We start from the raw sequence: 144179 nt of genomic DNA, 5'->3' as shown, positions 1-144179 counted from the left end.
CTGGAATTCCTTCCAAGTCAGACGCTTTGTTCCTACTTCCACTCTCTTGAGGGCTGTTACTGACCTACTGCGGGAAACAGTCCATTTTAGTCCATATCCACCTACTAGGACAGTGGAGGTAGCTGACAGAGGACAGAACGCTGAAAGGTATATTATTAAAACAGCCTGAATGTTTGGGTAATCTCTGGATAAAACACCAAGTCTCCGTGGCCTACCGGATCCCCAGAAACCTTCCTACAAACTCAGTTCCCTTTTCCCTTTCTTCCTAATTGGCTACAGCTAATTGGACCGGGGAGGCACTGACTGTACAAAGAACAATACCCACCAGCACCACTTCAGCCAAGGAGCGACAAGAGAAAAGAGAGCAGGGGATAAAGCTGGAATGAATGGCCTCTAATTCAAGGGCTCAGAGGCAAGCTTCACTTCTGGGGGCATGCATCAGCTGACCCAGAAAACAGCCACATAAAGCCAAAGGAAACCCAGAATAGGAATAAACCTAAAAATAGCAAAGGAGACTGAAGAGGAAGTGTTTGTACTTTTGCTGTTGGTCAAACTGTACACGCAGCTGTTTTTGTTGCTAAGATGGAAGCGGGTGGAAAGGATTTAAAAGCTGGCTCTGAGGCAGCCACAACGGGTTTAAAAGTTTGATGAGTAAATGAGGAAAGCCCCCAAAGAGAATGTCCCAACTGCTAATGAGTCTATTAAAGTTGGCTACATTTTAAAGAGCCAGGCAAAGGACTCATTTCTGGAGCCCAGTATCCCATGAGCAGTTGCAATGTATTCCTTTCTGCCATGAGAGGCAGATTTTGACTTCGTACTTGGGAAGGGAAGGTCACAGAATTCCTGTGCTGAAAGATATTCCCAGCCTGTTGTTATGGAAAGAACAGAGGCCGGGCAACGTGGATTAGCGGCTCTGCCACATCCTAGCTGCAGGACAGAGCTCGTTATTAAATGTCTTTGAGCTTCAGTCTTTCTCTCTGTAAAAGCAAAATCTACTTGGATGGGAAATGCAGGCTTTGTTAAATCAAAACATAGACTCCTAGAGGCCTTAGTGGAGAAAAACAGTAAAAGGAGAATCTGAAAGGTGGGAGGGCGGGCCAAACTAGGGAGTCTGGAATAGCCTGGAGTAGCAGGGGTCTTCAAGATACCACCACCTTCCCTGACGCTAGGACCAAGACTGCAAAAGAAGGTTCTGACGTGGGAGGTAAAGAGGAAGGTGTTGAAAGTCCTACTTACTAGCAGGAGACAATTAACAAAGACATTACCCAGCATCCCCATAAGCCACCTGGTGTAGGTAATGCAAGTGGGAAAATGCCTTAGGGTGATGATTTATAATGCTACTTTTGTGGACACTAAGGAGCAGAAATGAAATTTTAGGCAATTATCTTCTTTAAAAGGATCTGCCAAAAGAAAACGACAACAACATTGTTTTTCAAATAAAGAATCAAATCAGGAAAAGTGGGTTCCGAGAAAGGCCAAACCAAAAACTTGGGGACAACCCACAAGAATAAATCATAGCCTGGGATGGAGGTGATGTCCTAGTGTGTGGAAGAGAACAGATGCTTTGGGAACAAAGGTCATGAGCTCAATCCCATCTGTATTTGTCAGGATTCTCCAGAGAAACAGAATCAATGGGATTTGCATAGATGTATAGAGATTTGCCGTGGGAATTGGCTTACATAGAGTCTGAGAAGTCCCATTACCTGCCTTATGAGCTGGAGGCCAAAGAAAGCTAGTGGTACAGTTCCAGTCCAAGCCTGAAGACCTGCGAACCAGGAGCTCCGTCCGATGTCTGAGGGCAGGAAAGATGGACGTCCCAGCTCAAGCAAAGAGCAAATCTGCCCTTCCTCCATTTTTTTGTTGTTCTATTTAGGACCTCAATGAATTGGGTGACGCCCACTCACCTGGGTAAGGTTGATCTTCTTTACTTAGTTCACCAATTCACATGCTAATCTCTTCCTGAAACATCCTCCCAGACATGTCCAGAAATGTTGGACCAGCTGTCTGGGCACCCTTTAGCCCACTTAAGTTGACACATAAAATTAACCATCACCCTGAGAACACCCGTTCCTGTTTGAAAGTATACTCAGTCCAGCCTAGCGGCGTATTCACCACAAACTCGGACAGGTAGCTTCGAGCCCTCAGGTACATGATTCCATCGGCTGGCATGTAGAGCCTTAGAAGACAGGGTGGATGGGTTCACTCTACGTGGCTCTATAGATTCGGAGCATTTGAAACACAGATGGTCCGCTTCAATACACAGACTCCTCCTCTCCTGCCCTCTGGAGCACATTGTTCTAGGTAGATACTGAACTCAAAAGGTTAAAAATGTAACTACTGTCTTCCTTCTCTGCCTGATTCTCTATCTTGATTGGTTAGGCCACAAACTAGAGGTCATCCTTGGTTCCTGCCCTCTTCCTTACACCCAAAGTGACCATGCTGAAGTCACCGCTGACATTCCCATCAATCGTCTCTTTTCCCTGCCGTCCCATCTTTTAGAGCCTCCCCATCTCCCCAAGTCACCCTGTGCAGACACCAGAATGATCTTCCTAAGCATCAATGTCATTTTCCTCATCAAAAACTCTTCAATGGCTTCCCTTTTCCCACAGAACCAAGACTCAAATCCTCAGTGTAACAGACAGGACTCCAATCTGCCCCGACTTCTATTCTCTTTTCCTCTCTCTTCTACTGAATGGAAAGGTCCAGCCACAGCAGCATACCTGCTCTTTCAGGAACACAGGAAATTCTGCTCATTTGCTCACAATGCTCCTTCAGCCTCAAATGTCCGTCTTTTATTAAGTGTCTACCAGGCACCAGGCAGTTTTAAGTGTTGAGAAAAAGTCCCTATTCTCAAGGAACCTACACTTGCCACTTATCTCCAAGCTCAAATCTACACCTTCCTCAAAATTCTAATTCCATACATGAGAATTAATTTTTTTATGCTTCTCCTGGAGTATCTGACATTCTGTCTTGTGCAACATTTGTGTGTAAATGTGTCTTCCAGCCTGAACGATAAAGTTCTTAAGGGTAGAAACCAAGTGTTCATTTACCTTTGCATTACCTCAGGTCTTGCAGTGTCTCACACACGGAAGAGACTTACTGTTTCTTGAATTACACCAAGTCTATTCCAATCTGCTTCCATTTACAGTTTTAAGAACACAAAAACAAACAAACAGCTTGTGGAGCTTTGTCTATTTTAAAGAAATGTGTATATTTTTGGGGAGATGGAGGTATAGATTAAAATTTGTGGTGAAAAGACTTAAAAGAAAAATACCCCCATTATTATAACCTGAAACTTCGGCTCCTGGCCCATTTGACTACCTTGTGTTAAGGATTCTACACCATTCCTTAAGAAATTGTGACCTAGTGGCTATGAACTTCTAGAGGGCAGACTTCAAACTCAGTCACCAGATGGCTTCCCACCCTGGAACATAGGTCTCACTTCTGCATGCATTAGAGAGCTGCCCGCAAGGCGACCCTGGAGACCTACAACGAACAGTCAAGCCAATTACCACTGGCATAGGCAGAAGAGCAGCTCTAGAAAAATCACCCCGAGGCAGCCTCTGCTGGCCTCATCCACTGACAGAGACTTGACCTAGGAGATAGCAACACTACTTACCCTTTTAAAAACCAGGATTGGAAATGACAAATATAAAATCTGGTATGCATGAAAAAAAGTGACTGTCCTTGAGACTAAATAAATTTATGCAACCCGTGATGTTGACCTGGGTCCTGGTTTGGATCAATCAAATGTAAAGAACATTTTGGGAACAATTAGGAATTTTGACTGTGGACTGGGTATTAGACAATATGAAAGAATTAGTCATTTTAGTTGGGTGTAGTATGTTAGGAAAAGAATTCTATTTTTTAGAGATTATAAACTAAAGTTTAGCATGGGTGGAATATTACGATGTCTATTATTTTCTTCAGCATAAATGGATTGAGTTATAAAACCAACCATAGTTACTAACTGTGACATTTCAGAGAGTAACTGCTTTCTAGCCTTCCTGGTCATTTTATCAGCGGGCAGTCTTATTTAGAGGGGGCAGGTCAATCTTCACCATGGAGACTGACGTTCCCCACCAGCAGTGAAAACCCTGGGGAGCCCCACTCAGGGAAGCCGTGCATGAGAAGGCACACAGAGAGGGGACGAGACCCAGGCCTCCTTCCCCTGGGTCTAGTCTTCTGTTAGCAAAGTGAAGGGAGAAAATGATTTGCCATTCCATACTACATCAGGAGACCACCTAGTGACATAACAAATTCGTCTTGGCTCTGGTTTAGGAATACCTGTTCGACTAGAATCACGAATGAATTTTAGGCTTTGCAGCCAACCTGAAAAACTAAAATTTTGACTTTGTTTATTGCTCCACTTACGTTTTCTCAGTCTCTGCTTCCTTTCTATCAGCCCAGAAGGCAAGGAAGAAAAACAGTTCTCCAGCAATATGAATTTTAACAAACATTTATTAATACAGGCTGTCATCTTCCTGGGATATGAGTCCTTAGAACACTGCCCCACACTAAAGACACTGCAAGTGCTCATGTCCTCAGTCCCCCGGCTAGTTTCATCCTTGTAACCTCACACTCCTTTAACAGAACCAGGCTTGCTGTGCCTCATGCTGTCCGCAGCCCTGCGGAAACGGGTTTCCTCTCAGCAGCACATGGTGACACTCGCTGCCTTTGAAAGGGCAGGGGCTGCTTATGATTAAACCAGAATGGAGATAAACTTAGCATCAGCTGATCAAAAGGGAATTCAGACATTTGTTTCCAAAGTCGCTCATTCTCCTTCTCTGCAGGAAGGGCTGGAATCTCTTCAGGATGAGCATAAAGATTCCCACTGCCGGAATATTCGGAATACCTTCCTTGATTTCTCAGACAGACTCTATAGGCAGAAAAGCTCATTATTAGACAGGAAATTCTTTTATGGAGACAAAGGATATACAGCAGCTCTAAGGCTTGGTCTGTGGATTTCTCCCACAATGATATTTCTCCTAGATATGTCTAGGATTGAGTAAAAAAGGTCATCTTATACAGTGCAATACATAACACCTAAAGCCAGACTAACAATTAAGAGGCTTGTGTCCTACTGTTAGACGCCTGCTAACAAACTGAGCCTCTAAAATACATCTCATATACCTGCATTTGTCCTAATCTTTGTATGTGAGAATGACACTTCTGACACACCACAGTGCACACACATTTTGCCCTGGCTTCTCATCTGGGATGCTGAATGGGCGCTGGTTCACTACTTCTTGTGAACAAGGACTCACCAGCTGGGGTTAACAGTACAATCCAAGGTCAAGGCATAGAACAAAGTTAAATGACCCTTACGAGTTTAAACTATGACCGTGGCCTTCTCAGCCTCATGTTTTAGCCAGCAGAGCTAATAATAGGAAGACTCTCACTGCTACTTGATCATGCCTATGAAGTGATCTGAGCCTGAGAAATGGTGTTACAGGGAGACGTAACGATTCACTCAAAGACAAAAGTTCTCAGTAAATCAGAACACTTGGTTCTCTCTGCCTCTGAGAGTCCCGACAGAGCACAGGGTCTCCGTGAGAGCACAAACAGTATTCAGCAAGACAATCCAGTTACCTCTGCTTCCTGACCTAAGATGACGTTTTCCCTGTTTTCTCATCCGCTTTGTGGATGAGTGTCTCCATCAAATAAAGTCCCAGGAGGGAAAAGTTCGAGCTCTTACTAGTGACCGAGGGGAATTTAGTTAATAAAGTGACATTTTAGTTAATAAAGTAACTAAAGTGAATTTAGTTAGTAAAGCTGAAACAGACTTCAGTTGAAAAATAGTATCAACATTTTTTTTAGTGTCAAGATCCTTTACCACAGCCTCATTAAGCTTTGGATTTCCCAATCACAGCAGCTGTGGGAAGGTTAAAAGATAAGCTACCAAAAAGGATTTTAAAAATCCTGGAACCTAGGGCCAATTAGGAGGCCAAATTCTCCCACTACAAAAAAAAAAAAAAGTCCTACGAGGTTTCTTGTTAGTATGATAATCACAGAGGGGAGTTGATAAAAACTGCCACTACCCTATTTCATAAGGCTCTAGGAAGAGAGAATTTATATGCAAAGATAGATCTAATCTCTCCAATTTGAGAAGTGGGTCAAACATTTGTCTTCAGATAGCTTTATATATTTTCAAGTTTTTAAATTGGAAAAATGCAGATTGTTTTCCTGCAAAAATCTTGAGAAACCTTCATCTGTATATTTACTAAGGGTATGCATGTACGTTCTTGGGCTTTTGGTATCACTAGGTCCTTCCAGTGAAATCTTGTGACCCTACAAAACATTCTGGGAACGCTTCTGGTAAACATCTGCTGTAGAGTATTATTTTACTTTGTCCTTGGAGGGAAAAGAGGTCAGAAATTACTGTATTTACACCGGGCAGGCTAGAAGGCAACTTAGGGAATGAGCCAGCAAAGGAAAGAGACCCAGTTTTCACGATTCCTTAAAGCCCACCCTCACAGCACAAGCACTTGACTTGTTTCCTCAGCTGTCATAATGGATTGGCAGTTGCCCACATTTGTAACCAGCAGCAATCGTTACTGCGACGGCTAGCTGAGGTTCAGTGCACAAGTCTGGGGCTGTGTCACAGAGCAAAGCACCCTGTCCACCGTGAGGAATGAAATTGTAATCCTGGTGTCAGAGCACAGACAGCTAAAATCACTGGCAAGGCTCCAAATGCAAGTGACAGCAACTGATGGAAAAAAGCAGCTGTGTGCAACATGAGGGGAGCAGCTGCCTCTTCATCGATTCCTATTTCTCTACTCCTTTTCTCCTTTGAGTCATTTTGGTTGAGAAGACAAATAACTAATCAGAATGTGATGGAAGGCCCTGTGCTGAACTGCAGAAAGACCGAGCCAGTTCCATGCCTGCGTCTAGGATGGAACCAGACTGTCTAATGTGATTTAGAAGGCTGAGGGCGAGCAGGGTGCTAATTATAGGACGGGCTCTGCTCCTCGTCCCATGAACAGCAAGCGCTGCACACGATCAGACAGGGGCTTGTCTCACCGTGGAGTCAGTTTCAGCCGGCTGGTTGGACTGCTTGTGGGCCAAGAGGACTTTCAGCAGCACCTTCCAGCCCGGGTCGGCCGGGGTGCTGGCGTCTACCTCGGTGCCACCATTCTCCCTGGTTTCCTTGCTAACTGCGAGGTTCACCCAGGGGCACCAGTCTCTATGCTGAGATGTGGGATCGAAGAAGCTTCGGGAAGATGTGTCCTGAGGGAGGAGGAAGAGAAATGGTGTTAATGAAGGGCAGAAGCTGTGTAAATTCAGAGAGGCTATTAGTTAGTTGTAAGGTCCAGACTCTCATGACGCCCACATTTCAAGTTTCTACTTTTACGTTCTCCTTTCGACGTTGCCTACATATTACCCTCTCACTCTTTAAATTCTCTCCCTTCACGTCAAACCAACCTTATCTTATCAGGTCTGTCCCCTACCTCATTGCTGTCCCATGTGCCTGACATACTCATGACCTCTCCAGAATCCATCCCAAAGAAACAGATGACAAAACCCTTACATTTTTTTTCCCCTTTGGTCACCCAACTGTCCCATCTTTAAATTTATACACGTGGTCTACTTATAGCCATGGGACCAGGGGTGGGCTTCTCCATGCTCGGTGGCGAGGGCGTGTCGGGCTGCTTATGCTCAGTGACTTGCACACGTGCAGGTGAACTCACTGAGCTGCTGGAGGAGCAGAGGCGAGCTCGTTTGGCTCTTCGGAGAGGACTAGATGGCACTTCCAGGCTGGAGGTGTCGCCTGTTCCCATGCTTCGGGTCACCGGGCGGGTTCTGGTGGTGGGGCTAGCAGCCTCCGGCTCAGGGCGGTCAACGGGACTGGAAGAATCCCAGCTCCGAGTCCGGGAGAAGATGGGACCTGGGCTCCTTTCAGCCTGAAGGAAATGGGAGATAATGGGAGTACACCAATGTTATTCATGGCTGTGATCAGGAGAAGTATTTCTAGGAGCATGTCAAAGTTAGTATTTGATAGTTTAAACTCTAAGCATTTAGTTTCTGAATTGCCTATATAACTAAACTCCTCAAAGAATATTAGATTTCTATACAAAGTAACAAATTTAGCTTTTCCATTGTAACTGAATAAACCCACTATGTGATATTCTGATCAACGTGGTTAAAAGTGAAGCCCACCCCATCTAAGTTAAGATCCAACTTTTCCATCAACACCATTTATGGCAAGAATGCCGGTTTTTAAACGTCCACTCCAAACAAGCCCATGAAGTCGATACCTGCTCCGAGCCTGGGGAAAACGTAGCATCCTGGCTCCGAGTCATCATCCTCCGAGGAGACTCAGGCACCAAAAGGAAGCGCTCTGGCCGCCCCTCAGGGCCTGAGGTGGGGGAGCTGGTCAGGCCAAAGGACGCCTCCAGGTCGGTGATGGACGACTCAATTTGCTGGAAGCCCCAGAGCCCCACCTTCCTCATACACTGTGAACATGTTATCAGGGAGAGCTGCATGGGTTCCAAGGCAGAACTAGGTAGGAACAGACAAGGAATGACGTTTTCTCAAAGGGTAACATTTCCAAGGGACTAAGTGTAATGATCTGTAAGTATGCTTTATCTCACAAACACATCTCTGGAACAGTCCAATGACTGGGAACCACGTCCTCTCAGGGGCCTGTCGTTTGATCTCAGGACCACAATTTTATCATCTTTCAAAACCGTCTTATTTTCTATAGACATATCTAGGGGTCTCAGTATGCTCTTCTATGGCAAGACCATTTTCCAGTTCATGCTTTACAAATTTCCCCATCCGTCTTAAAGCCTTTTCCTTTTAAATGAAAATCAGTTCTTAATGAAAATCTACCAAAGAAAACGTATTAAAGTAAACGATTAGTTCTGACAGTCTTGTATCTGAAAGTCTATGCCAAATTGAGCAGCTGGAATGGAAACACCAACATGGGGGCCTGGAAGACTCCAGCTGGTGTTTCCTTTGGTAATTTTTAATCAATTGAACTGATTTTTCTTCCTTTCTGAAAACAGAAAGGAGCTTTACTGTTTATAGGAACACAAATTCCCAGCTGGGAAGTGACAGTAACAGAAACAAAGTTCAAGTGTGTTCAGGAATTCCTGAGTTCTAATTCTGGCTGTTACTGATTCTTACTGTCCCCCCCCCCACCGCCTTCAGTTTCTTGTTGTCAGTTTCTCTCAGAGAAAACACCACGTGATCTCCAACTACTGTTAGTGACCAATGGACATGGGTGTATAAGGTTGTCACAGTTCGTGTCCCCAGGCCAATTCGCTGACTAACCTACACGCCCAGCCACACACAGAGAGAATACAGGCAGTGACGTGGACTTGGATGTCTGAGCCTAATTTGGTGGCAGTTTTTCTCTCGTTGGTTCTGTGATCCAGTTCATCTTCAAGCAGATGCAGGAGAAGACTGATCTTGTCTTCCGTCAAGCACTGCAAAGGAACCAAGGTAAAAGGCTTCAAGTTTCAACCACCATGAAAAGAAAAGTTATACACAATGATGTGCCCACATGATAAAAGGCAAAAATCATGACAGAAATGACAAACATTGTTACCGTAGGCCGCGGAGAGAGAGCAGGCTGCAGAGAGAGAGCGGGGCCAAGGGGAAGGAAGAAGTAAGGGAAAACAAAGGAGGTAGGAGATGAGATCATTCTTAAGAAAAGGTGCAGCTACCAGACCGACGAGAACTTGATTTTGACTTAGGTGGCCGATAGCAGACCCAGGAAGCCATCTTGTCTCTCAAGGAGAACTTGAGCTAATTATAAGGGATTATAATATTATCATTATTGGGAGGGAAAAATCTCCACCCTGTGTGGCCATGACAGTTGCAACAAGGACCAAATAAGGACAAAAAGAATCCCTCTTCCTGACAGAAGGAGTGGTCAGCAAAGACCCACCTGTGAAAACACCACCCCTAATTCTTGAATATTTCCCATGCTCATTTCGAAAATAAAAAATTCCCAAGCCCCAGTCCTCTGGGGAGCAGTGGCTATTCTCCCAGCCTGCCCACTCCCACCGCCCTGGGAGTACACTGTCCTATCCTTGTTCTTTCAATAAATTCACCGCTTGCTCGGCTTATTCAGTATGTCTCTGAATTCCTTCCTGCTGCGTAACCAAGAACTCGTTCTCTGACAACAACACGAAGAACGTTTTCTTGAGCAGAGAACAATTTCCTTTTAGGATTGGGCTAAGATACCACACAGATGCTGAACTGCCCTGGACCTGCTGATTGAGAATGTGAGCAGTTTTCCTGGAATTATCAAATCTTTTCTTAGTACTCACTTGTTTTCAATTTACCAATAGCAGATTTTCTCTGAAACCTGTAAACTTCAAACCCAACGAATGAAAATAGGTTACTACTTATAGGTTGGCCTGACACTGAATTTACTTTTTGACAGAACAACAGAGCTTGCCACGGTCTTCAGTTTTGTTCTAAGAATAATAAAGAACTATGACAGGGTGAAAAAAAATTGCCTTGGTTAGGGACAGGGTGAAATTTATAATACCGTGTTTCCCCAAAAATAAGACCTAGCTGGACCATCAGCTCTAATGCGTCTTTTGGAGCAAAAACTAATATAAGACTGGGTATTATATTATATTAGACCTGGTTTTATATTATATTATATTATATAAGACCTGGTCTTTTATATTATATTATACCCGGTTTTATATTATATTACATAAGACCTGGTCTAGTATATTATATTATATTATATTATATTATATTATATTATATTATATTATATAATATAGACCTGGTCTTATATTATAGTAAAATAAGACCGGGTCTTAAATTAATTTTTTTTAGGTCTTATTTTCGGGAAACACAGTAGGCATGAGAGGTTAACAGTTTGGTGCTAAAATCTGTAACTGCCTCTCAACTTGAAGTAGCAAAATAAAATCTCTATTTCCTACAGTAAAGCTTGTCTTCACAAAGTACCCATTGGGTGATGAAATGGGACAGTAAACACTCAAAGTCAAAACATTTCAAAATTGCTATTCACAAGAGAGAAGGGAGTTTATAACTTCTCCTCTAGCACTTTCTTTGGGAAATGGTATGCACTAAACCATATGAAGTGACATTTCAGCATCTCCTGTGAAAGTTTAAGTAACAAATCAAGATAAAACTGAATTTATGCCATTTAAAGAAACATTTCTAAAAGTTTAAATGGAACCCATTTACTTAAACCCTCAATAGTCGCCTTTCTGGTGGAAACTGAAAAAGGTCGGTTGAGAGACAAAGAAGCAGTTCTCTTCATAGCAATCTGTATCCTGTCATTTGAAAGAAATGCTTCATGTAAAAGCTGGTGACAACTGGAGGCCACTGGAGGCTAGCCAAGAAAAACTCACCATAGTTTTCAAGTCCTCTGGCCGCAGGGAAGGAAGCTGCAGGTCCAAGTGACAAAGGCTTTGAAAACGGTCTAGGAATTCACTAACAAGAACAGCAGGCTCATCCAATGGTAACATCCCAAATCGATCTGTGGAGAAAGTAAACTGGAAAATTATACTGGTGCAAATGGAAAAAAAAAACACATGTATACATCGACAGGGGAATATGTGACATTGGTAAGATATTTGATGAGGCTGTGATGATACTTTTGTCGTTTTGTTTAATAAGTTGAGTCTCAGGAAAGATTTCTCAGAAGCAGTCAGGTCTAAGCTACATGTGAAAGACCAACAACAGTGTGTTAAAGCAAAGGCCCAAAGGATGGCACTTTTGGGGAATTCTATATAGTGTAGCAGGGCTGGAACACGGTATGCCTGTGGGGGGAGTAGCAGGAGGTAAAGTTAAAGCGTAGACATGATAAGACGATCATGACTGTAATAACTATATGTGATGAGAAACTACTGAAATGATTTTTTTTTAAAGGAGAAAGTGATATTATAGATGACATGCATTACTTTGGAATAGAGACTGTAAGGGGTCAGTCTGGATGCAAAGAAATAAGCTAAGCAGACATTGAAGTGATTTAAAGTAATAATCTTTGTAACATGCCAGGCATAAGGATGGAGATTAGGTGTATGAATGTTATAAAACTCTTAATGATCACTGAAACCTCGTAAGAAAAATAGGGTAGAATAGTATACAAGATTAAATTGGGAAAATGAATGTAAACTCATGATGTTAAATAGAAATCTAGCAGTGATGGTTTTGTGAGTGTACAAATATGTTAAAACTTATCTAATTGTATACCTAAATACTTAGGTATCAATAAGGCTGTTTGAAAAATTTTTCCCCCTACTTTTGTTATTAAAACGGGCCCAAAAGCAGTAATAGTAACACTTTTGTCCATCACATATTATATCATTAGCAACCAGATTTTGGCTTCTAATATTATTAAATATTATTATTTAAAGTTGTTGCACGTAATCAAATATGTCAAAACACATGTCATCAATTTAAAAAGATGCATCACTTTACTAGAAAAGTCAGGTTATAAAAAACTAAAATCAATGGGAAAGGTATGGACTTTAAAAAAGCAAGTGGGGTTTAGTAATAAGAAGGAAACATGTTCTGATGACCAGAGGCTCAGGTTTGACATAACTTGGAAGAAGAAACGAGGTCCCAACACCTATCTGATTACCTCCTAATTTTGGGTTTGGCCTGATTGCCACAATCCTAAGAAAATACTAGTAAAAACTTAGGAGGTAAAAGAGCAAACAGAGAAGAAATTAAACCCATCCTGAAAATGTTTTAAAGTAAGTTTAAATATATGTTTTGTAATTCATGTATGTGATATTTTGTATACTTTAGTGTTTGGTATGTTCAAAACAAATAGTCCTAGTAAATTAGTAATTGTAATTTAAAATGTTGAAAGGAATTTAATTTAGTTTGTAATTATTGGCAAATGTTTGAAAAATACTACCTTTAAATTGTATTTATTAGACATATTTAGTAAATTTAAGCCTTCATTAAAGTATAAGTACTTGTGGGTGTCCCTTTCTCCACACAAGTCTCTTGAATGTTAAAGAACCAAACCAAAGGATGGTATAATTGGAGGGTCCTATTTGAGGTCTATTTAGGAGGTAGAATGGATAGGACCAGGTGGTAATAATACGGAAGGCATCTAAGGTGACTTCCAAGTTTCTGGCTAAGACAACTGGAAGAGGAGGGCAGTACAATTTACCAACATGGAGAAAATGTAAGAGAAGCAAGTTTTAAGTATGCGATGGAGTTTTCTTTACGTTGAGTTCTAGGTACCTGCAAGATATTAAGTAGAAATGTTTAGAAGGTAGTTCAAAATATAAGTTCAAAAGAGAGGTCTGGATAGGAGTTAGAGGTCTGCCAGTAGGTGGTAGCTGAAGTTATGAATGGGATCAAGACAGTGGAATGTATAATGGGAACCACCAACAGAGCTATAGGGGGACCCTTAAAAACGTGGACTGAGCACACTGGCCCTAGATCAATTTATATCCTCGTAGGACTCATAACTAGGCCAACAGCAGGAAATCCCTATTATACAGTCACCTTCTCTTTAAAAATGTTATTTCTTAATAATCCCTTTCCTATCACCTCTCCATTTAGCAGTAGATGGCACTCTACTGATGGTCACTTTGAATCCACTTTTTCCTCTTAGTGGCCACTCATGGACTATTGCTGGACATCAGTGACCTTGGAATTAGCCTGAGCTGTCCTACTGAGATAAAAAGTATGCCTACGAGGCACTCATCTCTGGCCAAGCATCAAATATATGAATTCCGTTGCTCTGTAACCATGGGTCGAAAGAGTTTTATACCTGGTCTTGCTGAGCCCCCCAGAGGGCTCTGCTGCCAAGGCTGGTTACTCAGTAGGAATATGTCTATGTGACCAGCAAAACTGAAGAAAATCCCACTAAGACTACATTCTGGGCTCCCTTGCTCTACAGCATTTTGCATCCACGTCAGTGGTTCCTGAATTAAGAGAGAGCACGTCCTGCCGTGGTCCTTACACAGAGTGGATGACAGGTGCCTGCACCTGGCTGGTCCAGACCATTCACTACTGCAGGGCAGTCTGGCTGTGACGATACCCTTAATTCAGTGCTGTTGTTATGTTGTGTCGTTTCACTGTAATAGACTGTAGATTTGTAATCACACTTACTTGGGGTTCTGTGAGTCCTCTTTAGCATCTGAACCCTGTTTGACTACCACCATTAGCGCTGTCAGTGCACCAGAGGAAGCTGGGCTAGAACACGGGGCTGCTTGCTATGGTAGGAAAAGCAGAGGGTTTGAAATCAGATGAAACCCTAAGTATGGCTCCTCACTAGCTGGTCTTAAGACTTCTGTTTCTTGGTTTTCTCACCTAAAAAAAATTGGGTTGACAGTGTCTACCTCCTAGGGCCTCAGTGAGGATTACATGGGACAATGTATGCATAGCTAAGCCGTTGGCATGTCAAATACATTTAATAAAGTTAAGCAGTAACATAGTAAGTGAATGAATGTTAAGTTATTTCTTCTTGAAAAGCACAAATAGAAAGGGAGAACAAGAACTTCAAAGATGAGACTTTCAGAAAAAAATAAACAATGTTAGAAATGCAGTGACCAAGAAGAGATGGTAAATGGGACATCTCGGAAACAAGTACCTGGAGAGGGACTGTCTGGCCAGAAACAGAACTTCTCATGGGCAGTACACAAGGCTTTCTTCAGCTCAGCACACCGTTCCTTATCTGAAACCCACATAGGTAACAACGCCTTAGAAAACACTATAGAGATTCAAAATCCAATGCTCTTAGCCTTTCAGAGTATAGCTACAACTAAAAAAGAAAAACCTAAGTGAATTTTAAAAATATGTAAAAATATTAGCAACCGCATCATCTTAATATTTTCTACAAAACAAGCTGTAAATCAAGATCCTAAGATCAATAACAGAGGGTATCATGCATCTTATCAGGCAGGGAGGACATTCCAAAGCGTGAGCACTCAACTAACATCCTACGTCTCTTTGCCTAAGCATCAATTTTGGAACCATAAAGTAAACACACTGCTTAGTTTCTCAGAATAGACAAAGTCAGGTCCACTCTAAAGTAGGTTAGTTTTTAAAAAAAGTGATGACTAAAGGTAATAATTAGGAGGAAGACTATCATAAATTCACCTTGTTGTATAGAGTACACAATCTTTGATCAAACACGTGACTGATCTTTTCAGAAAACCTAGCAGTGTATACCTTTGAATATGGTTAGAAATGTAATTTGTACATTATACTTACATCTGTCAAAATCAAAAGCTGGTTGTAAACTGGCACAGAGAAAAGCTTGGCAGCTGGAGCACTTGAGCATATCACATTCAACTGTGACCCAGCCATATTTTGCACAGACAAGTGGAGACAGCTCGGGGGGCTTACCTGCCCATTTCAAAGAGTATTCATGTTAAGAAAAACAACAAGTATATTCAATGCAAGTATATTAAAATGAGTAAGTCAGAAATGAAAGCTTTCACTCATTCTTTATGCACATAGGAATAAACACATTAAACTGAGGGGGAGGGCAGTAAGAAAATGTGTTAAAAAACTTTTTAAAGCACAGGCACATAATTCACAGAATGATGAGTCACTTGAGTAATAACCGGAGGGAAAAAGTTATGAACCTTTTCTCTAGGAAGCCCTATGTACTTTACGTTTAAATATTTATTTTATTATTGGCATGGGATGGCATATAGAAGCCATTCCCATCCACCTAATATGACATCCTAGGGATTTAAAAACACGAGTGGAATGCCTAATCAACAGGCATGGTGAAGGTCAAACAAGCAGCAATATTTTCCACCACTCATCAGGCTATTGTACCACATCCACTCTTACCTTCCAAAGAATAATCAGTATAATTAATAACATTCTTCATTATGGCCCCTGACCAAAAGTTACATACTAATGTGTGTGTGTGTAGTCTGTGTTTTAAATAGGCTGAGGACACCAAGAGCAGCTGTAAGCATGTGCTTGGGACAATGTCCTAAAACATTTCTTGATCTTTAATATTCAACACTCAGCTCTTTATATTTCACCCAAAGAGCTCTTATTTTACAGAGCACAGGAGGAAAAAAGGATAAAACATGAAAGAAGATGCAGGCAAGTTCTATATTTTTATAAAGAATGTGGGAATTTGAAAACATTCCAGTATCAGCAAAAGAAGGACTGAAGGCTAGAAAACAGAATTTAGATGTAAATGTGAAAGGAGCTGGGATTATTTAGAATAAAATTGAATTACTTAATTAGCTTAAGTTAAATAAATGATTATCATATCTGAAGTGGTGACCAATTTATATCCAACAAGAACAAAAGAGAACAAAAGGAAATGGTTCTAAATACTGTATTCAAATCAGAAATTAGTCCAGGGGACAAATGAAGTATCAAAATATATAATGATAGTAATGGATCATAACTCATTGAATAAAAAAGGAAATCATGACCCCATGCTGCTACAAATAAATTATATAAAGTTTGATGAGGAATGAGATATTTACAGTTTCAAAGCACCTCCCCACAAAACACTTTTTTATTGAAGGCGCAGCTCACAGTGGCCTATGTGGGCATTGAACTAGCAACCTTGGTGTAATTAGTGCCACACTAACCAACTGAGTAACTGGCCACTCCAAAACACTTCTTTTTTTTTTTACACTTCTTAATTACAAAGGAGGAAAGGGTTACTTTACGATGGAGAAGACTGACAGACACTCTCTTTATCAAGTAACCAAAGTGATCATTGCCAGTAAAGGGAAAAATCAAAAACCATGTGTCACCTGACACAGAACACCGCTCCACTTCTATGATACTCCTGCATGACCTGAATCTAATCATAAGGAAATACCAGACAAATGTGACCTGAGGTACATTCTACAGAAGAACTGGCCGGTAATTTTCAAAAGCATCAAAATCATGCAATGGAAAGAAAAACTGAGGGTTCTCAACTGGATCCATGTGATATAAAGAACATTACTGGGGCAACGATGACATAATTGGGGTCTGAGGGTTAGATGGGATTAACTTATTATGTGGATTCCCTGATTTTGATGGTTACATTGTGCTTATGTAGGAGAAAGTCCTTGTTTGTAGGAAATATTTGTGGGTAATGAGGTTATCACTTTGGCAACTTTTAAGTACTCAGGAAGGAAGTTCTTTGTAACCTGGGCAATCTTTCTGTAAGTCTGTATTTGTTTTACATTTAAAAAAAATCTCTAGTGAATAGAAAATGGCAAAGTGATGGGATGTCACTTCTGTAGATTATAGAGTCTAGCTTCTCTCTTGTTCTCTCTTGCTTGCTCACTCTGAGGAAAGCCAGCTGCCATGCTGTGAACTGTCCCAGAGGAAAGGCCCATGTAGCAAGGAACATAGGAAGGTCTCTAGCCAACAGCCAGTACAGAACTGAAGCCCTCACTCAATCCAACAGCCACAAGGAAATGAATCCTGCCAACAAACACATGAGCTTGGAAGTGGATCCTTTCCTAACTGAGCCCCAAGATCACTGCAGCCCCAGCCCACACCTTGACTGCAGTCTATGAGAAATCCTGAGTCAGAGGACTCAGCTGGCTGTACCTGGATTCCTGATCCACGGAAACTGAGATGCATGCTTCTTGTTTTAAGCCACTAAGTTTTAGGGTAATTTGTTCTACAATAATAAGTAACTAACATACAAAAGAAAATCTAGAAAGAGACAGGAAGCGCAGTATAGTCTCAAAAAAAAAGTCTGGGTGCCAAGAACCTAATCCTGCTTCTGCCACTTGTTAGCAGGTTGACCTTGGGCAAGTTACATAACCTACCTGAAACTGTTTCCTCTTCTGTAAAATGGGTATAAAAAATAATAATACCTATTTTCATAGGTTTAAGGTGAAGATCAAATGTCATACTACATGTGAAAACACATTACATATAAATGTTAGTTATTATTTGTTCTCCTCTCAGGCTTAGTTTTCTTCTGTAAAAGGAAAAGTTTTGATCATCTCAAATGTCCCTTTGAGGGATAACATTTTTGGGGGGTGGAGGGATAACATTTTATGATGCTGATTTTCCTGTAAAATTTCTTACCAAGTTTAACTCTTAAATTTAAAACATCAGAGTAAGTGGTGTTATTCCTGGGTGGGGGGAACAACAATTCCAGGGACAGGCAGAAAGTGCAACTCACATGAACTCAAAAAGGATATAGAAAATGTTTCCACTCTGCTAAAGAAGGCTTCTTTACTTGTAGATTCCAATGGAGGTTGTTCTGCTTGGGGTGACCCATTAACGGACTGGACTGTGGCAGAGGTGTCCTTCCTAAAATAAAGAGGCAGAACTGTTGGTAATCCTTTCATGGCATCACTTTACCTAAACACTTTGTACATAGTTTCCCTGAATTTCATATTATCAATCACACCACACACACTGGATTTTAACCTTTCAAAAAAATCATTTCAATCATGTTATTCCTCTGCTTTACATTTTCAATGGTTTCAAAATACAGTCGACCCTCTGTATCCATGGGTTCCACATCTGCGGGTTCAACCAACTGTGGATAGAAAATATTTGGGAAAAAAATGTTTTTGCTGATGTGAACTATGCAGTTAGGCCTAAGATGGTTGTTTCTATACTGAACACGTACAGACTTTTTCTTGTCCTTATTTCCTAAACAATTCAGTATAGTAACTATTTACATTGCATTAGGTATTTTAAGTAATCTAGAGATGATTTAAAGTATACGGGAGGATGTGCACAGGTCATATGCAAATACTACACCATTTTATATAAGGGACTTGAACATCTGAGGATTTTGGTATCTGAAGGGGGGTCTTGGGACCAATCCCCATCGGATCCCAAGGGACAACTGTAATTACTAAATAGAATCCAAATTCTTCAGTTTGGAATTCAAATGTCTTTACACTTTGGCCATACCTAAGTTTCAAGCAACTTCTGCCTCCACAGTGCTCCCCTCATCCTCTACTGGCAAACTGTTCCTCTAGTTCACTCACTGTACAACAATATTTTGCTTAACTTTAGTAAACACAAAATATGACTCAAAGCTTCCATGCATTATACAATTCGGACCACCTTAGAAATTTAACTCTTTTAACAGCAAAAAACAATCCTGATATTTCTACCTGGATTAACTCTCAATACCCACTCCTCCCCCAAAAAGCACCACTTTGAAAATTCAGACCAAAGTAAAGGTCTTCAGGCAATTTCATGAAAAAAATTCAGGGAGAAAAAGTCGCAAAAACAATTCTCTTATTTTCAGTCAAAGGCATTTCAACAGCACCTGGGAAGAGGTAGAGGGAGGAATGGCTGAAGACAAAAGTTATTTTAATAAAACCAGGATAACACCAACTATTATTACTCAAAAGAAATTTATTGTAGGAATCCTTCTCAGACAGTCACAGAGAGCTTCAGGGAGGTGTGGTTCTTGGAAAAAATTCAGAGGATTCCAGTAAACTTGGATGGGGAAAAAAATGACATTTATTTTACTAACTTCTAATTGAAATTTAGCACTGCCTTCGATTATGAATGAAAGTAATAAATAAAACCATAGTAGCATCAGCAATGGAAATTACAGAGATATTTTGTCACCGACAAAATGTTGTCCATGTTTTGAAATATTGTTTATGCTACTTCAAAATTATGGTAGCTAATCGACCTATAACTAGATATTATTTAACTTTTTAATAAAGAAGCATGCTACTGCATCACTTTTCTCTACTACCTTGATAACTTCATTCCAATGTAATGGGTTTCCTTTATAATCCTATGTAATTTACTTCATACATTTAAAATTATTATTCTGGTAAAGCTTATTATTCATAAGCTTTACCAGGCTCTCACAGGTGTCTACGGCTCAAAAAAGGTCAAGAAGCCCAAATAAAAGAAGTCAGGTAGGCATAGCTGGCGGTCTTTTTTTTCCTTTCCCCCCAAAACGGATTTATGGCAAAATTCCGCCCGTTGGTGCGTAATCCAGCACAAGCCGAGGAGATTAAAGCCGACTAAACATAGTAACCCCAGTCTCTTTCAGATCTCGGGACGAAGCCATCCATTCTCACCGCCGTTGTCGCCGACCCACGGGGTCTCCCTAGGCCTGCGTTACCCTAACCCTCTCCAATCTGCCAGCGCCGGACCCACGGTGCAATAGCGAACTCACGCTTCCGCGCCTCCCTCTTCCAGAGCAATTCCCTCATCTATCAGCTGCCGAATTTTTTGGGGAGTCCCTTCTGGGGAACGAACAACTGCACCCCAATTCTTTTCAACTCCCGCGGCAAACGCAGGCTCCTCACTGGGCGCCGCCATCTTGGTCCGTTGCCGAGTTGCTTCCCCGTGAGTTTGAAGGTTCAGAAACTTCCGTTCTGGGCGGTTAAGATTCTCTTTGCGGGCAACCCCCCGCGCGATTGGCCACGCGATCCGCATGCAGAGTCTGACCCAGTGGAGGCCCACGCCTTCTTGGCCATTTTAGAACGAGGTAAACCCCAACGGAAGGGCTCTGGTGATTAAACCTAAATTAATCTTTCCTTTATTCATGAGCTTATTTGGGCTGATAAAGGGATTTTCAGAGGACTGTCTCTCCAAATTCAGCAGGGTGAGGGGCCCAACTTGGTCCTCAAGTAATTAAGTTATATGGCCTTCCTAAATTAGGTCTTTTTACAAGTGAGGAATTGGCGACTGTCACTTGAGAGTAAATAATTTAGAATCCTTTCTAAACTGTGTTACAGGTGGGTTTAGAAGTCTGTAGCATTGGACATTATTGAACACTCCTTCCTTTGTCCAACAAATATTTATTGAGTGTGTCCTACTGACACTGTCCTAGGGGCTGGCAGTGACAGCAGTGAACAAAGAAAACATAGTTTAGAGGACTTTGACATCAAATAAATATATTTTACTATAGTTTTGAAATTATGATTATAAGTGCTTCAAAGAAGTACCAAGGGTATAAAAGGAGGACCTAATTTAGTCTGCAGAGTGTCCTCATAGTGTCAGGTGCTGAAGCTAAAGCGGGTGAGAGTGTGGGAAAGAGACCTGCTCAGAATCGTACAACATCTCAGATTGCAAGGAGTTTGTTTTATATAATAAACTGACAAAGAAAGCGGGACCAACCCTTCCAGCTCACTCCCTCTGGGGTCCTTACTTCAATGATCTTCCCGCCTACTAGGACCTTTAACCTACTGATCTAAGCTCCTTTCATTGTCCCTAACACCACCCCCTTTCTTATTTCTCTCCTTAGCCAGCTTAAGTTCATTGCCAATCATTACCATCCTTCCTTTGTAAAATGTGAATATGGACTGAGAATTAATATTCAAGAATTATTGTTAGTTTTGTTATATGTGATAGTAGCATTGTGATTACGGTTTTTAAAAAGTCCTTAGAAGAGATACATCTTGAGGTATTTATGGGTGAACTGGTATGATGTCTGGGGTTTGCTTTAAAATTCTTGAGGAAAAGAATATGTGTGGAGGAATAGATGAAAGAAGATTGCGAAATGTTTTTAATTTTTGGATTTGGGTGATAGACATTATATTATTTTTTCTACTATTGAGATGTTTGGCAACATCATAAAAAATAAATGAGCTAAAAATAATATATTATTTTGAATATCCTCTCAATTTCCTTGACCCTTTCTTGCTTTATAATACTTATTTGGCAAAACCTCAGTCAGAGTTGAGTTGAATTCAAGTCTCTACTAGTCTGCTCCTGCACCCAATCAGCTGACTATGTATGGTTAAAGAAAAATTTACGACATGCTGATTTGTCTCTATTTTCTCGACCCCAATGGCCCTTAATTCCGCCCAGTAATCATACAATATTGCATTTCCCCGAAAATAAGACCTAACCAGAAAAATAAGCCCTACCATGATTTTTCAGGATGACATCCCCTGAACGTAAGCCCTAATGTGTGTTTTGGAGCAAAAATTAATATAGCACCTGGTCTTATTTTCGGGGAAACACGGTATTTCCCTAGTCCACTTCCTCTCTCATCTTCATATGTGACTATTTTCTATCTTTCTCCTCAAACCTTTAACGTCTCCACCTAGCATCTCTCCCCCTCCCATCCACAGATGTAGTTTGTTTCCTATTTCACTTAAAAATTAAAGCAATCAGAAGACTTCCACAAATTTCCATCACCTCATCTATTCTCTAGCATATAGAGTATCGGGAATTTTTTAATTTCCCACATTCTCATGGTAACAGCTAGAAATCAGAGCCAGTTTTAAGTTCAATTGATCAATGATAACTCACCGGAGTGAACATGCTTTTGCAAGCCCAATCAAGGACAACCCTTTGATGCTGAAAATCAACCAGTCATAAAGCGAGTCACTTCAGTAAGCATGCCTCTGAATGCCAACCAATCAACAATAGTTTCACTCAAGTTATCACTTCTACGTATGATGTCAACGCACTTAGACCCCTGAAAGTTCACCAATCCCTGAATTCCTGTTTCTCAACATCCAATATAAGATTAGCAGTCTGGTCTGCTTAAAGCCTGTGCCTCACCAGCATGGCTGTCACTGTCTCTAGTAAGCAACAAATTCAGCTTTGTCTTTCATTTCCTATATTGAGTAGTTGTCTTACCATCCTCTGATAATACTTTACTTTCTTTCCTGTAACTAAAGATCAGTGGTTCTTAAACTGGTGCATTTTTGCCTCCCAGGGGACATTTGGCAATTTCTCCCCCCTCCCCTTTACCCCTCTCTCCCTTTGTTGTTGTCTATAGTGTTTATCTTCCTATAACACAATATATACTTCTCGTTATGTTTATTTCTCTCCCTGTTCCCATTGGAGTATAATCTGTATACTCTTCTCAAGAGTAGGAATTTTTGTCTTCATTTTTGTATCCAGTGCTTACAACAGTGCCTGGAACAGAGTAGACACTCAATAAATCATTTTTAAATGAATGTGTATAAGCTTTCTAAAGGATTTGGACTTTCTCGTAAAACCCAAAGACAGCCATTGAAAGACCTTAAGCAGCCCAGTAACGTGAATAGTTGTGCATTTTTGGAAACATCACCCTAAAAGCTATGTGAAGAATGGATTGGAGCCAAGAGAGGATCTGGAGTGACCATTAGGAGGTTGCTAAAGGAACCCCTGCAGAAGATGATGATGGGTGTGGAGACAGCTGGACGTGGGAAGATTCAAGGCACATTTTGGAGCTAGAAACAACAGGACTTGGTAACGGGGTATATGTATATAGCAAGTGCGAGAATCGGTTTGAAGGAAGACTTACTGACTTTGGCCTAAACAGCTATGTTTGTATACATGTATTTCCAGATCCACTCAGACCTTGACATTTAGAGAAATTCCCCCCTTCTACCCCCTATTTCTTTGTTTGTTTGTTTGTTTTGTTTTTTGAAGTGAAAGATTGTTCAGGTACCAAAGGCAACTCCATCTTTGCTTGAATTTATTTGAAGCCCTTAGATTTGTTTAACACCTTTGTGTTTTGTGCTGTGTTTGTAAACTTACATTCTAAAAAGACATTGTGCTGTTTTGGGGGTAAGAGGTCTTCACTCTTAATGTTGCCACCCCAGAGGACAGAAAAATGGCTGTGGGTTAAAAGAATAAGGAAGTCCTGTTAAAAAAATTATAACAATATATCCAAGACACGTTCTATAAAAAAGAACAAAAGCCATCTGCAGAATATATTCTGTATAATCCCATTTATGTACAAACTAAAATAGAATACCTGTGTGGGTCCACATATGTGTATGTAAATACATAGAAAAAGATCTGGAAGGGTGGACATCAAACTGTTAACAGTCTTTTGGAGTGGGGAGTAGGATTGGATGGAGAGTGAAGGGGAGAGTTTCACTTTTTCTATACTATTTATAGAAGATTACACAGCAAGGATGTATTCATTATTTTTAAAATTAAAATTAAATTTAAAGACACAGTATAATTATCCATATGGCTATTGGGCTAATCTTGAGACTATTACAACTCTACATATTAATATTATTATCTTATTTCACCTCTCCCTGCTGAGTAATAAAAAAACATTTCTTAAGAATCTACTTTGTGTAGTAAATATCTCACATTTGTATTGTACTTTATGGTTTGCATCTATTGCTTACTACTCTAGGGGTAAGGTATTAGTTAGAATTTTATTGGCTTCAAGTAACAAAGCCAATTTAACTTAAGCAAGAAGGAGACTTCGGTAGAATAGTATTTCTTAAAATTGAGTAATGTTCATTCTACCTTTTAATTTTGTTTATCCTGTTTTAAACAGAAAAAAAGCCTCCTCCTCAATGTTGACAAGTTATTTTTTATCGAAATGTTACTTAAATGCATAAATTATTTATAAGCTCCTTACGCTTATAGTGCTTATAAAACGTAAAATCAGAATAAACTTTACATAACCATAAACTCAAAACAATTCACATTAGTAATATTAATTTACTCTGATGAATGATGTTGCTTTGCTGAACTACGATTACCAATGTTGGAGAAAAGTAGAAAATATGTCCCAGTTTAACTTCTCTATTTAATCTGCTTCACAAATCTTTGCCAGAGAGCATTCCTTTAACGTCAGTTTAATGAGATGTCACTTGACATCTTCATAAAACTGTCTTGTTCCCTGGTAGTTAAGTTAGTGTTACTGAAATCTTTATCAAATGAGTCTATAAGTCAATTATTGCTGGAATTGGGAATAGGAAGTAATATCTGGACTTCAAGATCAATATTGCAGATGTCAAAAATATCATCTAGTTTTAGCTCAGAACTTTCTATTAGATTATTGGAGGAAATAAATACACAGATGACTCATTCATATAACTTTAAATGATTGACCATTGCTCAGTTTTTTAAAAATAAATTTCCACTTTTTATTGGACTTGGAGTATTAGGACCACTGTGAAACTTGCTTTGGATTTCTTATTGTGACGTCATGCAGACTTCATTTGATAAGAGTGTATATTTACATGTTATATGTCAGCCTTTGTCCTCTTCTCATTAGCCTGTAACAATTAGCCTGCAATATATTACTGCATCACATGATGTCATTTTCCTGACGTCAAGTATAAAACTAAATGTATTAAATAACAATAAACTAAAGTTGAATTCTGTTTCAGTCTTTCAGTTATAAAACACCACTAACAATAGCATTGTTTTTATAACTGATGGTTGTAAGACCAAGTGACTTAGTGCTAGAACAGTATTGCATTGAAATCGTAGCCTAAACAAGAATTTCAATCTTTTATTATATTGCTCTCACACACGCATAATGAGACGTGATATCATTATTGTGTCAGGTGGAAAGTATTTGGGAACAAAGGTCTTTTCCGAGGCTGTTGTTTATAGCCAGGTTCACCCATGGCAGTGGACAGCCTCCAGTGTAAATCCTCAACACAATCACTGGAGTGGTTTACATCTGGCAACCACTGATCTTTTTGCCATCTCCATAGTTTTGCCTTTTCCAGAATGTCATATAGTTGGAATTAAACAGTAGGTAGCCTTTTCAGATTGGCTTCTTTCATTTAGTAATATGATTTTAAATTTCTTCCATGTCTCTTCATGGTTTGATAGCTCATTTCTTTTTAGCGCTGAATACCACAGTTTATTTATCCATTCACGTATTATAGGGCATCTTGGTTACTTCCAAGTTTTGGCAATTATGAATAAAGCTGCTATAACCACCTGTGTGTACAGGTTTCTGTGTAGACATAAGTTTTCAACTCCCTTGGGTAAATACCAAGGTATGATAAGACTATGTTTAGTTTTTAAGAAACTGCCAAGCTGTCTTCCAAAGTGGCTGTACCACTTTGCGTTCCCACCAACAATGAACAATATTCCTGTTGCTCCACATTCTTGTCAGCACTTGGTGTTGTCAGTGTTTTGGATTTTAACCATTTTAATAGGTGTGTAGTGGTATTTCATTATTGTTTTAATTTTCAATTCCCTACTGATATATGATATTAAACATCTTTTCATATGCTTATTTACTATCTGCATATCTTTTTTGGTGAGGTATCTGTTAGCCCTTTTGCCCCCTTTTTAATTGAGTGAGTTATTGTTTTCCTACTGTTGAGTTTTAAGAGATCTTTGCATATTTTGGTTAACAGTCCTATATCAGCTACGTCTTTGGTAAATATTTCCTTCCAGCCTGTGACCTGTCTAAATACATCAGTTACATGCCCTAATGTTAATAAAATGTCTGCCTGAACATTGTGAGGGAGGAGCTACTGTTTCTACAATCCATCCAGTCCTTCAGAGCAGGCCCTTTCAACCTGAATACTTAGAGGTGAGGTGTTTCAAAACCTTCCTGGACCCTTTGTACTCCGTTTTTTCTCGCACTATTGCATTTTTATTATTTTCCCACTGTATTTCATTCAAAAAATACTAGTCATGACCCCCTAAACTGATTTCATGACTTAAAGTTTCAGAAATACTATGGTAGGTAAATTTGCCCATTAAAAAAAAATAATACACATAAAAGTGTCTAGTTTGTAAAAGGTGGTAAATAAATGTGAGCCTTCAGTTTTCTTTTCCTTGGGCAGCCAAACTTAACCTCAGCTACAATTTGCATTTTGTTTCTATGACATCTGTATGTGTAATCCTTATATGAGTAAATGATTATAATTTTCCTAATTAAGTAAATTAAAGACTCATTACTTGAGGCTTCTCAATATCAATGCCAGCTTGAGCTGAGCTGATGACAAGCAGTTAGTCACCTTTGACTCTTCACCAAGGAATTTTTATGATCGTGGGTCATAGTTAATCTACAGCAAAATAACCAATAGTGCAAGAAGTAAACATTTTGAAAGGATTGCTATACATTGATTGCTAACATGGGACTATGACCTTATATTTACATAAAACATTATACTTTCCCGTGTATTTTCACATATAACATTATACTTTCCCGTGTATTTTCACATATAACATTTCATTGATCTCACAATAACTGAGATGCTGCTAAAAGAAGATATTACTGCCATTTTACACGTGATAAAACTGGGGAACAGAGGATTACACTTGTGTTCTCAACCCCGGCTGTAGATTAGAATAACTTAGGGAACCTGAAAAATATGGCCAGTGCCTGTGCTCCAGAGATTCTGATCCAAATGGCTACATGGAAAACATCAGTGTTTTCCAAATTGGCTCCCAGTTAGTCCAATGTGCCGTCAGGCTTGAGATCCAGTGGCTTCCACAGTGCTGACTTTAAGATTCCAAGATGATAAATAAAATTAGATTTCATAATATAGTGAATACCTTTCAACACTTCCTCAATCCTTTCCTCCCTCACTGCATTACAGGTTGTAATTATAGAATCTGCTGGAAAACAATTCTGGAAATTTGTTTGAATCGTTGTATATATTCAACATTCACAAAATAGAATTTCCTGGAAAATATCCTCAATGCAGACTAGCTAATTCTGACTGACTTGTTTTCTGAGTTAGTGTGAACTGTGCATCCTTACCGCTGGTCATGTCATCTTCATGGGTAAGCCTCAGGCTGGTAGAGCGGGCCCTGCTATCTCAAGACATTACAATAGTTCATTCTTAAAATTTTATTATGCATCTCTAAAAAATAGATTTTCTTATACATTCTTGATATAATTATCACACCTAATCAATATAACGTTAATTCTCCAATATTCTCTAATAACCTTTCAAGTCCAATTTTTCCAATTGTCCTGAAGGTGTCTTTTAAGTTTGATTTGTTCAAGAGGACCACACGTATTTTGTTGTAAATTTCCTTCAATCTGGAATTGTTCTTTTAAAAATTACTAAAAAAAACACACTTTATGAGAGAAAAATTCAAATATATATAAGAGAGAGAATAGAGCAATGAACTCCAAGTACCCATCAACCAGCTACACTGAACATCAACTTATGACCATCCTTGTTTCGTCTACGTTCTCATCCTATCTCCTATGCCTCCTTCTTGGATTTTGAAGCAAATCCTAGATACAGCATTTTATCTGTAAATATTTCAGTATGATTCTCTAAAAGATAAGAGCTCATTAAATAAAAATCCACAGTACCTAAAAAAATTAACAATGATTTCTGAATATAATCCAATAGCCAAACCAAATCACCCATTAAAAAAAATAGTTGGCTCGTTCTAATCAAAATGCAAACAAGGCCCAAATACTGCGTTTGGTTGCTGTGCTCTTATAACTCTGTTAACCTGCAGGTTCCCTTTTCCTTGTTCTCCTTGAAATACAATGTTAAAGAAAATAGGCTGTTTATTCCATAGTTTTCTATATTACATATTTTGCAGATTACATCCTCAAGATAATTATTTAACAAATTTTCTGTCCTTTTTAATTTTCTGTAAACTGGTAGTTAAAAGTTTGACTTATTCAGATTTGTTTTTTTGGTAAGACTCCTTCATGATAATTGTGTGTACTTCTGTCAGCAGATACGAAATGTCTGGGTGTTCTTTTTTGTTATGCTAGGAGCCATCGATTATCATGGCCTGGATCTGTTATTTCATTAGGGATTACCACCCTCCCATTTTGTTTTCCATGACTTATTGACAAGGCCAGGCTAGATATTGTGGAGATTGTCCCCTGCATGTGTTTGATTGTTTCATATGTCATTTAACTTGTTCCTTTGTCCTCGGAAAGTTCCTGTAACTGGACGTTATAGCCTAAATATTGATTAGATTCAAATTCACGGTTTTGGCATTATTACTTCATAGGTGAGGTGATATTTTGTACTTCATGTTACATCATGTTAGCTGGTACATATTGTTTGCATGCACTTATTTTGAAGGTCCCTCTCCAAATCATGTCAATACCTAATCAAAGTATACCCACATTCCATGTTAAAAAATTTGGCTGTAACCTTTTTAAAAAGCTTTTAAAATAATTTAGTAACTTTAAATTTAGTAAGAATAAAGCTTACGTTTTGTTTCTGAAAATTAAAATTGATTACATATATAAAAACCTATATGAGTTAGTTGTCAGTTGATCGGTTAATATTAATATAATCTTATTTTTGTAGACTTTTTTTTCCCTTTATATTATGAGGAACTTCTAATAGACACAAAGGTAGGCAGAACAGTATAATGAACAGTTCTCATGTATTTATCACCCAGCTTCAGCTTATGGTTAATGTTATTTCATCTAGCTCCCCTTCCACTTCTCCTTTCCTGTATTATTTTAAAAAATTTTAATGAGATATAATTCACATACCATAAAATTCACCTTTTTTTCAAGTATATACTTCAGTGGTTTTTAATATATTTACTAAGTTGTGCAACCATTACTATTCAATGATTTTTAGTATGTTCACAGTTATACAACCTTCACAAGTCTCTTTTTAATCTATAGATTTTCCCCTCCAAATCCCTCTTTCTCCTTGCAATTTTTTTGTTGAAGAAACTTGCTTATTTATCCTGTACAATTCCCATCGTCTGGATTTTGCTGTTCGCATCTCTGTGGTATTTTTTTATATGTTTCTTTGTCCTCTGTATTTTCTGTAAATTGGTAATTAGATACAGATCTCTGTTGAGATTCAGGTTCAAATTTTTTCTACAAGACTACTTACTTCATAGTCATGTTTATGTACTACAGATACGTCTCATCTTTTATTTTGTGATGTTAGTGGTTGGTGCTCAATGGCTTGATCTCAGAATTCATTAAGGGTTACAAATGGTAATGGTCTATCATTCACTCTTTATTACTTGGACTACTTACTCCAGTAAAAAGAAAATTTCCTTTACTATTTGGTTATTCAATGGTAGTGTTTCTTCAGAAAATTAATATTTATTAATTTTGATTTTTATATTTTAGAGCCATAGACTTTTTCAGGTCTCAAATATTTTCGTAAGCAATGCGTTATAGTGCTTAATGGGTAAAACACCTGCCCACAGGGATTAAAGTGGAAAATAAGGAGGCGGGGTCAGTGGCGACAAGAAATTTGCACCAAGAGGTGTGCATCCTCCAGCAGATTTTCTCTTTTTCCTCCTCATCGCAGAAGGTTCTCCCATAGGAAACATCACGGGGTGGGCGGGGTGAGGAGGAAAGAAGCCACCAGATCTAAGAACCTTGAAAAGTTTTGTCTTGCGGAATTTATATGCTTTCCCCTTATCATTCATAAACATCAATGAACAATCTGTGTTTTCCCACTTTGCACCGCGCTCACTAAGTTCAAAGCCAAATTTTCTGTTTGATTTTGGAACAATGGGAATTCCTGGTCTGTACATCTACGTTTTCCTTCGACCTTGAAGTTCTATACCTGTTTCTGTCTTTAAGCTGATTCAAAATTTCTACGAACAAAAGGGGTTTGATTGAACAAAAAAACATTTACAGAGCCATCAGTCACCTATGAAAACACCTTTCTCTTGGCACTCTACTCCCTGCTGGGTGTTACTTTAAAAATCTTTACTAACGTAATGAGTTAGAAATGGTTTCTCATTGGGGTTCTTAATTTGTGTTTTGTGACGACTGGTGAGCTTGAATTGTTCCATGTTTGTTAACAAGGTTTTGCTTGGCACGTGGCTTATATTGAATTAGGGAGGAGTTCATCCCGTCGATTTAAAGACGAGAAATGAAACCCAGGACTACCTCCTTACATTTAAGCTTTGACTCCACCCCTGGATTTTTCTCCCTCCAAGAAAGCCCTTTGTCAACGGTCAGGAAAAGGAATCTCAGTCTGCAAAGCTGGCAGGACACTGTATGTTCCCACCTGTGCGTATTATGTGCATATCCTATTCCTGATTTCGGTATTTATGGGTAAGACTTCCTGAACCCTGAACGTGCCTGAAGTACTGGCTACCGCCGGGGCTCTTTCTGCAGGCGTGGCCTCTCTCACTCGGCCTTCGATTGGCCCGCCTGATCCGCAGGACTCGATGCGACGCGGGCTTGCTTAGCGCGGTGGATGCGAGCGAGGAGTAACTGCTTCTGCCTTTCTCTCCCCCATTTTTTTTTAGCCATAGCTATGGTTACCACGTCTCTCCCCGCCTCCCTCCACCAGGCAAGAAGGCAACTGGCCATTGGCTGCCTGTCACCAAGTCAGCCAGTCATTGGTCAATGGCGAAGACCGGGCGCTCCCCCTTCCCCTGTCTCCCGGGTCTCTAGAGGAGCCCAGGAAGGAGGCTCGGCTAGTGCCGGCGGGCCAGGGTCTGCCGGGACGCGGCTGCGGCAATCGTTAGCGGGTCATGTCGGCCGCCCAGGGCTGGGACAGGAACCGCCGGAGGGGAGGAGGCGCCGCGGGCAGTGGCAGCGGCGGCGGAGGTAGCGGGGCCGGCGGGGGCAGTGGGGGCAGCGGGGGTCGGGGGACTGGCCAGCTCAACCGCTTCGTGCAACTCTCCGGGCGGCCGCACCTGCCAGGTGAGTCGTGGGACGTGGTCCTGACTGCTTGCGCACGGGGCGGGAAGGTGACTGCTACCTTTTCTTTTATCTTTGGCTTTCTTTCCCTTGGGAGGAGGAAAGGCAGGCCCCACGCATAGCTCAGGGACTGGGGCTTAGAGAAAAGGAAAGGTGTCTTTGAGGTCAGGAGGGAAAAGGAGGAGCACAGCGAAAAAAAGTATTTTTGCTCTCTTGGAAGCTCTGTGTAGAGAGTTGTGTTTTCAAAGGAGAGGCCACTGTCTCATTGACATTCCCAAATGTTTCGCTTACTCGGTTCCCAGTCTCGTCCTCTTCCGCAGTTTGATCTTGTAAACGAAAGACATTGGCGCCTACCAGTGGAAATTAAAAGGGCGCTGAATTGAGGAGAGAAGAGGGTAGAGCATTCCAAAGAGTGATTTTTGTAAAAACCATCCCGAGTTAGAGTTAGGCATTCTGAAACAAGAAAGGAGGATTGGGGTGGGGGATTGCTGGGAGGTGGCTGAAACAGAGCCAAGAGAATTAGGGGAAACTAGTTGAATGAGTAATATTTTGGAATATTCAGAGACAGAATGGATAGTGTGTCTGGATTTTAAGGAGAGAAAATGAAGATCGAGAATGTATTTAATGACAAAATTATGCTCTACGACATAAAAACAGCTGGTTGAGAATTGGAAAAATGTACCCAATGTGATTATTTCACGTTTTGGCCTACAATTCCCTATCCTCGAGTTCAGATGCCTTAAAAAACAAAGACAAATCAAATCGATATGTGTGTGCAGACAATTGTAAAGAGCTACATTTGTAAGTGAATATTCAGTAGAATATTCAGTAGTAGAAGGAAGGTAGGGAAGTAAATATTGCACAGAATGTCACATATTAATTGGGCAAGCTTATTTTTATCATGAAGAGAACTATCTGGAATGATGTGTTAATCGTTCACCATGTTTTTTTGTGAATAATGTTGAACATTTTATCAGTGATACATTTGTTTAGCTGATGAGTTTTAAGAACATGATGGTTTTTGAATTGTGTTTACTACCGTGCCTTATATTTCTGAGAAGTCAAAAATTGTTATTTGATTAATTTGAAGGTAAATTAATTTTTCTTATGAAACAGTTGCTTATGTTTGTGATGAGGTTATTGACGTGTGCTAGAAATGCCCAATAACGCATTTGATGCGCTATTAAAATTAACATTGAAGCCGTTTTAAATAGTCAAATGTGTAATTTACCAGGATTTGGGTTTGAGAGGATAGTATCAGACTGGGTATTCTAGAATTGCTAAATATGTGATCTTCAACATGAAAAAGAACAACAAAAACGAAGTCTTTTTTTTCTTATCCCAAATTAATAGCAAAAACTTATATTTTTGTGTATTGACAGATTAGGAGATAAATCTCTTACCAAAGACCATCACCAGCTTGCTCTCTACTAATGCAATCTTTAGGTCTTTGACCTTAGATTAATTATACTATGGGCTTCATGTAGGCATTTCCAGGCTCCAACACACTGGTTGGTGCACTTGCTCACTGCCACCACCTGATGGCAGTGGAAGCCGTGATTTCTCATAAGGGGCTCCGTTGTGGAGCTATTATTTGTGCATTCCCTTAGCACACAAGGCCAAGAACAGCCGTTTGTCCAGAGATAAAGATAAACGTGTTTAAACTGAAAATTCATGCTGTGGGGTCATCAGCTTCTTCTTTCAGCTTTCTTCTTTCCTTGACTGGCACTTCATTCTTCCTTCCCCACGTAGGCAGCCTCCGTCTTTTCTTCACCCTCAGAATTGGGAACATCTGATATCTCAATATATACTGTGAAATTCTTTCACACCAATGCTTTATTTTCCTAAGTATTGCATTTTAAGCTTCCCCTTCCCCCCTTGATTGAACGGTTTTATTTTGAGATGTTTAAAAAGATTTTAGGTGATGGGGAAGGATAGAAATGTCTAGACATGTTTTATGGTTGACCCTGGAGGTGAAAAAAGAAATTAAGTTTTTGTAGCTAACGTTCTCTCTCTCGAACTCTAATCCCATTTTCCATTTTTCATCTTTTTCTACCAAGACTTACAGATACCGAGCGCCCACATCCCTTTCTTTCTTTTTGCACATCTCTATCCAGCCTTTAATGAAACAAAACAATCTGGTCCCCCTGGAGTGCGGTTTTCTCTCTCTTTCAGCGATAGCATCATTATCCATGCAGTTATGCAAATCTGAAACTTGGGCATCCTCCTTAACATTTTCCTCTCCCTTGCATTTCAGGTGTAATCAATCACCAAGTCCTGTTTTATTTCTGATCTAACTCCAGTCCAGATGCTGCTGCTATCATCCCTCACTTAGGTGTTCTGCAGTAGATTTCTAAGCAGTCTTCCTGCTTCTACTCTTGCCTGCAATTTTTTTTATTTTTTTATTTTTTTAACATTTTGGCTCCAGAGTCAAAGCTTTTTTTTTTTTTTTTTTACTTTTATTTATTTAAGTGTGTTTTTCCAGGACCCATCAGCTCTTTTCAATCTAGTTGTGGAGGGCACCCCTCAGCTCCAAATCCAGTTGTTGCTTTCAATCTAGTTGGGGGTTGGGCAGCGCAGCCCACCTTCCCGTGTGGGAATCGAACCGGCAACCTTGTTGTTAAGGGCACGCACTCTAACCACCTGAGCTAACAGACCACTTGTGCAATTCTTATAGCATACTGATCTTTTGCAAGCACAAATCTGTTCCTATCACTGCTTACAATCCTTTACTAGCTTTTTATTGCTCTTGGGATAAAGCAAAAATCCTTAACATGACCTGAAAGGCACTACATGGTCTGGCCCCCCTCATCTAGTTAATCCACCTCATATGGTCTTGCTCTTTGATCTTTTCCCGCCTCCTTAGACATATGGCCCGTCTGCCACAGGGCCATAGCATATGCTATCCCGTCATCAGGAACCCTCTTACTCCTCATTCTATTCTCTTTTTTTTTAAGCTTTGGATCTCAGCTTGATCACACTGTGTTTTTCAGGAAGCCTTCTCTGACCTTCTGATTTGTTCTCTTCTCCCTATACACACTCATAGCACCATGTGGTTTTCCTTGGTATACTTACCATTTGTGTGTGATTCCTTGATATGCACGATTTGATACTATTGAGATATATACCAGGGGTGCCAAAAAAAATGTATACAAGTGGACACTTTGGTCAACATTGCTCAAGCAGTAGTTCCCCGTAATCAGAAGTGTTTGGATGCTGATGGTAACCACTTTGAGCACCTCTTGTAATTGCAGAGTCAAACGTGACTTGTATTCATCTTTTGTTATCGGTATATATTGAGTATTACAATTTTAATAGCTTTTTCCTTTCTTAAAATGTGTATTTTTTTGGCACTACACACACACACACACACACACACACACACACTTCAAGTATATATGTATATACACATGTACTTATAAATGTACACATATATTTTTAAAATTGTAAATACGTTGGCATTATGTGTAAGTAAGTAGTTTCTTGTGGATTTGATTGATTAGTGTAGTTAAGTCCTCTACAGCTCTATTGACTCTGGACAAATGGATAAAAGCAAGTTCTTAAATATAAAAATAATGGACTAGACTCTGCCTCTATGGTGACAGCACAAATGATATTTTCTGAGACCTTATTTGAGCAGCTTCTTGAGTTTTTGCTGTCTTCTGAAATACAGTAGTGATTATCTGTTTGCCCCATAGGCCAAGAAATTTGTAGCTTCTTGGTCCTGGGTTTTTACTAATTCATAATCTCCATTCACAAAGTAAAGAACAGTGCTTTTTGTAGAGTAGGGGTGCAGAGGTGGAGCTCAGGGGCAAGGAGATCATGGGAATAAAGGAACCCAAGTTACTATTGTGATTTAACTATGTGAGTTTAATTAAATACTATGTACAGTATTAATTGGGAAAACAGGTGAAAAAAAACCATGGTTGCTAAGGTAGGAACTGGAAAATTGACAAAGAGGAGGGAAAATACAACAATTGGTAAAACTGGGTAAAAATAATATTGAAATCTTACTTAAAAATTTTAAATGCGATATATGTTCAAGATATAAAATTCAAATAGTACAAAGGAACATATGATAAAAGGCATATTGTCCTGCCTTTGACCCCAGCTAATTGGCTTCCTTCTCTACAAGCAACCAACTATAAATTTCCTGTGTATCCTTTCCAGAAAGATGTGGGGTGGTGGGGAGGGGGAGAAATGGTGGCATTTCTTTTGAATGGGCACTTAAAATGTTTACAGTCATGCTAATACAAATGATGATACAATGACTGTCCCTGTACATATATAATTTTGCACATGAGTGAGCCTGTCTTTAGAATAAATTCCTAGAAGTACAATTGTGGGGTCAAAGGATATATGTACTATTTAAATTTTGATAGCTACTGCCCTCCGCAAAGGTTGTACCAGTTTATGTTCTATCGGTTTTGGGAGTGCTGGTTTCCCATTCCCTTGGTAACAGAGTGGGTTATCAAACATTTTTAAATTGCCAATTTAATAGGTATATTATTATTCATCTTTTCAGTAGGTGTGAGAACCATATTTTTTTATTTATAGCAGCTGCTTATATTTTTTATTCATCTGGTTATATTTTTTGTTCATATCTCTGTTGGCATGTTTAATATGGTTTATAGGAACTCTGTTTTTAAGGAATTTGTTTTTCGTTTTTGATATGTGTTGCAGATATTTTTCGCAATTTGTTATTTGACCTTGTTTATGGTATATTTTTATGGCAGAAATTTAAAAAAATTTTTGTAGTTGTATGTTTTCTGTTACTTCAGCAGGGAGAATCTGTTTCTCTTCAATTTATCATATGAATAACCTCTTAGGTTTTTTTCTAGCTGATGTGCTATTTTACTTCTCTGCCTCACACCCAAACTGTTAGGAAAAATAGACTCTGTTGTTTTTTTAATAATTTTTTTCTCTCTTTAATCTTTTGCAGTCTCTCTTCTGCCTCTATTGTTCTACTCAAGTACTCTTGCTAAGTAACTTCATAATTGCTAAACCCTTTAGATATCTCTTAGTCTTCATCTTACCAAACTTCTCTAGATTTTGATTTTAACTACCTCCTCAGAAGAGCCTGGCAATACATACTGATTATTTTTAAAGGGTCTGTTTTTAAAGAGCTCTTTTTTATCCTTTTATCTCTTGAACTTCTCATTAGCTTTCCTTTATCTGCCCCTTAAAATTGGTATCCAAGACTGTATCTGTTTGTTTGTTTGTTTTTCTTTCTTACTCTTATAGTTTCCCTGGCTGATAGCATGATATCCTGACAACGCGCAATCTGTCTACAACCCAGACCTCTTTGTCTTGGCCTCTTTGCCAATGGCTATTAGACATTGCCATCCGACTGACTGATGAGTACCTTAAATTCAACATGTCCAAAAACAATTTCTTCATCATTCCTGCCAAACCTGCTCTCCCTTCTGTGCTTCTTATCCTGACTGATTTAATGTCTATCACATCAATTTAGTGACTCAACCCAGAAACCTGGGACTCACATTTGATTGTCCTTTTCCTCACCCCTTATCTAATTGATCACGAAGTCTTGTTGGTTTTTTCTCCTCACCCTAACTGTCCGGTTTCCCCTTTCTACCTCTCCAACCTCATCATTGACGCCTGTCATCTTATATTTCAGCTATACAGAAGTATTTGCAGTTAGTTGCCTTAAATTCTTGGAACAAGGTAGATTGGGAGAGATTAAAAACAACGCAATTTCATGCAATACTACACTGGGTCATGTTTCTGTACATACCATTTCTTCTTCCTAGAGTGCCATTCTCCAAATTGTCTTCTGAGACCCACCCAAGTATATTTTATATGGCTTTCTTCTAGTCTCTCTTTTAATGCAGATAGCTTACCTGTACTAAATAGTTACTATGTGTCTAACCCTAGCCAAGGTGTTTTACAAGCATTAATTTATTTAGTCCTCATTCTGAGGTAAGTAACTTTTTCATCCCCTTTTGTGATGAGGCACTGAGGCTTCCACAGAAGCTACATACCTTGCCCAGAGTTTACTAACAAATGTCGGCGTTAGGATTCAGCCCCAGTCTGTTAGACTTCAAAGCCTTGCTGTCCTGCCTCTTCTTGGTGCCACCACCTTCCATTGTATATACAAAGGATCACAGTACTTATCCTGAATTGCAAGTATTTGTTTTGAACTCACCTGCTTACTAACTACAGGCTTCTTAAAGGCAAAAATAATGTCTTACAATACAGAATGGGGAATAGAATCAACAATGTTGTAAAGATCATGTAAGGTGTCAGCTGGGCACTGGACTTATCAGGGGGATCACTTCATAGACCGTGTAGATGCCTGACCAACGTGCTGCACAACTGAAGCTGAAATAAAATAATGTTGTATGTCAACTATAAGAAAAAAATATGTAGATAGTCATGGGAGGTGGAGTATAGTAGCATAAGGAATACAGTCGATGGTATTGTAACAGGTATATAAGATGTCAGAGGGGTAATAGCTTGTGGGGGGTTATCACTTGGTGAGGGGTGTAAATGTCTAACTATTATGTTGCTTTGTGCACCTGAAACTAATAAAAAAAAATAATGTCTTACTCTCTGTCACCTTCTACAGAGACTAGAGCACTGCCCAGCTTACAGTAGGTTTTTCGTAAATGCTTATGAATGAGTTAGGAATTGTCAATGTCTCTAGTTATTCATGCAAGAGAGTTGACTTTTGGTGATTATATGTTACAAAAGTCTAAATACATTTTTTAACCTAGGAATTTAGGGCATACAGTTTTATATGGTTTTTCCAAATGCTTTTTTTTCAAGTACAATTTTATGTTGAGTGTTGTCAGAAATAGTTGTAGCATCCTTCCATCTGGGCCTTGATTCCACTCCCTCCTACCTTTTCAGTAAATTTACATTATTGTCCCTTCTCTGTCCTGTGTCTTAACGGTCTTAACTTCGCTCTCTCCATTGAATCATTCCTGTAGCTCAAGTTTGAGCTTGCTCAGGTTTGATCTCTTCTGATCTCTCCCCTTTCTGTTACTGTCAGTTCGGGAAAGCATCGACCACAGTTGCTGTCTTCATCGCCGGGCCTCCCCATCACGTCTTTGAAGTAGCTCTTGCTGAAGTCACAAATGGCTTATGTGTTGTCAAATCAAGTGGACGTTTTTCAGTCTCCGTCTTCCTTGATCGCTCTTCTTCTTTTTTTTTTTTTTTAATTTTTATTGGGTAACTGTGTTTTTTCCAGGAGCACCCACCATCCCACGGGGACTTGAAATGGCATCCTTGTTAAGAGCACGCGCTCTAACCAACTGAGTTATTCAGCCGCCCCAGATCTCTCTTCATTTTGAAGCATCCATTTCCCTTGGTTTCCCTGGCCTTGGGTCTGGTTTCCTTTTGATGTATCCGGCCTCTCGTGCTTAGTCTCTGTCAGCTCTTCCTCTTCTGCTAGGCCTTCGTGTATTGGCGTTCTTAAGTCTTGATCCTATGTCTCCGTCCTTCTTTTTTCAACTATTTTCAGTATCTTCTTCCAAATCCATGGTTTTTATTTTACAGTTCACTTGCAAATAAGACCACTTTATAACTTATGCCCACATATCTCTTGAAAGCCATATACTTGCTTTCTCCATTGTCTCCACTGTAACACCTCAAGTTCAGCATGTCATTTGTGACCTTTCTTTATTTTAAAAGGGGGCTATTAGTTTTAAACAGGGGAGTGAAGTGATGTGACTTGCATTTTTTTTTTTTTTTTTTTTTTTAGATTTTATTGAGGAAGGGAAACAGGATTTTATTGGGGAACAGTGTGTACTTCCAGGGCTTTTTTTTTTTTTTTTTTCAAGTCAAGTTGTCCTTTTCAATCTTAGTTGTGGAGGGTGCCATTCAGTTTCAAGTTGTTGTCCTTTCAGTCTTAATTGTGGAGGGCGCAGCTCAGCTCCAGGTCCAGTTGCCGTTGCTAGTTGCAGGTGGCGCAGCCCACCATCCCTTGCGGGAGTCGAGGACACGCTCCAACCAACTGAGCCATCCGGGAGGCAGCTCAGCTCAAGGTGCCGTGTTCACTCTTAGTTGCAGGGGGCGGAGCCCACCATCCCTTCCGGGCGTTGAGGAATCGAACTGGCAACCTTGTGGTTGAGAGCCCACTGGCCCATGTGGGAATCGAACTGGCAGCCTTTGGAGTTAGGAGCATGGAGCTCCAACCGCCTGAGCCACCGGGCCAGCCCGTGACTTGCATTTTTTAAAGCTCCCTCTAGCCGCTGGATGGAGAATAGATTGTGGGAAATGGAAAAAGTGAAGCATAAAGGCCGTTTAGATGACTATTGTGTGGCCTCCTAAAAGGGTGATGGTGGTGTGGACTAGGGTACAGTGGTGTAGGGGGTGAGAAGTGATTGAACATGAGGTGTATTTTGAATGTAGTGTTAACAGGATTTACTGTGAGATATGAAAGGAAGAGAGGAATCAGAATGATTCCTAAGTTTTTGACTTGAGCAACTTCAAGTCAAATGGATGGATGATGGTGTCATTAATTGAGATGGAACAGACTGGAAGAAGCAGGATTGTGGGCGGTCAGTCAGGAGTTCTGTTTTGTCTCTGTTAAACTTGAGATGCCTATTTGACCTCTAAGTAGAAAATATTGGGTAGGCAATCTTCAATATAAATCAAACTCAAAGGAGAGGTGGAGGCTCAAGATATGAAGTTTGGAATTATTAGCATATAGATGGTATTTGAAGCCAGTGGACTGGATGAGATCACCAAGGAAGGTTAAATAAAAATCAGGGCAGAAGACTATAACTCTTGAAGGTGAGAAGGAAAGGAGAAGCAAGCAAAAAAGTCAGTAAAATAGGAGGAAAACCAGGACTGCTTGGTTTCAGAGAGGCCATGAGAACATGTTTCATAAAGGAGGGCGAGCTTGTCAGATGTGCCTGAGAACTTGAGTAAGACAAGGTTCTAAAATGATGGACTCTGTACTACGATTACAATACGATAGGTTTTCATTGTGGGGATAGTAGGCTCAGTGGACTGGCCTAGGGCTCTATTAACTATAACATGGGAAAATATATCCAGAATTTCAAATCACAAACGGACATATAAATTTCGAATTTTAAAATGCAGTCTAATTTTTAATAGCCTGTATACTTTTTAAAATTTTCTCTTTCTTTTTTTTTTTTTTTAAGGAGGGCACAGCTCACAGTGGCCCATGTAGGGAGCGAACTGGCATGGGCCAGTAGGGAGAGTGGTTACCAGCACCACTCTCTAACCAACTGAGCTAACCGGCCACCCCGCCTGTATATTTTTTAAGGTTCACTTTGTTTATTCTCCGTGAACAATTTTTGAAGCCATTCTTTGGTGTTTTTAACGCCCAGATCATTAGACTGTTACCAATATCTATACTGGGCGAGCTTGTAGAACACATAAAAGTTATGCTACTTAAATATGTAAATATGATTTCCTTTTATTGAACTCATCCTTCCCTACCCCTCATATTTTTTAAATTAATTTTTTAAACTGAAGAACACTAAATAAACATGGTAAAATCAAATAGTATACAAGGGGGACAAAATCTCCCCTCTACCCTACTAAATCCCTAGTTCTCTATTCTCTCCCAGATGTATCATCTGTTAGAATTTCTGGTGTATCTTTCTAGAAATAGAATTTGTATATATATGCGTGTAGGTATATGTTATCTTTAATTTTGAACAAATTAGAGTACAACACAAAGTATTCTTTCTATACCTGTCCTTTTTATTTTCTTTCCTAAAAATATATTTGGGGGTTGTCCTATATTAGCACATTTAGATTGATCTGATTCTTCTTCATGGCTGAAAGTATTACGTTGTATGGACGTACAATAATGTACTAGCCGCACAAATGATAGTTTAGATTGTTTCTGGTCCTCTGTTTAAAAACATTGCTGCAACACCTAGTGATAAATATTGCCAACTTACCCTTTAATATCTGTGTTTTTAAAGTTTTCTTCAAGTTATGGAACTTAAAAACTTCCACTTGGATTTATCTTTTTATTTTACTCAACTTTCCCATCCAGCTAGTCTTTAAAGTCCTTCTGTTTTATCACCATAGAAATATGATTAGCTAGGCACTTTTACAAACTTTATCTCATAACCCTGTGAGGAGGAGGTACTGTTATTGTCCCCTTTTCATAGAGAAGGAAGCTGAGGCCCAGAGGATATGATCTTGTCCAAGACCATACATACAGCTAGCCCGGGGCAGAGCCAGGATCTGGACCCCGGCAGTGTGGTTCCAACGTCCCTGCTTGTCACCCCTGTGCTGCCTGGTCTCCCCAATTCTTTCTGGGACTGCTGGCATTCAGGCCTTCATGGCCTTCAGCTGGGCTATCCTGCTAATGTTTTTGTCATTCCCTTTCCTATTCCAGCCTATATACTATAACAAGATTAATCTTCTTTAAGCACAGCTATGATTTTACTTCCCAGATCAAAAGTGGCTTCCTGCTGCATTTAGAATCCAGCCCAATCACATGCTCTTCCCTTTTATATTTGCGATACTGTCAGCGAATTTACTCTAAGCTTTCCCTCAGATGTGATCATTGAGCTGTCTATCAGACCAGATAGTGAGTTGAATGGTGTTTTTTTAAGGGTTCTCTTTTTATCCACAGTAGCTCCTGCCATATGGTTTCAACAAACTGTGAACTCAGTTAATGTAAATCAGATGTGTAATTGATCAGACGCTAACCACAAACGTCTTGGTGTCACATAAAACAAATTCCTTAGAACACACCAACCTGATGCAGGAATGTGAAACTTCCTGTTTTTTTCCCCCTTTCTTCCACCTCCACCCCCCCCACTCAGGTTCAAGCCCTTGTTTCTCAGTCTAGTTGTGTAGGACACAGCTCCCTGGCCCATGCTGGTATTACTAGCCTTGTGCTTCCCCCCAGCTGAGGCTGTCAGTCGCCAGTCATCAGTCAGCTGCTCACAGCAGCTCTTGGCAGCTCTCGCCGGCTGCCGGCCACTCACGATGGCTGCCGGCCACTCATGCTGTCCGCTCCTGGCAGCACATGGTAGCCCATGGCAGCATAGCATGCCACGACAGCCCCAAGCAGCTCTTGCTGAGCTCCGGCACCTCACTGCAGCCCAGCTCCAGGGAGAGCCGTTGTTTACAATCTTAGCTGTAGAGGGTGCAGTTCACTGGCCCATGTGGGAATCGAACCGTGGACATCAGCCTTAGGAGCAGGGCGCTCCCACCACCTGAGCCACAGGGCTGGCCCAGGAATATGAAATTTCTCATGTGCACCCCAAACTGGGTGCTTTAGAAAGAGGTAATATATTTAGCTTCAAATACACATGCATATACAAAACAAAATATTGAGAAACACTTTCAGGGAGAGAAAAAACTTCTGAAAGCTACATCAAATTTTTTTCTGCTAAGTTATAATTTTAAGTTCAACACTTATCTCTGCATTTATAGAAAAAAATGCTTCCATGCAAATGTTCCTGTGGAATGTTATCCTTTGACAGTTTTATTTCCGAGTAAAGAATAGCTCTTCTTTCTGAATATAATGCTTCATGCAGATGTCTTACTAGAAATCATATCTACTTTGGCAGTATTCATATCTGACATTTTTTAGTTTTGCATTTAAGATATTCTTACTGGCTGTCTGCTTCATAACAGAATTGTTGTTGATTTTCAGAATAGCTTGTTTTTTAAATATTAGGCTTTTTAAACAATTTTTAAAATATCAGACTTTAAAAATTTGTGATTTAGTGAATATTTTGTTGCTTTTTGCCAGATTTAGTCCAACACAGGCTTTTTATTGCCTTAGGTCAAGTCTAGTTGGTTTCTTGGAAGACATTGCATTCGCCAACAGAAAATGGTGACGAGAGAGGGGAAGTGAGTCCATAAAGACCAGTTGTGTTTTCACTTGCGAAATTGACTATTTTTTCTAATTTTAATCAAGGAACAAAATGAGTAGTAAAGGAAATAAATGACATTTCTGGATACAAGGATTTAACTAACTGAATTTGAGGATTTCCTTCTGCTGAGGCTTAGTTTTACTTGTAGAAATAGGGAGGGTTCTGTGTCTCTATAGAGCTACCATCTTTGGTGCTCCTTAAAAGGAGGGAGTTTGCAAAATTTCAGTACATCAGACATTGTCAAAATATATTGATTTAAAAATCTGTTTTTCATATTTAGTCTCCTAAATCTACGTTCACCCAATACATAGTCTTTTTCTCTCTCAAGGATGTTTTTAAGGAGAGAGGTTATTCTCTGGATACTCAGAGTGCAAGAAATCCAGGAGTAAGAAAAGACGAAATAATGTGGTCTGACTCGTCAGTGGATTGTTACTGTAAGTTTTTATGTCAGTATAGTTAGGATATAGCATTTAGTTGTTAGTAAAGAAACTGAGTAGATTATTTTCTAGGGTTGTAGGAGGTATTCTATGCTCATTCTTTTAAAAAATAAAGTTTTGCTGGAGATAAAAAGGGGGGAGGTGATATTGAATTAAGAAAAACAGATCCTCTAGCTATAGTTTACATTTTAAGACAAACACATTGACACAGATCCACATCGAGTACAAATGCATGCAGTCTTTTTTAAAATCTTAAACACAGAAAACAACCCAGAAGCAGTAAAAAAAAAAAAAGTTTTAAAATTAATTTTTTATCTTTTTCCTTTTTCCCTGCTTCTAAAACTCCATAGAATCATAAAATGTAAAAATTGAAAAGACCTTGGAAGTCATCTTGCCCTGTCTTCTACCCAGTGTGGGAATCCTTTCCACAATAGCTCTAATCTTTTTTTTAAAAACCTGCATTTTAAAGAGGTCTACTTAATTTCAATTTCTTAGATTAATGGGCCACCTTTAATTACTTTTGGAAGAGAACTGTCAAATTATTTGTTGTCTCTAATTATTACAAAGAGTTGTCATAAATTCAGCTGTGACTTCTGTGACTTTCTCCCAGTTTTGTCTGGCAGAATATGGAATAAATCCATGTCTTACATTTAACAGCTCTTTCCAAAACAATAACAACATTCTTGGTCTAAATTCTTTTTTTATTTTTTAATCTGGGGTCCGTCAATTCATGAGTCTGTGGCTGGTCTCCAGGGGATTGTATCATATGTAAAATTGTGAGTATATGTGCATTTTTCTGGGGAGAGCCAATAATTTTAATTAGTCTCAATGGAACCTGATTCCCCTCCAGAGTTAGTATGCTAGACTTACTGGGATGGACCTGGTAATCTACTTTCTGTTTTTTAAATTATTATTATTTTTAATAAGCTTGAAATGCACCAGCTAGTCCAGCATTTTCAGAATCATTGCACTAGGTAAGTTCTAAGATTCTTGGAACATACCTGATTCCATTGAGAATTATAGAATTTTTAGAGCTTTAGAGACCATCTGGTATGCATATAATTTATAGTGTATTTATAATTAATTCTTCCTATCAAAAGACTAAACTGGTGCAAAAAAGCGGGGTTTTATTTGAAAATTTATTTCAAAGTCTTGACTGCTATTTATAAACATTAAGAATGTGATGGTGTTATTTTAAACCAGGAGCGTTCCCAGGATTTTTGTTTGTTGGATTCAGATTTAATATTTTAATCTAACACAGATTTATGAATTATAATCCATCTTGATTAATTTTTAATCTGTAAAAATTTTAGCCTATTTAAAAAATATTTCTAAGGAAGGAGAATATAGCTTAGAATTCAGTCATTTGTGAACACTGGTTTCAAATATCACATCTACATTTTGGAATAGTTTGAGCCTAATATAACAACTCCTGTGATTCCTCTGAAAACTCCTCAACCAACAAGCTGTTTTTTCAGTAAAGTGATACTTGGACAACTAATAATATAAACCAAATGACAAAGAGCAGCTTAAGATTTGAAAATGCCTTTCAATGGGATATGATTACTTCACTTTTTTAGAAAGAAAGAAGTCTATGGTAGGCCTTTTTGCTACAAATGTCAGACGAGACAAGAGATTAAAATGAAAGAAAACAGAAAAATGAAACATGGCAGGGGAAATTAACGTATTTTATTGAACAACAGAAATGGCAAGCAACAGAGACGGTGAAAACCGGCAATTTTCATTCATTTACCGTTTATTCCCTTCTTGGGGCTAAAAATATTTGAGTTGGCTTATAAACAGATATATAAAAATAGAGTGTTTAAAACAAACAAACAAACAAACATGGGGTGTGGTTAAAAACTGAAGATATAACATCTGATGTCTGGAGGGCAAATACCGTGTATCTCTGAAAATAAGACCTAGCCAGACAATCAGCTCCAATGCGTCTTTTGGAGCAAAAATTAATATAAGACCCAGTCTTATTTTTCTGTAATATAATACTGAGTCTTATGTTAATTTTTGCTCCAAAAGACACATTGGAGCTGATTGTCCTGCTAGGTCTTATTTTTGGGGAAACACTGTAGCTGCCTTTGTCTCAATATTGTGACTCTCTAAAGATACATTTCCTGTGTATATATTAGGGAAATATAGTAGAAACCAGTATGTAGTCAGTAGCTGCTCACATCCTAGCTTTTGAAGGCCCTGAAAAGAATCAGTGCGTGTTCAAGTTGCCGACACAGCAATTGTTCTTTTTTAAAAAAAAAAAAAATGAAGTGAAGTCCATATTTATTCAGATTTACTTAGTTTTTAACCTAACATCCTTTTTCTGTCCTGGGATCCCACTTAGGATACCACATTGCATTTAGTCATCATGTCTCTTTAGGCTTCTCTGTGATAGTTTCTGAGATTTTCCTTTTTTATTTATAAAAACAATTTTTTTCTATTTTTCAATTACAATTGACTTTATTATATTAGTTTCAGGTGAACAGCATAGTGGTTAAATATTTATATAAATTATAGAGTGATGTCCCCTCTGGCCCCATACAGTTATTACAATATTATTGACTATATTCCCTATGCTGTACTTTACATCCCCATGACTATTTTGTAACAGCCGATTTGTATTTCTTAATCCCTTCACCTTTTTCACCCAGCTCCCTCCCATCTGGTAACCATCAATTTGTTCTCTGTATCTATGAGTTTGTTTCTGTTTCAGCACAGTTGTGCTTAACCAGTTTTTGATTCCTAAAAACCTAAGGGATGGGAAGTATTAGTTATTCCAGCAATTGCAATGATTTACTGTGGTTTTTATTCTTAATAAAGTGGAAATATGATGGCATAATGGAAGATAATACCAGAGAGGAGAGCAGCTTCTTTGGGGGGTTGGGAAAGTACTTTTGGTTGAGAATCACTGCCTTCGTATTCATTCATTCATTCATTCATTCATTCATTCAGCAAGTATTTATCAAGTTCCTCTAGGAGACACACTTTTGCAGGTGCCAACTTGAATTGTGACTAAGTATTATTGTAGAGTGGTTAAGAGTGGTTTGGATCCAAATTGCATGGGTTTGAATCCCAGATTTTTCATTTGCTTAGTTAGTTAAGTGACGTTGGGCAAAGTACTTAATCTCTCTGTGTCTTAGTTTCCCCTTCTGTAAATCGGGAGTCATCATAGTATCTATCTCATAGAGTTGTAGTAAGGATTAAATGAGTTGTTGGAATAATATTGTTATTAAGGAATGCAGTTGTTTACACACACACAATGCCATGACTAATTAAGCCGTAACACAGTACAATACAGCACTGTAACTCATATTTGAGTTTGTATTGATTTATATACCACTTTGTTTTCAAACGGATTTGAGATAGACCTGAAGCTCTAAGGAACACTCTACCCCCAAGCAGCACAACAGCACTAAGATGTGGGTTCAGATATTGTTTTGAAACGCAAAAGGCAGAGGTTTTAAAATGAATGTATATAAATGCTAGCAATACATACTCAATGAACATTATTTCTCCTCTGTTTAAAAGAAAGTCCTCACGTAACAAGTGGGTCACTGGTAGCCCAAAGTGTGCCATTGTGCAAAACTTTTTAAACGCCTCTTTCCAGTAGGCACAGCCCTCTGGGTGCATCGGGGAGTGGAGTGCAGGCTGGGTTTAGCCCCCATCTCCACTTACCCACTTGGCCTGGAGCTGGCACAGTAAACAATCTGCACAACTGTGCAGTGGTTCTAAATACAGTATTAATTTGCTTCTCTTTTGAAATTCTTTATAGATACTGATTGTATAAGGCATTAGGACCATCACGTGGCATAGCCACCTAAGTCAGAATTCTTAGATCGTGTTCTTTATCAGTAGTTCTCATTATTAAAATGTTTATCATTATTTCAGATTTATCATTTTGGGTTTTTGTACATGCAACATACGAAGTTTATTTACAAAAGTATCAGGTAAAGTGAAATAGGCACTTGTATCAAGAGAAAAACTGACTAGAAGAAATGTTATCTTAAACACCTTGCAGTAACCTACTTGTAGCTGCATTTAACTGAGCTCTGTTGCTGTGAAGAATACAGCTCGTGCACAGATATGGATGAATGAGCTGTACTTTTTCAAGTATTCACTGAATACAACTATATACACATATGTCTTACATACACATATACATTAAACTTGAAAAAGATGTAATTGACCATCCCCAGATATACTTCCTTTTTGTTGATGTTTTGGAAGAGGTCGTTTAAAGAGAAGAATATGTGGTTCTGGCTCATGAATCGTAATGAACCCAGGCTCCTTCTCTCCTCTTCAGACATCAGACGGGTTTTGGGTAGTTGTTCGGTAAGTTCCCTGGGTAACATGATATGTCGGTACTCGTAGTGCTCATTGAAGTACTTGTCTGAGCAGTGGATCTGCTTGTGGGCCATCCTGCCGGTCGGTGGGCAGTGTGGAGGGGGAGCCAGGGAACAGGAAAAGTGGGCGCAGCAGACCAAACGTCCACATCTGGCCAAGGCAATGACTCAACTGCCCAGATTATCATTTTGAATGCAGTCTGCCCGTAGCAGCATAATCAGTTTTTCCCTTTCGGATTTATTTATTTAGTTTTTCGTACTTTTTACTTTCAAATATTGTAGATTCACATGCAATTGTAAGAAATAATACAGAGAGATCTATATTCCCATCATCCAGTTTCCCTGAATAATAACATCTTCTTACTTTTTTTTTTTAAAAGATTTTATTGGGGAAGGGGAACAGGACTTTATTGGGGAACAGTGTGTACTTCCAGGACTTTTTCCAAGTCAAGTTGATGTCCTTTGAGTCTTAGTTGTGGAGAGTGCCGTTCATCTTCAAGTTGTTGTCCTTTCAGTCTTAGTTGTGGGGGGCGTAGCTCAGCTCCAGGTCCAGTTGCCATTGCTAGTTGCAGGGGCGCTGCCCACTATCCCTTGCGGGAGTCGAGGAACCGAACTGGCAACCTTGTGGTTGAAAGGATGTGCTCCAACCAACTGAGCCATCTGGGAGCTCAGCGGCAGCTCAGCTCAAGGTGCCGTGTTCAATCTTAGTTGCAGGGGGCAGAGCCCACCATCCGTTGCGGGACTCGAGGAGTTGAACCGGCAACCTTGTGGTTGAGAGCCCAGGGGCCCATGTGGGAATCGAACCGGCAGCCTTAGGAGTTAGGAGCACGGAGCTCCAACCGCCTGAGCCACCGGGCCGGCCCTTCATCTTGTTACTATTGTACAATAAACATAACCGGGAAAGCCATCCACTGACCGTACTCAGATTTCATTAGTTTTATAAGCACTCGTGTGTGTGTGTGTGTGTGTGTGTGTGTGTGTGTGTATTGAGTTCTATACAATGTTATCGGGTGTAGATTTGTGTGACCAACTCATCAAGATATAGAGCAGATCCATCCCAAGGCTCCCTACTGTTACCTGATAGCCACAGCCTGGCAACCCTAATCTGTTCTCCATCTCTATGCTTTTGTCATTGGAAGAATGTTATGTATATGGAATCATACAGTATGTGACCTTTGTCGTTGGCTTTTTTCATTCAGCATAATTCTCTCAAGAGCCATCCAAGTTGTTGCACATATCAGTAGTTCATGGGTACTGAGTAGTGAGTACACCATGGTACCAGTTTGTTCAACCATTCATTCATTGGAAGGTTTCCAGGTTTGGCCTGTTAAGAGTGAAGCTTCTGTGAACATTTGTGTACAGGTTTTTGTGTGAGTATAAGTTTCTTTTTTTCCCTGTTTGCTCAGTATTACATTTCATCAAATGCTTTTTCTGCATTTATTGAGGTGATCATATGGTTTTTCTCCTTATTCTGTTAATGTGAACTATACTGATTTTTGAATGTTAAGTCAGCCTTACATTCTTGGAATAAATTTCACTTGGTCATGATGTATTCTTCTTTTCAAATAACTTCGATTTGGTAGTATTTTGTTTAGGATTTTTGTGCCTATGTCTATAAGGGATATTGACCTGTAATTATTTTTAATGTCTTTACCAGATTTTTATATCAGGGTTCTACTAGCCTCAAAAATGAGTTTCTCTATTTTCTGAAAATGTTTGTGTAGGATAGGTATTATATCATCCTTAAATGTTTGGAGTGAAGCTGTCTAGTATTTTTAATTTTTTTATACAATGCGTAAATTTTCTATTGAGATCTGTATTCATCCCTTTCTGTATCATTCTTCTGAACAAGACAAAGACTTTACCATTCATCGGCCTTCCCTTCGCCCAACCCTTCTTCTTACCCTCGCAGTTATTTCTGTTGATATCATCTGAGATTGTTATTTTGAATGTTAGGTGTGGTTTTTTCCCCCATTCGGTACTTACTTAAATTTAAAGGCTTTACTTGTTTCTCTGCTTATACTTTTGTACCCTGTTTATTATTCTTGGATTATTTTTCTTTGTTCTGGATGTATATCTTGGAGCAAGTCTTTCATCAGACATCTGATGATACCAAATTTTTGTCCTTGTACATTCCAAATGTCTTAATTCTACTGTCACTCTTGAGAGTTTGAGTAGATACAGAATTCTAGGCTTAAAAGAGCTCTGAGAATATCCACTAAGTATATCCAGTTGTCCCAGGACCATCTGTTGCAAAGACTATTCTTTCCCCATTGTATGGTCTTGTCCCTCTCGTCAAAGGTAAATTGACCCTAGATATATGAGTTTATTTGTGGACTCTCAGTTCTATTCCATTGACCTACGTGTCGATCTTTGTGCTAGTATTACACTGTTATGAATACTGTATCTTTGTACTACGTTTTGATATCAGGAAGTGTGAGTCTTCCAATTTAGTTCTTTTTCAAGACTGTTTTGATTGGCTGGGTTCCTTGCATTTCCATATGAAGTTTAGGACTGGCTTGTCCATTTCTACAAGAAAAGAAGTTGCAATTTTGATAGAGCTTGCTCAATTCTCTTTCATTTTTATCTTTTAAAAATGTTTTCCACTTCTTTTTCCTTCTGTACTGTATTCTGGTGAATTTCTTGGCTCGATCTTTCAGGTCACTAATTTAATTTGCTCATTAACTGTATTTTTTCAGTCCTTAATTAGGTTTTTTAGTTCAGTGATCAAAATTTAATTTCCAAGAGTTCCAGTTGATTTCTTTTTAAATAAGTGTTATCTTGCACATCTCTGAGGATATTAATTGTACTTGATCAAAGGTCTTATTCTATTTAGTTTAACTTTCTTTGGGTGTGAGTTGTGTTTGTTGAACGAATGCCCCTTTTTTCATGTGTGAGTCTTGGTTTTGTGCTCATTCGTCTTTATTTGAAAGTCCTGGTTAGTTTACCTTCCTGTGAATGTTAGACCGTTTACTGAAGCAGGTCTGCAGTGATGGTGGGTAGATGTGGAACGTGCAGTGAGATGGAGTGCACCACTTACCGGTCTTCTTTACTGTGAGGGTCCCCATTTCTGCCTCGGGGTTAACTTCCACCCAGGGATCTGTCCTGTCTCTCACCCAAGTGTTTATACTCATTGTTTTTCCCTGGGGAATGACACCTTTCTTGTTTGATGCCACTGTTCCCATCTGGGAGCAAATACCTCTCTGTTCTATATGATGTTTGACCCAAAGAGGTAAACGGGTAGGGACGGTTGACCTTCTTTGTAACTTCTGTGCTACCCTCTAACCAGTTATGCTGTAAATTCTGTAAATTGTTTCCGTTCTTCTTACTATCTTCTACCTCTGGACTTAGTTTACCCTGAAGGCTGCTCGGACCACTTGCAATAATACCCCTCTACTCCAAGCATATAGGATCGTGGTTTCCTCCTTTCCACTGATTCTATCAGCTTCTCATCTTTCAGTGATCCCTCGTAGTTTTAGTCCACTAAGGACATTTCTTGCTTTCTTTTGATTATGGATTTATTTAAAAAATGCCATTTGTTATTTGTGGCTCTTTGGGGAAGGCGAGGCTACCATCTTGATTTCATCAACAGCTATGTCATATTTATAGTGAAATTAATTTAATAAAAAGGAGAAAAAATTTAAAAATCTGGCAAAAAATAAAATATTGATGAGATGATTGAAGAAAATATGTTTTTTGTTTTGAAGAGTAGATGTCATCACAAATGAAGATTGCCAGTTCATAAAAATACATAAAAAATTAACGCTTCAGTGAACAGAATTTCAGACCAGGAACATATTTACAAGAAACTGGAAAGGCATATATTTGCAGTGTTTCTGGTTTTTCTTTTTCTGCTCTTTTGGGTTCTGAAGTCAGTGCCTACCTTATGTGACTTACCTCTATGGAGTCAACATTAGCCTCTGCCTGTGACAGGCTTACATTGGTTGCTGAGAGCGAAACAGGCCAAAGATGTTTGCCAGAGCTCTGAGAAAACATCTAAAAGGATTTTTGATTACAACTTTGGTTCAGGAATTTTCAATGTTATTCCCCTCAGTGTTATTCTAAATTGGTTTTATATTTTTCCATTATAAGATAATATATGTCATAGAATTTGGGGATAATATAAAAGAGATGATAACCCTCCACCCCGCTCCATAACCACTGTTAACACTTTGGTATGTTTCTTTACAGTATTTTTTTTTTATCATAGCTTTGAAACAAAATTAAAGTAATATGATATTGTTTTTCTTCCAGTCCAAAAGTAATGCCTACTCAATGAGAAAGCTTGGAAAATAAAGACCAGCACTAAGGAGAAAAAAACAAAATCACTCATAATAACCACCCAAAGATAACTACAATTAAAATTTGATGTATATCTTTCCTGTATTTTTAATGAATATATAAAACACTTTTTTCTTTATTAATATGGTGTCATACTCTAGTACTATTTTGTACCTTGCGCTTTTCACTTGCTATATATTGTGAATGTTTTTTCATGTTAGTAAATATTCTTGTATATACTTTTTAGTGTTGCATAGAATATTAACATATTTAAGTATGTTTATTTAGCATACTTACTTAACCATCTCCCTGTCTATCATTGGACAGTGAAAGTGTTTCTAATTTTTTACCATTGTAAATAATACCATAGTGAGTATTTCTGTCCCTATGTTTTTCCATGCATCTATGATTGTTTCTTTAGGAATAAATTCCTACAAGTGGAATAGCTGGGTCAAAGGGTATGTACATTTTAATGCTTTTGGTACATAAAAATGTCAAATTTTAAGCTAATCACCTGTTATATTCTGTCTTGTATTGCTATATAATTGTTTTATGTGTCTGTCTTGTCTCCCTAATTAGAATATAAGCTTCTTCAGGGCAAGGGAAGTTTCTTATACGTCTTACGTATCCTTTGACAGTGTATGGTTTACAGTGTTGGACTTACGAGTCATCAACAAATATTGTATTGGTGTAAAGCTGTGGTTTAACAGGCTGTTGGATCATAAACCTGTAAATTAAAAAGTATATGTGTTTTGGGGATACACATAGGTTTGTGAATGTTCTATTTTTCCAAGAAAGAATATTAAAAAAACAAAACCAACTGCCATTTCCTACCACCTTCATCTCATAAAATAAAGAATGTGTAACAACAGAAGTTTCTAATCTCTGGAAAAAGGACAGGCTTTTAAATGGAACATTTTGGCTTTTAAAAAAACTTGTTGCCTGGTCCATATTTCTCTCATTTTGTGTTGGGCTGGTAAATCGTCCCCTTAGCCTAGCAGTGGTCTATAGACCAACACGTGGGCACTACTGATTTAAAAGATAAACCCTTCTGCAAAATAAATAGTCCTTCCTCTTGTCCACGAGTCTGTCTTCTCCACAAGATTAAGTACACATATGTAGGTAATGCCATTTTTAATTACACAGAATTTATGTATCTGTCTGTACAAGTACTGCACTCAAGAAACCAAACCTTGCTGGTGAACATTAAACTCTATTTCCGTTTGCCAAAACCAAAAACTATATGCTTTCCTAAGGAATTTGAGACAGGGTAAATGTGATGTAGTGGAAAGAAGGCAGGTTTTAGAGTCAGACGGCCGGGGCTTGAATCCTGACCTTGGCACTGTCACTTATTTATGTCTTCCTCGAAGTTTTTTTATATCCCCAGTTATAGCAGTTACTTCACTGTAATGTAATTATTTGTTTAGACATCTGCCTTCCATGCGAGACATGAGCTCTTGAGGGTAGGAGTCATGGCTTTCTTTCACTGTCCTAGAGCCTAGTCTCGGGCTCAAGGCATAGCAGATGCTTAATGCAATGGCTGCTGAATCCATATAGGATTGTTGTCAAGATTAAATGAGGTAATATGTATGAAAGCTCTTTGTGAACTTAAAATTCTATACAAATTGTTCACTGTTTTTATTGCCAATAAGAGCTGTCTTTGGGGAGCTATCAAAACTTTGGGAAGAAACAAAATTAGCCCATTTAACAGTTCTATAATGCTTCACATTTTTCTTCTGTTTTATAAGAAACCAAGTTTTAATTGGGGTTAATGTGGAGCTAACTAGCTTCCTGGGAAGGCAGCTGAACCCCCCACCTTCCATCCCCAGGCCGATGAAGTGCCAAGATATTATTTCATATTTAAAGAATGGTGCGCCCATTGCTTTATCCTTTTAACCATATAACGTATAAAACGATATCAAACCTGGAAGAGAGCAGGTGCCTACATTATGCCAAATTTATTTTAATCACAGCTTTATTTTGACCTTCACTGACTTTTAAAAATGTCCTAGTTTCTAATCTGTTTGTAAAGGTCATGGTGGATTTTTGCCACAAGATGGCATTGGTGATTATTGAATGCATGTTATATTGACCCAGAATTCCAAAAAATGGTGCACACAGTTGTATGTATTATTTGGGGATGAGTTGAAAACCTTCATCATTGCTTATATATTGATTTAATTTTGTTTTGACTCCCAAAACAGGGTTAAATGCTACTTTACATCACTTCTTTCTGTATTCAAGTATTGTTTTGTTTCCTGTTTTTCTGTCTTTAGAACTACAGTAACTATGTATTATTTGCCATGTGTTGTATGTGTCTGACTTATTGCTGATAATTGTGGTAACAGGTAAGAAGAAAATACGATGGGACCCAGTTAGGAGGCGCTTCATTCAGTCCTGTCCCATCATAAGGATCCCTAACAGGTTTTTGAGAGGTGGGTGATAACTAGAAAGAGATCTGTGCTTCCTATGGGTTAAAGGGAACTTTGAATGAATTTTCTAAACTCAAAACTCTGGTTTTTAAAAGTTGTCTAAACAGCTAAAATTGGAGTAAGAAAAGTCTAGAACTTAATTTTAAGTCTGTGTTTCATACTGACCACTGTTGGAATTGTAATTTTAAGTTTTAGGGAGTTAAATCACTTAATGTGCATTAGGTGGTAGAAATAAATCATCTCACTGATACCACTATTATTCCACTATAGTCATATTAAAAAGAACTTTGAAAAATTTATAAAATGTGGGTGTAGGAAAGAATTTTCTAATTATGATTCTAAGGAAGAATAAAGATTAATTTATGTGACTGTATAAAATTGAAAACCTCTGTTAAAAAAACAAAAAAAATATATAAGGGAGAATTATTTATAATGTGGTTAATATCATGAATATATAAAGAGCTGTTATAAATCAATAGTTTAAAAGCAAATACCCACTAGAAAAACAGTAAAAGAACATGAGTAGGTAAAATAACATTTTATCAATTCATAAAAAAGAAAGTTCAATAAATATGAACAAATATTTATTTTCACTATTTTGTAAACATAATGATTAAAATAATAAGACATTTTTACCGATTAGATTTGCAAAGAATAAAAATAATACCCAGTGTTGGCAAGGTTATGGGGAAATGAAGCTCACATATTGAAGGACATGTAAATTTAGCACAGCTTTTTTGAATTCAATTTGGCAATACGTATCAAAAGCCTTAAAAATGTTCACATCCTTTGACCTTGTAATTCTTACTTTTAGAAATGTTGCATTCGTTCTTTTTCATTTTTTCCACAAGAGTGTAATCCATACTGAAAAAAGAAAATTTCACAAGAGGGTTGAAAATTCTGGTTCACACTATTTCTAGATATAACAAATTGTCAGACAGACATGCTTAATGTTGTCATTCAGACTTTATTAATTTATTAATAAGCCAGTGTCTCATTTTGACTGAAGAGATTATTTAAAAAAAAAAAAAAAAAAAAAAAACTAGGAAAAAATCTTGCGACTACTATATATGTTTCTATATCTATCTAGTACCTAACCTATTTTTAGCAGCCAAGCTCCAGAGCATGAAAAGAATAAAATCTAGCTTAGGGTCCTGTGCTACCTTTTAACATTAATAAACAATTATTGATACAAATTCAGAGGTAATTTTAGTTTTATGTGACTGAAAAGCTATTGTGCACACATGGCCAACAGGCACATTTAATTCTATAACCTCTTTTTCTTTTTTCTGTTTATAAATTAGAATGTAATTTCTTTACGATGAGAAAGTTAATGGGCTGACTAAATTTAAGTATAATTAAGAAATTATTTAATTAGGATATATAATTCAATACAATACCAGTTTTGTACAAATATAAACAAAAAACAGGAAATGGTGAAATAATGTTATATCTGGATGGTGGGATTTTATTTTCTTTCGTATATTCTCTTTTTCAATTTTTTTAATCATGAAAAAAAGAGATTAGCACAGGTAAGTTCTAATACTGTTAGTTAATTTGTAAGTCCTAAATTGCCTCAAACACTGGCTGAAGATGTTTCTCACAGTGCTGAGAAGAGTGAGGCGGCAGTGAACAAATGCAGCACTAGCAATGTCAAGGTCACTAGCAACCACCTCTCAATCAGTGGCCTTGTCTTAGTTCTCACCTTTGACCTGTTTTGTAGTGTTTGATGCTGTTGACCACCTGCATCTTCTTAAATTTTTCTCTTCTTTTGGGTTACTTTACTGTCCAATCCTAGATGTTTTCTTCCTACTTCTTTGATTGTTCATTCTGTTTTCTTCACTAGCTTCTTTCTTCTACCCACTAAATGTGGGTATAGCTTCAACGTTCTGTCCTCTCCATTATCTCCTTTGGTTATCTCATCAGCTTTCACAGACTTAACTATCTTCGTTCGTTCGTTCGTTCATTCTTTCATTCTTTCAGTATTTCTTGCTTGCCTCCTAAGTAATAGGCACTGTTGCTAGCTCAGTGATCTAGATACTAGAGATCCAGGTAAAGAAGCAACAACAGAATAATTTGAGTGTAATTCTTTGTGATAAGTGTCCTGATGAGGTAGTATGGTATGGGAGCATATAGAAGAGGTACCTGGCTCAGCTCGTGGGGAGGACAGCGAGAGAGGAATGGCCATCAGGATGACTTTTCAGAAGAGATGTGCTTTTAAAGGCTGAGTGGGTATTAACAAGGGAGGGTTAAAACATCTCAAACCACGGGGACCAACGCACTCAAGTAAAGGCAATTAGGCAAAACAGCATGGTCTTTCAGAGAACTATAGCAAGTTCAGCTTAGTGGGAAAGAGTGTGGAGAGAAGAAGCTGGAGAGGGCCCGGATCAAGTGGGGTGCCACCCAAGGAGAGTTTGCAGGATCTGTTTTTTTTTTTTAAATTAGTGAAGAGATTTAATTGAAAGGCCAGATACGAGTTTATGACAGTTATCAAGTTGAGAAATGATGGAAGCTGCAACTAAGGCAGCTGTAGTAGGAATAGAGAGCAGGGAATTGATTTGAAATATAAGGAAGTACCATTAGATGAGACTCGATGACTAATTGAAGAGGAGGAGGGAAAAGTCAAGAAAGCTTCCAGCTTTCTGTGTGGAATTGTGCGCGTCACCAGGTGGTACCCGATGGGTGGAGGAGCAGACTGAAGGGAAAGAGGGCAAATGCAGTTTAATCTCCCCAAACCAATAATTGTGTATTCTCGATCAATCAGGCTAAGAGTTATTTTCAGGGAAACACCCTTGGAAGGCCCGTCTCTGTTCTGATGGCACCCTCTGTGCACCTGCCTGTGTCATAGCACTTATCACACTGAATTATAGTCGTTTGTTTCCTTGATTGTGCCTGCCATAGACTGTAAGCTCTGTAAGGGCAGGGACAGTGTGACAGTGCCTTTTATTACTTTATCTCCAGTTTGTAGCGCAGTGCATGTAGTAGGTATATCGTATGTATTTGAGTTGAACTGAATTATAATATTTATAAGGCCACTGTCAGGAATGGGATGGAGCTAAAATTTTAGTACGTTCTCAGCTTCTCTCTGGTGGTGGTGACAGCAAACTAATGAGTTGCTGAGAACATGAAAATGCTGTTGTTTAGTGTTTCTTTAGATTAAAAAAACCCCACAAAAAACAGAAAACTCATCCATGCTTCAGAAATTCCCACTTCAAGCCTCTCATTTTAGGACTCCTACACAGTACCTCTGTTGATGCTGATTGAGCACAGTTGCATAGGGCTTGTTTTCCGCCACTAGATTTGTTTGCTAGATTCTGCATCTTCTCTAAAAGACATTTCTACCAATTAAAATTGTGTGGTGTGAAAACAATACTGGTGTAGTGAAAACAATACTGGTGTAGCGAAAACAGTTTCCATTACAAAATGATGGCCCTAACACATACACTTTCCCATACTTCTCAGATATCACTGAAAATGACAAAATAGACATACGAAAAAAAGACTAAATCATAACTGTATTGAAATGGAAAAGGGAGGCTTTGAAACCAAATTACCTAGGTCTGAATCCAGGCTCTGCCGTTTACCAGCTGTGTGACTTTGGGCAAATTCCTTATTCTTTTTTTGGCCTCAATTTCCTCATCTGTAAAAATAGGATGATGATAATAGTACCTTCCTCTTAGGGTTGTCGTGAGGATCAAGAGAGAGAAAAGCAAAGCTCTTAGGAGAGTTTTTATATTTAGTCCATGTTTTACATTTAGCCAATTAATGCTAGCTGCCATTGTTCTTATTATTGCTATTATACCAGAAAATTGGAGGAATTTCAGGGTAATAGAAAGCAGTTGGGATTATAATAATGGAGAAACCAGAACAGAATAAAAATGCCACCCCAAATAGGTGTGCCTGCTGCATGCTGTAAGTCAAGAGGATTTCTTAGTGGGGCCCCTTTTCTGAAGCTCTAAGCCTAGAGTCAGCAAGTACAGGAGGAGGGAGCAGGTTGAGGGAAGATGGGACATCAGGGCAAATCATTAAGGGTCTGTCTCCCAAAGCGGTTATTTCCCTCCTCCTCCTCTCCTGTCATGTAAGGAGCTCTGGCCACGCCTTGCTTCCCAGGATAGAGCTATGAGAACAGCTCTTTGAGCAAAGTAGGTGGTTTGCTTTGGGGGGGTTGAGCAAGTGGCGCTCTCATGGCCTGGGATTGGCAAGTGCGTGCGAGCACAAAGCAGAGCTTTAGGTAGTGGACGTCCCCAGTGGAGTGGGTGAGATGTGGGGAAGGAAAGGGCGCTCCACCAAAGCTTGATGTGCAGTGAAGGGCCATTCCCACAAGATGCAGCCTTTCTTACTTTGACGATCATAAGGCAAAACTGTGTTTTCTCCACTTCTAAAGAGAAACCTACAGAGACCCACAGTCAGACAGATCTCCCACTTGGAGGTTTGGAGACAGAGTAACACAATTGTTGAGGAAATCTGTATCTCTTACAATTACTAATCAGTGTAGTCCTGCATTTATTGATATGTATAGGTGATCAAGGCCCACTAGACATTTGAGGGAAAGTAGACTTGAAAGAAGATGACTAAGCTGAACAAATAAAACAACTGACCGTGGTAGAAACAGATAATGAGAGGTAGACCATGGTAGAAACAGATAATGGAACTTCCTAAAGTTCCATTCTGATCATAGGAGGCTTCCTTAACGTCAAGAGTGAATTGCAGGGTGGCTGGTTAGCTCAGTTGATTAGAGCACAGTGCTCTTAATAAGGTTGCCGGTTCGATCCCCGCATGGGCCACTGTGAGCTGCGCCCTCCACAACTCAGTTGAAACTTCTACTTGACTTGGAGTTGATGGGTCCTGGATAAACCCACTTAAAATAAATAAAAGTTAAAAAAAATGAATTGGATTCATAAATAAAAAAACCAACTGCTGTGGAGAAAAAGGAATGATAAAGAATTAGTTCTATATTAAAGACTTGATTACTGAAATAAAAATGCAGTTGGAGGCTTAAATAATAGGCTGAAGATCAATTTTTATGAAAATAAATATACAAACCATAAAGCAAGAAGACCAAAGAAGAAAGTACGTAAGGAAAATTCTACTTTGACAATCCATCTAAGTGATCCAGTATCCATTTTACAGAGTTATGGAAGGAGAGACAATGGAAGGGAGAAAATAAAGAATATTTCCCTACACTGAAGAAAAACTTTCAGTTTCAAGTATGACGAACTCACTAAGGAACAAGCTAGGAAAATGAAAAAAACGAAAGCATCTATTTACATGTTACTGAACTTCCGATCCCAGAAATTAAAAAAAACAACAGGTTACTCAGGACTAAGAATCAGAATCAGAGTGGTATGGGATTTTTCCTCTGCAACCTGGTTTGCCTTCATGTTCTGAGGGAAAATTATTTTGAAGACAGAACTGTACCCAGCTTCACTAATGTTTAAATGTTTACATGGGGATCAAAGTAAATAAGAACTCTGAAATTTTATGACACATCTTTTTTTGAGAAAATTACTTGAAGAAGTACTCCCAGTAAGATGAAAAACAAATCTAAGAAAGGAAGATTTGGTATAAGAAGCAATGTTGTACAAAGAAACCAGTAAAACTTGAGTTTCATCTAAAGGGACTGTGAATAAAGGAACTTAATATAATTGTTAAGAAAAGATTTCTAAATATATAGAAGAACATAAATACATATATATGTATATGTAACATTCTGTAATATTTCAGATTTAAATTGGGTAGGGAGAAAGTAAAACTGCTAAATTTATAGCTGTGCTTATTAAAATTCAAATAAATTGGAAATACATTGGGTGAAAAGTGAATGTATCACAAGCATGTATACAAATTTGTACAAATCAGTAAGAAAAAAACATCTCAATGGAAGAATGTACAAAAGGCTTGAGCAGACACTACCCAAAAGGAATAATCTAATTGGCTGATAAAAGAGGTTAAATAAAAAAAGTAAGGGTCCCACTTCCCATCTACACTCCTCACCTCATACCCTTTTCGGAGGTAACCACCATTAATAGCCAAGTTTCTTTCCAGATGTGGTTTATTCTTAAAAATGTTAAAAAAAAAAGTTTATGGGTTTTTAAAAAAATATTAGAGTTAGTAGGATGTAGACCTTCCTAGAAAAAAAGGAAAGAAAAAAGCTTATTTCAGTAAAATCAGAAGAGTGGATAAATGAAACACTAAGAGTGATAAATTAAAAAATATATAAAGTGACAAAGATAAATCTAAATAAAAAAGAAATCAAGATCAAATTGGGTTTATATGTGGAATGTATTTAGTTCATTTACTTAATAGGTTAAGGAAAGTGTGATTTTCCTGATATCAAAAAAAGCATTTAATAGTTTGATACTCAATGTGTTCATTTGTTAAAATGCATCCAACTTTACTCTTATACATGCACTTTTCTATATGTTACCTTTCAATATTTTTATAAAATCACACTCTTCTCCTAAGGAAAAAATTTGTAGGCATTCAGGAACAAAAATTTTATTTTATTGATAGATTATCTGCAAGAAACCAACAGTATATATATATATATATATATATATATATATATATATATATATATATATATATATGGAGCATTACCAGTATCCTCATTAAAGTGAAAAACAAGACAAAAACGCCTGTTATCATCTCTTTATTCAACTTGTTTTGGAGGTTTCAGCCAATACAGTAGAAGATCAGAGGGGAAAAAGTACTGGAAAGACAGAGTTGAAACTTGTCATTAATATTAGATGATATTATTGTCTACTCTAAAATTCAGGATAACTAATGGTAACTAACACTAGAGTTCAGAAAATTGGCTGCATAAAATTTAAACTTGCAGAGCTAAAATACTTTTCTATATATTAACAATAACCAATTAGAAAAGAAAGCAAAAGATATCTATCTATTCACAATTGTATGGAAAATTCCAAAGTACTTAGAAATAAAAAAAGAAGAAAACAATGAAATTATACTGATGGATATTTAAAAAGAGGAAGATAAATGGCTAGAGATTTTGTTCCTTCATGAGTTATCCCAAATAAAACTCCCAAGGGACTTTTTTGAAATTTAATTTTTATTATGATTTAATTTCAGACTTACAGAGAAGTTATAAGAATGGTAACAAACGCTTCATCCACAGTCCCCAAATGTTAACATTTGATCACGTTTGCTTTATCCTGTTCCCTCTCCCCTTCCCTCCTTTCTATACATAGTACATGTGTACATATACATATTCATGTACATATTGTTTTTCTGTTTGAACCATTTGAGAGTAAGCTGCAGGCATGATGGCTCCGTACCCCTAAATAGTTTAGTGTCTGTTCCTGAAAACAAGATATCCTCTTATGTAATTACAGAACTAGCACCCAAATCAGGAATTAACACTATTAACACTATAAACAATGGCTAAAGTTAACACTGGTATCTGAGTCACAGACCTTATTTCAGATTTTGCCAGTTATTCCAATACGCTTAATAGTAAAAGATAATCCGTATCATGCATTGCATTCAGTTCTCATGTGTCTTTAGCCTTGACATTGATGTTTTCTGAACAGTACAGACTAGTTATATTGTAGAATGTCCCTTAATTGGGTTTGACTCATGTTTTCTCATGATGACATTGAGCTTAAGCATTTTTGGTAGGGATGCTGCTGAAGTAATAATATTGTGTTCATCTCATTGCACATGATGTGGGTTTGTCCCATTACTGGTGACGTTAACTTTGATCACCTGGATAAAGTGGTACCTGCCCAAGGAACATTTTATAGCTTTTAACAAACTGATTCTAAAATTCATTGCAAGAGTAAATGGAGCAAAATAAGTTTTTGGAAAAGAATAACACAAAGGGGATTTTGTCCTACGAGGTGTTGATAGATACTTCAAAGCCATCATAATTAAAACAGTGTGGCAATGGGATAGGAATCAGTAATTAGACAGTGGAGCTAAACAGAGCCCAGGAGCCCATGACGATAAGGTAACTAGGTAGAGGATGGCAGCTACCTCAAGTATGCTTTGCTCAGCACTTGGAGACAACTCAGTCTGTCAAGACAAGTTAATTTTATGGCTGCTGTCTTAGACAATACGATTGCTCTGTCCTGAGAAGTCAGATCTTTACATGTGCACCTCATACAGGGTATGGAATGAGTCCCTGCGGTGGGAGACACATGACTAAGAAGGAATATTGCGTGCTGGTGTGAATGGATTGCTTTTGCCTGAGCAGCTTGGACTGGGGGAGTAGTAGTAAGGTCTGCCCGCCGGCTCCATCTTCCCTGGCTTTCCTGTCTGGGTACCTAGGTGGACAACAGAAGATCTGTCTTCTCAGGTAGAGGTAACAGTGGGCTTTATACTTGGAAATAAGTGAACAGTTGAAATTAAACTAAACTTATCCTGAATTCAGGCTATTCGATATAACTAGTTAATACTCTTAGCAATAAAGGTTTTACTTTTTTTTAAATGGCCTCACCACAAATTTTTGATAGCACAATCTAGAGGTGGCTGCATCTTGTCACTGATAGACTTATTAAGCAAAAATGTTGTGTGCTTTATTTGCCAGCTTTTGCATTTCAAATTCCATGATGTTGCTTTATATTGATTGTGTGCATTCCCAAAGAGCAATAGATTTTGTGTAAAAGGTGATTAGCCTTGGATACTGGGATTTTCCTAATTCTACTCTAGAACATGTCAATTTAGTATGTGATAAAGCTGGCATTTCAATTCAGTGTAGAAGGGATGACTTTCTATAAGTTATTTGGGACAATAACCTATCCATTTTGGGGGGATAATTAGAGCCCTATCTCATACAATACACAAAAATAAATTCTGGATGTATTACTAGAAATAAATAAGAATATTTTCATAATTTTATAATGATGCTGAGATAGATGTAAAGCAAAGAACCTTATTTTTACTGTCCAGGAGCCTTAAAAAAAGATTGAGAGATTCAATTACACCAAAACGTCCATATGTTAAAAGATACCATAAACAAAATTAAAAGACAAGTAGCAGGCTGGAAGAAAGAAATACAATAAATAATTTTCTACAAATATGTGAGAAGACAACTCAATAAATAGAAAAGTGGGCAAGGAATATGATCAGGCCGTTCTCCAAAGAAGAAATACAAATGGGCCAATAACCATGTGAACTAGTGAAAATCAGAGGAGTGCAAATGAACCCGACACCAACTTCCACCCAGTAGATTGGTGCCAATTAAGGTTGAAGAAGGAAGAAGAAATAGGCACTTGCATTCACCATTGCTAGGGGTATAAATTGTTCTGGTCTTTTTGGAGAGCAATGTGACTATGACAATATTGCGTCTATAACAATTTTAAGTGTATGTTCCTTTGACCCAGAAATTCTATTTCCAGAAATACTCAGACACTTGCATATGAATCTATGTAAAGGAAGCTCTGTTACAATATTATTTTTTAATAGTGAAAACATTTGGCAGCAGCCTAATCACTATATCTCAGACAGCTAGCTTCTTTTTTCGTTTGGGCGAGAAATTAAAGCCCATTTCCCTGGTCACCGTAAGCTCTTGCTTACTCCCTGGGGTAAAGAGCAAATGTTTGTGACATGGTGAGCACATGGATGAGAAGGTGGCCCAGGCATCACAGGGACACTCCCTTAGCTGCCCGTTCCTTCTGGATACTAGTAACGGTTCACCTGGGTCAGTTTTAATTTTTGACTTCTACATTTTATAATGGGAGTTCTTGAAGCAAGTAACCTTATTCTATGGGTGATTTTATTAGGAGCCAGTAATTTTTAGGAAAGTGAGATTTGCACATGGAGAATTTGGGGGAGGATTCCGAGAACTACTTAAATAATCTAAAACCCAATTTCATTTTGGTCAAGGTTGATGAGCCTATATCCCACATAAAGGAAATTAATTCTTGGTCTCCAAGGCATTTATCCTGACAAATTCCCATGATTTATTCATGATAAAATTTGGCTTTCTAATATGTTAGTCACTCTAGGGCTATAGACATGTACCAAGAAATCTCTAGGTAGTGACTAAAGAGAATGAAGAGTTACCTCTTTACTCCCAACTGTAAGACTTCTTGACAGGATGTTTAATATTTATCAAACATTGATCAGATGCCCTTTACCCAGCAGTTTAATTTGCATAGATAATGAAGTTATTTACGGAAGCCAGCAACTGAGCTAGACCACCGCTATTCAATACAAATATGTGATCCGCAAATTTAAAATTCTCTGTAGCTATATTAAAAAAGTAAAAGACAGGTGACATTAATTTCGATAATATTTTTATTTAACCCACGATGTCAAAAATATCGTTTTAAAATTTAATACAAAAATTAATAATTTCACATTCATTTTTGCGTATACGTCTTTGAAATCCAGTGGGTATTTTACACTTGCAGCCTATCTCAGTTTGGACCAGACTCATCTCAGGTCATGTGTGGCTAGTGGCTGCTGCCTTGGCCAGAGCAGGACTGGACTTGAAGCTCCAGAGGATGGAAATAGTAACGGTCTTATCATCAGATCCCCAGCACCTATCACACTACCTGGTACATAGCAGATGTCCAGTAAAAGTTTTGGCTTAATAAACGAATAGGTAAATATAAAACCATCTTTTCACGGACTCCCCAGCCTTTAATCCATGTGAGTTATATTGGTCACAAAAGTAGTTGTCAGTAAACATAATGGAATGTCTTCTCTGCTGTACAGCCATTTAGAGAAAACCCTAGAACATACTGTATGTTTGTCTTCTCATATTTTCCCAAAAGCAGTTTTACAAATTACCTGTTGGCTCCAGGTAATAAAGTAAATGGCATTCTAGAGCTTCTTAGAGTTCCTATCTGTTGACCCTGCCAACTCTGGTATGATTTTTTTTCTTTAAATTTGTTTTGCTAATTCTTAGAAGTGTTTGCACGTTCTGAGAAGACTGTTGCACAATCCAAGCCCTCCCCCCAAATCATGTCTCTCTTATGCACAATAATAGCAAAGTCCACTGAGAGTTTATAGTGTTGACTTTGACTTTAAGTTAAAATTAACAAAACTTCTAGTATCTGTCATATATCTCCAACTGTTTTAGGGGTTGTGGGTGATACGGGATAATTGTTATGTACAGTCTTTGCCCGTGAGAAGTTTATAAGCTATTTGGAAAAGAATAATAAATGTTAACGAAATGAGTAGAGAAAAATGAAGTTTGTAAATTCAGTGTTTCTGTGTGCCTCAGGCTTGGTGGTAGAAAAGGTGACTAAGAATACATTCCTCGTCCCTCAAATAGCTCACAGCCACCCGGAAAGATACATATATAAACCAATAAACATTTTAACGTAATAGCAAGTCTAGTAAGTCTGAAGCACAGGATAACATCCCCTTATCCCGATGAAGAAGCTGAGCGTCAGGGAGGGCAGTGACTTGCTCAAGGTGGTAACAGTTAGAAGGAACCTGGATTCAAATCTAGATTAATTTGTAGGAGCCCCGTGCTCTTTCTTCCACACCACACTTTCTGTTTCGAGATTCCTAGAAATTGAGTTCTTCACTTGAGGTAAATCACAGCTCCTGAGTAAATTTTCTAACTGATTATAGTTTGCCTAATATATTTATTCATGTATTTACATAGTGATGGTGTAGTATAATAATCTTATTAATGGTACATGTATAGCCTAATATTTGAGTAGTAAGGGGCTAAACTCTTAAGGGCCATCGGGTTTTATTGTTGAGAAAGAGCTGTATGGGCCAGACTCGGAGGCATTTCCACCACGAGGCATTGAAGGGTAGGTAGAGCAGGCCAAAGGTCAAGGGGAAAGACTGGGCTTCCCAAGCAGAGAGACAAACAGGCAGGAGTGTGAGAGGTCAGGACTAGGCTGTGTGGTGAAAGGTTCTCCGCTGCTGGTCGTGGACCTCATTTCATACTTGAGCAGGAAGGAACCATCAGAGGCTCTCACAGCTGACAGGTTGGACTTGAGTGATTCAATGACTCATGGTTTGTTTTTCAGTTTCTCTAGATCTGTGCAATTTCTTTTCAGGTCTTGTTTAAAAGCAAACCTAGGAAGTGGGATCATTATGATTTAAAACAAATAAATATTTCAGGCCTATGTTAGGTTGGTGATAAATGTTTATATAATAAATGTTTATTAGGTGTCTAGCATTGTCCTAAATATTGATTAATATTATACTAGTATCTACTCCTAATATATGAAAGTAGGTAAGTCTTTAGGGTAACAGACAACTATAGTCGCTTCTTACTCCATCCAATATATATTTAAGCATCTTTGTTTCTATAGCTATGTAAGGGTTTGCATAGGCTGGTATAAAAAATTGTAAGGGTAATAGAAATAATGTAAAGTTTGGGGGGTTTATTTTTACTCTAAAATAATCCCGAGATAATTTTTAGTGAACTAGTTGACAATAATTTAAACTTCAGAAAGCTTTCAAATATAAGTTGTAGAAATAGCTTTTCTTACTGTAAAGCTCTTAATAGGATGAAAGATGCTCTTTGAGATATAAATATATTTTTTGTTAACTGCCATAATGTCAGGAGTGGTATTTAAATTCTACATTTTGCTGTAACTCTTTGAAAGCCAGTTTTCTTTTTAAGTGTAGAATTATATATTATGGGGAAAAAATAGGTTTTATGTGTGTGTATTTTTATTTATACATGACCCATTCACATTTGTGATTATATTTATGTAGTTTTCTAATATTTTCAGTTTAATTTAGTTGACCTGTGTTTTTTTCTCTTCTAAAGAAATAAGAAAATTTGTCATTTTAGCTTTTAGAGTATTAAGCCCCTCTTCCTTCTAGTCTTGAAAATTCCCACTTATCAGCCATTTTCTTGAGCTTTAATGCTATTTTGCCTCCCTTGGGAAAAATATTTACAGTTACCAAAATCCGAAAGTAGTCCTATGAAATAGAACTGGAGACCAGCTCCTTAAAATCTTAAGTAGTGTGTGTGAATGTATAAAATAACCTAAGCAAATAAAAAGGACATCCATCTTATAAATCTTCCCTGATCCCCATTTAAAGTTAAAATGATTGTTATCAAATTCTGTTTGTGCTTTGACTCTGCTGGGCCATCTGTGGAAAACTGTCCCCTTCTCTCCTAGGCCACAGACCTCCACCAGCACGAAGTGGACATCGCTGTGTGGCAGATAATACCAATCTCTATGTGTTTGGAGGTTATAACCCAGATTATGATGAATCGGGAGGGCCCGATAATGAAGACTATCCTCTCTTCAGGGAGCTTTGGCGGTATCATTTTGCTACAGGAGTGTGGCACCAGATGGGCACAGATGGGTACATGCCCCGGGAATTGGCCTCTATGTCACGTGAGTGCAGGCAGTTCTGAACTTTGACTTTATGAAATGTTTGAGGCGTCTGGTTCAATGTCATGTGTGCTTTGTTAATAATTAATAGTAACACTGTAATACAATTAAACCCTGTTAATGGATAGACTTTTTACTTTGGTCCTAACATGGCGTGGTGATTCAGAATCACTTGGGAGTTGCCCAGTCCTGAGTTTGAATCCAGCTGCTGCCATTGACTTGCCAGATGATTTTTAGCTCAGGTTCCTTAGCTGCAAAGTGGGATTAATGGCATCACAGAGGGTTCAGCATCAAGTATCATATACATGCCAGGCAGAGTGGAGAAGAGCCATGGAGGAGGTTTATCAGGATGATGATAGCTGCTGAGCACGGTACCTCACACTTGGTGTCTGTGTCCTCCTCACAGCATCCATACCATGCAGGCACTGCAATTATTGCCTGGTGCAAGTGAGGGCCCTGAGGCTTTACAGAGACCCAGAGACCCTCCGGGTGTGGCTAAGCATGCGGGCTCTGGAACCAGACTGCCTGGGCTTGAATCCTAGCGTGGCAAGGTTCTTTTCAGGAAACCTTCGACAAGTGGTTTAAACCACTCACCACTTCCATTTCATTGTCTATAAAAATGCAGAGGATAATAAAAGTTCCTACCTCGTAGGGTTATGGTGGAGATTAATTTAGAGAGATTAAATAACTTTCCTGAGGTCACATGGGAATTTAAACCCAGCTCTCGATGGCTCCAGAGCCCATGTTGTTGACTCTTATACCATATCAGTTGAAGAATTGGTTAAAAAACGAAAATGCCATTGAAATACTACAGTATCGCTAGTTTGAGAGTATTTACCATCAGAGAAGGAAAGAAGGTATGTGCGAGAGTGAGTGTTTGTGCATATGTGTGTCTGGGGGCAGGAACAGAAGACATGGAGAAGAGCGCCAAAGTTACCAGCAGGATATTGGTGTTTCTTCTTCTCTGGTGGAGGGAGGATGAAGATGACAGCTGTAGTTTAAAACGTAGAGACCCTTCCCCTAGCAGAAACAGAATGATCCTTTTACCCCCTGCATCTTGAGGCCCCCTGGGTCTCTGCTAAGGTGAGGATGATGCTTCCTTTCCCTCTGCGTTGCTGTGTACGTGAACTTTCTTGCGAGGCAGTGGTGTACCGTAGTCCATATCATTCAGTGTTGTTATACACAGTATTTCATTAATTCCACACGTGTGCTGAATACATGTTACATACCAAACAGTGAGGTATATGATACAGCCCATAGGGTGTGAATTAGACCTTTTTCTGCAGAACTTGGTAGTCGTTAGATGTCAGTGGTTTGAGCTGTCTTCTGGCAGCATTCAAGAAAACATTTTTGAGTTTCTCGTTATTCTGGGTATGTGTGGGAACGCGCTGCAGGTAACCAGTACATAAAGGGATGTGTGCTTCTCCTCCCCCAGTGGTGCTGCACGGAAACAACCTGTTAGTGTTTGGAGGTACAGGCATCCCCTTTGGTGAGAGCAACGGCAATGACGTCCACGTCTGTAACGTGAAGTATAAGAGATGGGCTTTACTCAGCTGTCGGGGGAAGAAACCCAGTCGTATATATGGACAGGTACCAATCTGTGGCAGGTCATGCTGGATGTATTTGTTTGAATTTTTCTAGTTCTGGGGACAATGGCAGAATCTTTATATTACTACCAATTTTTTAAATGGAGAATAAATTCACTGTGGCCAATATTTGATTTTTCAGTTCTCATGTGAAATTGTAATTCATAAATCTGGTTGCTTGCTGCCTTCTTTTCTTTCCCTGTCCCCCCTCACTCTACTAATCCAATTTAGGATGGTGATCTAGACCTGTACGAAAGTTTCTTTCACTGTCAGGACCTCATCCCACCTCCACTCCCTCCCCCAGTGAAAGATTGGGCTACATATGGTGTGGGTCCTGTCATCTTTAGAGTGACAGGATTCTTTCAAGTGCTTTCTGACCCTAAGTAGCAGAGTAGGTGATCCCTGCATGTGGTTAAGAACGGAGCTAAAACGCGGATTATGTAGAGATTAGTTTCTAGTTAAGTTCCCGTACTTCAAACCTAGGTTTGAAGAGTTGTACGCAAAAAGATAGGGAGCAACTCACCGCACATGAGACACCCTTCAAGAGTAATGGGCTAAGATGGAAACAACCAGTCTTTGGCTTCTTCCTCAACTAGTTGGCATGAGTGCTGATAAATAGCTTCGGAGCTATGTGTAGAGGCACATACTGGATAACTCTGTACCCCTCCACAGGAGGCATTTAAGCTCTAAGTAATGACCGTGACTCTGAAGAAGAGTCTGATAGAAAACGTCACGTTTTGGGGACTGCCAACTCTAGATCTTACCTGAGGGATTCGGGTGGCTTGTTTTCATATCAGCTCCTTCTTGAGAGCATTTTTCTTCAGACTGCTGAGAAAGAGAAGCAGCGTTCAGTGGAAATGCGCATGTCCATGATCTATAGATTCTTCGGCTGGCCAGGACCCCCTAAGGGTCATCCGATCCCCTTGCCTGTCTAGGTCGAACTTGCTTTCCAGTTGAGCAAAGCTTTACCTTTCTAAAAAAAATCTCCATGTTCTGTAAAATCTTTAGTCCTTTAAGGGTCTGGTATTTTAGAAGGTTATAAGATATAAGTGAATTTCATACAACCTGATTTTGGGGTACCTAATAAGTGTACATTCTTTAATACAGTGTTAACGCGTCGGTCTGGTTCCCCTTTCCTCATTAGGCCATGGCTATCATCAATGGCTCCCTTTACGTCTTTGGAGGGACAACTGGCTATATTTACAGCACAGACCTGCACAAATTAGATCTTAATACCAGAGAGTGGACACAACTGAAACCAAACAACCTATCCTGTGATCTACCAGAAGAAAGGTGAGGTTCTAGGATTAGAGCAGATTTATTCTTTCTTGCTAAGATTTGACTTTTTTTCAGAATATCGGTAATGTGGTTTGAAGAAAACCCTTTAGCCTGGTTAAAATAGCTAACTGGCTGTTAGATCCCAGTTCAGCATTAAAGAAGGGCCTTCTGGTAAGGAAATGGTATTTCCCTTTCAACTATAGAATTTTTTTCATGTTATTTCCTCTTATATTTCAGTTTTCCTGTATTAGGAAGATAGTAACACTTTGAAGGGAAAACTAATAGTAACAATTTTAAACTAAATTTCATGTTAACAGGCAAAACAATTACTTTCTAGTTATTTCTTTATTTCCCTTCCTAACTTGCTTATTAGGATTCTTTGGCTCATTTGCTCGCAGCTGTGTCCTCAGTGCAGGCCACAGTGTGCCATGCCTACAGGGGTACTAAGTGAATGTCGATTGGATGGATGGATGATGGATGGAAGGGAAGAAGGAAGGGAGGGAGGGAGGGAAGGAGCAAAGATGGGTGGGGGGGTGTCATTCACTTTAAGTGCTCTATTAAACCCTCAAATATTATGATTCTCCCTAGTTGCCTTCTAGACAGCAGTCTTTGATCTTTTGCTTTTCTTTCCTAATAGTTCCCTCTTCTTAGAACTAAACTCACTGGAAAACTTAAGGACATCTTTTGTTCTCTAGTTTAAAAGCAAAGATAATAAACCATTTTTATTCATTCCGTTTAGACTAATCTAATATCTCTTTGTTGCCTTTAAACAAAATGGCATAAAGGTGCTAAAAAAGAATTTATTTTTATTGTAGTATGTTAGTGAGCTGACTATCACAGAACTACTATGAAAGGACTTGGGAAATGATGTACTGTTACTGGAATAATTTTGATGTAATTTCTGTTATCAGGGAAAGGAAGAAATAGATTGTTTCAAAGCATTTTCACATGGTTGCCTCATCATTTTAGGGACATATTGTAAGTTGTTTCAGCTTGTAGCTAGACTGCTTGGATAAAAGTTCTAGTAGGCGTTTCACATTATAGTCACAGTTCTGTGTAGCATAATTTGTCTGATATCTTTGTATCTGTTAAATAAGTTTCTTAATTTGAACACCCACAGTCTAGGGTTTCTAATTAAATGTAGGCAGATTACTTTTTAAATCTCTGTAATAATTTCCCCCCTTAGACAAAGTTATCACAAAAATATTATAGCAAATCTAGAAAATACAAATGAGAAAAATAAGAAAAACAAAATCTAAACTCAGAGGTAACCAGGGTCAACATTTTGGATGTAACCTTCTAATCATTTTCTTTGCATATTTGTGTAACTATAAATTTTTAATGGGATTATAGCCCATCTGCTCTTATATAACTGTGTTTGTGTGTGTTTTTTCAGTTAATGACACGAAACCAACGTCTCAATATCATTAATCATTCTCTATGCCTACGTTCTTATTGGTTGAATTATTAATTCAATGTGTATTCTGTAATTTATTTAACCAATTTACTATTATTAAATACTTAGGTTAGTTCTGATCATTTATTATTATAAATAATGATACAGTAAAAAGCCTTGCAGCTAAGTCTTAGGTAGATCATTTTTCCCTTAATTATAAATGTATTTTATTGTGTATTTCAGATACCGACATGAAATTGCACATGACGGGCAGAGGATTTACATCTTGGGAGGTGGCACTTCCTGGACAGCTTACTCCTTAAACAAGGTGTATTTTATAAAAGAGAGAGAAAGAGAGGGAGAAGGATAGAGAGAGGCGTATCTTACACTAAGCAAGATAATTCTGTTACTGTAGATATTTTAATTTTTGAAAAGGTTCTTCATCCACACCTATTTTGTATCACATGCTCTTTATAACATAAGATTGAACTCAGTGCCTCTCATGTGCTCTCCAGTCAACAGCTGCGTTATCACACACTGAAAATACTTTATGAAAATGATCCCCTGATGCTGGGTGAGGAAATGTGACTAAAAGGAAGGTACAGTAGGTTGAATGGAGCAACTAATTGGAATTAGAACCAGAATTCTCAGAATGTCACATCCCTGTCATCATCAATGCTGTCTGTCTAAAAAGAACAGGCTTTTTCAGGGCTACATGTCACTAACTTTAGGAAGCTGAGCTCTGAAGGGCTTTTCTTCATCCCTGTGGCATTTCCAAGTGCACACGTCCCAGGGGAAATCTACAGTAGGCTACAGAGCTCCTGGTCTGCTTCAGAACCTGAGTGGTCTTTTTGGACAAAACTGCATTCCCATGTTTTCTTACCAACACTTGCCTTTTTTTTTTTTAATCATAAAAATGATGGATGTTCATTGTAGAATATGTGGAGGTTTCAGAATTCCAAACTTTTTACTTCATTTTTCTGTGATTTTTAAATATTGAGATCATACATGTGCTTAATTTTCAACTGTTTCATTTAATGTTTTGTCTTATATTAGAATTAGCAAAGATCAGAGAAAAGCAAAAGAAAAGAAGACTTTTCAACCAAGAATAGATGTTTGTCCAGGCTGTTGTTAAAAATCCAGTTTTATAGCTAGCTAAAATTATTTGTGTGTATATCTTCTTTTTTTCTCTCTTTCCAGATCCATGCTTACAACCTTGAAACAAATGCATGGGAGGAAATTGCAACAAAACCCCATGAAAAAATAGGTAAATTTATAATATTGATTCATTTATCTTTGACAAATGTATTTTATCTTTTACTTGTTTTGGAAGGGAAAATTAATTTTATTGAGTTATATGACTAGTAAAATATCTGTTGAAGTGGTATTAGAAATTACTTGTAGTCCTTAACCCAATTATTATTCTTCCTCAGCAACTGAGCAGAGACTTTTAATAGGAATTGCTGCATTCTGTGGAAGTGGGGAAATGTGGGTGGGATAAGAAATAAGCACCTAAATCAAGATCTCCCTGTCTCTTTGTGGGTAAAAGGGCTGGGGAAATCCACTAGTAACCCCTGCCCCCCGCCACCCCACTTTGTTTCCCTGACGCCTTAACATGGTACTGTTACGAGACTTCTGATGGCTGTGTGTTAGTGTAAAATAAGAAGGGATTGGAAGGACTAATCGATGTTTGTTTAATGCAACAAAGGGACTTTTTCAGTGAGTTACTCATAGTATGTCTTTCGTTATAGCAGCATGATTCCCAGTCTTTCTGTGAATAATGGAATTTCTGTGTTTATGTGTTTGGCAGGTTTTCCTGCAGCCCGAAGATGTCACAGTTGTGTTCAAATAAAAAATGGTAAGGATTTTAAATAACTTTCTGGTTCCATTTTTGTAATTATGTATGCTGAGAATGTCTTATTTCTTAAGAATAGCTCCTTAAAAGAGGTATAACTTAGGGAAGAGTCTGTTCCTTGTAGTTTAAACTTGAAGGGAAATCCACAAAGTGATGCCTCTCTCAGCAGTTTTCATGAAGTAAACTAGTATGGTGTTTGGGTTCCTTTAGTTATCAGAGAACTCAAAAATTGGCAATAAATAAGCTTTTATTGGCTTACCTGATCTTTCAGCATCCCGCCCCCAACAGATTTCTGTGGTTATGGTGGGGAATACTAATAATCCTGACCTACAGTAGAGACCTCAGTGGACATTGTATTAAAATTGTACTAAGTCCTTCAGAGTGTTATTTCATAAAGTTGATTCTCTTCTCTGTGTGATACCAAATAGGATTCTGAGCTCACTCTTTGGCTATATTACAACAAAGGCATTGTATGGCTGCAGAAAGCGGCTGCAGCGACTTTATCTACGTGTAATTAATGACTCCTCTTTGTGTAACCTTCCTGTCTTTTAATTTACAGCTTATTTTATAGTTTGATATAGTGCCTTACGTTTTTTTCTGGGAGGAAGTTGTGTATAAATGAGTTTGATAGCCTATGTCCTTTCAGCAGCTTAGTTCAGATTTTCCTAGGATTATGCTGCCATCTCTAGTACAGAGGTTCTTTTTATTCTGCTTGTGCTTTTGGGATAAGATTTATAGCATTGTTCAGCTTTGCCTTTCTAAGAATGGAGCTGTACTCTTCTTGAATCCTAGCCAACAAGGTTTCCAGTGTATTTTATAGTTTAATTAAGTATTGACTGGAACTTGATCTAGACCTGAATTCTGACATCTGTTCATTTGATTCTTTGAGGCCAGGCCCCATCCAGACGGAATTCAGCCTCAGTTCTGGGCATTTAGTTGGAAGGTTCACATAGTCTTTGTTACAAGTTTTCTAATTAGTTATAACTTAACTGATGTTAGAAAAACAAAACAAAAAAATAACAAAACCTTTGATTTTGGGAAGGTTTTATTTCTGACAAAAATAGCCACACGGATCAAATGGGGCTTCAAATTGTCCTCTTTGGGCTGAAGAAAGCTTGGCAGAGTCTCTTTTGTGCCCCCAAACTGAGCTTTGCAGCAAACTTTTCTCCTCAGGTTAACTGTCTGCACAGAGAACGTTTGTCTCTATGGGCAGGTAAATATCTATCCTTTCCCAGACGTTATTTAAGAGATCACAAACTGGTGGCTTGCAGATGTGTTTTGTTTGGCTCATATGTGTATTAAAATTTTTGCAATTAGTGGCTACCCCTTAAAAAATCAAAATGTTTCCCTTTTTAAGAAATCCAGATTTGCAGCTTCTCTTGAAAGATTGCAGGAGGTGGCCATTGCTGAGCCTAAGTCCTGCATGGTATCAATCAGCGGAGCGGCGTCACCGTCTCCCCCTACAGAGCGTGTGCACTCCCGTTTGTTCCCTGCACCCCATTTGTCTATTTTCCCTGGACCTTCCTGCTCATTCACGTTCTGTGCCTGGCACCTCTATGTACTTAAATTTGAGAACCCAGATGTGAAGCCTCCTTAGAGGCTTGCACCCTTAGTGCTAGCAAAGAGCCCAAGTAATGTCCCAACTCTGTAGAGGGACAAGGCAGCAGCAGGGAGGCCCGCCCAGCTGAAGGCCTCTATGGAATGGGAGAGTCCACTGAACCGGGCCCAGGTCAGCGAGGCGTGTGAGCTACTACGGAACATGCTGTGGCCATGGCTCATTGCCTTTGTGTGATCTTGGCTTTCTCTTTTCTCGATAGATGTGTTTATTTGTGGGGGCTATAATGGAGAAGTGATCCTGGGAGATATCTGGAAGTTGAATCTGCAGACTTTTCAGTGGGTAAAGCTCCCAGCTACCATGCCAGAGCCTGTGTATTTTCACTGTGCAGCTGTTACACCAGTAAGTTTTCATTTTCATCTCTTCCTTACATAGTTGGAGATGCTAAGGAAATCTTAGGGATATTATTAGCAAGAAAAAAAAAGATCCTGATATTAGCAAACCTTGGATGAAGAACGTGTTGTTTAAAACTGTCTCCCAAAGCTAGCTCTTGTGAAAAGAGGAGAGGAAAAAAACGTCCTATGCAAGTATAAAAGAGCAGCATAAATGTAAAAGGCCCTGGTAGTGATGTCAAGGGGCTTTCCTGCAAGGCTAGGAGAGTTTTATCCCAGGATGCCACGGTCATAAAGATCCTACTAGTTTTTTGACTGCAAAGATCTTGATTTTCCTCTCTGTATTCCCCATGTTTGGTACAATGGATACTTAATACAGTCTTACTTTAATGCTTGTTGAAGTGAAAAAAAGAATCTATAAATTTTGCCTTAGGAATGCATTCATTATTTAAATCAGTCTTGATCCCTGCACTCTGTTGGGATCAGTGAGAAATTCTTTGTTTCACCTCATTGCAGTTCAGCTTACTGTGAAGTTTTTTGCTGTATCTTCAGCTTAAGGATCTGTATGTCTCCCATTTGATTTGATCGTCTTTGACTGCCATTTGTTCATAGGCTGGTTGCATGTATATTCACGGAGGAGTGGTGAACATCCACGAAAACAAACGGACTGGGTCCTTGTTTAAGATCTGGCTGGTGGTACCTAGCCTGCTGGAACTGGCATGGGAGAAGCTGCTTGCGGCCTTCCCCAACCTAGCAAACCTCTCCCGAACACAGCTTCTGCACCTTGGACTCACACAGGGACTCATCGAGCGCTTGAAATGAGCATTTCTGGACTGTTCACTGATACTGGAAATGTTAACTTAAAGAGACTCCTTTATTTATGGGCAGTGTAGAATGTGCTACAAAGAGGATTGGTTACCCTGATCAAGGCCTTATTCAGAAAATACATCAGATGCCTTTCTGTACATTGGTTCTAAGTTTATGGAATCTCACTTTCCCTTGTGCTTCTTTGCTTCTCTCCCTCCCGCGCCAACACACACGCACACAGGCACACACGCACACATGCACGCACATATTCACTCACTCATGTACGCCCTCATCCTTGATGGAGTTGAGGGAAAGTCTGAAAGTACCTTCATGTTATGAATCAAGATAAGATAACGAGTTTTTTAAAGGAACTCAACATACGACCCTGTCAGCCAGTGCGCTATAAATTAAAGCCACGTCATCAAGGAAAACAAGAATGAAATGAAAAAATTTTAAATCCTGCAACCACAAGACGTTTTGGGGATAGAACAAGAAGGCTAACCTTGAGAACCTTGCAGGCTACATGTACAGCTACATGTTTAACTTTACTATTTATTTTTAAAGAGACATCTAATTGAGGAGCTAGATCTAACGGCAGCAGGCGTCGACATCTTGCTGCGTAGGTACCCAAACCTAACTTTTGACTTTGGAGGAAAGTTAAGCAGCTCAGCAACTCTTGATTAGTGATTTCTTTTCTCATCCTCATGATGCCAGCAATAGTTAGAGTTGGCTTGTCAAAAGACTTACGTGTGTGTCGTAGTTGTGTTGTTTATTGTCGCTCTTAGAAATTATGACACCAAGAAAATTTCGAATCAAGAAACTTACGGTGGTCAGAGTCCTTCCTTCAGAGCAGTTTTGAAATTCTCCTAAGCTTATTAATGGTTTCCAGTATCTCTTTGACTTCTTACTTCTTCATGGGGAATTGCAGACCCTAAATATGTGGCACAAATGCCATGGGACATAAACGTAAGCTCGTGAGAGGCCAGAGAAGGGTGGGGCAGGGAGGGCTGCTGCTCTGGGCTGTGAGCTTTGACTGTCATGTTGACCCTTTCCTTCCAGAACTTGTTTCTTTTCTAACTCTGGGCCACGCGCCTGCCATTTTCTTAGGCGACAAGTTTTATCTCTAGAAAGCCAATTGGCCCTTGCTTATTCTCTTAGCTTTTTGCCTCCTTTTTTGTCTGCTTCAGCGTGCATGGTGCTGTGAGTAATTATCTAGTAAGGGGATAAAAGGTTTTGCAGGAAAAGCCACGGGTCATCCTTCCTGAAGAGCAAAGTATCATTTAACAAACTAACAGGAGGAAGGAATGAAACTTAGGATCATTCGCTTTTTGGTGTGAAATTTTTAGTCCTGGTTTGTTTTGTGTTGTTTTTTTAGTTCTAAAAAAGAAATGATCTAAACGCTCCGTGCTTCGCCATCAGGCTGCTAGAGTGGTTCAGGGAGTCGCCAGACCTGAGCATTGGAAGGCTACAGTGTATGTACTACAGGTGCTATGGGTGCACAGGGGGCAGTGCTGACCGTCCCATTGGTCACCTTGCAACAGGAGGCTCAGATGGGGATTTAGGACACGTTTTTCCTTTAAGTGCCTCTTTTTCACTTAGCTTTTAAAGTTACTCTTCTTTTTCCTTCGTCCCAGAAGGGATCGCTTTAGCTCATGTGTGGATTTCAAATCACCTTTGAGTTATGGCCCAAAAGTTACTATCCAGTGTTCATTTCTGGGAAAGAGAAAACCGTGGCCTCTAGATTTGGACTCCTAAATTCCAGGCCTTATTATAACATCCCATCCACGTTGGGTTGAGTTCATGGAGACTGTTCAGCAAGGTCTTGTAATAACCATTCATCTGTGAGTTTGGGTCCTTTTTGGGGGAATGAGGGGTGTGGGAGAGGCAGGAAAAGGAGCAACTCCCCTAGAAGTCCCACCCCCATCTTGCCATGACCAGCTCGTGTAGCATTTAACCTTTTACCATCCACTGCTGGGCTTGTTGCCGTGAGGAGTTGTCTCTAGCACAAGCCAGTCTGAGCAGCCCCATTAGTTCAAAGCACAGCTTTGCTGCCTGACTCCAGCCTGGTCTCTGGATTATTAATTCTGGAATATATCTAGAATTAAACAAGTCATGCTGCCTAGGGTGGCGAAAGGATTTTTGTCGTGGATTTATTTATGTAGGGATCAAAGACTGAATGCTCAGCCTGTGTGCTTCTCCTTCCATGGTTCTTGGGATATAAGCAGGTCTCCCGCTCTATGACACAAGAGAGCTAGGAAGAGTCTTGTTCAACCCACATGCTGTCATCCTTTTTAAAGCCTTCTGAGGGCGGTCTTCTTTGAGGTAGACTTTGGAGGCCCGACACCCAAGACCTTATGTTTGACGTTTTCATGAAAGTACATTTCCTTGGTCTAAAGTGTCTTCTTTTAACATAACACCAGTGAAAATGATGGAGTACGAGCAGCTCTGAGCGCGACAGAACAACACATTGTGCACATGCGCTGGACGCCAGATGAGACTGTGTGATGGCGTAAATGTCACTGACTAGGATGCCATGTAAGGGCTCACCAGGCGCTCCAGTACATGCATCACCAGTTTGTAAAGTTAGTCTTGGACTTGAACTCTGAATTCCCAACTCTGTTACTTGATTTAGGGACGTTGACGCCTGCTGCTTCTCAGCCTCTTTGAGGCCCCCCGAGCCATCTTACTGCAGTCCTATAAACTTAAGTGCAATATATAGAAACACATATGGGTATATGCAGATGATATATATAGGGAGGGTGTGACTGTAAAGCAGGTAGACTACTTTTGTGTATCTGTCTTGGGGAGGCCAGCTCAGTACTTTAGAGACAAACTATACCAAGAATTGAGATGTGATTGGCTGGCTGAAGCCAACTCTTAGTAAAGCTGGATTTTCAAGTCCGTGTTTTCTCACTCCATTTCTGGTTCCTTGAGTTTCTTAGAATTGAGACTTTCCCCGGTCATCTTTGTACTATCTCATGTTTGCATATCTTCCTACATTTCTTTGCCCAGGAACAAGGAAGTCTATCTGTGAGAGTTTTCTAAATGGAGAACTAAAATCTAATATTTAATACTATCTGTTCTCCCATGCATATACTAATTTATCTGTGAATGTCATACTTTATTAAATAAAGAAAATCATGCTTTCTTCATTTAATAAAGCATTTTCTACATTCTGGAAAAAAATCTATAAACCAATATAGAATAGATTGAAATTTTAACTGTTCTTCAGGGGTCAGACTGAAACCCTCTCCACTAGCAGAATCTTCTTTTTTCAGGGCCCTGGTGACATGATACAAAAATTTGCTCTAAACTATTCATGTCTGTTACATAGCTAGATTTTAAAATACAGTAAAAACATTAACTTTACTAAGCAAAAGGTATATTAACAGTGACCTCTGGTTACCCAGAGTAGCAAGACTAAAGCACAGATAATTGGAATCCACAGATAATCACCGTTTCTATCAAACCATTGATTCATATGTAGCTCTTTCTCTCTACCCCTTGCCCACAGGCACCTCCTCTCCAGTGGAGTGAGGCTAATGAGTAGTTAGAAATGGAAAAGGAAGACTCACGGAGGGGCTAGAAGCCAGCAGACCTGTAAGCAGCCTGACTAGCTGTAACTGGTCAACCTGCGGACAGCTGCAGATTGCTGACATTAGGACCCAGGGCTGGTGATCCCAACTTTAGCTGTTACTCCTCTGCTTGGACATAGTTTCCTGCCCTGAGTTCTAGTCCGTCTCTCCTCTAACCACCAAAGAACTCTTAGCACCTGTGGGAAGACAAAGCAGAGCATGACACACATGACGCCCGTCACTTGAACACATTTCTTTGGCTCTTAACAGATACTGCTTTCCTGCTGTTCTTGCAGGAGCCTCATTGTTTCCCTTTGAAATACCTTTTCCAGCCATATAGTAGCTTGGCACGCAGGAACGATGGAGTTATCCTCTAAGACTCTGTTGGTCTTAACTCTGTAAAACCGCTTTGTTTTTAGGTGGTCTTGCAGATGTTTAGAAAGGAGCACAGGTCCCTGAATTGCCTGCCTGCCAGCGCTCTGGTGTAGCACAAAAAGCCATTTTTCTTGTTCTTCATTGTTCGGCATTGAGCTCCGAGATGGAGGAGGGTTTATGGTCTCGTGACCACAAGCTCCAGAAACTAGTCACTTAGCTTGAACTGCTTTGTTTCCCCCAAATACCTTGGGACTCTAGGGGTGTTGGCAGGTCCTGAGGTGGGCTCCGTCGAGTTCCATAACCTCCGCATGCGTCACCACCAGAGCACGCCCCGCGGTGGCATCTCCCTTCTAAGGTCCTTAGATTCGGTGGAAAGCGACCTCTTCCCCTGTCTGGTGTTACGAAAAGAAGTTCTGAGTTGTGCTTCAAAAGTGGTGCCATCTTTTTAGTATAATTTTCATGGTTTTTTATTTTTTATTTTATTTTATTTTTTTTCCACTTTTTAGAAGTTTTTTAAAGGCCCTGCCTAGTCAGTGTACAGGGTGAGCCAGAGGCGGTTCCACCTTAGTAATTGCTGTTGTACTAGTTGCACATTTAGAATACAAAGGAGGCATCAGAAACACACTGACTTTCTCTAAAGCCACTTCCTTGTACAGAGTCTGAGCAGGGACACGTCCCTGTAAAGGCACCTGCTAATGAGGACTTTACTGGAAGAACCTAGGCAAGAAAGGGAAACCTCTCGCACATGCAGCCTCTGAGGGTGAGCCTGGGCGGGGCTCTTCGTACAGGGTATGCTTAGGCCACACATGATGCTTGCCTTACTATGAAGCTATTGCCACAGTTCTGTTAAATAGCGTGGAAGTCCTTTTGCAGTCTGGTGTGCATGCCGTATGATCAGGACAGCTTTTCCACCTTACCTGATTTCCTCCAAGCAGGTAGGAAATATAGTGAATTTACCCTAAGATGTCCAATCTGTATTTATGTACCTTGTCAGTGTTTTGCTGTTGGTTTTCTAAAACAGTCTGATCAATAAATCTTATCCAAGTCTGTTTGGTTCAAGGCCACCTTGATTGTCTGACAGTAATTTGTGTATGTGAGCTCACCTATGTAATCTAAGCAGCAATCCCACCCACCTCCACCACCTCCTTTATCCCCCACCAGGGCTCACTTTTCTCTGTAATATCCATCCCCACTCCCTGTGGGCTCCTTCTGTCTGCTCACCACCTGGAACTCCTGGACACACAGTAGTCCCCTCAACTGAACTCGGCTCCCTCAGGACGGCAACACGGATGTGGCTGTGGGGTAGGTCACACCCCCTTTTACTGCTCATCTCATATATTCCCCAAACTACCACTAGACAAGTTTGTAAGTATCAACACTTTTCTGAAGGTCAGAGGAGCTACTGAGAATTGAAAGGGAAAATGTGAACCTTCACATACAGAGTCATAAGATTATGATTCAAGGGAAAAGCCCCAGAAGGAGCAGAGACTTTCATCGCGGTCCTTTGGGGATGAAATCACAGTTCCTAGTTCTGGCTTTGCTCTTCCGGATGCTTTCCTCTCCAAAACCTCTACTTGGTCTCACTTCACCCTCTAAAGGATCCCTTTTCCCAGCAGTACTTTTCCCTGGTCTCTTAAGTCTGTAGTAGGTGTAGACACTCCCAAGTCTGGTCACTTTCAAGTGACCCTTCCAGAAATGCACACATGCCTCTTATTTTTGTTTCCATTGACAAACTGTTAGAGCAAATACACCTTCCCAGGTGTATTTGAGGTTACAAGATAAATCTACAAGGAGGAAAAGGTACAATTTCTATTCCATAATTAATTTCTAAGACTTCCCTACATTTATTATGCAGGGTGATTTTATTTCCTTTGGTTTATTTCTCTCATCTCTTCTAAAGTAAACTCCCCTCAGACATACCAGGAAAGGGAAATGGACCCTATGCCTTTTAGGCTGTAGACCAGCCAGAGCTTTGAAATGAACTCCTGTTTGTATCTGATTTGGCTCTTAAATAAGGCCCATCTCAGCTGGGGGAAAGGGTTTTGATGGCTTAGTAGGTTTGGGTGCTTTTGCTCTTCCCAGCTGTGTGTATAAAATTCTAGTTTGTTGAAATGCTGTTACTAAGCTGTTAGAACTGGACTGTACAACCATGTTCTCTTGCAGTGATTCTTCTGCAGTAATTGAGAAGAGAGGACATAGATAAAACCACCCCATTTCCATACTATCTTCAAAAGTGAGGCCCAGGTTCCAGACCAGCGCTAAACTATCGAGTTTTCTGCACTGACGGAAGTGTTCTATAATTTCACTGTTCAATATGTAGTAGCTACTAGCCACTGGCTACTGAGCACTTCAAATGTGGTTAGTGTGACTGAGGAACTCAATTTGAAACTTGATTTAATTTATTTAAATGTAAATAGCCACAGGTAGCTAGGGGCTACCTAAATAATTTGATAGTGCAGTTCTAGAAAGAAATGACCTGGAGAGTTGGGAGACCAGGGCCTCAGTTTTCTTTTCCCTAAAATGGGGCCAACAATAGTAACCCATCTCTTGACATTATTGTGTGGCTTAAATGAGTCCATATGTGTAAAGTGCTTAGAGCGAGGCCTGGCATGTCATAAGCATGATTAGGTATTTATTATTGCTCTCTACAGTGGATGGAACAAGAACTAAAGGAGCAGAATTTACTTAAAATCATGGAAGTTACCAATAAAGAAGTTAAATATAAGAAGAGGAGGCAGGGGAGGTAGATTGATGGACGTGAGCTAAATCCTCATCTTCCATAGCAGGCAGGTAATACAGAGAATGTCTCAAGTTGAAGCAATCATCAGGAAAACATAGTAATGAGAGCTCTAAAGGAAGGTAGCCCAAAAAAGCCCAAATTGCTAACAGTAGTGAGCAGGTGAGGAGGTGAGAAAGGGCTATAGGGAGGGACAGCTGTTTTCTGTTTGTTTTCCTTTTTTCCCCCTTTATAAAGCAGAACCCTTTACAGCTCTTAATTTAGCTTCTTTTCAGGACACGGTAAATCTGGGTCCTTTCTGAACAAATCAGATTGTAAGTGATGGGGTGATTCAAAGGGTGGCTGGGGCTGGAGTATTAGTACGTTTAAATCCTTCATTGATTCAGATGTATTCTGACTGGTATTTGGGAATCTTTGATTTGAAAGTCAGTCTTGGAAGCTAGTAGAAGGAAAAAGTGCAGGAAGGGAAAGAAGGAATTGTTTAAAAATACACAATCTCTCAAGGTTTCAGTGTGGTTTTATCCTGTCACGCAGAGCCCATCCCTCACGATCCTGTCCATTCATAAAATCAAGCAGGAACATTATTCCAGGGCAGAAGCATTTTCTTCCATAAACTCCACGGTGAAGTGAGAGGACACAGAGGGTTTTTTAGTGATACGCAAAGCAGATGGGCGAGTCCATCCATTCCACACAGGCCTCAGGTCTGGTCCTGAAGTTGCAAATTCAGAAGTGAGACACTTCTCTAAGATTTTCAAATACAAAGTGTGTCCAAGCTCCCCTCCAGCAGTCAGCTCAACAGGAAGGGTTCAGCAGCTTACGTCTGGGAAGGAAGGTGCCAAGCTCTGCTGTCAGGAAGGGCAGTTACCAGCCCGGCCCACACCGGGGCTGGGAAGAAAAGAAGGATGGAGACAGGTGGGAGCTCTGGCCACTTACTATTTCAGGAACTCACACTAGGCCAGGAGCTTCAGAACGGTATTGTAGATAGCAACTGTGAAAAGCAGAGGAAGCAACTGTCATTGTCTGTGTCACCATAGAGGGGACAGACTAGTTAGTTCATCTTTCTTGAACCTTCCACCTAAAGCTGTCTGGTTATTAGAGCTGAGGTGGCTGTCCCTGGGACTGCCCAAGGGTGTTTTCAAAATCTCCCCCATCCCACTATAACAGCAAATTTATTTGCTCTGCCAACCGCAAAGGAATATATCCAGGCATCTGGGGGATTATTTACTTCCTACGGCTCATCCTGGAGGAAAAGGTAGAGTGTGAACTGAAACCGCCGTCAGATCGTGGCTCAGGATGACAGCATCTACTCCTTGCTCCCCCTGCACTACCCAGACTCCCTGGAAAGTAAAAGGCCAGACTTGCCAGCCTTGGAGGTTGCTCAGAGTGGCATGTACCCGAGGTACCAGGTGCGTTACAGAATTAGGACCAGAACCCCAGCCCTGCCTGACCTCACCACAACTGCAGGGCCCAGGCTCTCTGTCTCCTTACATGTCAGCCAAACATTCTCATGGTTCTTTTCCTCCTCAGCAAATCTTGGTGGTGGAATGTAAGCCTGGAGGTCTTACCCCATTTCACAGATTGCTGGGCCAAGACAAGCCAAGTTAAGTGGTTTGCCAAGGTGGTTACCCAGATCCGCAAGCCCCTGCCTGCAATTCTGAGAGGTTTCCTTTGTAAGAAATGTCACCCTATGGACGGGGCCTGTTTGCTGGTTGCCAGTCGTTAACCACGAGAAGATGGAAGATGGAGAAGGGCGTCTGGAGAACCACATCCCCTCTGGCCTCCTGGAGTGGGTGGTTCCGCCTGCAGCCCCGGGCTACGGTGGGAGGGCCGTGCTGGGAATTTTAGACCGGGGCGGGGAGGGGGCGCTGGGGCTACAGTTGCCGAGTGGGGTCCCCGAAACGTCGCCTCTCCTCCGGGAGTGAGCACAGCCATCCGCCCCGGCCTTGGCCCGGTTGGGCCGGGGCCGGACATCCGCTGCTCGTACATGGCTGGCCTGTCAGAGTCGAGTTTGTCCAACAGCAGCACGATGGCCTGGGGCTCGTATCCAAGCGTCGCGAAGTGCCGGCCCAGTGGCTTCTCTGCCTCCCCCTAGCGGGGCGTGGGGGACCAGCGGAGCTCCGCCAGGAGGGGGCGACCGCGCCCGGCTCCCGGGCTCCCGCCTGCCCGCCCGTAGGGCTGCGCCTGTCCTGGGGAAGGTGGGGGGTCCGGCTGGGGAGCCCGGGGCTGGCGCTCACCACTCTGGGCCGGTGAGTAACAGCATCTAGTACGCGCCAGCGCCATGCCCGGTGCCCAGGACGCGGCAGTTTAGGGCCCTGCCTTCAGGGAGCTTCGATCTGATGGGGAGCAGGGGACCCAACACACAGGGAAGGAAACCAGAAAAACTGGGAGCTGCTTTACAAAGACACGATAGGGAAACGCCTTTCTGAGCATCCAGTGAATGTGCACGAGGAGCTAGAAAGCGCCTGGTGAAGAATATTATCACATCAGGGACCAGAGCATTACAGAAACTCCTGGTGTCTTCTGGAAGGGAAAGGAGCCATGTGGCCGGAGCAAGGGGGACCCAGGGGAAGAGCCTGGGAGGCGAGGACGGAGACGCAGGCCGGACAGAAGATGTAGCAGATAGTTTGGCTTTTATCCTAAGAGCAATGGGAAGCTGTAAGCCAGAGAGAAAACAAAGGGATCCCTCTGGCTGCCGCAGGGAGGGCGAAAGAGAAGCAGGCATCTGTTCGGAGGACCTGGCGATTGTCCAGGCACGGTGAGGGCACTTTGGGCCGGGGCACAGAGCAGGGCTGGATTTCAGCTCCCATCACTCTTCACCCCCCAACCCCGCCCCCAGCAGGACGCCCTGGTGCAGCCCCGCTGTGAGCAGAGGCCCAGCAACCTGGGGCCGCGTCACAAAGGCTTTGCTAACACCCAGCACCGGCAGGGAGGAAGACGGCCAGAGAGGGAGGGAGGCTGATGTGGAACTTGTGGGGAGAGGGGGGGCCTAGCCAGAGCCTCCCCCTGCAGCCCACCACGCCTAGCTCCAGAGGTTCTCAGGATGGAGGGGAGCGAGCCACTCTGAACCGGAATGATCCGGTTTGGAGCGCTGGCTTTCCCTCCTCCCTCTCCCCCGCCCACCGCCCTCCCTTCTTCAGCGACAGGCTGCTTTTTGCCGCAGTCCCCGACCAAGGTAAACAGAGAGGAGGGAGAAGGGAAAGAATGCTCTGTTTCCATGGCAACCTTGAGGGCAGCCGCTGTGCTCTCGGATGTCAGTGTGACTTCAGCAGGGAAGAAAAGGCTCACTAGAAAAACAACAGGGAGGACGGCCACTTCACCATGCACACGATGGGGGGTTGTTCTGGAACACGTTGTGGGCCTGGACGGGGGAGGGGAAGAGGGGAGGCATGGAGGCAGGCACCCTCAGAGGAACGGGGATGAGCAGGAGGGCTGAGGACACACCAAAAATGCAACAACCCCTGCTTCTATGACAGATATCCACTGGTCGCTTAAACCTCACCCCCAGGGAGGAGAAAACAGTTGCCAGAGCTCTCAGCCTCCCCAGACTCACACCTGGTTGTCCCTTTCCAGCAAATCCTTCCTTGGGACAGCTCAGCCCAGGCGCAGCCACAGAGGTTGAATCCAGAACCCCAGGGCCAAATAAATACAGGTTTTGTCTGAAACAGAGAAGCCCACTGGCCTCCAGCTGTGGGGTGAGCTGGTGGACGCTCACTGCTGCCTCTTCTGTGCTCTCCCTGTCACTCTGTTAGACCCTTGGAAGGCTTACACTCAATGTGGCATCATGACTGGAAAAGTCATCCTTTGCCTGAAGGGATGAGTGTGCTACCTTGTGCACAGCATTATGGCCATGGAATCCCAGAGGGGTGTCCCCATCACACCTCCAGAGGACAAGAACCTTCTGTTTTTCACCTTGTCACTCTCCAGCTGCTGACTGGAGCTCTCCACACACTGGGGTCTTCTCTCGCGAGCAATGCAAGGACATCTGAAACCTCTTCTGTTTCAAGACCCCATATTTGATTCATTAGGAATCATCCCACTACAGGAATCATCCCAGCAGCTCCTGGGAGGGACCTTTGTCTTGCTTTTACCTCTTACCTCTGTACGCAGGGATGGGAGGAAACCCTGGACAGAGGGAGGTGGTAGATGGTAAGCTTCCTGCCCCAGCAAAGCAGGAAGAACCTGGCCAGCTTCAGCCCAGAGAAGCAGCGGAGACACTACACAGGAGGCTGGAGGTGCCCTCGAACCTCAGTTTCCTCAGGCTGTGTAGTGAACCTGGGGGCGGGGGCCTTCAGGGCCCAGGAAACATTCACCCACATGCTCTCCACCCCACATCTTTCTCTTAGCATGGACCCTTAGATGCTCCACCCCCACCCCAGTACTTCCTACCCTCTTGCCAAAGAATGGAGCACCATCGCAAGATTTCTCTTGTTTATTGTCTGACTTCCTTTATTACCTAGAATGGAAGTGCCATGAGGGCAGGAGTCATCTCTATCATGTTCTTGTTTTGCCTGTTTTCCCTGGAGCCTGGAAGAGAGCCTGGCACATAGTACGTGTTCAACAGACACTTTTGAATGGATGGATGGATGGATGGGTGGATGAATGAATGGATAGGTGGATGGTTGGATGAGCAGATGGATGGATTGGTGGATGGGTGGATGGATAGACGGGCAGAGGGGGGAGGTGTGAAGGGATGAATGGATGGATAAATGAGGCCACAGGTTCAATAGGTTTTGCCCTTCACTGGTCTCAAACCAAGTAAGAGGTGTGCTGCAGCCGTAGGAGAGGCTGTCAGAACAATCTAACACTATCCTGATTAGGTACACATGGGATGCACAGGACTTACTATTAAAAATAAAAAAATAAAAAAAAGTAGCTTAAAAAAAGAGAATGAAGATGGATGCTGCTGTTTCTACCAGGCCTGGTCGCCCCATCAGGCTGTAAGATTCCTTCTATGCAACAGCCCTATAGCATGATTGGAGTGACTAAAGTCACCTTGAGGCCCAGGAGCCTGCCCACTGGGTAAAGCAGGGTAGAGGGCAATAGCCAAGTTGTGCTGCTGCCTTTTCTCCATGCCAAGGACTTTGGGGAGGGCTCAGGGTAGGTGACTGAGGCAGTGCTCAGTGGGCTTTGAACCCAAATGGGACTAGTCTCAGCTAGTGCATTGGGAGGAGATGGTGGGGACGGGGCGAGGGGAGGATGAAGGGAGGACCGCTTAGAACCACACTAGCTCTTCTCTCAGATAGGGAGCCTTGACACCGGCAAGCAGGGGCTCCACGTATCCCTCTGCTTCATGACGCCACCACTGTTCTCCCGTTGGTTTGAGGTCCCCTGTTGCGGTGCTAACCAGCAACAACAGGTTCTAACAATCCGTCAGTCAGTCAAAACTCCCACTTGCAGCTTGAGTCACCTTCAATTTCCTGCCTGCCTGCCTCTTTCCTGATTGACCTGATAAATTCAGGACAGCTTTTATTGCTTTTGGCAAAAAAACTGCCGTTAAGATTTACAGAGCCAAAAGCTGGGACAATGTAATCTTTAGAGTAATTTACACAGTGAGTTTCAAAAGATGAAAAGTTAGCATTTCAGAGGTAATTTCATAAAAAGGATTATCAGATTAATCACTGTGTCAATTTAATAGCCGTGTCTAAAATAATTAATTAGCTTTCTTAGAGTCGGCAATGCAAAAAGGGACTCACTCTAAAAGGTATTAAAAATGGCTGTGTAGGATAGTAAGTATGTTTGGGGCAATAGATCTTTGGAGAATTCTCATTGGAATTACCCCGCTGGAATGTCTGGCACGGAATCCATGGCACAGACACAATAATAAGAAAGTGAAACGCTCTGGGAGCGCCCACATCTCTCAGAGATCCTTTGGATGTGACTGGTGGAGGCTTGTCTGTACCTGCTGAGCGAAGGCTGACCTGCCACATGTTGAATTGTCCTTCAACACCTGGAAAATGTGTCTAACCACACTGAGTGTTGACAGGCCATTCTGATGGGAGAGCCAGGTGTGAGCTGCAGCCTGCATGTGAAATTACCTGTGAGAACTCTGAGATGGAATAAAATCAGCTTGGCTGGGGCTACTTCTAAACAATCTGAAGGGTTCCATAGCAACAGAGCACTCAGTCAGCCTCCACATGTTGGAGCAAAGCTGTGTCCTCAGTGGGTATCATAGAGTGCATTGTGTCACCCCCAAAAGAGATATGTTGACATCCTAACCCCCAGGACCTCAGAATGTGACCTTATTTGGAGAGAGGGTCTCTACAGAGGTAATGAAATAAAAATGGATGACTCATGCCCCTATAAAATAGGGACATTTGAGTACCCTGCCCCCAAAACACACACCCAGGGAAAATAGCATATGAATATGAAGACAGAGATCGGGGTGATGCTTTTCCAAGCCAAGGAACCCCAAAGCCTGCCAGCATACCACCTGAGCTAGGAGAGAGACCTGGGACGGACTCTCCCTCAGAGCCCTCAAAATGAACTGCCCCTGCCTACAGCTTGAGCTCGGACGCCTGGCCTCCAGGAACTGTGTGACAATAAATTCTGTTGTGTAAGCCACCCAGTTTGTGTACTTTGTTACGGCTGACATATGAAACTCATCCAGTGGGATATTGTGGAGACTTGGGTGTCATTGTTTTTAATGTTCCTGTATTTTTTTTAAGGACTTCATCATTTGTAGAGGAGCTGCGGTGAGGGTTCACAGCAAAATTGAGAGGAAACTACAGAGCTTTCCCATATGCTCCCTGCCCCCCGACACAGACACAGCCTCCCCTACTATCAACAGTCAGCACCAGAGGGGTCCATTTGTTACAATCGATGAACACTGACACATCATTATCACCCAGAGTCCACAGGCTCCATCAGGGTTCACTCCTGGTGGTGTACACTGTGTGGGTCTGGACAAATATATAAGGACATGTGTCCACCATTATGCAGAGTATTTTCACTGCCCTATACATCCTCTGGGTTCCCCCTATTCATCTCCCCTCTCTCTAACGCTGGTAACCACTAATCTTTTTACTGGCTCCCTAGTTTGGCCTTTTCCAGAATGTCATATGGTTGGGATCGTATAGTATGTCGCCTTTTCAGGTTGGCTTCTTTCACTTCCTAATAATATGCATTGAAGTTTCCTCCACGTCTTTTCATGGCTTCATAGCTCATGTCTTTTTAGCATCGAATAACATTCCATCAAGATGTACCACAGTTTATCCATTTCTATATTATTCTTTTTAAAAAAACTTTTTTTTTTAACAGCGACAGGATAGATAGAATGGAAAGATACGACAAATCTGGGTGGTAAGTAAAAGAGTCTTCTCAATACTTTTTCATGTAGAATTTAAGACTCTCTTCTTCCCCCTGGGGCACTGACTGGATCAGCTCTGAGCCAGTGGCCTCCGCTTGGGGAGAGCCTGCCCTGAAGAGAGCAAACCAGCGAGGGGCTCTGCTGCTGTGTGTGCACCTGGACCCAGCCTGTCAGCTGTTTTGGTTACAGGAGCTTCAAACAATCCATGGCTTTGAGTCCCAGCAATTCTACTTAGAATGTGATCTTCTGGGCCTTGCCTTCCTCTCCTTGAAAACGAGAAAATCTGGCCTCAAAAGGTTGTAAGGATCAAGCAGAAGTCTAAAGCTGGGGTGACCTGGAGCGTGCCAGCAAGTCAGGAGGTATCTGGTTAGATGCTCCCTGGGCAACTGATGCCACAGAATACAGCGCAGGAGCAGCTGTGGTCCCAGCAATGGGAGCAGCACCTGCCCCCAGGTGCTACCCACCAGCTCTCGTCCAACCTCAAGTCCTTGCTGACCTTCTGTTGTGCGTGGCGGCCTGCGGGGTCTCTGGTCCCGCTCCCCACATAAGAACACAGGATGTGGTGAGGCCAAAAAGGAATACTCACGGAGCCATAGGTAGGGGAGTCATATCACTATAGTCTCGCTGGCAGCTAGGTTGGAGACACAGGAAGCAGGAGCCACACTGTCTGCAACCTGCTGTCCACTTCTCTGCAATCTGCAACCTGCTGTCCACTTCTCTGCAATCTGCAACCCACACTCCGCTGTGCTAACTGCAATCCGCACTTGCCAGCCCAGCCACCATCTTCTTGCTAGCCCCCATTTTCTGCTAGCGTAGCCACGGCAGTTATATTAGTGGCCAATGGCTCACTGGTTACAGCTGACGGCCATCCAATCTCAGTTGATGGCCGTTTACTACCTGAGCCAGCACCTTTCTATGTGAGGCCGAGAGCCTGGAAACTGCACTCCTGGCTTTGTCCCCACACCTTCTGAGGGTCTCTCTCTGGGGTTCGCTTCCCCCAACCTTTTGTAGTCTGGGGTGCTTGCCCTCTGGGGGGATAACGACCAGTTTTTTTAGAAAGGGCACCAATGGCCAAGATGCTGGCGACCTCCAGCGTTGTCTGTGATGCCTGAACAGTACAACGGGGTGAAGCTTCCACGGCTGTGGAAGAAGCTTCTACAGGCTTATACGGGCGGAGGAAAAGGAGTCTGTGGAGGGGTGGCAAGGTGAGCGGGAGAGCCAGCAGGGCTCACAGCTGCACGTGGATCCTTCAGTGGAGATTTTTCTCAAGCTGCCTCTTCGTCCACGTCCCTCTTGGGGAAGAAGAGCCCCAGACTCTTCCTCACAGCCCTTGAGAGAGCAGAGCCCAGCCCCAGCTCCAGTTTCAATCCTGCAGAGTCTTCCCAGCTCCCTTTTGCCTCTTTTTCCCCAGGGACACCAGCTGGGGCAGGGGCTAGTCAGCCATTGCCAGAGGAAGGTGTGTGGGAATTTAGGGGCTGCCTCCACGTCTAGAAACTTAAGCTCCTTCTCAGCAGCTCATTGAAAACAAGGAAGGTCAACGTGAACCACCAATCACCCCTCCTGCGCTGTCACCTGCTGGGCAGTTTGCCTGCTCTCCATCTAGCCTTTGCAGATTGAGGTTTAGGTCGCCTCCTTGAGAGCAAGATGGCTTCAGGGAGAAGGCTGGTGAATCCCAGACTTGGGCTTGGAGGAAGAATCCGAGCCCTCTTCTTGTCTTCCCAGACAGTGTAATTTATTTCCTGCTTTTAGACTTTTCCATGTTTCTTCACTCAGAGCCATCCAATTCCATGTTTGGGGGTTTTTGACCTGGAATAGGGAACAGATAATGGCTGCTTTAGGGTGGGGAGAGCGGCATGCAGGAAGCACATGATATTTTAGATATAAGCCATGTCAGGGCACAACTTTTATTGATTTGGGAAGTAAATTTTTGTAAAGTCGGATCCTAAAATGGTGTGCTTGCTCACTCTTCCCTGGGAGGGAAGTCAAGCCCAGATGGTCCCACGCACGCTGGCAAGGTCACTGGAAGGGCCAGCTGGTGGCTTTCTTGTTACTGCAGTTATTTTATTGTTTAACTTTCTACTCATTCAAGTCCTTAAATCTCAAGAGGCCGGATAGAAGCCAAATAATATAACCCTTTTGGTTTCCTCTTAATGAGATCAGGATTGAGAGAGGAATCAGCTACATCAGGGATGGGACGCTCAGCTGGGGACCTGGGGACTCCTTGACCAGTGGGCTTGGTGACCCTTGAACTACTTTCAGTCTCTTCACCGCAGGGAGTGTGGTCAGTCCCTATTTTCCAGAAGACTCTTGTCATGGTGTCTATAGGACTTTGCGTTTCACAGGCTTCAATTAAAATTTGACAGAACTTGGGGGTGGCCATTTAGCTCAGTTGGTTAGAGCGCGGTGCTGGTAGCACCAAGGTTGCCAGTTCGATCCCCGCATGGGCCACTGTGAGCTGCGCCCTCCTTAAAAAAAAAAAAAAAAAAAAAAAAAATTGACCAAGCTTGTGGGGTGGGGAGACTAAGAGGCTGGTCAGGGCATTTGACCCTGAAAGCTCCCAAGTCTTCCTGCCCCACAGGGGGTGGGGGCCGCTTGGCATATGAGCGTGGAGGGGGCACTGAGGACGGCTGCACCCTCCCCGGCTTCAGGTCCTGCTCTCTTCAGAGGCGCATTGAACAGCCCAACAGTGGGGTGCTCCTGGCTCTGCTGGCTGGAAGGCCCCCCACTCCCACCCCACCCGACCCCCTCCCCACGCTACCTACTCTCAACCAAGTGGACTTAGGACGGCCACCTGCTGCACTGCCTCAGCCGCACCCTCATCATCTGCCCAGAGTTATCTCCTCCTCATGTTCCTCTAGTGAAAGGGGTGAGGGAGGGCAGTCGGGCCAGGCAGGTGACCCCCCGCCCCCACAGCCACACCAAGAGACAGCCGCAGGTATGTGGGATTTGCAGAGAGGGGTGCATCACCACTCCAATACCTCCCACGGAGCCTCTTAGGGTATTTCCCTGAGTTGTCACCATTTTATTTAGCTAGCAGTTTAGCAGGAGGTGCGTACAGACCCCCACATAAAACCCTGGGGAGCCAAGAGGAAACAAAAGAAACAGGAAATGTTTCAGCTGTCAAGGATATTCTAAAATGGTCAGGAAACACAAATCTACCCACAAAAATGACTTCAGAACAAAACCAGCCCAGCAACCGTGCCTATTTACGGTGCATAAACCATGAGGTGTCAAAAGACGGGGCAGAGGAGGCTAATCAGAGGTGACATTAAAAGTTCAAGAACACTAGCATGCAGGGGACGACTGTGACCCAGGGAGATATTTGCTTCTAAGCTAAAGAGGGGCCACATCTTCCAGAGCCCCCAGCAAGCATGAAGGAAGCCTGCGGACGCGGTGCTTCCCGCAGGTGGGTGTTCGTGTCCACTCACCTGGCTGGGCCTGCCGCTCTCAGACTTGACTCTGCAGAAGACTTATCTGAGAACCTGGTTACAAAGTGCAGATTATGAGGCCCCAACCCTAGAGGTTCTGCTTCGGTAAACTGGGATGGGCCCAAATCTGCATTCTCAGTAAGGTCCGCGGATGGTTCTGTAGTAAGAGCTGCAGTGAACCACACTTTGGGGACCCCTCTTTTAAGAGCTCACACCAGGCCCTTCCTTCCCTGTAAACCTCAGGAAGAGAACATTAAGGAGCGATTTTCCACTGTGTGAGATCCCTCCCCATACACATACCACACACCACACCACACAGACAAGCCTCACAAACACACACACCACATATACACACCAAAACACACACACGCACCCCACAAATATACCAGGGGTCCATTCACCCCTGTCCTCAGCCTTAATCTCTGACGCAAAGCAGGGCAAGTGTGCTGAGACGGTGAGGCAGCGAGCAGGGGAGGGACGAGGGTTCACTGCACACTCGGACTGTTAGAGACGAACTGCGTCACTGCCTCACGCTGGCAGGAAAGGTGACGTCCCCTGGCAGTCGCTTTTTGAGCGCTCCGCTGTGAAACAGCCTCTCACCTCGGCGCTGAGGTTTATTGATCTCATGTTGCAGACGGAGAAATTAGATACATGGTAGGAGTAATTAGCCAAAGGTGAAAGCTAGGCCCTGAGCATATGAAGTGTTCAATGAGTTCGCTGACGAATGAGGAAGACGGGAAATGACGCTGAAGCGCTGTAGCTGCAGCGTTTCTTCCGAGGCCCTGAGCGGTGGTCCAGCAGGGGCCAGAGGCCGGGGCCAGACTGGACTGGCTCTTTCCCCTCCAGCTTCCTGGACACTGGTCGGTGCGCCCCACCTGCCTCCCCAACTAGGGCAGAGAAGCCTCTGGCAGGAGAGGGGCAGACCTAAGTGACCACTGAAGGGGTGTGAAAACCTCCCCCTCTCCAGGAGCCATTGGCACAGCTGTCCAAAGGCTCATATCTGGCAGGTAGCACCCTGAGGAAACTCCTGGATCCAGAGAGCAGCTCGGAAAAGCCAGTGGAACTGGTGCTTGAGTAGCCACAAGGACTGGAAGGAGAGGCCATTTTTACCTTCCTCCGTCTCCCTGCCTGGGATCAGACACTGTCAGCAACAGCCTATGTGGAGGGCAGAAGTGAGGAACAGAAGCTCTTCTATTCCCGCGCCCCCCCCCCCCCCAGCTGGGTCCCCTACAGCTCCTGGGACGTGCTACTATGTCTCTCCCACCCTGCGGCAGGCTCCCTCTCGCCCACAGCAACTGCACTCTGCCCATGGCCACCCCGGTGCCACCCCACTCCCAGGGCCCTCTGATGCTTTTCCAAGACTCAGAGCTCAGTGAGAGGCACCCAGTGAGATTCCATGTGGGGGAGGAAGAGGAAGAGCCAGTGGACCCTGGGAAGGGGTCTCCTAGAGACATGGGCCAGTGTGCATTTGGGTGGCTATGGGGACCCAGGCGCCTGCAGGATGAGGGGCCTGAGGGCTTGGCAAACTCCTCGCAGCTCTTGACCCGAAGGTAGGGGCTGAAAAAGAGTTGGGTTTCTTTTGCCCACAACTGCCCATGTCACCAGATAGTGGTTGGTCACCAGCCTAGGATCATGGAGAGGCAGGGACAACAGCTGTCATGGCTGAGAGCATGTTGGGCAAGCGCGTCCTTTCCTCCTTTGGGGTGCAGGGCACACGCTGGTGGTACTGCCTGGACTTCGGCCCCCATGAAGGCCCAAGTTTGTCTTCCAGGTAAAGGTCACCCCCCAAGTGAGGGCACTGCTGGGAGGGAGATGAGGGAGAAAAGGGCACACCCTGGATACTTCTGCTTCTCTCACAGCTCCAAGCTCTTTAGAAACCCGAGTTCTTCAGTGTGTGGTGGGGGGAAGGGCGGAGGGGGGGACTGGATGGGGTAAGGCCCTGAGGGGACAGGGGAGGAGTCAGGCCTGCTAAGTCAGCAAGGCCCAGAGGCAGAGATGCCAGCGGACTCTGGATTCAAGCCAGGAGCAGGTGGCCATTAGATCCCCGGCTCCTGGCCCCCACCTTGCAAGGTCCCCGCAGGAAATCTGGCATCTTTCCCAGCGCCAGCTGTGCGGCCTGGCACCAAGTCCCACACCCAGGGGAGCTTGTGGCACAGGCAGCTGCCCAGGGGACTGGATGCGAGACTCATACCCTGCTTGCGAATCCCTCCCCTCTTCCGTCTGGCATCTTGCACCAGCTTCCTTTCCCAGAGAAAAGTGCGCCCATCTGACACCTCACCTGCCTGCTCCTTGTGACACATTCATCTGTCCTGGCCGCTGCCCCTGCTCTGTGTAACCCATGCCTCCTGCTCCAACCACCAGCGGCATGACTGTCCCCCGTGCCAGTTCCCCACCCCATCCAGTGCTGTCAGGAGGAGCTTGGCAACAGGCAGGCAGGCTGTGTCCGGCATCCTCCCGCTCATCTCCACACTGAGGGGCACAGCCCCCCAGCCTGGCGGTGTGTGTGGAGAGAGCATATCAGGGCACGGTGGCCGAGGGCTCCCTTCTCAGGTTACCTCAGCCTTTCCATGCCAGTGGCACCTCCCCTAATGGAGAAAGAACAAGGTGGTTCCTGGTTTTGTCTCTGCTTTGACCAGACGCTGGAAGAAACCAGCCCAAGTCGGCAATGGGAGGCCCCAGGAGTGTCAAGAATGCTGATCTGGCACCCCAGAGCCAGCCTGATGGGGAAAACATGGACTCCTGCAGGGCAGCCAGGGCTGCATGTGTCAGCTGCTATGACACCAGCAGCAAGGAGGCCCCTCTGGGCTTCTGTAAAATGAGGTAATTCAGCTGTTTGATCCCCAAGGCCACTTCTTAGTTTTCTGAGCCATGACAAGGAACAAAAATCTCACCTGAAAGCTGAAGCCGTCTGAAAAGCCAACACTGCTGGCATGCAGTGTCTCCCAATATAAACAGCTCCTTTGTTTTGTCAGGCTAAGTATAGAATTGGCTTCCCGGGCCTGCCACCGGGGCAGTCACACAGGACCTGCACTTAGAAGGGCCCGTGCTTAGTTTAATGCTCTGCTGTGGCTATTTTTAAATTCTTGATAATGTTTGAACAAGGGGCCCCGTATTTTCATTTTGCACTGGGTCCCGCAAATCAGGCCACTGGTGCCACCTGAAAATACTTAGAATGTTGGTCAAGGAGAAGCAGCGTGGATGTGTCCGCAATCCTTTGTTCTATAGTATTTTGGCATCTGGCATACAGAAATGTTGGCCATTTCCTCATTTTCAGGGGAAGGGGTAGAAGGTGAGCCAATTAAGGAAGTGTTTGGTGAGAGTTAATTATTCAAGGGTACCATGATCCTATTTATATCCACAGCAGTGGATCTTATATCCAGTCTTTGGAGTCAGGCACAGCCAAGGCTCTGTGGGTTTATTCGGACATCGCCTGCAGCAACAGACTGCTGCTGCTGCTAATATCCATCCTCTCCTTCCTCCATCGTGCTAGGATTGTTAGCTGGCGATGGCCACGGGGAACAAACTACTTTGCCCAGAATCCTTTGCAGCTAGATGTAGCCATGTGATTAAATGCTGGGCACTGGGCTGTACCTGGAAGTGTGTGTCGTCATCCAGGACCCTTCCTTAAGAAAGGGTGTGTGCCCTTTCTTCTGAGTTGTATTTTTGAACTATAACATCGCAGGAACATTTTAAACCCTTAGACTGCAATCTGAAGGAGTCAGAAAAACAGATCCTCTTTGTTATTTCACATAGAAATTTATGGAAGGGTGAACTGGCACATAATGGCCCTTGAATATGCAGTTCTTCAAACAGGAAGATGAGACTAGTGTTCCATCCCCAAAGGGCGTACTGGGGACTGGGAGCAAATAGTAAGTAAATCTCAGGTACGTGCAATGAAGAGTAGGGTAAGGGGGACGGTGAGTGACCGTGGTGCCCTTTTCGGGTGGCAAAACAAGGTCTGAGGAAGTGACATGAGCAGAGTCATAATGAAGACGGGAAGTGGCTGTCACAGAGAGCTGGGGGAGGAGCATTCCAGGAAGAGGGATACGTTTAAATTGTTTTGCCCAAAGTGGGATCTTAGTTAAGATGCAGACATATATTGTCATCTCCAGCTGGATGTCCCAGTGGCAGCTCAAATTTAACGTGTTGAAAATTTCTGCTCCAAACCAGTTCTTCTTCCTCCTGTCTCTATTTCTGTTATTAGTGCCACTATTTTCCTAATCACCTAAACTGAAATCTTGGCGTTGTGTGCAGCAAGTTCCTAAGGGGTGGCCGTTTCCTCCCACAAGTGCTCTCCCATCTTTCCTGTCACCTCCGGAGTCCAGGCCCTGGGTTACAAGCGGCTCCTCAGAGGTCTCGCGGTCTGTCGCTGCTGCAGCTGTGCCCATCTTCCGGACTGTGGTCAGTCATCTTCCCTAAGCTCTGACTTAATTCCCTTCTCAGAAAGCTTCAGAGTCTCTCCAAGGAAAGCCTGCCATCCTCAGCCCCGTGAAGGTCCACCTCTCCATCCAGTCCGGTCTTCCCAGGCTCCCCTACATCTCAATTTGGATTCGTTCCAGTTTTCCAAACACAACTCTTCCCCTCCTGTCTTCCTGTCTCAATTCCTGCTGCTCCCTCCTCCTACTGAAATCCAATTGCCACCTCTCTCAGGAAATTTCTCCTCAGCTTCTTACTCAGCAGAGCTTTCTCTTCCTTGGACCTGTAAAATTCCATTCGCACCCCTTTTTTTTCTTCACCTTTTTAGTTGTAAAAGCAATGTAACATTGAGAAAAGAATTGAAAATGAAAAATCATCTGTATTTCCCATTTCCACAAGTGAGTTCACGTTTGAGTGGGGTAAGGGGGATAGTGAGTGAAAAAATGTTTTTTTCCCCCTAGTCCTTGACGATCTGCATGCAGTTTTACGTAATGGTCGTCACAGCAGACAGATAACCTTGCATTGCCCCCATCTTTCCAAAGTTATGGGAGTTTTGAAAAGAGGTCAAAACAAGTCTGTATGTGCCTCATTCCAGGATGTATCTCAGAGTTGATGGACTGTAATTTATTAACTGTTCTATCACTAGACATTTGGATGGCTTTTGTTTTTATCTATTATAGACTAAAAGCTATTTGAGGGGGAAAGGATATAAGTCATCTCTGTATTCCTAGCACCTAGCAAACTACTTCAATTAGTATTTATTCGATGAATAGATAAATGAAGAAATGCACACAACGGACATCTTTAAGCACAACTGTTTGTTGATTATTTTCCTACGATCTATTTTCCTGGGTTCTGTGAGCCAGCATATCAATATTTTTTCTGTGGAGGGCATTGTACATTGTGGCAGACTGTATTTTCCAAAAATAGCTACATCGATATATGTTCTATCCCATATGCTGTGAGTGGGACATCCTTCCATTGAGAAGTGGGGTCTACGTCCCCTCCCTTTGAAATAGGTGAATTCTTTGTGGCTGCCTTGATCAACAGAATTCAGTGGAAGAAACATGAGAGACCTGACGTTTTCCTTGGGTATTTGTGCCTGCATTGCCCCACGATGGCACCTGCCAGGACGGGGTCAGAAGGGTCAGCCAGCAACAGCTGCAGATCTCTCATTAACAGAAACTACTGGGAGTGGGTGAGTGGGGAGGGTGTACGTATGGGGGAAACAGAGTTGTGAGGTGGGAAAAAGTAGCAGCCTACGCGGAGAGATACAAGAAGGTGAAAGGAAGAGAACTTCTCCGGTTATACAGGAAATACCTAGTGTCCTATTTAAGAGACCCCGTATTGTAGGATGCGGATTTTGCCTCCAAGTTTTCTACACCCTGCACTTGGTCTGAGTGCTGTCTAACCACCCCTTGAAGGCAGTTAACTCCAGGAATTTTCAAGATGGCATAAAAATAACTTTAAAGAACTCATGCAGGACATTTAACTGCATTGGAACATTGTACTGAATTTATTTTTCAGTGTGGTTAACTAACTTGAGATGGACGCCATGTAACACTTTTTTCAAAGCACCAGGTTTGGGGGCTGATGGCTTTAGTTCAGAACGCCTTCTGCCAAGTCTCACTCTTACGAGTTAGCTGGACTCCTCTTCTGCCCCTCAGGCTGTCCAGTGGCTGATACCCCTCCCCATGAGGAACACAAGGGGCCTTTCTTTGGAGTTGGAGCTCAGTAAGCTAATGCCTGTATTCTGGGCCAAAACTATCACAGAGCTGCCCGATTCCAGTTTACACACCATGTGTTTGAGGAGAATCATGGCTGGCTGCGGCTCCTGAAAAAACAAGTTTTGCCCCCAACAGAGCAGATCACCACCTTCTGACTCTCTTCCTATGGGTCGCAGTTCATGAAAGCAGAGTCTGATTCAGGGTTGTTATTTTTCCCTTCTAGTTTAGAAAGGAGAAAGGAAGAATGTGTTTTCTTGGTAGACCAGAAAGGCCAGCCTTCAGGATACAAGGGTAGCTCTGTCTATGACTGGGGAATGGCCAGGTCTGGGTGGGGAAAGGAAGAAGGGAGGAGGCAGATATAGCTGAGCTGGGACAAAGGTTGGGGTTGGGTGTGAGGGTGTTAAGGGCCACGAAGGTCGGTGGCTCAGCGTGACCCAAGAAAGAAAGAGCTGCTTTACAATGCCCAAGGGGCCATTTCCTAATTGTACACTGTTCCTTTAAGACTTTTTAAAGCCGTTTTTTTTTCCACTACCTAAAAGCACTGTCATCCATTATTTTCACTTTTAGCTTTGCATTGATCTCTGAGGTATGAAGAGTATCTTTATCTTAATCAAAAATCACAGTGTAAAAGGTTAATTGAGCTGCCCCAATCAATGACAAAGCTGTCCTCCCAAGTCACAGGCCATTCAGGCCACTGGCTTTTAGCCAGCCTGACTTTGGAATATTCATTTTGCTTTAGGGGCGTGAAAAAATTTACATATAGCTTTACATTTCATCGGCAGAAGTGCCTGGGGTTGTCTGTGCGGGACTTTGCTATGAGCTATTGTTGGGGTCACTGCAGTCCTAGATGGATACGGTCCTGGGGGCACACAAGGCTGTTCTCCACCCCATCCTGCGAAACCGGACTCTTCTTCCTAACTCCAACTGAGGTGCCGTCCCCTGCAGAATCCATAACCTGTCCCCCAGGTCAGTGTGGCTCATTCGCTGTGGAAATGAAACGACCGACAGCCATCCAGGGATCAAATTAGAGACGTAGCTCAGAGCTAACGCCCAATAACCCAGCAGACTCAGCAGAAAGCCACTGGCATACCCAGTAAGGGCAGGAAGTCTCTGGGCCCGAGAAGCACAGGCGCCGACTGTGCAAAGCCCTCTCACCTAAGTGGGCAGACAAGCCTCAGCGCTTTGCTGCTTATCTTCACATACCGCCCCCCCCCCCACCCCCGCCCCTGCTACCCAGTCTGGGGGCAGCTGTGCCTGCAGCCACCTGGAAGGCTAGGTGGACCAATAGCCTCTCCTGGTCCCTCCCAGTGGACCCTTAGCATCAGGGACAATGTGTTGCTGCTAAGTGCAATAGCCTTACCCCAGCTCACTAGGGAAGACCCCCACGAGTACATGGAATCGGTTCCGCCACTTTCCTAACACCTTTCCCTTTCGGCGCAGTCCCCCTGGGAACGCGCCCTCTTCTGCCTCCGAGCCACGAGCCACGAAAGGAAAGCTGGCGTGTTTGGCTGTTCCAAAGTGTCCTTCAAAGAGGAGAATGCAAGCTTTCCCAAAAAGTAGCTTTAAGTCTTCACTAGGTTTTCCTGAACAGCAGTACAGCTCGGACTAGTAAAAAACTCAGTTCTTTTGCGAGGAGGAGGCAGGATATGAGGACACACTGTTAGACAGACTAGAAGACCCTTTTGAATCCATGCACATGGCTGCTGCGTGCCAAAAAGGGGGCATAGATCTCATCACTCTGGGGGAGAAATGACTGCCAGCTGGAGTAGTCGGGACCAGCTCCAAAAAGTAAAGGTTTAATTAGTGATGTCTCAAGGCGGGGTGGGGGCCTCACCCGACAGTGGTTGGGATGGGCAGGAAGGAGCACGTAGGGAGCCCAGCAAGGAGCAGCCTGCATCGGCTGCCACCAAGGACCTGGGTGATAAGGCCAGTGTGGGGCCAGATTGTGGAGGGCTTTAAATGTCACGCCAAGGAATTTACCAGGGGAATGAAATGTTCAAACAGGTGTTTTAGGAAGATGAATTTGAAGAGAATGTGCAGGATGAATTGGAAAATCTGGAGGCATGGCGACAATTAGGACGCTGTGAGATTAATTAGGCCGTGGTAGTAGTCCTGTGTGAGTTGATAAGGGTGTAAATGAGCATCGTGGCAGCAGCAATGGAAAGGGACAGCTGCAAGAGACATTGTTAAGAAAGAATGGATGAGGCTGGCTGCCTGATTGGATTGGGGACCCGGGGAGCTCAAGGAATCAAAGATAACACCAGAGTTTTGAGCGTGGGCAACTGGTAGTACAATGAACAGAAAAAGGCATGTTAGAAGAGGGAGCTGAAGATGTGAATTCAGTTCCAGACACAGAGTCTGCAGGATATCTAAGTGGAAATGTCTGACAGGTCACAGGAAATGTAACACGAGAGCGCAAGAGAGACGTTATGGTTGGTGAGCAACTTGGGAATCGAGTGCAGAGGTGACACATGAAGCTGAGGAATGAAGATCTCTAGGGAAGAGCACAGCACCGTGAAACAGGACCAAAGGCTGACCTCTGAGGGGTGCCCACACTGGAAGGAGTTACGGGACAAGGCTGAGTTTAGAAGTGCCCTCCATATGCTACATGCCTTCACCATTCAAGTATCAGTGGAAAGTGCACATCAGTTTGAGAAAGCCAAGCAACACAGCATTTTTATGTCTTGTAGTAACTCAATTATAAACACCTACTATGCCCCTACAACACATGTGGCTGAAGGAAAGGCTGATAATCGGAGAGAAAAGGAGGGTAAATGATATGGTGAACATAACCTAGAAGATCAGCGGATTTGATCCCACAAGAATGAGTCAAGCAATAAAAACTTGTGAAAAATATCCTATCAATAACATTTAATTAGAGAAAAGTAGATATTTACTCATTTAACACAAGGACCAAAAAATTTACCATATTCGCAGTGCACCATCTTCCTGAAGTGTAAATTTTTAATAAAGGCAATATTAAAGCATAAGCTGGCCCAAACATTTGTGAAGACAAGTTAACATAAGAAAGATACCCAGAGTATAGTAACCCCCACGAGGCTTAGTATGGGAACAAAACATTTTTTCTTTTTTAATATGTATGCCGAGTCTTTTTACATGTATATTTACTGCATATTGTATTTTTTGACAGTCACTTAAAAAATAAAATATTAAAGATTTGAATTTTTGGACTAACAGCTGCCTTAAGTCCTATAAAAAATGTATTTATTGCTAAAATTTTTCTCCTTATTGTTTTTAATAAACAATATGCAACTGAATAGTCTAACAGTAAAGCAACTGTTATTCACCTGTTCAACTGTTATAACATCCTTAATAACTGTTGAAATAACAGACTTAGGTCTTAACATGTTTTTATATTTAATGTATTTTTATTAAAATATATTTGATATTTTCTTCTAAAATATCATAGCAAACATCTTTAACATGTATCAAAAGCAGTTAAAAGATAGAAATATCCTTTCCTGTGGACATATGACTTAAAAAACAGGAACAACGTTCTGAAAAAGAGCATTTACAAATTATACAAAATGGGTTGCATATATAACACTGACATGCAGTTATTCAGAAGATACTGGTTTTGGTTGTTTCCAGGTGATGGAAGCAGTCAAATAATATGTCAGTCCAGAAAATGCATGCAATTGCTAGCTAGCCTTAGAGATACTGTATACATACATGAGAAAATAAATGTGGAGAGTCAAGCAAAACTTACAAACTTGGTAACTTCTTCTTCTTCAGGTATTTTGAACATACCTAAACAATTTAAGTATAGGTATCATATGATCTTAAAGGGAACTCTTAATATAGTACAATATTATGGGATAGTGAAATAGAGTTATTAAAACCAAAGCAGTCCTTAGCCTCTTAAACAAAGACCCGAATAGTTTAATTCTATCAGCTAAACTTATTCCAAAGGTTGACTTTTTAAACACTAATACTGTCAACCTCTTTCAATAATATTTAAAAATATACATGAACTATACATTACTCAGGAGTTTTTCTCATTTCTTTAAATATGGGCCTTGCACTGATTTGCCAAACACTGGGGAAAGACAGATACAAAAAATAATAGTTTAGCAATTTGCTTGTTTCTTTTTAAGTATTTATATTAAGTAATGTGATTGAAAAATCAATTTTTGTGGGGAAGAATCAGGTAGATGATTCTTATTTGGAAGTTACAATGAAAAAAGGACTCATTTATTTAATTAAGGGGGAACTGCATTGTTTTTGGTAACAACAATCTGAAGGATTGCAGTTTTGTAGGCAACTAAAAAACCTGAAATGCGATAAAAAACTGAGGGCAATGTCTCTTGGTGTAGAAGATATGGGACATATTTACACAAGGAAGTTTTATAAAATCTAATTTTTCATTAAATCTAAAGAATCTGTAACATACACATGTGTCTTAAAACAAAAGAGATGGTGACCAGAGATGCTTCGGTTCAACTTCTGATTCAGTCAAATAAAAGTCCAAATGTTTAGAATGAAATGGCCTACTACTCGCCAAAAATCCACAAAATATTCACACCGGATAGACCAAGATTAACTCTCCTATAAAAAGAAAAAAAAAGTTTTAGTGGAATTGATTGCCAAGCATTGAAGGTCTTTTCTCAAATAACTAAAAGAAGGAATACATATTTAATTGATAACATTTAATGCTATTCTGCAATAAGATATGTTACACGTGGTTTATCGGTGAATTCTAGTAACAGTTAATTTCTTTCTTGTTTAAAACCCAAATTTAGAAAAAAAGGATTTATAGTGTGTTGAAAATTAATTTTTCAGTGGATGCCAAGAACTTCATCAGACAGAGAAAGTTAACAGGGTAATTTTAGCAAGTCAGATCAAAATAAAAGTGTCAATTAAATTTTTTAAAATGGAGGATATAGAGATGATAGGACTCAGAGAATTGTATCTGTGTCACTTGAATTAGGAATTTTCTAATTATTAGAGATGCTTTAGTGGATTTGCATATGGGTATTACTAATATAGCTTAAACCCAACCATATTGTAAGTAACAAAAAAAGTCTACTTCTACTCCAGAGAGTAATATAACTGTACTCAGAGTATGAGGGGAAGAGAAGAAGACTGTAAGGGAGATAAATTACTCATCTAACAAAATAAGAAATCAACCAACAATGTCCAACACTGAGAAATCAAGAGAGAGCTGCATCTCTATTATGTGAAACCATATGCTCCACCTTTCTAATATATATATGTATGACTATTCGTAGCTAGAAATTTTAGAAAAAAATCTGTATTGACTGACACAGAAGAATGTTTAAGATATACCATGAGATTATAAAGCAAATCACAGAGTAATATGTTAAGGGTACAATATATTTTTAAGCAAAATCAACATATTCCCAGAAAGTAGTCTGGAAAAATACACCTGAAACTGTTAACACTGGGTACTTCGAGAGACTGGGAAGAAGAGTGAGAGAAGCCGATGAGAGGGGAATTTTCAATTTCTAGTTTATCACTGCTGTACTGTTTAAATATTTCTATACTGAGCACGCATTATTTTTGTAATTAAAAAAATACAGAAGGATATTTAGATGTTTAGATGCCTCACAAAAGTGCGTTTACTACTTAATCTTTCTTACATTAAACATACAAATGAAACTGATATATAGTTTATAAATTTCTGTTTATATCTTTGCATCTAATGTTTAACAGGACCTTGTCTTTCTCTAGAGCAATGCTGTTCAACAGAAATATAATGTAATGTGAATCACAAATGCAAACCACACACATAATTTTAAATTTTCTAATAAATACCTTTAAAAAGTTAAAGAGAGAAGTAAAAAGAAACAGGTGAAATTAATTTTAATTATATATTTCATTTAATCTAATATATCCAACATGTTATTTCAATATATAATCAATGTACAAACTTATTAATGAGATATTTCACTTGGGTTTTTTTTTTTTTTGGTACCAGGTCTTTGATTTCTAGCCTTTTACACTTACAGCACATCTCAATTTGGGCTAGTTATGTTTCAAATGCTCGATGCCACGTGGTGGCTGCTGTATTGGACAATGTAGCTCTAGAACATACTGGGGGTGCCAACAAAATGTACACACATGACTTGTATTCATCTTTTGTTATCGGTATATCTTGAGTATTACAATTTTAATAGATTTTTTTCCTTTCTTAAAATGTGTATAGTTTTTTGGCACCCTCTGTATATACTCCAGGATAGAACCCTACACAAAACTGAGAAGAGGCATTAGATCAGAACGAGAATGGACTCCAGCTGTTTTTTTACTCCAAGCACTTCCCTTTACATTTTCTTAGCTTCAGGTTACTTAGTCCAGGCAGAGCTGGACCCAGAACCCAGGTTTTCAGACTCCTAGATCTTCTGGTACCAGATTCCTTCAGCATTACCTGGGGTCTGCTTACTTCAAATGTTATTTGATACACTAAAATTTCACATCACCAAAATAACAATACAGAAATTTTAAATTTATTGTACTAGTGTGTGAGCTTCATTACTATGTATTTAGAACAAAGTAAACAACTCCAATTTTGCAATGGTTCCATCCTAGTTAATAATATTACGGAATGGGTACTGACTCGGTCTCTCTTGAAGTGTAAACACTTTGCAGAGGGCTTTGAGTCTGAAATGGCATGGCTTGAATAAAATTAGAATCCAGTTTTGTTTGGATTGGTTTTGAAAGTGGCAAGACCCTGATGCAGATGTCAGAGTTGTTCTTCTAGGGACACAAATTGTAAGACAAACTGTGGTCCCACTGCCTTTTTACCCAATAGGGAAACAGAACTTCGGAGGGATTCATGGACTTGCCCAAGACAGCAGAGCTGGTTAGTGACAGGGTTGATCTAGGACTAGAGGCCAGATTTCTTAGTGCTCAGTCCCTAAATCTTTTTAGTATGTGATACTGCCTTCCGCAGACTCTTAACACAGGAAGAAAAACAGTAAATACATTAAGTACTTGTGTTTCTAAAGTATAAATACCTACCCAAGCATTCCTGACTCTTTGGTCTTTATGATGTAGAGGAACATTAATAATGTATGAAACATGTTATTTCGGCCCTGGAACAAAGACAAAAAAGACAGCAGGGTTTAAACCAAACTGAACAAAAGAGTCAGTCTGATAGGTAAATGGAGATCCTACCAATGCTACTAACTCAGAATTCCATGTAATTCAGACTTTCCCTCATTCACTAAACAAAGTGCTGGGACGAGGGAACACTGTGGTGAATAAGACAGAAAGGATCCATGTAATCAAGGAACTTAAAGTCTAGTAAAAAAAAGCAGGCAGTAAATTCAGAATTACAAGAAGTAATTCTGGAATTAATTTTGTGAAGCGATGAATGTTGAGAGGGGAGGTGGAGGGTTCCACAGGAACACACACGGGCATCTGACCCAGACTGGTAAGGCGGGGAATGCCTTCCCGAGGGAAAGATTTCTAAGTGGAGACCTGACAGATGAGCAGAAAGTAAAAAGACTAGGCAGTTTCCACACGCGGGGAGCCACATTTACGAAGGCCTGGAAGGGAGCTACTCTGAGGCTGGTGCCCCTGTATACTACACACAAAAAGTGCTCTATCCCCAAAATTAACAGCATAAATACATGCATGGGGATTAAAAAACTTTTAATCACACTTCAAAATACGTTACAGTCTATGTTAATAACAATATAAGCAGCATGTTAAATATAAATTTATTTTATCTATAAGGGACTACAAGGCAGTGTTTTGCTAGCCCTAAAATCATACTATTGTATGTAATTTCTAGTCTGTAAACTAGCCCCTAACTTAGATTTTCAATTCACTGATTAACTTGTACATGCTTATTCATTTAGTGTTTTCACTCAAGAATCTGAGGGTATATCTTAAAAGGCAGTGTTTCTTTAAAAAAAAAGCATTTGCATGGGTACTTAGAGGAACTTCAGTGACCCCAACTATTTACACTTACAAAGTTGAAATATTAAACTTGAAAAAAATGAAATTAATATTCTTTCCTGGGAATCTGCTGGATGGAGAACACAATTTATGATTATAGTCAATGTAAAATTTCTTAGTAAAGACGCTGGTAACAGAAATGACTGCAAATGTCATCAGCAGAACTGGTGTTTGCCATCGAGAGTGATGTACCTGGACAGAAGTGTAAATTGGTACAATAACCAGCTTTATAAAGTAGTTTGATAATATATTTTAAAAGATTTGAAAATATTCTGTAACCTAGAATTCCACTTTTGGGCTTTGGGCTAAAGAAATTACTCAAAATGCAGGTAGCTATATAAATAAGGATGAATATTCAGGAGAATATTCAGAATATTATTTATGATAATGAAGAATTAGAAATATCTAAAATGTCCAATAGTAGGGGAATAGCTGTATAAATTATGTTACAATCTTATGATGAAGTTTTTTTGTATAGCCATTAAAAAGTATTTTCATGAAGATTTTTAATGGCACGGAAAATTATATTACAGTTAATTTTTTAAAGGATATAAAACTACATAAATGATTTCAACCCACGAAAAAGTACAGAGAAAATCCAAAATGAAATCTACCAAAAGGCAATACACCAAAATGTTAACAATAGCTACCTCTAAGTAATGGAATAATGAGTGATTTTTCTTTATCTTTATGTGTTTTCAAATTAAGCATATAATACTTGTATAGTGACAAAAAGAGGTGGGAGCTATACACATTTTCCCTAATTTAAAAAGTTTACCTAGTCCATCAATAAGAGAATCTATTTTAAAAATATCATCAAAGCAAGTCATCCCTGACGTTCTATAAGAGCAACTTCTATGTTTAGAAGTACCTTTGGAAGATTGTAAACGTGACGCTGGTAGATTAGCTCGTAATGGGGAGGGTTGACGGCACTCTGATAAATGCAGAAAACATTCTCATTTGTCACATCTGTAAAGGAAATAGGCTACATGAAAAAACAAACGAAACCACTCGATGTATTTCATGTGAAGAGCTCAACTCATTCTTTTAGGCGAGGCTAATACCTGGTTTATTTGGTGTCTGAACAAAGTGCTGAGAAGTAAATGTTTTTCCATCAGGGTATTTAGGATGTGGAGGTAATCTGGAATCAAGGTAGGTGCAGAATACATGCATGATGATCTAAAAACGAGGAAACAGTATTTCAAAGTCAGCGTGAAAATCTATCATGGATGTAGCCCTTTAAAAACATCTGTGTTTATAATGATTCCAATTTTTAAATTTTTCCCTAGAGAGAGAATTAGCAAAAATGCTTTCAAGTGGTTATATTTATAAGATGAAATCTAGAAAATGAAAAGATAAAAGACATTCCTAGTTTTCTGTTAAGTGAATCATTCACACCCAGAGTTAATTAACAGCAGAACCAAGATAAAATACACATACTTTCAATTCTCAATTTGAGTATCAGCAATTAAAACTTCATTTTCACACATTATAGTCACTATAAAAAAATGAAGAACATGATTTTGAAAAACTCTTAAATGCCCCAAAACTTTATACTCTTTGATCTTATAAATCTAATTCTAGGAATCTTTCTTAAAGTCAAAAGACCAAATAAGAAAGAAATATGCATCATGATATTCCTTGCAACATTATTTAAGATGGAAAAATAAAAATCCTTCCCCCAACTACGTTTCTCAGATGTTTAGGTCCAATATAGGAGAATAGTTCAATGACAGACAGTAAGTCATAATGAAAAATACTTAAACATCGCAAAAGTGAAAAAAAGCAGGATACAAAATTTTACATACTGAATGAATACAATTCTGATAAAAACATGAAAAAAAATAGCATGTAAAGAAAAAATATATGAAAATATAAACAGTGGTTGGGTTAAGATGCGGGTACAATTTTAATTTTTTATTTCTACTTTAGTTTCTAAATTCTTTTTAATACTTATTTTCATAATTGAAAAATAAAAGTATAAATCCAGTAACAAAACTAGAGACTTACAGCAGAATCAGTGGGCAAGTCTGTATCCCACTTGCGTCCTTTGAAGTCTCCACCTCTATTCCATCGAAATGAGCTCATACAGCCTCCTTGAGAAAGTTCTATAGCAACAAAGGTGAAATAATAAAAGCTAAGAATACACAAAAAAAGAAGGAAAAAAGGCTAAGAGGTTACAGTAAGAGAAGCATGTCATCTTAAACACCTGATCAAAAGACCCAAACGTAAAGAAATACAAGATATAAAAGATTAATTTAAACATCACCATGAAGAATCAAATAAAGCCAAAATATGAGACAAGACTACGATTCTGGATCCTTTAAGAAGTCAATGTCATGGGGCGAGAAAAGGTGGTAGAACTGTTCTAGACAAAGAGACCAAAGAAAATGAAATAACACATGTAACATGTGAACCTAAGACTTTATCATGGTTAGGGGAATAAAAGGGTCTATAACATTCTTTGGACAATGGAGAAATTTGAATATGAACTGTATATTAGATAATATTACAGAAATAATTTTTAAGGTCTGATAGTTGTGGTAATGTAGGAGAATGCTATTTTTTCAGGAATTCGTGTGCTGAAAAATGATGTCCGCAATGTACTTTCAAATGGCAGAACTAAAAAGTGTGTGTGTGTGTATGTAGAGAGAGAATCAAACGTGGAAAATGCTGATTACTATTTAACCTAGAAGGTCCATACAGGGTTCTGTACTATTTAACTTTTTTGTATATTTGATATATAATAATACTTTATGTATACTTGGTATCTACATATGCACACACACATATTTTTCTTGGATATACAAATACCTTGCTACCTATTAGGCAATCTTGACAAAAAATTGTAACCTGAATTTTCAGGAAATACAGAAAACACTAGATCATGTAAAACTACACCATGGGGACGCATTCAGCAAAATCCACACCATGGAAAACACTACAGGCCAAACAATCCAGTTCTTTCAACAAATTGCAAAAGAAAAAAAGAATGTACGGGAAGCCTATAGCTTACAAGAAACATATATATATCAACCAATCATAACGTCATAATATTTGAATTGCAATTCAAATAAACACAAATAAAAACAAGTAGTTATACATCTTATGAAATGGTTGGAAATTTGTATGTAGACTGTATGTTTCATAATATAAATAAATTATTATAATAAAAAACATTTGGTGTGATAATTATATTATGGTTGTTTTTTAAAGGCCTTATCTTAGAGAGGTATATACGGAGATATCTACAGATGAAGTGATGATACATAGGATTTGCTTCAACTGATACAGGAAGGGAGGAGGTCAATGAGGTTATGGGTGTGGCAAAGGTTGCCCAGGACTGACCAGGTTGAGTATACCATACTGTTGTGTCTAGTTTTATGTATGCTTGAATTCTTCTTATATAAAAAGTTTTTCAAGTCATGATAAATGCTTATTCCTGAACCCCAGACCAAACCAAGGGGAGAGAGGGGGCACCATAACATTTTCAAATTAAGATTTATGATAAATCTAAGGAGTGAAATAATTATTTCTAAAAATTGTTTTAGTGATGAGAACAGTCTACAGAGTTTATCCAAATAAAAGTAGGGAGGCAGAAAGAGAGTGTATAGGAGTATCAGGGAGGCTACATTTCCTGATTTTTAAGTCAGCCTCCTCAGAAGATCACATTTCCCCCTAAATAATCAGAATATAACAGAAATGTAAAAAGCAATATAATGAATGTGACATATAAGAATTGAGAGAAATGAGAATCAACATGCTGAAATTATAAAGAAATCAGAGTGGCATTCTCACTTGAGCCCATTTAGCTCCTATTAAAACTTCCCTATATAGAATAAAATTATTAATTAACATATTCAAGACTAAGTATATTATTTTGACAATTCCTAAGCACATAAAGTATAAAACTCAAAAAGTATACTAAAGTATAAGCTTTAGTCAAGCTATAATTAAATACATATTTATAAAACAAGATCATACTTAGTAACACTTAATTTTTCAAAAATTTTTTTCCTTGTTACCTTTATTTATTAAACCTCAAAGTAGTGAAAAAGCTCTCCTTTTTTCCCCTCTTCAAATCAATAGTTACCTTTGATCCTTTCAAACAAGTACTCCTGATTCGGGGTAAGGTCTAGGTACTGCACGATTGTATTCAGAGTTGGGATGAGAGGTGCTTTGACCAGAGCTGCTTGTTTCAAGCTAGTGATACTAGCCTCTGTTCAAAATAAAACACACAGCACACAGATTATTATTTATGTGGGTCTCTAAGAGAACGTAAAATGCTTTTTCCTCAATAGATGTTGAAGGAACATGTGACAGCGATAACAGTTTATCTTAACAACTTGCATTGTTTACTTTTACCTACAATTTATTTTATCATTTCTGGCAATGTGGCCAGATTTACACACACACACACACTCTCTCTCTCTCTCTCTCTCTCTCTCCAAAAGAAGCAGCGAAATCCATTTTGGAAGATCTATAAACAACTAATACACGATGATATATATAAAAAAGGCATACATATATATACATGTGTGTATACACAGAGAGAGAGAGAGAGAGAGAGAGAGAAAGAGAGAGAGAGAGAGAGCTACCTATAGATATATCTATAAAATATATATATGTATAAAATACAGTACAGCCATAAAAATAATACTGGAGAATACTTAACAAAATAGAAAAGGTGGGGGCAAAAAGCAGGTAACAAAATAGTATGACCCAATTTAATTAGAAATATATTCATATGTATGTACTATATTTCCTCAATGCCTAAATATGCACTTTTCATGTTCTTAAATTATGGTATAACTTATAATTGATATTGTTTTGATATAGATAGTATCATAGTACTTTTCTCTCCACAAATAATAACTGGTTGTGACTAAATTGGTAGTGGTTATATCTGGAAGCAGAATTATGGGTAATATTCTTCTTTGTGTATTTCTGTACTTTCCAAGTTTTCTACTTAAGTGTATGAATATTACTTTTGTAGCCATGAAACAATGTTGTGCTATTTTAAAAAGCACATCACATTGGTAAAATGCTGTGAAAACTACATATTTTTACAACTTAAGAAAGCTCAAAAAGGATAAGCAGATGTTCAAATAACATTACCAAGACACAGAAAGTAACCATTCTAACTTTGGAGTCAGAGAGCTCTGGCCTCAAATCACTGCTCTGTGACACTGGGCCAGTTCTTAACCTCTTAATCTTAGCCCCATCCATAAAATGGGCACTAATAGCTAGCTTCCAAGGTTAATGTAAGGGCTGTGTAAATTACAAATGAAACATTTGGACATTCAATAAATAAGCACTTTAGGGATGTATAATTCTATTCTTAGTCCAGAGAATAAAGTTTGATTAAAAGATACCAAAACAAGTGGAAAGTGCTAATGTACAAACCAAAACACTTAACGTATTTCAAGGAGAAATTTATTTTCTAGAAAGAGCTGGTTGACTACAATATTCCTTCCTTATTTTGAAACCTAATTACTTAACACTAAATAAGGTAACAGTATATACATATTTTAGGCAAAATTATATTATACAGAACCTTATCAGTTTTATTTTTAGCAGATAAGAGAGCTGAAAATAGGTGATCTTTAAATTAGCACTGTTACATATTTTATATGCTTTGTACAACTTTGTAATTAATATCTGATAAGGGGCTTGCATTTAGAATATATAAAGAACACCTACAGCTCAATAATAAAATAATAATTAACTCAATTTAAAAATGGGTAAAGGACATGAAAAGATATTTCTCCTAAGAAGATATACAAATGGCCCATAAGCATATGATAAGATAGTCAACATTATTAGCCATCAGGGAAATGCAAATCAAAACCACAGTGAGATACCATTTCACACCCATTAGGATAAATATAATTTAAAAAACCACAATAACAAGTATTGGGGAGGATGTAGAAATTGGAATCCTCATATATCACTGGTGGGAATATGAAATGGTGCAGCTGCTTTAGAAAAAAGTCTGGCGGTTCCTCTTAAGGTTAAACATGGAGTTACCATACAGCATAGCAGTTCTACACCTAGGTAATACGCAAGAGAAATTAAAACATATGTCCACACAAACACTTGTACACAACAACACAACAGCTCATAGCAGCCATAAAGTGAAAACCACCCAAATGTCAATCAACTGATGAATGGGTAAAGAAAATATGGTATGGTAGAGCCATACAATGGAATATTATTTGGCAATAAAAAGGAACAAAGTACTGATAATGCTACCACATAGATGAACCCTTAAAACATGTTAAGTGAAAGAAGCCAGTCACAAAGGACAATGTATTAGGTTGGTGCGAAGGTAATTGTAGTTTAAAAGGTTAAAAATAATTGCAAAAACCGCAATTACTTTTGCACCAACCTAATATTAGATGATTCCATTTATATGAAATATTCAGAACAGGCCTATCTATAGAGACAGAAAGTAGACTGGTAGTTGCCTTGGGCTGGGGAATGGGTGATGGTGGTGGTGGGAAATGGGATGACTGCTAAAGGGCATGTTGGGTTTCTTTTTTGGGTGATGAAATACTCTAAAATTGACTGGTGATGGCTGCACAACCCAAACTTTTGAACTGTAGACTTTCAATGGATGAACTGTATGGTAAGTAAGTTACATTTCAAAAAAGCTGTTATATAAAAAAACTGTATTATAGATATTTAGCTTTTTTTCTTCATCTCAAGTTTTTTTCTTCACCTCAATATCTAAACTGTATTATAGACATTTAGTTTTTTTTTCTTCACCTTCCTTAACAAAGGAAGTTGTTAAATAGCCCACTACAAGAAGACATTTTTCTCTTCGTAGATTCACTGAAAGTAAGTCAGATGCTGGGCTGTATTTTCACATACCTCCTATTTGCAGCTCTGGACAACCCATTCGTCTCATCTGTGTGCTGACAGACTCAATTTCTTGTACAAGAGGAACTAATATTGTCTCATTGATCCACTAGGAAGAAATGAGGTAAATATTTACACACATAATTCGAAAGTATTTCTCAAACAATTATTCATAAAACACTAAGATTTTTTTTACTGTCTAGAACTTGAATATTAACCGAGTATGTGAAAGAGATGGAAGAAGTAGTTACCTGAAATCTAGAGAGAATTAAGTAAATATGCTAGTGGAACGTAAGTTAACTACGTTATAGCCTGAAATCACATATGCCTATTTTTTCTGAAGAAAATATAAAACTTTCAGTTATATGTTAAGTTTTTCTTACATGGGTCTATGATTATTATACTTAGCTAAAAGGATAATCTTCAGTTTGTTTCTAGGGTAATTATTCACATTTACTCATGTAGCATTTATATTGGTTTGTCATTAGTAAGAATTTTTCAAACTAACATAATTGATTAATTCTCAGCAGGCTCACCAAATTTCCTAACCATGTAGAAAATAGATGATATCTGAAACTGGATTGTGAATATTACCATATTACTTTAGGACTAGGAATTTCAAATGCCACTTTGCATGGCTAATATCAAACTAATTCTGGGAAATGAAAAGACTGTTTAAGGAAATACCCCATCGGGTTTGTTTGTGTGTTACATATTTTGTATGTGTGTGTTTGTGGTAACTTCCACCACTTCTGTTTCCATGCTTCTGTTTCACTATAAAATGAAAGGACGAAAAAAAGTTTCAGATGAAATACTTATGCCTCCAATTCCTTTAAAAAAACACATTTCAGAACACTGTAGCTTAGGGAATTTGGATAAGGGATTGTGTTATATTTCTTCTAAGCTAATACTCCTAATCAAGACTTTATATATATATGCGTATATGTATATACATATATATGCATGTATATGTATATATATATATATATATGTATATATATATATATATATATATATAATTTTTTTTTGAATTTTTGTTAAGTTTATTTAGGCCAAACTGATGACACATGCCAGGGAACAAGCTCTCAAATGTGCCCAAGACTTTGTATTTTAAATATATTAGCATTTAGACAAGTCTATAAGTGGAAAAAAAAAAAGAGTACAGTTCTAGGACTTCATTTCACTCGTTCATTCTTCCAACCTTTATTAAATGCATCTGACTTGCCAGCCATTCTTTGGCTGCAACAAAATCATCTAAGGGGTCTATGAGAGAGATGTAGGCCCTGTTCCCAGAAAGTCTGATTCAGTAGTTCTAGGGTTGGGCTCAAGAATTTTTATTTTTAAAAGCCATTCTGGCTTCTGGTTCAAAAAAGTAGGCTGCCATTTTTCACCATTCCCTCTTGATACCCTATTGAAATTATAGTAAAAGAATTTTTTAAAAAAGGAGTATAAATAATTGCAACCTATCTCTAGAAGATACAGAGTGGATAGATGACAGTTGCAGGATGAAATGGGAAGAAGCTGCAGCCTCTACAGAATCCAAGTGGTGCCACCTGTAGGGGCGGAGGGGCCAACTTGTCCACTAGAATCTGGGTGCACAGGTACCACAGAGCGCGAGAGGAAGAGGCAGGGTTGAAACCAGGGAACTAACTCACTCTGTACATGAACAGTTGGCCTTCCCAACCTCCAGGCCAAAGACAGAGAGGGTTCTACTTTAGAAGAATCAAAGAAATCGATATATTCTGTCGTAGCTTCAAGCACATATTATCTTCTCTCTCTAACTGAAGTTTTTTTAGGGCAAGGACCTCATTTTTGGTTCCCTCACATTTCTAGACACATAATATGCTCTGATATAAAAGCTGTTTGAAAAATAAAATTGAGATGCTGGAAAAGCGATTAAGATCTTAATAACTAAATATATTGTTCCTTTACTCAAATTACGCTAATTTACTAAACATGGAGAGAAAAAAAAAATCCCATATAAATGGACACCATAAAGTAAATGTCATGTTTATCCTTATATATATGTGCCATCCACACTGCACTTTTAATAATTCTGATATCTAATTAACATCTAACTTATATTCCAACAATGTACTTTACATATCAAAAGGCACTTGTGCTGTCCAAAGAGTAATGTAAAACTTACATTTCTGAACTTAGCTGTCCATGAATCCATATGATCAAGAAGTTGTCTATTCATAGTTACTCTCGCCCAAACCTATTAAAAATGTTTAAAATGAATAGTCAGTGAGGAAAACATCTTGCCAGAAATCAGTCATTCCTTCCCCCACCCTCAAAAATATTTGGAATACTCTGGAAAAAAAACTTCACAAACATCAATAATGACTTAATTATTATGCACTAATTTTCTTATTATGTACTAGGTTGCTATTCATGCAGACATATCTTTAAAATTCCTTATGTTGGTATGTTTCAAGAATTCCTCTTGCTTTTAAGAACAAAATTGAAATCTTGCATTTAGTCTTAAACTGGTGAAGTTACAGACTATCAAGTGTTCTGATTCAAATATATTTTAAAAGCAAGCGTCTTATATATATTAAGTACAAATTAATACTTGAGCTACCTTTTTATAAATGAATGAAGAAAAATGTTTTAGGCAGGACACGCAGGTAAACTAGGTGTCCTAAAGATAAAACATACAATATAATTCCATCTTAGGTACACAAAGTTAGACAGGAGCCTGCCCACTGTATAATGTGTGCCAGATTTATGTTCCTAGTTGGTAAAAATGGAGGTTATGGAAAAAAAACTGTTCCAGAAGTGGAAAAGAGTTTCTAACAACCTGTAAATCATAAATATTAAGTCATTTTTATTGTCCATTTACCTCCTCTGCAGCTTGTTTAGAACTGAGATCGGCTTCATCTTTGTTAGCACATGGCGCCTGAGACCTACAGGCAAGCTGATACTGAAACTTCTTTAAAGTTTGTGCATAGTCCCCCACAGAACGACTGTAGTTCCAGAACGTAGGGCTGGTGGAAGGCGAGGTAGAATCTGGGCTCCCTACAATGATTCAGAGTATCAGGGTGTTGTAGAAATTTTGACGTCTAGAGTTAGCGCGCCAACACCGGCGGTCTAAGCGGTCGAGGCAGTGGCAACCAAGGAAGACAAAGCTCAAGGGGCCTCTCTCCTCTCTCCTCCCCAACAGTATCTTTCCTTTAGAGAACATGGACTATTTGCATCAAGAGTTAACATGTCTGAGCAGTATCAAGTTAAGGGCCATATGAACTCTATGTGGTGGAAAGTGTTTATTTTTGTTGTAAAATTAGGCTTGTTTCATTCTCTAAGACTTTCAAATGACTCAGCGAGAAACAAAAGACAAATTTCTTCAGGAAATAAATAGGCTAAGGCAGTTCCCTGCTTGAATGTTTAGCTCTCTGTGAATGGGGTAACTACACCCTCCCACCAGTAAATGACTCCGGGCTAGCAGCTAAACTCAGTCTTCCCTCTGTACTCTGTATTCTAGTCCTAGCCTGCACTAAGTCAGTCCTCTGTTGCATTAAAAGAGACTCTCTCTGCTGATTACACTCCTAAATTTATAAATTTAAATTTAGGAAATGCAAACACTTACATTTAGGGACTTAAACCTATAGTGGCCTCTATCAGACAAATGATCCCATTTTAAGGTCAGAGTTTATCTCTTTTCCCAAACAGAGTTTGAGCTCCTTGAGGGCAGGAAGTATTTGTTTCCCTAGCATCTAGCACAGCTTCTGAGTAAACTGCAAGTTTTTAAAGACAATTGTACTCGTATGATATTTAGGAAATAGTTTTATTTTTTTAGAGTTTAACTGATATCGAAATATCAATTAATACTTCATACCCACACAAAAATCACAAATAGAAACAAGTTTTTAAAAATCTTAGCAGAATTTCTAGGAGAAGTGAGTAATAAAACTGGTTTTCTTACAATGTTAATTTACAGGTACAAAGGATAAGAAATCATGAAAGGAATATGTGGCAATATGTCAATTCACAGCATCAAAACCCTGAAGGTTAGCTAGTGTTATGCTAGTAGCTTAGGTTAATACTAGTATGTTTCATGCTGGCATAAAAATAATTATGTACAGTAAAGAAATATCACACTTGGTATAAAGTTTTCAGGGAGGACTTCTGGCAAAGCTGACTTACAGGAATGAATTAATGTCAAGAAAGCAAGTCTTGGGCGGCCGGATGGCTCAGTTGGTTAGAGCGCAAGCTCTCAACAACAAAGTTGCCAGTTCAATTCCCGCATGCGGTGGTGGGCTGTGCCCCCTGCAACTAAAGACTGAAAATGACTGGTGACTGGACTTGGAGCTGAGCTGCACCCTCCACAACTAGATTGTAGGACAACAACTTGGAGCTGATGGGCCCTGGAGAAACACACTGTTCCCCAATAAATTTTATTAAAAAAAAAAAGAGAGAGAGAGAGAGAAAGCAAGTCTTAAACCAACACAAATGATTTAATAAATAAGGAATAGAAAAGGAAGGTAAAAGACATGGTTATGATAGAGTACAAGGTTATTCTTTTTTGACTAATCATTTTGAGTATTAACTTCAAAAATGATAATCAAGCTTTCCGAGAAAACTTGAACTTGAGAAACATTTCAGGGAAGACTGGCTTTAGAGGACAAAAGTTTTGCATAGATGGTAGAAATAAGGTGACAGAAATAAGTTTTAATATCTGTTGTGCATTAGCCAAAATATATGCAGCAAGCAGTGACAAAAGAGGGCTTCTCTGTAATACTCATGACCACCAACAAAACAGTACAAAACCTGTAGCTGGAGAACTCCAAAGACATAAGAATCAAAGCACAAAGAGATCTGGAATTCTGGCAATATAACAAACCAGGTAACCTGAAAAATCTCCCATTATATGCATCGAAAAATGTTTATTACATGAAACACCTTATTTAAATGGGCAATGAAACTTGCAAAAAAGGTAAGAGGAATAGCCAGTGGCTAGAAATGATGAGGGAATTAAAACTCAGTGGCCTGTGTATATAAGCTGATGCTGTAGGGGCTCTTTATAATTCTGTAAACTTTGGCAAACCTATCAGCTTGTATTTCAGTTCCCAGGTGGGAACTGGAAATGAAGATGTAGGCCCGGGAGAGGTGGAAAGTTGGATTGCAATCCTTCTCATACTCCATCCCTTGTGCCTGGCACAGGGCCAGGAACCTCAAAGGGCCACATTCTCAGCGGATAGGAAAACAATCGGTCCACTGGCACTGGGAGCTAACAAGGAATCTCGTGTGGCTTAGGTTGTTGGGAGATTCATCCAGGATCCTTCAAACCTAAAAATTACTTGTTAGTTCAAAGCCAATGATACTCCTTAGGCACTGAGCAGAGGCAAATACAAAGCTGCTGGGAGGAGACAAGACTTCCATCCAGCCCGCCCAGGATAGAAAAAGCACAGATAAAACTCTACTGAAGATGAGCTTACCATAAAAAAAACAAAAAGAAAAAAAACCCCACAAATCACAATGAAACAAGCCTCAACGCATGAGTCAACAAGACAAAAATGTGAGTGTTTAATCTCCATGAACTTTCAATAACTGAACTATTGGACAAAAACTTTTTAAAAAGTATATTTAAAGTGACTGAGATATGAAAAGGAATTGAAAACAGAAACAAAACAAGATACTATAAAATAAATCAGGCAGATGTCAAAAAAGAACCAAATAAAACTCTGGAAAATAAGAGACAAATTACAAAAACCTCAATGAGTTAAATAGTTTAGACATTGCTAAGAAAGAACCAACCATGAGTCCAAAATGGCTAAAACAAACAAACTGTGGGGTGAGAGGTAAAACAGAAAGTTCTTTACGGAAAATGCCAAACTACTAAATGTAAAAGAAATGAAAGTATTAGAAAGTCTCCATTTTGAAACCACCACTGTATTAACTTACCCGGGATAGGATCATCAATGGATGCTAAAACCATAGGGTGAAAGGCCACTGGGGGAACAAGTCTCAAGGAATCACATTATAGATTTATTAATTATGAAAGGGAAAAGCTATTTTGAAGAAGTCAGATTACCATCACCTTGACCAACTGATCCCATTTAATGTTACCAATAAAAGACAAAATGGTATCATGTTTCCTGATGTGATATGTTGAAAGGAACACACCACCACCTGCTTTCTTGCCAAAAAATAATATGTAAACTGAATCTAATAATGAGAAAATGATCACATAAATCCAAATTTGCGATAAAACTAGCCTGACCTCTTCAAAATGTAAATGTAATAAAAGGCAAAAACAAACAAAAAAGTACAAATGTTCTAGAGTAAAGTAGACAAAAGAAGCACAACTACTGTGTTTTCCCAAAAATAAGACGGGGTCTTATATTAATTTTTGCTCCAAAGGACACATTGGGGCTTATGTTCAGGGGATGTCATCCTGAAAAATCATGCTAGGGCTTATTTTCCGGTTAGGTCTTATTTTCGGGGAAACATGGTAAATACAATATATAATGCTTGACTAGATCCTGTATCAGTAAAAAAAAACAACAACAAAAAACAAAAGCTACAAAGGTCATTATTGTGTCAATTGCAGGAAATGAGAATATGAATAACACTAGTAACTTAAGTATGATAATCATATTGTAGTTAGAAAAGAAAATGTCCTTGTTCTTAGGAGATGTGTGTGAAATATTTAGTGATGAAGTGGTTCTCTATCAAAAAAGTGGGTGTGTGAGAAAGACTGTAAGTGACTGGGTCCTCACTATTGGAGAAAGGAGTTACAAAGAGAGGAGAGGCTGGAATAAACCCAGTATAGGTGAACTAGAATTGGAGGTATCAGTATTAACTCCTGGTTTTTAATATAGTTATATAGTTGACCTTTGAACAATGTAGGGGTTGGGGGCACCACCTGTGCAGTCAAAAATCCATGTATATCTTTTAACTCTGCCAAAACTTAACTACTAATAGTCTATTGTTGACTGGAATCTTTATCGATAATATGAACAGTCGATCAAAACATATTTTGTATATAATATGTAATCTATACTGTATTCTTACAATAAAGTAAGCTATAGGAAGTGATATAAAGAAATTCCTAAGGAAAATATATTTACAGTACTGTATATATTTATTGAAAAGAAATTCACATGTAAGTGGACCTGTGCAGTTCAAACTCGTTGTTTAAGAATCAACAGTATATAGATGTAGATGTGTGTGTATATGTTTGAGTGTGTGTATGTATATACATATACTTTCTAGCTGTCTGCTGAGAGGACCTAGAGTAATGATACCTCATTAATATGGCATATCCAATGCCCAGTTAATTTCTAAATATCATTTTCCACTAAAAGCAACTGTGGCCCCTTGGAGAAACAGATGGACTCCATAGCTGGTTAACCAGGGAAACTACGAAAGGTGTGTGGAATATCTTGTGGTGCCAGAAGGTTAAAAAAAAAAGTGCTCAAAGAATAACAGTGTTGTGTCAAAAGAACACAGAACCCAGAGGATCCCACTAGCCAAATCTGAGACAATCCAACAACCATCAAAATAAATGACATAATTGAAAAGATCCATTTTACAGTAGAACGCCAACAAATAAATATAAAAGGTGCTGCACAACATGAATGAATATACTTAATATCACTGAATTACACGCTGAAAAATGGTTAAAATGATAAATCTTGTGTCTATTTTACAATAAAAGTTTAAACATAAAAGAAATACAGAAGGAATGAGGAATTAGAAAGCCACTATGACAACCAACATAGTGATAATTAATTTTGAAAAGAATCGCAAAAGGATGTTAAAACTAGTACGTCAAAATCTGATGAAGAAGAGATTATTTATACAGTCGCAAAGTAGTGACTCATAAAATACTTATTATTTACAAATTAATGTATATGAAATAATTACCTAAAACCTCTGGGCACAGGAGGATTGTAAGTATAGGGATAAACACAGATGTACCAGGTAAATGCTAATGAAAAGACAATAGCATAGCTGTGTTAATGTCAGACAAAATAGATTTGAAGGCAAAAAGCCTAAGAGATAAAGATAAAAAGAATAACTGACCAGAATGATATGAACAATTCTGAATTTACATGCACTTTACATAATCTCACAGATATTTAGCAAATATGACAAAATTATGAGGAGACAGTCAATGGGAGGCAATCACTAGGAGCTTTTAATACACTTTCTTAGTAACTAATCGATCAAGTGGACAAAAATTAATAAGATAATGTAAGAACACTATCAAGAAGCTTACTAAATGAACAAATATAGAGACCAATATTTAGAGATTATGCATTCTTTTCAATATACCAAGAATCATTAATAAACATTAATTACATAGCAGGCCTAAATGCAACTCTCAAAAAAAAAAACACCCCAAATTAATATGGTACAGATCTGAATCTCAAGGCACAATATAGTAACAATAAAAAAAAGATAACCAAGCCTTTCATTTCATATGATTGGAAATTAAAAGTAACACCAATCACCAATAATACTTCCAAACAATAATAACAATACTTCTAAATAACTCCTATAGGTCAAAGAAGAAATAAAAATGGAAGTCAGAGAAAATCTAGATATGACAAAGACATGCAGAGGGTAAATAGATTGTTCTTTGTGTTATACCCTATAATTCGCAGTATACTTGAAATATTTCAAAATTTAAAAAGAAGAAAAAGCATGTATTGACAAATAACAAGATAATATTGATTTGTTTCTTTGACATTTGGGGCACTTCAGGCAAAATTACATTAAAAATCAATGGACAGATTTAAAGTGACACAAAGAGCCAAGGTCCAATATCTGGCTTCCTCATTGTGGCCTTGCTTTAGCACCTCATGTGCTTTCTGTGAAAGTTCCTAAGGGGGAAAAATCATTACTCTGCTCAATAACCCAATTTGGTTCAAATTGACTTTGTAATAATCAAATCCACCCCAAATAGATTAAGATTTGCTAACATTGTTTCCCAAGGTAAACGAAAGATAAGTTCGAAAATGTTCAGAAAAACAGCAGTACTTCTAGAGGAAATCCATGCTCTGTCTTTCATCCTTCCTGGCCACACTCACCTTCCCAAGGACCACGGGAAAGGAGACAACTATCATTTCAACGAGCTTTGCTATGCACCACTTCAAAAACATTTGATAGCCTTAACTTTTAAATAGAAATGATAACTTACATTATATGAAAAAGCTTTCAATCTTAATGGAGATGAAAGGGTCAAGATTTCTGATAGTCCAGCTACATTTACTTCTTAAATTTGGTGAACTTAATTCTAACGGCATAACATCAAAACAAAACCCTATTTCTCTCCTAAGCCACACCAAGTATATTAATAAAAGGGACTTAAACATTTATGTACAGGTGTAATCAAAGTAATGAAAATAGGTTAAGGATAATGTAAAGTGACATCATATATACGTAATCTAAGTAAAATACATACCTAGCTTAACTCTATGCTGCTTCTCTTCTTCACTTCGAAGAAAAGTATCCAATGTTCGCAGGTCTGTCATGTAGTCTTTTTTGTCAGTAGGGGAGTTATAGACAGTGGGTGAAGAACGGTAGCGAGATCTCAGTCCACTGCTCTCCACTGGGCCCACAGTGGTAGGGTACGGAGAAGAAGGAGAGGGACTATAGCTCGCCAACTATACAAAATAAAATAACTTTATTTTTAATTGGAATTTATTTTTGTTTTGGTTTTTGACTTTCCAAAAGTAACACACCTATCAGAATGACTGAAATCCAGGGCACTGACAACACCAAATGCTGAGGAAGATGTGGAGCGGCAGGAACTCTCATTCATTGTTGGTGGGAATGCAAAATGGCACAGCCACTTTGGTAGACAGTTGGGTGGCATCTTATAAAACTAAACATTTGTACCATCTGATCTAGCAATCGTGCTCCGTGGTATTTATCCAAAGGAGCTGAAACGTATGTCCACACAAAAACCTGTGCACAGATGTTTATAGCGGCTTTATTCATAATTGCCAAAACTTGGAAGCAACTGAGGTGTCCTGTAGTAGGTGAACAGATAAACTGTGGTACATCTGGACAATGTACATCAGTGCTAAAAAGAAATGAGCTATCAAGCCATGAAAAGATATGAAGGCACCTTAAATACATAGTACTGAATGAAAGAAGCCAATCTGAAAAGGCTACATGCAGTACAATTCCAACTGTATGACATTGTGGAAAAGGCAAAACTATGGAGACAGTGAAAAGATCCGTTGTTATCAGGGGTTGGGGTGGGACTGGGGGGTAGGATAAATAGGTGATAAATAGGTGGAGCGCAAGGATGTTTTAGGGCAGTGAAAATACTCTGTATACCATAATGATGGGTGGATACATTTTAAGATGTGATATAACGAACTTATAACTAGGTGTCAGGAAATCTGGGTTATATTCTTGGCTCTTCAGTGGGCGATTTGGGCAAGTGAATTACCCACTGTTCCCCGGTTTTCTCATCGATAAAATGAGGAGTTTCGACTCACTAGGTTTTCAAAGTATCTCCCAATTCTTAAATAATGTGACTGGTCAAGAGAAAAGAGTCATTACCTTATTATATCCACTGATGGGCGAGTATGTCACTCCAGGACTGTAAGAACCACTGCCACCTGATGACAGACCTTGTAGCTGAGGGCTGTATCCAGTTATACAGCCGGTGGTGAACTTGGGGCTGGTACTGGGTGAACGAGATGGGCTATAACTCAACACACTCTGACCCTGAATTGAAGAAGGTGAAGAGGGAGGGACTTGGGTTGCTGCCAGATCGTGTGGAGGAGTAGTCTGTACAACTAGAAGAAAGTAACAAACAAATAAATAGTAAATAAAAAAAATGTGTATGTATAAATAAAATTTCTACGAAAATAGATTTAATGAACTGAATCTTTTTCTTCAGGAAAAGGGAATGTAATAGAGTGACTTGGTTGTTAAGTTACATAAAGTATTGTTACCAAACACACAAATTAGTTGTTTACCATTTTCACAGAATGCAAAATAAATTAGTTTCAATGCAGCAAGTTAGTAATTTAATTTTAACTGTAATAAAATAATGGAACAAACTTTCATGAGGCTGTTGAATGCTAGTTCCATTCAATTTGTGCAAATAGGAATGACAGTCGTTGGTCTTAAAGACTATTGTAGACTTGTTTAATATAGTTGAACCAGATGGCCTAACTCCCTTCCAGCTAAGTCTATGAAAAGGGAAAATTAAATTGAGAAAGATTTATTGCCAACCTTTCCCCCACCTTTGCAAAAGATGTAAAACACTTACCAGCTGTTTTCAACCCTAAAAGTGTTTGCTGTCCAGGGCTAACAACCAGACTGGTTGGTGCCACAGTATATTTGAAATATCTCCAAAAATCAAATAAGGCATTTAGGCTGAAGAGAGATGCAAGGGCGAGCTCTGTAAGAGAACAAAAATTTATTTAAAATAAGGGTGTGTGTGTGTGTTTGTGTGTATGTGTGTATAACAGTTAAAGGGGGGAAACAAAACTCTTCGTACTTTAGCAAATTAACAACAAAATTGAAAACGATCTTCTTATTCCTAATAACAGTTACCATTTAATGAATGTCTATTATGTATAGGCCACTTGCTAGTGAGTTTCAAAATATTATCACTAATCCTTACAACTGGTACAATAAACACTTTCACGTCCATTTTAAAGATCAATCAACAGTTGTAGAGAAGTCAAGAGAGTTTTGTAAGAGACATAACCCAGTTATTAAAGCCATGATTCTAAGTCAGGTATGCAGATTCTACAACTTTTTCCTGCTCTTCTACTTGACACACCACCTCTATCACAGGCTTTAGATTAATGTGTATATTAGACTATGGAATTTACTTTAAGCTGCCATAAAGACTCTTTATGCCCAAGGACTACTAAAGAGCAGAGAGAGGACAGGAAGACACGAAGAGGTTGAGGAACGCATCAATGGAATAGAAATCTGGTTGGTCTTGAAAGGTGAAAAGGTAGAGAAGAAGTAGGGAAGGCATTTCAGAGAGAGTAACAAGTACAAATCTCACCACCCCCAAACTTTACCTTTTTTTTTTTTTTTTTTTACAGAACTTATTATCACCTAGAATGCATTGTTTAATTTGTTCATCTCTTTTACTACAATGTTCCTTCCATGAGGGCAGGGACCTCCTTCCCTTTCTGTTGCATTTCATTTTTGGAACATAGTAGGCACTCAAATATTTGTTGAATGAAGGCATGAATACTAAATTGAACTAAACTGATACAGTTTTTCATTGGTAGTAACTCTAAATCACAGTGAAAATTAATTACTTACCAATATACCAGAGGGGCCAGTATGTCACATTATAATATGAACTAATCAACTTTCCAGTCCTGAAAAAATTAGAAAGGGTTTTCAATTGTCTTAAAAAAATTTTAAAAAAGCAAAACACACACAAAAACCTGTGGCACCAATCGTTGCCCTCTCACATTTTCACTTTTTTTTTGCTAATTAACTTACATTTCAGTATATATCATTCCAGCCATAGATACATTTAGGAGTCCCCAGGCTAAAACAACTTTCCTAGCTTCTGTTTCTTTTCTCATCTTGATGGTTCTGTCAATAAGGGAAGCACTAAGGTTTGGATCCCCTTGCATCTAGTCAAAAACAAAAAGTACAAGAATCAATCAAAAGAAACTACTCCATTTAAGAAATCACACTTGTGTCCTTTAGAATGGTAACTAAAAACTGCACACATTTTCCCTCATCTTTAAACTATCTTTCCAATTTTTTTTTACATTTTAATATTAGTACATGAAAAGGGAACCCTAAATTATAAATTCATTGGCATCATATTGTAATCAACAGAGAAGTGGTGGGTGACTTCAGCAAATAATTTAATACTTCCAATAAATAAAAATGTCTTCTTTTGTCATTTAAGGGTTGGTAGTTATGTCTGCAATTACTCTGTATTGTGTTTTAGGATATGTCGCAAGGACTAATTTATGAAACTCGAAATACTAAGTTTTGGGGGAAAACATTCCATTTACGCTATAAGCCATTAAAGACTCTCCTCCTGACGGCCTTGTGCAGAAACCATTAACTGCCTACGATCTCAAACAGTTCTGCACTCGGACCCAAGCACGCCAGAGAACTCCGTTTTGTGTTTTTGGTAAAGTGTAAGGATTTGCGTTTTAGAAGGGCGAGTACCCACGGTGTGAAGGGGCTGAGAGCGAGGGGGAAGAAGCGTGCATTCCGTTTTGGTCTACACTGGGGTATTTCCTTTGTCTTGTTAGGCCTCATGTCTTGCAGACAAGTTGTAAGATTTGTTGTAGCTACACGGAGTTGCAGCCCGTAGAGCACAGAGCACTGCCCTTCCCGCCACCAGCCGGGGTCCAAGTCCCCGGTCCGGGGAGCTTCCCTCCCCGGCTCTCCCAGTACAAACTTCAGCATCCCCTATGGCTTCTTTCCTCCGCTCCACTACGGGGGGCGGGACGCCTGCCCACAGCCCCCTGTGGCTGAACCCTCTGCAGATCCGCAGGCGCGGAACGCTGACAGCCCGCCTGGATTCCGCGTGCAGGAAGCACAAAAGTGACCCCCAAAACGCACCATGATCTTCGGCCGGAAGCCGCTGGCTCGCGCCACTCTCTACTGCACATGCGCGAGGCCAATCGCTAGGGCGAAAGCGACAGGCTTCCGAGTCTACAGTTACCGGAAAAACCGGCTATTTCTTCTCGCGAGAAGAGGAGGGTGGAGGAGTGGCGGGCACTAGGAACGTTACCAAGGAGACAGCTTTAGGATTTATGGCTGTGCTGCGGGGAGAAAACTGAGCTGCAAAAATTCAGACCAGGTTCTGAACCCGCAGTAAAAAGTAATAACTATAACAAGCTGAATTTCTATGTATTAATATAATTTGAGCTTCCTTAGGACATTTATGTACCCACATTTTAAAGCCGATTTTATTAAGCAGGGTGGCTAATCTTAGGATACAGTATGTGGTAATGTGTCCAGACACCATTAGCAATGACAGAGCATTTCTCACACCTGTGTTAAAAAAAAAAATCAAGTATTCTGACCCGATATTATTTTTTAAATATCCGTGTAATGAGGGTGAAGCAGTAACAAGAAAAACCAAAATGTGTTCAAGTTGCTAGTGGTTTTGAGGTTTTAAAACAAACCCAATCTTTACTTTCCCTGAATTTTGGGGGGAAGAATTTCTAATCCCGAGGAAAGGTTCATCATGGAGTTTAGATTGGTTGTATTTAACAACTACAAACGCTTACCCTGCCACGGAGCCCATGCAGGGATGTGAAACCTCTGGTTACTGCCTGGAGGAGCTCAGCCCCAGGGAAGGCCGGCAGGTCATTAGTGGGGCAGGGGAGGTGGGGCGCAGTGAGCACGGTGGGCTCAGCTCCCGCCACCCCGAGAGCTCCCTGGAGGAGGCTACACAGGTCTAAGGCAAACAGCAAGCAACGGCCAAGATGCGCAGGGCCTGGGGACTTGCCCTCGGGTATGCAGGGAAGTGTGCCCCTAATAAAAACATCATACACGCGTTTTTATGTTTAGATTGCCTTAGCAGCAATGGTGTTTCCCTTCTAGTTTTAGCTTTAGAGATAAACGACTTGAAAATTGTTCAAAGTGAAAGGGTTCAATGTACAAGTTGAGGATATCAGGTTCCTACCACTCCATGTCTGACTCTTTCCTAAGAAGAAATTGTATAGATTTGATGTAATGCACAACAGACACGTTGATATTTTTCCTCTTAATGTGATCTATAAATTAGTATGCATTTATTGAAAGCTTAAAAAGGAACACTACTGCTACCAAAATTAGATTTATCTTTGGCATTATGTATTCGATTGCTAGAGTTGCCATAACAAAATACCACAGACTGGGTGGCTTAAACAATAGAAATTAATTTTTTCACAGTTTTGGAGGTTGAAAATCTAAGATCAAGTTTCCAGGGAGCAGGATTGGCTTTTTCTAAGGCTTGTCTCTTTTGGCTTGAAGATGGCTGCCTTCTCTCTGTGTCCTCACATCGCTTTCTTTTTCTGTGCTTGCACATTCCTGGTGTCTCTTCCTTGTCTTGCAAGGTCACTGGTCATATTGGATTGGTTTCCCCATCCTTGTGACCTCATTTAACTTTAATTACCTTTTCAAAGGCCCTGTCTCTAATTATAGTCAAATTGAGGGATAGGGCTTCAACATATGAATTTTGGGGGACAAAGTTCAGTCTGTAACACATTAGAACTGTGTATGTTAATTTACAATGATATGAGACATATAAAGGAGACTGAAAAAAATGAATACTTCAGGCGTATATTTTGAAGACATTAAAATACTGCCTTGAAGGAAAATACAGTACAGTTGATCCTTGAAGAACACAGGGGCATCAACTCCTGCACAGTAGAAAATCCCAGTATAACTTTGACTCCTCCAAAACTTAACTACCTTTGGTATCCGTGGGGATTTGGTCCCAGGACTCCCAGGGATAACCCAGTCCTCTGATGCTCAAGTCCCCTGGATAAAATGGTGTAAATCAATGCATACAGTCGGCTCTGCATCCTTGGGCTCCCAAATGTGGATCAAAAACAGTACAGATATTTATTGAGAAAAATCCTAGTACATGTGGACCTGTGCAGTTCAAACTGATATTGTTTGACGGTCTACTATAGATACCTATTTCAGGGGAAAAAAAGATTAAGGCAGAACGCCCTATATTGAGTTATGGGGGAAAGACCATAAACTTTCATAGAGGTAATTCAGATAAATCTTCCCCAAAACTTAGAAATCCAAGAAGTGTTTGTCAGTTCCTGTTACAGATGCTGAAGTGTATGTCATAATAGGTTGCCAAGGAAATTGTCATACACATGGAGTGAAGTACTTCCCAGTCATCTTTATCCCTTGGAGCATGTTTTATTTCTGACGCAAGAAGCCATCATGGGAGATCTTTTTTCCTTATTTTGGGAGGTGGATCCTCCTCCCATACCTTTAAGTTTTACCATTCCAAATCAAGATTATCAGTGCCGGAAGGATGACTCTTGTGGGGCAATAGGGAGCTTCCTGCTTTGGTATTTTGTCATTATATTGGTCTTGATGTTCTTCTCTCGGGCTTCTAGCTGGGTAGGATATCCTTTTTCATTTAAAGTAATGTGTTTACTGTATACTAGGGGTTTTCCATAAAATAAATTCACTTCAATGTGATGAAACTAGTTTTTAAAGTTTGTTTTCTAGTTTTAAAAATAATGTAATCTCATTCTAGAGAATCCAAGAATGTAGAAAAAGTTGGAGAAGAAAACTTAAACTACTATAATCCTATTTTTTGAAATAACCACTGTTAACATTTTGGAGTATGTTCTTTTTTTTTTCTTTCTTTTTCTCTATTCCAATATATCTATCTTTGATCTTACATGATAGGCAATATATTATAGTATATATTTCATATTCTGCTTTTTAAAACAATATTATAGTGTAACACTTCTCCAAATTACTTTCACGCAGCAGCACTCTTAGTGACTGCATGATTTTTTCTTGTGGTTGCACTATAACAAATCTGTAATTTTGAGATATTTAGGTTGTTTGCAGTTTGTCCATAGGCTGTGTAATGCTGGGATAAACTTCCCTACTGGTTAATGACCTCCAAATTCCTTTTGTAGCCATGTAATTTTAATCACAGACAAAAAAAAATGTTGTATTTATAGGATACACGGTGTAGCCTTTTGGGGATTTTAGAAGGGGGCAATATACTCTCCGCATAGAATAAGCTGCAGAACTAAACTAAACAGAACTGAAGTCACCACTCTAGATCACCTGGTAGCAGAAGAAAATGCCATTCTCTTAGGAAAGAGACAGCCTGCTTTTTCAGGACTGTGGTGCTCCAACATGTTATGAGTAACTAAGCTCTTACAAATCGTTGACGCGGAATCCTTGCTGGCCATTAATACCTGGCTGATGATTAATCTAACCACCACCGTTTAGCATTATAGCCAGAGCACTGGGCTCGCAATGGTCAGCTAGACTTAGTGCTATCTCAGCTGTAGATGGAAAGGAGGAGGTATGTTATGTCTATGCCAGCGGGATTCCGTTCTACTACTCGAAGACTCTTCCCTCACCATCTCCTCCCCCTGAGAAGTTTCATCTTAAGTCTAAATGCTTCCTAAGGTAGATACTCTGCCAAAAGGAGATTTAGAATAGTGATAGCTTATACATATCTTAGACTCCCTAGCTAAGTATATTGAATTTGTCTGGTCTGGCAAGAAAAGCTACTTTAGAAAATTAACAAAAAATTGAAATTGATTCCTGGCGATTTCATCATGAAGACCACTTACGAGGTCTAAGCTATTCTTTTGCTCCCTTGCTTGCATCAGCTCTATGGAATCATAGAGCTCTGAGCTTCAAGGACCCCAAGAGAGCATATGGTTCAGTCTCCTGTTTGTAGGCAAGTAAGATAGCAATATCTCTCCTGTTTTTAATTGATAAGGCCCAAATAAATTAAGTGACTTGTCCAATCTCACACAAGTGGTTAGTGACAGAGGGGGCAAGAGACCCAAGTTTCCTGCCATATCATTTGTTTGCTTCAAAGCATAGTTGAAATGTTGAATTAAATCTATTCGGTGCTGATTAAAACCTTAATTATGTTAGAGGTTTCGTCTTTCACTTTGTTCCCTTATGGCAGCTAAAATCGGCTGAACTGCTTCTTCTGAAGGGTCCCAGATTTGAAATCTGAGAACCATATGAGAACTAGTCAAGGAGGATGGAATTTTCCCTTCACTTTGAACTTCCTTTTCTCTGCTAAACTCTGAGCCTTTATTTACAACCCTTGAAGTCATGGTAAAAGCGTGATGGAAATGTGGTGGTAATTATCCTTAAACACGAAGCACATTGATTGCCTCTGGATTTGCCACTTTTAAAGATGCATTTACCCTTTTGCCTTCAGAGACTATGTATACTGTTTAGTTTATATATTTCTTTGGTGTTCATTCGGACTGCTAGTGCTGGAATTTTCCCAAACAATACCCAGTTCAAGCTCCTCATTCTGCATATATGGAAATTGAGCTGTTAAGTGGAAGAAATAGGAGGTAAGCAGCTTTGTAAAATCACACAGTTGGAGCAGCCGGATGGCTCAGTTTGTTAGAGAGAGAGCTCTTAACAACAGAGGGTTTCTGGTTCAATTCCCACATGGGACGGTGGGTTGCACCCCATGCAACTAAAGATTGAAAATGGTGACTGGACTTGGAGCTGAGCTGCGCCTTCCACAACTAGATTGAAGGACAATGGCTTGGAGCTGATGGGCCCTGGAGAAACACACTCTTCCCCAATATTCCCCAATAAAAATTAAAAAAAAAAAAAGTCACACAGTTGGTTAGTGGCACGAAGGCGTAGCCAAAGCCCAGATTTCTCTTTTGTTTTAACCTACCCCTTAGGTCAGGCATTGCTGCTCTTTTCACTCACTGAGTCACAAAAGACAGTTAGTAAAACACTTTCGGTGACCACAGTTCATGTGATTCCTCTTAGCTGGATGCAAAATCTTTCTTTTGATTTTGTGATTATATTTTGATTTGACATCAAATCAAATATGGAAGGTTTCCTTGAAAATGATGTAAACCTAATAAGTGTTTTTAAACACTTTCCCCCTCCATTACAAAGCTACGCATTATGGAAAATGTGGAAATTATAAGAAAGTAGAAAAAAATGAATAAAAAGCACTCCAGATTACATAGACATAACCAACTACTATTAACTTTTAGGTTTACAAATGTCTAATCTTTTAATAATGATCTTTATATAAATTAAATTTAAACTAAGTCCCCCCAAAAAACATTTTTTAAAAAGAGGTACCTTAAAAGAGGATTCCACTCTTAAGGTTTTCAGGGAATGATTGCAGTAACCCAAAAAGCAAAGAAGTACCTCGTTCAAGATACTTGCCTACTGTTGTAGAGATCAGATATTAAGAAAGGAATGGGTGAAGGATTTGCACAAGTATGGCACTTTTTAACCCAAAGGAAGTTTGATTTTCTATATAAATTCATTTTTTTCCTCATTGTAGGAATATTAGAAGGAAAAAAATCACTTAAAACATGTAACTTTACTAACAATTGTCACCCCAATAAACTTTAATTAAAAGAAAAGAAAACATTACTTTCACCACTCAAAGCTAGCCATTGCTAATACTTATGTACATCCCTTAAAGTCTTCTTTTCCCCATATTTTTAGCTAACTGTGATCATGCTGATTATATGAATTTACACCTCATTTTTTAACTTAATATATTTATTTCCTCATGTTATGACATACTTTTGTTATAATAATTTTTACAAATATATATTATATGATTGTATAATTGTACCATAATTTATTAACCTACTGTCTACTTTTGAATTTTGTATTTTCTATTATCCTAATTACACTGTGATGAGTATTTCTGTACACAAAACTTTCTCTCTTTTGGGAATTATTTCCTGATACATTTGCAGAGGAATTATTATTTGTCAAAAATGTTATGATTTTTTTCTATCCTAAAGTGTTTTTGTTTTGTTTTGTGTTTTGTTTCCTTTTTTAATTGGGGAATATTGGGGAACAATGTGTTTTTCCAGGACCCATCAGCTCCATGTCAAGTCATTGTTTTCAATCTAGTTGTGGAGGGCGCAGTTCACTGGCCCATGAGGGAATTGAACTGGTGACCTTGGTGTTATGAGTACTGTCCTCTAACGACTGAGCCAACATGCCGCCCTCTAAAGTTTTTGATACATTCTGGAAGAGGTGCTTTATGTTTATATCATTTGGCAAAACCATTTTCAGCATCAGAAAGGGGTACACTGACCCCAAAAAATGGGACAAATATATTTACGGAGTATTGGGGCAGAATATTTGAAGTTGGAACTATTCAGAGAAATCATTTATTCTGGTTGCCATATTCACAGATAATATATTATGGTTGCATTTTGGAGGAAAGTTTTTGAAGGATTTGGGAGATAGTAAGTATACGAATTCAGGTAAAGTTCTGAAATAATTATCGATAATATGACCTGATAAAATGTCATTTAAAAAGTAATTTAAAACTAATCCTACTACAATCAAATCTGTTTTTTTAAATGATATTTAAACAATATTTTTCTATAATGTGAGTACAGGAAAACTTTATAACCTATAGCTCCTTATCAGTGTTATTTTCTCCCAAGCCTTTTTCCATTTTGCTTGGTTCAACACATTTTGGTAGGTTCTGCTACCAAAGCATGGTCTTCCTAATGCAGTAGAAATGCGATCACCATAATAGGAACTCAATAAGTATCTACTGAACTGCACCGAATGATTAAAATTAGTCATTGTAAAGGGCCTAAGGCAATAGTATTTTTTAACAAGTATATATGTGAGTGAAAAACAACCAACTGAAATAACTATTGTGTGTGTTACATGCCATTGTGTTGGCTCCAATTCCTTGAATGAGTGACGTCCACCATGTCCCATCCTCACAGCCCTGCTCATAGACTCAGACCTATGGCTTCTTTTCTGGAATCAATCCGTCTCATACTTGGTTCTCCTCTTTTCCTGCTGCCTTCTGTTTTTCTCAGCAGTGGTGTCTTTTCCAAAAAACCTTGCCTTCTTGTGATGTGCCGAAAGAAGGACAGTTTCAGTTTTGCATTTTTGTCTCCAGCAATGCTTCAGGCTTAATTTGCTGTAGGACCTGCTCGTTCATCTTTCTGGTGCTTCTCAGTATCCGTAGAACTCTCCTCCCACACCATAGTTTAAACGAATCCATGTTTTTCCTATCAGCCTTCTCCATGTGCAACTTTTGTATCCGTACGTACTAACTGGGACTAGGAGGGTGTGGATGATGTAAGGTCACTATCACTAATCTATATTTCTGAAATAGATGTCTGAGAAGAAAAAGGATGAAGACACCGGGCCAAGCACTTCCGTAAGTAAAGGTGAGAGCAATTGCATATTAGTATTGGACTATGATGAGAGAAATATGTGCTGAGTCTGGAAAGTGTTCTAGGGCCTCCCCATCCTGTGGTGGCCACTGGATGAGCTCCTTGCTGTAGGGCAGGATAACTTACCTCCTTTAGCAGAGGCTATAAATTACTGGCAGATAAAGATCAAGTTCTCTGTTCATTCCTCAGCATTCTCTCTTCACACAGCTTCCCTTTTACATACCTTTAGGATTAGAGTTTCTACAGTATTACTAGCTGTAAGTGACATCTTTTCCAATAACCTATATAAGCAGCGGTGTGCTGGAAAATGGTTAACAACTGGCTCTCCAAAAATGTGTGTACATATTTTTGTAAAAAAAATTACTGATATGAAGCATGTATATTGCACAATTTGCAAATAATAAAACATATAATACTCTTTATGGTAAATTTCATAGAGATTACTGATTTTCACAAAATACTTTCCTTGATTTTTTGCCAGATTCTTCAGCCTGAGCCAACCTATGGCTGCAATTAATGAACAAGTGTAGTTCCAATATGAATGCTACTTTCCCTTAAGTTAAAGAGTAAGATGAAATAAGATGTATGTTGGAACTTAACTTAGTTGTCAGTGATGTGAGTGACTTCTTTGCTGAATTGGATAATAGTTTTAGAATGCTCTGGAATAATGTTTTTTTTTCATTTTTGGGTGCTATTTACAATGTAGTGTCTATAAACATGACATTTTAAAAGGTCATCTATGTCAGTAACATGTGCTTCATCACTTTAAGACTAGACAGTCAACCAAACCATAAATCAAGCACTGATTTTCAGTGCGTGTTGATTTTTATCCCGTACAAACTGATTTCAAGTTACCAACATGATGTTATTGAACATGGAGTTGGGAAGAGATGCCCAGTAGCACATCATTCCATGGTATTTCCAACATCCAGATAACAGCAGACAAATAACTTCAAGAGCATACATCATAATAAAATAATTAGGAAGTGATGTTTTGAGCATTATTTTTATTTGTAATAAATTGACTTAGTGGTAAATTTGGATAATTTAATTTTTACTAATGGCTTTGTTTAACAACTCTCAAAATTCCTGGAAGCTTAACAATCAAGCTCTTGCGAGCTGGCAGCTGCAAACCACCTCCAGGACACCACTGTATAAAGAAAAGATTCTTTTCCGTTTCCTGCTACCCAAATCACATTCATATACATACTTGAATCTTTAAGACTTCAGGGCAAAGGAAAAAAGTGTCCTTCTCTGGAAAAGTTTGGAGACTTTCCCCTTGATCTTATATCAGGGTCCATGAAACTTCAAAAGTAATACGTCAAGCATCTATTTGACATTTCTGGTCTTTGGCGGGTTTGGTGTTGTACTGGAAAATGCAGTCAGCTGCCAACACTTGCAAATAAGTAGAGAAAAGCAGTGGCTTGGCAAAGGGCAACTAAGAGTAAGCCCGCACATGTCATAGGCTAATAGGTAACCTGAAGGTATAGTAACCAACAATGTGCCTAACTTGTTGATTTGTTTCATTGGTTATTAGCAAGCAAAGATACTTCCTATAAGTGGCCAAACAAACATGGTACCTGGGACACTTTACAAATGATGAAAAAACCAAAGCAGAACAAATTGACCCCTGTAACTGACTCTGAAGTGGCTTTGATCCATACCTATCTTGAACGCAGACGAGCCAAGCAACATTCTCAATTCAGCCAGGTGAATCAGACCCAACCTGACAGTGATACTACTGAGTACTGCAGCGAAGAATCTAACTCGGGAACCTCCTCATGGAAGGAAAGTGAAAGTGAAACCCCATCCCCCACCAATGTTAAGAGAAAAAATAAAGCTTGGAGGCAAAAGAATGTGGGAAGTTATCAAGTCAGGGAAAGGCCCTGCCTCCACTGCAAAGCCTCGAGAACCAATGAATGGTTGACACGTCATTTCCTTCAAAACACTTCAGTAACAGCCCTAATGAAGAGAGATATTCAAGAGGAAAATTCTGTACCTGATATTAAAACAAAATACGGTAAATTTTGAATTTCCTCAAGTCCTTACCTTACTTGAAGCCAAATGAAAGAGATAAATAAAACATGAAAAATCACCAGATCTGTAGGTGAGGAGGCTTTTATAATAAAGTCTCTCAACTAACAACAAAAAATACTTGGAACCCATTGCAGATAATTCTTTGTCCGGAAACAGGTCAATGAATTTGTTTATGGCACCACTGGAGCATCAGAGAACTGCATCCACTGTGATTTTTTTTTTGTTCACTAGAGCACAGGACAGATATTTTATTCCTTGAGTGTATGTATTTCGTTTATGTCTGTAATACTAATAAGAAAGCTCTTTGAAAATATATTTATGTTCAGAAACCATTTACATTTATTCCTATGTTTCAATTACCTGATAAAGTTGGTTAGAATTGGCCCATATTCTCTAGGTTCATATTACCAGGTGACTGACTACCTGAGCTGCATTGCTGCACAGGTCTCAGCTAGAGGCTGGTGAGGAGGAGAGGAGGTCAAGAGCCTGGAGTAAGATCTCTTATTCCTAGAGTAGACCACGGAAGGAAAGCAGACCCAGGGGGCTGTCCATGGTTATTGTGCAAAGTGCATGGCAAATGTTAAAGAAAAAATTATTCTGACATTTGTTAAAAGGGTAAAAATTATTTTGACATTTGTTAAAAACTTTATTCAAGACTATTGTAATAAGGGTCAAATCTGTTGCACCGGAGGAGAGAAATCAAGCTCAACTTCCAATACAGCAAGAACAAGCAATGATTTATAGCCAAAGAGTAAGGTAAGGGGGTCAGTGGATAGGAAATTACTAGGAGAAATTACTGGGGGGATTCCTGCTAAACTGATCTAATAGGATTCTTGCTAACGGCCGGCCAAGGACTTATACATTCAAGATGGAAGATGAAGAACTTGATCAGATATCAAGGGTGAGGGACTCTCACTAAACTTACTTAGCAGTATTCTTGTGACCACTGGGCTGGGTAAGCCAAAGACAGGATGGGCACTAAAGTTGAGACCTGGTCCAGAACAGGGCTCAGAGGAGACTAACTACAGTTTGGTCAAAGAGAGAGTCTTTGTTGCAAGTTAGCTGCAACCCAGACATAGCTGGTGCTGTGTTAAATGGGGACCCAGCAATGGGGTATTCAGGAGGCCTAGGTAGGTGGGTGGCCATTCTGGAGAACATTCTCTAGATGGATGGCAGAACCCCCAGCTGGGGTATAAAGCAAAACCCAGATCCCAGAGAAGAGGGCTGGTCAGGACAAGATAAGCAGCAGAGACTCTGGTCACTGGGCTAGACTTCAAAGAAGGGCTTTAAATCTTAAGGGAGGACTTAAGCACTACATATGATAAAGATTGCAACATAATACTAAAGACTGAGCCTTTTAGGGCGGAGAGATCACAGAGCTCTGACTTGGGCTCAGGAGTCACTTTGATAATAGCAGCTTCTTTAACTGATTACAACAAAGAGACCAGGGAGGCAATGTGGGAGCCCCAACCATTGGAACTAGACCATTAGAATCCAGGACGGGGTGTCATTTCTAAGCTTATGGAGGTTTTTTATTCAGATTGCTTCAGGATTGAAATAGGTCTGAGGCTGTGGGTGAAAGACAGGATAACTTCAAGATTCAGCTCAAGCAGCAAACTTTTCCTGGAGACTTCCTTTGCTTCTCAACACCCTCCTGCATGTGTTTCTTCAGGAAAACTCACTATGCCCTGCCTTATATTCCAGGGTACCTTGAAAAGTCCCCCATCTCGGAATCCTTAACATTTTAACGAATATATTTGTAAGTCTTTCTGTCCCCTATATATATCTATCTACCCTTAAAGGTAGAGACTGTGATTTGTCACCTCTGTGTCTCTGTGACCCAACATAGTGCCAGACAACATGACATAAATAATTCAGTTGAATTGCTATACAAAGAGATTCATGAAAGGAGGAGCTGGGCAGGGGCAGAGAAGCAGGACAGAGGTCAGTATCTAAAACTTAGTGAATAATTCTGTTATTTCTTTAACTTGCTATGATCAAGATGCTTGTCTTGTTTATCTAAATAGCACCAAGACAAAGAAAACCCCCCAAACAAAAACATAGCAAATAACTAAGCTCACAATATAGAATAGTTGCAGAGGTAGGATTTAGACCCAAGTCTTCAGGCTTCAGCATTTGGGCTCTTAATTATACTATGATTTTACCCATTATTCTCTGAAGATGGAAGCTCCTCACTTTAAGGTAAGTTCACCACCATCTCCTCCACAGCTGTAAGTGATGTCCCAGCAGATATAATCTCACCAGGAAAGGATGACTTTTCTAGATAACAGAGCAATGGCACATTCCCCAAATGTTTTGCTTGTGGATTTGGAACATAAACAAATGACACTGCTATCTGAAGAGGCATTTATATCAAAGACTGCTACTTTTCATGGTCTTATCCATGGGGCTAGAACAGATCAGTGTTAGGGGGTGAGAGACAGCCGCCTAGGGGAAGAAGGAATCAGGGTTGAGTTAAACCAGGGCCTGTAAATATGAGGGGATTAACAAGGGTAATCTGTAAATACATTAAACCCCAAACAGAGGCCACACATAGCTGGAAGGACATCCAAAGCCAGAGGAAGAAATGCACTGGATCAAAGGAATAAGGCAAGGGCATGGGATAAGGAGCAAAAGCATAGCCAGGCACGTTGGAACTGGATTAATGGGCGAAGTCCAGGGCCAGCGAGGTGGGAGACAATTCTGGGAACCAGGGCTGCAGACATTCCTCTTGGCTGGATGTTGCTTATACGCAGAGTCTGGTGTGAGCTGTCAGGGTGGGGTCCCCAAACTGCATAACAAGTGTCCTTTTCAGTCCCTCCTTGCTGAATGGGGTAAACTAGGCTGCCTCGGTTCTTATGGCAGAAGGTGACGACCTGTTTCGGTGGCTTGCTTGAGAGGAGGCATAACATTCTTAAGCTTGTGTCTTACCGGTCTGTGGCCTTTCCATGCAGCTAACAAATCAGAACTGACGTCTGTAGTAATGTCCATCTATATCAGGAATGAAATTTCTCATCAGGACCTGCCATGCAGGGAACTATAGGATGCAGGGAAAAGCCCAACTGAGATGGATGTGGCGAAGAATGAGAGAAGGCATTGGGACGGGTTGGGGCATGGGGGAGCTGGGAAGTATAGCTACAGCATAGACAGTCTCAAACTCTGAACCAGTATCTACCCTTGAGGACTGAGGGGTGTGGTTTTGGTAGGAGGAGAGATGAGCCAGTAGGTCAAATCTAAATAACAAAAACAGCAACAATAATAATACTGATAATAGTAACCTTTAGAGAGTGCTTGCCATATGTCACCCATAAGGTAAGCATAAGGATTATTTATCCTTCACAAGCCTGCAGAATATTTTTCCCAACTTTATGGATGATGAAACTGAGGCTTAAGGAAATGAAATGATACTCATATATCTAAGATCCTACAGCTGTGAGTGTGGGGAGCTGGGTCTTGTCTGACCACAAAAGTTTTGTTTTTACCGTAATGATCATACGTTATCCATGTTTTCAGTGGAGAGCGATTAGATAAGCACCTGGGAGAACAATGCCAAATACCAAACCCAGTCCAAGGAGAACAGAGGCCTGATAACAGAAAATGGAACTAAGAGTCAGAACCTGAGCAAAGATGGGGACAGTTCCCTAAAGCTGGACAGGGCTCACACTGCTGGTGGAAAGGCTGCACCGCATCAGCTTGCGTCCTCCGCAGGGGGTCAGTCTGGCCAGCTTCTCTGTCAGGAGTTCAGACTGGTCTTTTGACAAAAGGGGGGGAATGGAAAATGAGCTGGAAGGGTTGGTGAGGGTGGGAATGAGCTTTGCACTAAGTGTCAAGAAACAAGAGGCAGGAGTGACTAGAGAAGTGAGGCTGATGACCAAATATTTGGAGAAGGCGAATGGGGAGAGAACACTGAAACTGGAGAGCAACTGAGTCCCGGGGCTCATGCTGCCTGCACCGCTCAGCCAATAGACCGACACAGGAGTTGGGCTGTAGGATATGCCTTTATTGTCAGAGCACCGGTGATCGGACCTTCAAACACTGCCTAAGCATTCTCAGACCGGCTTAGGGTATTTAAGGGAAAATCTGGAAAGAATGCTAGAGCGTAGAGATTGTGATCAATAAGCCTAAGGGTATTAATCATAACTTTCAGGGTAATTTTCCTAAACATGGAACTGGGACAGGGGACATTCAGAGCTCAAGCCACAGGGGAATGATCTATTGTTAAGCTATAGGCAGGTCAAGGAAAGGTGAGGCTGGGGACATGGAGAGGTCTCTACTACGGGATCCCAACCGGGCCCTGTTTCAACACCATCAAGAAAACCAGATGGCAACCACAGTTCTTCCCCACTGCCAACCCTTTCTCTCACGAAGGAATACTCTCTGAACAGATTCTAGAGTAGTGTTTTCAAAACAGCGACCTGTTAATAGATTGTGAAATCAATTTAGTGGGTGTGACTAGCATTTATTAGAAAATAAGTAGAAAATAACAGACTACTGCACATAATAAGGGTAAGTATTGTTTTTGTTTCTGTGTGTTTGTGTGTGTGTGTGTGTGTGTGTGTGTGTGTGTGTGTGCTCAGTTGCAATGAGAAATGTGTGTCTTACTACGGTAAGGTAAAAAATAAAAGCCACTGTTTTGGAGCAGTGTTCTTTGTCGATTTTCTGTATCAGCCAGCTATTCCACTAAGTTAGTGAAGGCAGTTGTCACGCCACACATTCCTGCTTGTTATATGCAAGTAATTAGTAAAATCTTCATCCACATTAGAAGATAGACCAATGTCTAGATTAGCGAAAAACTTGAATTAAATTATACTACTTTAAAAGAACTTTAGGTTTATTATTTCCAAATAGAGTAAGTGGAAGCAAGCTAACCAACTGTTGCCTGGTACACAGGGGTGGGTTTAGCCTTGGTGAATAGACAAGAATAATTTGTAATTGACATTTCAAAGAAGACTTAGAAACAGGCCAGCCTTTGTTTAAATCATAATTACCCTGTTTGTATGTAAAAGGATACTTCTAAAGCTTTTCAAAACAACTGGTTCTTTTAAGTAGATAATTATTCCCCTTCCAATCTTGTTTACACTATTCGGAACTTCAGTGAACTCTCTCCTCTCTCTCTTTTTTTTCCATAGATAGTACAAAGGTTAACTTCAGCCAGCCCTTCCTCAAATTATCACAAATTCCCAATTAGTGAATTCTAAACAGGGTTTCCCTGTAACAATATACCAAAGACTTGTATGATGTGTTCTTTATTGCTTTGAATAACATCTGACAAGTTTCCAAGTACCAGGCCACCTGGATATTCTCTACCTGTCAGGAACATGTGGTCACAGAGGTACACGGGAGGGTAAGGGGAAATACAAATCAGGCACAGACATGCAGGGGTGCAGAAGGAGACAAAGAGAGAAAATGCCTTTTTTTGGTATCTATTATATGTCAACTGAATATCAGATTATAGGCACTTTTTGGTGTAAAAAAGCTGCACTTTATATCTAAATTTAACAAAGGTACAGCTAGAAATAGAAAACTGAAGTTTTTTGGATGTAGAATGTAAGTTATTAGAGAGACCTAAAGAAGTTGGCTGGGAAAAGATGTATTACGAAAACATAAATACTTGTCTTTGTTTGAATAACTTATTTCTCATTTCAGATTTCCACTCAGTGCACAAAAGATAAAGCATGATATACCGGATTAAAAAAAAACAAACAACACAACAAAAATGTTATAATCCTGGGTAATACTATTTTGTAGTCATGTTTTTTCTTTTGAGCTTGGCTTCTTTCACAGGCTGTTCTTTAAGCTGCCTTATTACAGTGGTCTGTTGTCTATAATTGTCTTTGTTTATTAAGGCCCTCTCTCACCATGAAGTTTCATGTGTTCAAAATCTTGATTTAGCAGCGAGAACATCAGGCAGGGAGCCAACTCTGCTACTAATTAGTATAAATCAAAAGGGGGAAGCGGGGAGATAAAAACCAGATCCTAGTGGAAGGGTCTGCAGCCAGGGTTAGTAAGACTGACTGGCAGGTCAGAGTTGAGTCAGAGACAAAAGGGCTTGGAGAAATGCCACTTAGGGCCAGAGTCTTTTTGTCTCTTTTCTCTGATTGTACCCCTTCAGATGCAGAAAGGGTCTGTGGCAGCCTCCTTTGATTGTTTTCCTTCCATTCTAGCAGATCCTCATTTTGTCCCATTGTTCCGCCGTCCCTTAAAG

The 144179-nt window shown here is 40.0% G+C and overlaps 4 protein-coding genes and 1 pseudogene across 10 annotated transcripts; 2 read left to right on the top strand and 3 right to left on the bottom strand.

Moving 5' to 3' along the window:
- Nucleotides 1-4443: 4443 nt before the first annotated feature.
- ZC3HC1 (zinc finger C3HC-type containing 1) lies at nucleotides 4444-20255 on the bottom strand. The gene is made up of 10 exons (XM_019751317.3): nucleotides 20072-20255; nucleotides 18108-18219; nucleotides 15184-15334; nucleotides 14561-14644; nucleotides 11352-11479; nucleotides 9280-9434; nucleotides 8259-8502; nucleotides 7692-7904; nucleotides 7024-7230; nucleotides 4444-4879 (listed from the first exon to the last, which is right to left on the bottom strand). The coding sequence occupies exons 1-10, from the start codon at nucleotides 20215-20217 to the stop codon at nucleotides 4811-4813; spliced, it is 1509 nt and encodes a 502-aa protein (XP_019606876.1). The 5' UTR covers nucleotides 20218-20255; the 3' UTR covers nucleotides 4444-4810.
- A 10669-nt stretch (nucleotides 20256-30924) lies between these two features.
- Nucleotides 30925-81712, top strand: KLHDC10 (kelch domain containing 10). Of its 5 annotated transcripts, none has more exons than XM_019751272.3 (10): nucleotides 30925-31195; nucleotides 54454-54540; nucleotides 67611-67832; nucleotides 69265-69419; nucleotides 70560-70708; nucleotides 72333-72417; nucleotides 73290-73356; nucleotides 73900-73947; nucleotides 75762-75901; nucleotides 76504-81712. In XM_019751272.3, the coding sequence occupies exons 1-10, from the start codon at nucleotides 31024-31026 to the stop codon at nucleotides 76711-76713; spliced, it is 1335 nt and encodes a 444-aa protein (XP_019606831.1). In that variant the 5' UTR covers nucleotides 30925-31023; the 3' UTR covers nucleotides 76714-81712. The 5 variants fall into 5 exon arrangements, with proteins under 5 accessions (XP_019606831.1, XP_019606845.1, XP_019606836.1 ...); XM_019751286.3 differs by having other exon boundaries at nucleotides 30926-31099; XM_019751277.3 differs by lacking the exon at nucleotides 54454-54540 and having other exon boundaries at nucleotides 30926-31195.
- Nucleotides 47643-48268, bottom strand: LOC109457991 (cyclin-dependent kinases regulatory subunit 2 pseudogene; annotated as a pseudogene).
- Nucleotides 81713-103106: 21394 nt separating the features above from the next.
- Nucleotides 103107-128719, bottom strand: TMEM209 (transmembrane protein 209). Of its 3 annotated transcripts, none has more exons than XM_019751254.3 (15): nucleotides 128616-128719; nucleotides 127527-127663; nucleotides 127341-127399; nucleotides 126322-126453; nucleotides 125604-125842; nucleotides 124492-124693; nucleotides 117922-118097; nucleotides 117223-117294; nucleotides 115086-115182; nucleotides 112303-112428; nucleotides 110220-110317; nucleotides 109274-109388; nucleotides 109081-109178; nucleotides 107265-107338; nucleotides 103107-104831 (listed from the first exon to the last, which is right to left on the bottom strand). In XM_019751254.3, exons 1-15 carry the CDS (start codon nucleotides 128616-128618, stop codon nucleotides 104777-104779), a joined length of 1683 nt encoding a protein of 560 aa, XP_019606813.2. In that variant the 5' UTR covers nucleotides 128619-128719; the 3' UTR covers nucleotides 103107-104776. The 3 variants fall into 3 exon arrangements, with proteins under 3 accessions (XP_019606813.2, XP_088656044.1, XP_088656045.1); XM_088799918.1 differs by having other exon boundaries at nucleotides 103630-104831; nucleotides 128452-128630; XM_088799919.1 differs by lacking the exon at nucleotides 128616-128719 and adding an exon at nucleotides 128221-128329 and having other exon boundaries at nucleotides 104633-104831.
- Nucleotides 128720-130758: 2039 nt separating this feature from the next.
- Nucleotides 130759-138251, top strand: SSMEM1 (serine rich single-pass membrane protein 1). Its single transcript, XM_019750136.3, has 3 exons — nucleotides 130759-131129; nucleotides 135877-135931; nucleotides 137475-138251. The coding sequence occupies exons 1-3, from the start codon at nucleotides 130947-130949 to the stop codon at nucleotides 137966-137968; spliced, it is 732 nt and encodes a 243-aa protein (XP_019605695.3). The 5' UTR covers nucleotides 130759-130946; the 3' UTR covers nucleotides 137969-138251.
- The last annotated feature ends 5928 nt before the right edge of the window (nucleotides 138252-144179 follow it).

This window comes from Rhinolophus sinicus, chromosome 8 (assembly GCF_057876585.1).
Source record: "Rhinolophus sinicus isolate RSI-liver-muscle chromosome 8, RSI-T2T, whole genome shotgun sequence".
In the NCBI taxonomy this organism is placed as follows: Eukaryota; Metazoa; Chordata; class Mammalia; order Chiroptera; family Rhinolophidae; genus Rhinolophus; species Rhinolophus sinicus.
Note: the sequence above shows the minus strand (reverse complement) of the source record. Positions and strands in the feature narration are given on the sequence as shown.

Coding starts and splice junctions, on each gene's coding strand:
- TMEM209 (XM_019751254.3), bottom strand. Junction 115,183..117,222: donor GGACAGCTAAGTTCAGAAAT/GTAAGTTTTACA, acceptor ATTTCTTCCTAG/TGGATCAATGAGACAATATT. Junction 109,179..109,273: donor TCAGACACCAAATAAACCAG/GTATTAGCCTCG, acceptor TTTCCTTTACAG/ATGTGACAAATGAGAATGTT.
- SSMEM1 (XM_019750136.3), top strand. CDS start 130,947: ATGGGAGATCTTTTTTCCTTATTTTGGGAGGTGGATCCTCCTCCCATA. Junction 131,130..135,876: donor TCTCTCGGGCTTCTAGCTGG/GTAGGATATCCT, acceptor TTTCTGAAATAG/ATGTCTGAGAAGAAAAAGGA. Junction 135,932..137,474: donor AAGCACTTCCGTAAGTAAAG/GTGAGAGCAATT, acceptor ATTGGTTATTAG/CAAGCAAAGATACTTCCTAT.
- ZC3HC1 (XM_019751317.3), bottom strand. CDS start 20,217: ATGGCGGCGCCCAGTGAGGAGCCTGCGTTTGCCGCGGGAGTTGAAAAG. Junction 14,645..15,183: donor AGCTTTTGATTTTGACAGAT/GTAAGTATAATG, acceptor TGTGGGTTTCAG/ATAAGGAACGGTGTGCTGAG. Junction 11,480..14,560: donor GCCAGACAGTCCCTCTCCAG/GTACTTGTTTCC, acceptor CTTTCTCCACAG/ATCGATTTGGGATGTTACCA.
- KLHDC10 (XM_019751272.3), top strand. CDS start 31,024: ATGTCGGCCGCCCAGGGCTGGGACAGGAACCGCCGGAGGGGAGGAGGC. Junction 31,196..54,453: donor CGGGCGGCCGCACCTGCCAG/GTGAGTCGTGGG, acceptor TTGTGGTAACAG/GTAAGAAGAAAATACGATGG. Junction 54,541..67,610: donor CCCTAACAGGTTTTTGAGAG/GTGGGTGATAAC, acceptor CTTCTCTCCTAG/GCCACAGACCTCCACCAGCA.